The 136427-nt window shown below is 58.7% G+C and overlaps 7 protein-coding genes across 7 annotated transcripts; 4 read left to right on the top strand and 3 right to left on the bottom strand.

Moving 5' to 3' along the window:
• Window positions 1-3176: 3176 nt before the first annotated feature.
• Window positions 3177-14976, bottom strand: KAT7 (lysine acetyltransferase 7). The gene is made up of 15 exons (XM_068211894.1): window positions 14723-14976; window positions 13159-13306; window positions 11238-11414; window positions 10575-10814; window positions 10031-10113; window positions 9755-9844; window positions 9106-9204; window positions 8848-8958; window positions 7748-7939; window positions 6922-7011; window positions 6436-6576; window positions 5949-6042; window positions 5674-5820; window positions 5068-5174; window positions 3177-4193 (listed from the first exon to the last, which is right to left on the bottom strand). Exons 1-15 carry the CDS (start codon window positions 14735-14737, stop codon window positions 4092-4094), a joined length of 1836 nt encoding a protein of 611 aa, XP_068067995.1. The 5' UTR covers window positions 14738-14976; the 3' UTR covers window positions 3177-4091.
• Window positions 14977-15899: 923 nt separating this feature from the next.
• On the top strand, window positions 15900-22237 carry SLC35B1 (solute carrier family 35 member B1). The gene is made up of 9 exons (XM_068211972.1): window positions 15900-16100; window positions 16564-16667; window positions 16747-16877; window positions 18309-18339; window positions 19248-19405; window positions 20475-20601; window positions 21063-21169; window positions 21492-21645; window positions 21874-22237. The coding sequence occupies exons 1-9, from the start codon at window positions 15922-15924 to the stop codon at window positions 21924-21926; spliced, it is 1044 nt and encodes a 347-aa protein (XP_068068073.1). The 5' UTR covers window positions 15900-15921; the 3' UTR covers window positions 21927-22237.
• Window positions 22238-29639: 7402 nt separating this feature from the next.
• Window positions 29640-47300, top strand: SPOP (speckle type BTB/POZ protein). The gene is made up of 10 exons (XM_068211960.1): window positions 29640-29927; window positions 35842-35973; window positions 36996-37117; window positions 38431-38582; window positions 39279-39406; window positions 41428-41605; window positions 42562-42617; window positions 43110-43232; window positions 45373-45515; window positions 46201-47300. The coding sequence occupies exons 2-10, from the start codon at window positions 35896-35898 to the stop codon at window positions 46343-46345; spliced, it is 1125 nt and encodes a 374-aa protein (XP_068068061.1). The 5' UTR covers window positions 29640-29927; window positions 35842-35895; the 3' UTR covers window positions 46346-47300.
• A 7849-nt stretch (window positions 47301-55149) lies between these two features.
• NXPH3 (neurexophilin 3) lies at window positions 55150-57177 on the bottom strand. Its single transcript, XM_068211988.1, has 2 exons — window positions 56830-57177; window positions 55150-55895 (listed from the first exon to the last, which is right to left on the bottom strand). Exons 1-2 carry the CDS (start codon window positions 56884-56886, stop codon window positions 55164-55166), a joined length of 789 nt encoding a protein of 262 aa, XP_068068089.1. The 5' UTR covers window positions 56887-57177; the 3' UTR covers window positions 55150-55163.
• A 15793-nt stretch (window positions 57178-72970) lies between these two features.
• NGFR (nerve growth factor receptor) lies at window positions 72971-84577 on the bottom strand. Its single transcript, XM_068212031.1, is given in 8 exon segments — window positions 72971-73286; window positions 74292-74452; window positions 74869-75112; window positions 76581-76940; window positions 80306-80447; window positions 84380-84444; window positions 84447-84507; window positions 84509-84577. Coding segments are annotated over 8 exon segments (1404 nt in total). The 3' UTR covers window positions 72971-72984.
• Window positions 84578-98928: 14351 nt separating this feature from the next.
• Window positions 98929-103882, top strand: PHB1 (prohibitin 1). The gene is made up of 7 exons (XM_068211983.1): window positions 98929-98946; window positions 99310-99435; window positions 99706-99867; window positions 101051-101193; window positions 102108-102224; window positions 102823-102918; window positions 103486-103882. The coding sequence occupies exons 2-7, from the start codon at window positions 99348-99350 to the stop codon at window positions 103696-103698; spliced, it is 819 nt and encodes a 272-aa protein (XP_068068084.1). The 5' UTR covers window positions 98929-98946; window positions 99310-99347; the 3' UTR covers window positions 103699-103882.
• A 6484-nt stretch (window positions 103883-110366) lies between these two features.
• Window positions 110367-132681, top strand: ZNF652 (zinc finger protein 652). Its single transcript, XM_068211889.1, has 6 exons — window positions 110367-110638; window positions 120670-121722; window positions 125610-125757; window positions 127957-128072; window positions 129455-129599; window positions 130577-132681. The coding sequence occupies exons 2-6, from the start codon at window positions 120670-120672 to the stop codon at window positions 131095-131097; spliced, it is 1983 nt and encodes a 660-aa protein (XP_068067990.1). The 5' UTR covers window positions 110367-110638; the 3' UTR covers window positions 131098-132681.
• Window positions 132682-136427: the final 3746 nt, after the last annotated feature.

A 136427-nucleotide genomic window follows, 5' to 3' on the forward strand; every position in this document is an offset into this window, starting at 1 on the left:
GGATCCCTCCTTCCATCCCTCCTCTTCTGCAGTGACTCACAGGGAGCAGCAGCTCCCGGTGAATCACCAGGAAAACTTCCTGATCCAGCCGGATCCACAGGGAGAGCTCCCCTGGAGAATCTGAGTCCGAGCCAGGCCCTGCTCTGCCCAAACAATGCCAGGGCTCCGTGCAGAGAAGCCTTTCCCGATGATCCTGGAACCTTGGGATGGTTATTGGGATCCGGGGTTTCGGGATCCCACTCAGGATCACCTGTCCCGGTTCCTTTTGGGAACCTCCTCCCTGGCAGAGCAGGAGACACGAAAAGAAGGGAAAAAGGAGTCCCTGAGTTGGGATAAACGCCAGGCACGGTGCGTTATCCACAGCACCCCCATCCTCATCCCCATCCCGGCCCGTCTGGGATGGGATGAGGAGGAATTCCCTGTCCCAGCTGGCGGCAGGAGCCGGAGCAGGCCGGGATGCTCGGGGCTCTCTCGGGAAGGGAAACGAGGAGAACACAGCCCATGGAATGTCCTGGGCTGGCAGGGAAGGGCAGGGATCACCCTGGCACAGGGGAGGGGGGCACTGGAGGGGCTCTGGGCTCCTGCCAGCCCAGTCCAGGCTGGGATTCCCGAATTCCTGATGATTCCCTGATGATTCCCTGATTCCCCACCAACACCCTGCAGAGCTGGGAATGGTTCAAACACCCCAGCACAGCTCGGGAATTGTCTCTCTCCCCGTGCCCTTCCCACAACCCCAATATCCCTCTCTTTTTGCCCAGAAATCAGGGATAAATTCCCAGCAAAAGCCACCCCGAGCTCCCGGGAGTTTCCTGCCTTTGCCCGGGGAAGCAGCACCCTCTGCTGCCCTCCCGGCAACCCAGTGCTGCTGGAAAACCTCGGGAAGGTTTTCCCTCACTGCCACTTCCCCGGGGCTTCCCGGGGCGTTTGGCTCACCAGGAACTCGCTGGAATTTTCCCAAATCCCCGTTTTGCTGGGATCCTGCTCCTTCCCAGCTGCTCCGGGCTCAGGCTGGGCCTCCAGAGGCGGAGAAGCCTCCTGCTCCCAGCTCCCTGCTCAGCTCAGGAAAGGATGCTCCAGGTGTGCCCAAACTGGGAGAACAGGGAACAGCAGGCAGTGATGAGGGGCTGGAATGGGTTTTCCAGAGAAAACGTGGGTGCTCCACCCCTGGAAGTGTCCAAGGATGGGGCTTGGGGCACCCTGGGATGGTGGAAGGTGTCCTGCCCACCGCAGGGAATTAAGATCCCTCCATCCCAAACCGTTCCACGAGCTGTGATCCCAAAGCGGGCCCGGACCCAGGAACATTCCAGCTCCCTGGGCGGCAGGGAGGTGTCAGATCCCATCTGGCAGCTCCGGGGGCCGAGCTCTCCTGCAGGAAAGCCGCAGGAGCCTTTGGGATCCGTGGTTTCCTGGGGATGTTTTCTTTTCCCTCTCCTGGCTCCCGTTTTTCTCCTGCACCTCTGGTGGTTTCGGGGCTGCGTGGGCCGGGCTGGGGAGGGCAGGAAAGGCTGAGATAATTACAGGGGATGATCCCAGGAATAGAGCTGCTCTTCCCTGGCCAGGAGAGGCTGGTCCAGCTCTTTCCGTGGGTTTGGGACAGCGGGGGGGAGGCCAGGGGCACAGGGATTGTCCCCATGGATTGAGGATCACCATAGGAACAGCTGAAGTCACTGCATGGATTTAGCTCCCATTTCTTCCTGCTTCCCCGGTTCCTTTTGGGAATATCAGCCCCTGTTCCCCGCCACATCCTGCCCCGAACCATCCCAGCAAAAGGGAGAAGCCAGCAGGAGTTCCAGTGGGAGAGGGATCAGGAACCACAGAGCAGCTCCTGGAAATTCAGGGAGATCTCGGGGAATTTTCCTTCAGCAGTTTTCCCTCAGTGTGGGGAAAACTCTTCTGGTCCCAAGAACGGCCTCAGGTTGTGCCAAGGGAGGTTTAGGATGGTTATCAGGGAAAATTCCTTCATGGAAAAAACTCCATGTGGGGAAAAATCTTCTTGTCCCAAGAACAGCCTCAGGTGCCAGGGGAGGTTTAGGATGGATATCAGGGAAAAATTCCTTTATGGAAAGGGTTTAAAGCACTGGAACTGTCCAGAGCAGGATGTTTGGGAAAGACTCAACCCCGAGGCTGCTCCAGTCCCAATCCTAAAACCCCCAGGCCTGGGGATGGGCTCCAGAGGAGCCCTGGGGACACAGGCGAGCAGCTGCTGCTCCCTGGAGCTGCAGGGAAAGCAGGAGTCACGGCTGGAGCAGGAACATGCTTTTATTGAGGAGTGGGTACGGGAGCAGCACAGCCCAGCAGGGATGGGAGCAGGAGCACGGCCTCGCCCCATTCCCTGCTCCAGAGCCACGGCCTGGGACATTCCTGGGAATGCCAGCTGGGGACGAGGCGGGAGCAGGGACAGCAGGAGTCAGTAATGCCCACGAGCAGCGAGGGGCTGGGGCTGCTTTGGGGCTCCAGGAGAAAGGCAGGGAACGAGAGGAGCTGCAGGAACTTTTCCAGTCAGGATGGGGCAGTGGTTAATGGGGATGGCTCCCACCTTCCCAGGAGTGCTTCATTTCACACCCTGTTCTGTGAGGGATCACTAGGATGGAGGAAATCAGCACTGGGACCAGGGAATCCAGCACTGGGATCACTGAAATCAGCACTGGGACCAGGGAATCCAGCACTGGGATCACTGAAATCAGCACCGGGATGGAGGAAATCAGCACTGGGACCAGGGAATCCAGCACTGGAATCACTGAAATCAGCACTGGGATCACTGAAATCGGCACTGGGATCAGGGAATCCAGCACTGGGATCACCGAAATCAGCACTGGGATCAGGGAATCCAGCACTGGGATCACTGAAATCAGCACTGGGACCAGGGAATCCAGCACTGGGATCACTGAAATCAGCACTGGGACCAGGGAATCCAGCACTGGGATCACTGAAATCAGCACTGGGACCAGGGAATTCAGCATTGGGATCACTGAAATCAGCACTGGGAGCAGGGAATCCAGCACTGGGATCACTGAAATCAGCACTGGGACCAGGGAATCCAGCACTGGGATCACTGAAATCAGCACTGGGAGCAGGGAATCCAGCACTGGGATCACTGAAATCAGCACTGGGACCAGGGAATTCAGCCCCTTCCCAAGGCTGTCCCCTCTGCCAGTGACACTGGAGCCACACAGGGATGGGTGGCACAAGGACAGTGGTTTTACTGGGAGGCCATTCCGGGATATTTCTGCTGATGGGAGGGAGGAATCAAAGGGGTTTTTTTGCCTTGCCAGGGAATCCATCCCTCCCTGGAGCACAGCAGCCCAACAGCTCCTGGAATTGGTGCTGGGAGTTCCTGTGGCTCTTTGGAAAAGGCCAAAGTTTGGATTCCTTCCGCCTGGAGGGGAAAAAAAACTCCAATAAAAAGGGACCTGCAATTCCAGGAAGGCTGCTCTGGGAAAAACATCTCCAGGGGAATACACTCAGCAGGCTGTTTATGTACAGGAACTCAGCAATTCCACGAGATACACACCAGGAAAAAATGGGAATTCTAATCCAGAGGTGCTTCCAGCAGGGCTGTGGTGGCTCCAGGAGGGGGTGACAGGAACACCCAGTGGCTCCCTCAGGTGCAGGAGGTGCAATTCTGGCTGTACAACAGGAACTAAGTGAAGATCTGCTGGATCCTAGGGAAAACTGCTGGGACAGGGGGAATGATCCCACTAAAGCTATTTCAGACACGGAACGGGACAGGAGCCGACGTCGCTGCCACCGCGGCGCTGCCCCAGAGAAGCATTTCCAGCATTGTCCAAGAGCCAGGGGTGACCCCAGCAGCCAGGGAAGCTGCAGGAGGGACAGGGGGACAGAGCAGGACAGCAGGGACAGGGACAAGCCCAGCAGTCAGAGCTCCTCAGCCTCCTGGGGCTCCCAGACACTTCCAGTCCTCGCGGCCTCACTGAGGCCGAAACATCCGAGTTCCTCAGAACTGTGGGGACACAGGGCCAGGCCAGGCCAGCCCGGGGGTGACCCGCCCTGGGGACACTGCAGCAGCCAACCACCACGGCACCACACGGATCCCTACGGCGCTTCTCTGCTGGGGACGCTGGCGGGGACACTTAGGTGCCCTTGGGAGGGGTCCACTTCAGGCAGCTGGGATCCATGGTCTTGTTGCTGTTGGACCTCTTGGCCTCCTTGGCGATCCACTCATCAATCAGGTCCTGGGGAGAGCAGGGGAGGGGCAGGTTAGGGCTGATCCTGGTGGGGAATCACCCCTGGGACAGCAGCACAAAGGGGAGGGGGGCTCAGCCGTTAATGCCTCAAAGGAACAGCAAAATAACAGCAAAGTAACACCAAAAAACCACCAAAAAAACAGCAAAGTAACACCAAAACAACACCAAAACAACAGCAGAGTTACACCAAAACAACACCAAAATAACAGCAAAGTAACACCAAAACAACACCAAAGCTACCCCAAAGTTACCCCAAAAGAACAACTTCTCCCCCATGGAGTTTGGTAGAAGCCCTTCAAATGAGCTCCAAAGGGGTCCCAGGGAAGGGAAAAGGTTTGGGGTTCAAACCCCACCACCCAGGGATTGATCAGGGAGGGAACAAGCAGGAGCCATGCAGGGTTCCACCAGTCCCATTCACAGCAGGTCAGGGAGGTTTGGGTTGGATTTTAGGGAAAAGTTCTTCCTCCAGAGGGTGGTGGGCACTGGAACAGGGAATGGGCACGGCCCTGAGGCTGCCAGAGCTCCAGGGGTGTTTGGATAACCCTCCCAGGGATGCTCAGGGTGGGATTTTGGGCTGTCCTGCAGGGCTCATTCCTGCCCTGCTGAAGAATGAGGTCAGATTCCCACCTCCTGTTTTACTTGGAGATGAGAATGAGCAGGCTGGAGAACCCATGGAGGCCCTGATTCCAGCAAGGAAAAGGAGGAGAACCCAGGGAACCTCTGATTCCAGCAAGGAAAAGGAGGAGAACCCAGGGAACCTCTGATTCCAGCAAGGAAAAGGAGGAGAACCCATGGAACCTCTGATTCCAGCAAGAAAAAGGAGGGGGTAAAGGGAGATCCCCCCAGGAAGGCCCAGGCTCACCTGTCTCTTGAGGACCAGGTGTTTGCCCTTCCAGTACTTGAGCATCTGCAGGGCCTGCAGGGTGCTGACGATGTCCACGGGGTTCACGGCGGTCTCCTGGCTGATCTCTGCAATCAGAGCCCACCCAGAGCCTCTGAAACAGCCCCAAAGCCCCGGGCTCCAGCAGCAGCTCGGTGCAATCCCCTCGGGAATGCGGGACTGAGCAGGCACAGCCAGGATTGCAGGGGTCTGGGGGTGCTGGGTTTGGGATCTGTAAGAAATCTCCTGAGAGGAGATGCAATCCTGCTTTCCCCAGGAAATTCCACATCCTCCCAGGTGCCACCAACAGAGAAATGCCATTATAAAAGGCCAAATATTCTCAATATTGGCTGCTGGGTCCATTTTTTTTTTTTAATAAAGATTCTAATACACAGCTGGATTAAGTTTTTGTTGAATCTTTTTAAAATTGCCATTTTTTCATCAGGCAGCCAATTCATCCTTTCAAAATGCTGCAAATGGCCCATTCCCAACCATGGGAACATCCCATGAAATTCAGTGCTGCACAAACACCTGGGTGGGTGAGGCAGGCCTGAGAGGCACGGGGGTGCTCCCAAAAACCCCCCTGACCTTTGATGGAGATCTCCTTGCCCTGGAAGTTGTGCAGGTACCGCAGCAGAACTTCCTTCCAGTAGCTCCTGTAGCTGATCAGGCCCAGGTCAGACAGGGGACGCTCTGGGGAGCCAACTTTTTCTTCTACTTTAGACAGCAAATAGCCTAAAAAATGTCAAAATAACTATGAAACGAGCCAGGGTGGAAGCTGCTCCAGCAGCAGCAGCAGCCAGGTGAGATTTCCTGGTGGAGCTGGAGGGATTTGTCCCTGGAATTTCCCCCCCAACACTCACTGAAGTCAATGAGCATTTTGCCATAGCCTTGTCTCATGTACTGGGGCATGGTCAGGATGCAGGACACGTTGTAGTTGAGGAAGGAATTCTTCTCCTGGAAACGAGCAGAGAGGAGGGGCAGAACTCAGAATTTTTATTCCTTTAGCTGTTTTGGTGGTTTTTTTTAATCATGGTGATTAATATTTATTTTAATGTATTTTCCTCCACATTCCTTCCCAGTTTCTTTCTCCCTAATGAAGACACCACTCTGCTTCCTGGCAACAACAGTTCCTTGGAGCTGGTTTGGTTTTTGCTGGGAATGAGAAAAGATGGAGCAGCACAACACCTGCAGTCCCTGAGCAAACAGAACAACCCCTGCAGCTCAGCCTTGGACTTTTATCTGCTCCCAAAAGCAGCAAATCCTGAGACTGCAAAAGGGATTCAGTGCTGATAAGGAGGGCCCTAAATCCCATTTTAGTGAGGTGGGGGATGAATGTTTTCCACTGACCTTGGAGAAATACCCGATCAGGTGGCAGCCAGTGTTGTCAGCCTCCGTCATGACGTAGAAGAGGAAGGGTTCCACATCATAATAAAGGGTTTTGTGGTCCAGGAAAAGCTTTGCCAGCAGACACAGGTTCTGACAGTAGATCTGGGCACAAAAAAGAGATGTACGTGTTTACTCCAGTGGGATACCCCAAATGTGGGAAAAACCACCTGGGAAAGGACAAAAAGAGTCAGAATCATCTGAGAAATGATGGGGAGACAGAGCAGCTGTGCCAGGAAACAATTCCATTGGTGATGGAAATGGATGAGCCTGGATCCCGCCCCTCACCTCTGCTGGGTGAGACGCAGAGGGAGCTGCTGGAGCACCACAGGAGCAGCAGCAGCATTCCTGCAGGAACGGCCAAACTGCAGCAGCCCCTCCGTGAGCAGGGCCAGCAGGGCCACCCTGGCTGCCTGCAGGGCCAGCAGGGCCCAGCCCGGTCCCGCTCACCTTGTTCTTCTTGCCGTCCACCTCGAACACGGAGATGGAGCCCTTGCGGTAGATCTCGTCCCCCGGGGGGTGCTTCCAGACACACTTGGCCTGGCACAGGGACAAAATCGGGGCTGTCACCGCTGGCCTGGGGACAGCAGCTGCTGCAGGGGGACAGGGAGCTGCAGCCTGGCCTGCCGCTGCAACCCGGCCACGCCAGCCTGGCGCCAGGCACTGCCGCGCGCACGGGCTGAGCCTGGCTGGGCATCGGTGCCACAGCAGCATTCCCAGTGGAAATGAGCCCTTCCCTGACCCCACAGCAGCATTCCCAGTGGAAATGAGCCCTTCCCTGACCCCACAGCAGCATTCCCAGCAGGACTGAGCCATTCCCTGACCCCACAGCAGCATTACCAGTGGAAATGAGCCCTTCCCTGACCCCACAGCAGCATTCCCAGCAGGACTGAGCCATTCCCTGACCCCACAGCAGCATTCCCAGCAGGACTGAGCCCTTCCCTGACCCCACAGCAGCATTCCCAGCAGGACTGAGCTCTCCCTGACCCCACAGCAGCATTCCCAGCAGGACTGAGCCATTCCCTGACCCCACAGCAGCATTCCCAGCAGGACTGAGCCATTCCCTGACCCCACAGCAGCATTCCCAGCAGGACTGAGCCCTTCCCTGACCCCACAGCAGCATTCCCAGCAGGACTGAGCCCTTCCCTGACCCCACAGCAGCATTCCCAGTGGGAATGAGCCATTCCCTGACCCCACAGCAGCATTCCCAGCAGGACTGAGCTATTCCCTGACCCCACAGCAGCATTCCCAGCAGACCCCAACCCCCAGCCCTCACCATGTGCCTGCGCAGGATGGTCTGGCTCTTCATGTACTTGAGGCAGAACTCGCACATGTAGAGGCGCCCGAGGCGCGCGTACTCCTCGGGGTAGGGCGAGTGGTACCACGTGTCCAGCTCGTAGCGCCCGAACGCGATGGTCTTGATCATGTTGCTGCCCTCGGTGATCTGCCCCTGCAGCCTCAGCTTCTCCTGCCCCGGGGGAAAAGCAGGGTTAGCCAAAAAGTTAATTCCAAGTGGCAGGAGGGGAACTGGGGTTTCTTTTCCTTTTCTGGGTTCATTTTTCATTGAATTCCTACAGCTCCTCGCCACTCCCTGCTCCTTTCCTGAGCCACAGGGACAGGGCACAAGTGCTGTGAGGAGCAGCTGAGGGAGCTGGGGGTGTTTATCCTGGAGGAAAGGATCAGGGGACATCTCCTGGCTCTTCAGGGTGCAGCCAGGGTGGGGCCAGGCTCTGCTCCCAGGGAACCACAGGACATGAGGGCACGGCCCCAAGCTGTGCCAGGCCAGGTTAGGCTGCACATGAGAAGGAATTTCTTCCCAGAAAGAGGAATTGGGAATTGGAAGGGGCTGCCCAGGGAAGTGCCGCCATCCCTGGAGGTGGCACTTGGTGACAAGGTGGTGTCAGGTCACGGGTGGCACTCGATGACCTCAGAGGGCTTTTCCAGCCCAGTCCATCCTGTGGCTCCGTGACACAGCCCAAGGCGCTGCCCCAGGTACCCCAAGTGTCCCAGGAAAGCATCAAAGGATCGTTTGATCCCTCTCTGGAATGGGATGTGGCTTTGGGAAGCTCCCCAGGAGCTTCAGCGACACCAGCCTGTGAACTCAGTCACGGGCTAAGGCCGAGGTGGCTTTTGTTGTCACCAGGCCTCAGCAGGGACGCTGAAGCTGTCACTGTCCCCTGGGAGCACCCCTGGAATGCCACCACACATTCCTGAGCGCAGAGCTCAGCTCCAGCACTCCCTGGGGACGGCTGGCACTCACCCCCAGCCCCGGCTGACTGTGCTGGCCTGGAGCTGCTGCCCAGCTCCCCGTGCTGCCTCCCGGGTCCCACAGAGCCCCCGGGGCTGTGCCGGGGGTGCCTGGGGCAGGGATCTCACCAGGTCCTCGGAGGCGCGGGCCTGAGCCCGGCGGAACAGCTCCAGGTCGTACTCGCTGGTCAGGTTCTCCAGGAGAGGCTCCCTGGTGTTGCCATAGGTTTGCCTGTGCTCCTGGAAAACCAAAGGACAGCACTTTGGCTGCTGAGCTGTTGGATCCTGTAGCTTTTCTAGCTGGGAGTGCTGCAGGATGACGGGGAGAGCCAAACTCCATCCCGGGGCGGGGAGGGGAGAATGAAAGGATAGAATTCCTGCTTTTACCATGTATTTCTCCTTCTGCTCCTTGCTGAGCCCCGAGTTCCTCTTCTTCCTGAGCTCAGCCACCTTCTCTTTGTACCGCAGCTGCCTCTCTGTGGGGGCCTGAAAGAAAGCCCAGGTGGGACCTTGAGAGGCTGCAGCCCCTCCAAACCTCCCCGTTCCCTGCCCACCCCAAAGAATTCCATCCTGGCTGCCATTCCACGAGGTCTGAGCCAGATCCTCTGCTAATCACAGGGCACTGCAGCTGCAGCACAGGAATGCAAAGCAGGAAATTTTCCTTCCCACCACGGGACAGGGTGAGCTCCCCACGGAATGCTCCGTGCTGGGGAAGAGCTCCCAGCTGACTCAGGGACTGGGAAATGTCATTCCCCTGGTTTGGCTCTCTGCTGGTTACTCAGAGGGAAATTGCAGTTTACAGCTCTGCAGGAATTCTGGTCCTGCACATCCAGACACAGGGGAAGGATCATCCCAAGAACACAGCTCTGCTCTCGCTGCCTGCTCCAACCTCACTGAGGGGATCCAGGGAATTCCCCCTCCGGAATGGCAGCTGGGCAGGGTCAGGACTGCCCCAGCAGCTCCTCAGGATGTGGACAAGGGAGCCCAGGCCCCAGGGCCTGTGCTGGGAGCTGGGAGCTGAGGCTGTGCCCCTTACCTGGTGCCTGGTGGCGTGCCTGTTGTTGTCATCCTGCCTGTGGGCCAACATCCGCTCCTCAATCTGCTTGTCCCGGCTCTGCGCTCGCACCTGGAGGCCAAAATTCACCTGTCAGGGCTGCAGCCACCTCCTGTCACCCCCCTGCCCTTCCAGGTGAGACACACAAATGCTGCTGCCTCACAGCCAAGTTTGCTGCTCACAGATCACAAGGCTCAGCATTTTACCCTAAAAACTCCAAAGGAGGAGAAATCAGAAGGCAAAACCATTCACGTTTACCTTGCACTCATCTGCTGAGAGGTTGTGGTAGAGAGGGCACCCCGAGATGGAGAAGTGGCGCTCGTGCTTCCCGGTCAGGTGTCCTGCAAGGGGCCAGAAAAACCACAAAACTTGTGACAAATGGCCCCAAAGAGGTGGAGGAAGTCTCCCAGATGGGCAGATCCCTCACAGGATCACCGACAGGGAGATAGGAGGAGGAAACTCCCTGGTTTTAAAGGGAAGGAAAATCTTTCTCACACTAAGACAAAGCAGACAGGGATCTGCAATAGTTTGGCACTGAAATCCTGTTTCTGGCAAAAACCAGTCCCACAAATCTGGGACATTTCCTCCCACACCTGTGCTCACTCTCCTGTCTGCTTCCTCACCCTGTCACCCCCCAAAACATAAAACACCTCCAGGAATAACATCCCCCTATTTACGCTTCACATCCCTTCTCCAGACCTGCTCCTTGACGTTCCCGACCCCGATTCCCTGCCTACTTTTAGGATTTACAGCCAGCCCAGCAGGAATCCCGGAGCAGGACAGCCAAGGCCGTGGGGATTACCCAGGGAGTTGCAGCCAGGAGTGGGACACTTCATGTTGAAGTTGTAGCTCTCGTGGAAGCGGCGGCGCTTGGGCCGGTGCGAGAGGTCACTGCCCGAGTCCTTCATGGACATGTCCTTGGCCAGGCTCTCGTCGTGGGACACGTTGGGGCTGGAGATGTCGATGTCGGACTCCGAGGACGGCGCGTTCCCCGTGGGCGTGCGGGGCGGCGACTCGTCGTGATCCGCCGCGTTTTTGGTGTCTGGGGAGGAGCAGAGGGGATGGAGCTGAGGGGAGAGCTCCCAAAAACGCTCCCGAAAATGCCTCAGGGGCTGCACAGAGCCTCTCCCACCCCGGGAGCAGCACTCCCTGTCCCTCTGGGTACCCATGCAGCACTCCCTGCCCCTGTGGGTACCAAGGCAGAACTCCCTGCCCCTCTGGGTACCCATGCAGCATTCCCTGCCCCTCTGGGCACCCGTGCAGCGTTCCCTGCCCCTCTGGGTACCCATGCAGCGTTCCCTGCCCCTCTGGGTACCCATGCAGCACTCCCTGCCCCTCTGGGTACCCGTGCAGCATTCCCTGCCCCTCTGGGTACCCATGCAGCATTCCCTGCCCCTGTGGGTACCAAGGCAGCACTTCCTGCCCCTCTGGGTACCCGTGCAGCGTTCCCTGCCCCTCTGGGTACCTCTGTCCGAGAAGTCCACGGCCTGCTCAGTCTCGGAGCCGGAGGAGCGGGTCTGTCGCAGCGGGTACTTCTTGGGGGTGACAGGAGCTGGCTGCTGCTGGCTGCGGGTCACCCTCCGCGTGGAGTACACCGGCTCGTCCGGCCCGAACGCCGGCGGGTTCCGCACCGGGCTGGAGTCTGCTCCCGGGGAAACGGGACACTTACACCGGGGGACACCGTGGGGACACCACAGTCACACCACGGGGACACCACAGCACCCACAGGGACACCACAGTCACACCATGGGGACACCACAGCGCCCACAGGGACACCACAGTCACACCACAGCGCCCACGGGGACACCACAGTCACACCATGGGGACACGACAGCACCCACAGGGACACCACAGTCACACCACAGCGCCCACAGGGACACCACAGTCACACCACAGCGCCCACAGGGACACCACAGTCACACCACAGCGCCCACAGGGACACCACAGTCACACCACAGCACCCACGGGGACACCACAGTCACACCACAGCGCCCACGGGGACACCACAGTCACACCACAGCGCCCACAGGGACACCACAGTCACACCACAATCACACCATGGGGACACCACAGTCACACCACAGCGCCCACAGGGACACCACAGTCACACCACAGCGCCCACAGGGACACCACAGTCACACCACAGCACCCACGGGGACACCACAGTCACACCACAGCACCCACGGGGACACCACAGTCACACCACAGCACCCACGGGGACACCACAGTCACACCACAATCACACCATGGGGACACCACAGTCACACCACAGCACCCACGGGGACACCACAGCACCCACAGGGACACCGCAGGCACACCACAGCACCCACAGGGACATCACAGCACCCACAGCGACACCACAGTCACACCACAGCACCCACAGGGACATCACAGTCACACCACAGCGCCCACGGGGACACCACAGTCACACCACAGCACCCACAGGGACACCACAGTCACACCACAGCGCCCACAGGGACACCACAGTCACACCACAGCGCCCACAGGGACACCACAGCCACACCACAGCACCCACAGGGACACCACAGTCACACCACAGCACCCACGGGGACACCACAGCGCCCACGGGGCCCCCCTGTCCCTCGCTGACCGACACCCCGTGACTCTGTCCTACCCATGTCACCATGCTCTGGCTTTGCCTGATAAAATCTCAGGACACTTGGAGCAGTCTGGAGTGACAGCAGCTTTCTCCGGGTTTAACAACTTAATTGAGCCGTAATTAGCACCCAGCTCCCATTCGGAGAAGCAAAGATCCCTTAGTTTAGATAAGAAGCCATAACCCTCGGGAACAGCAGGATTGCCTGTGGTTCAGCTGGGATTTGTGTGTGGGGCTGGAAGAGCCTTGTCCCAGTTTAAGGGGAGTTTTTCCCCAGTTTAAGGAGCTTCTCTCCAGTTTGAAGAGAAGCCTTTCCCCGGTTTAAGGAGGAGCCTTGCCCTGGTTTAAGGAAAGGCTTTTCCCTAGTTTAAGGAGGAGCCTTTTCCTGGCTGGAGGAGCTTTTCCCCGATTTTAGGAGGAGCTTAGCCCCGGTTTAAGGAAAGGCTTTTCCCTGGTTTGAGGAGGAACCTTTCCCAGGCTTGAGGAGGAGCTTAGCCCTGGTTTAAGGAAGAGCCTTTCCCCAGTTTAAAGAGGAGCCTTTCCCCAGTTTAAGGACCCTTGCCCTGGTTTGAGGAAAGGCTTTCCCCAATTTGAGGAAGAGCCTTTCCCCAGTTTAAGGAAAAGCTTTCCCCAGTTTCAGGACGAGCCTTTCCCCGGTTTGAGGAGGAGCCTTGCCCCAGTTTGAGGAAAGGCTTTCCCCAGTTTAAGGAAAAGCTTTCCCCAGTTTGAGGAAGAGCCCTTCCCGGTTCGAGGAGAGCCCTTCCCTCACCCTGGGAGCTCTGGCTGAGCCGGGCCGAGGAGCGGGTGACGCGGGCGGATCTGCGGGAGGTGCCGTCGCTCTCGGAGCTGTCCGTGTGCTCGGGGTCCGTGGAGAAATCCGAGTCCTCCGTTCCATCCGAGCTGCTGCCCGCGTTCCTCTGCAACGGCACACATTGCACTGAAACGCTGTACGGCTACTGCGAAAAACCACAAAACACTCAGCGAGTATTTCGTATTCCCCACGTCCTCCCAGCCGCTTCAGCTGCAGGGGTGACCGATGAGGTTTATGCCAAGTCAGGGATTCTTCTTTTCTCCTTCTTTTTGTGTCTGCTGCTCTGGCAGCGAGGAGTTTCCAAAAACAAACCGGGACAGGTGATCCCTCAGGGCCGAAGGGGTATTCCCACCACAGGGTGCCATTCCCAGGAAATAAACTGCAGGAACCATCAGAATTATCCCAAAGCGGGGGGAGCACTCTGGATGTCGGAAGGGTGCCCGGCACCGCTCAGCAATTGCGATTTTTCCCCGTTTCCCTTTCTGTTATCACGCTTATTTAACACCACCACAGTATTCCACTTCATTTCTCATTATTAAACCGCTCACACTCCAACCTAAAAGCTTTAATTTTGCTTCCCCCCCACACCCCCCCCATTCCAGGCTTGTGCCTGATTCCCAGGGGCGGATGAACGGCAACACGGTGAGGGGAGGCCGGGGGTCTCGGCAGGTGCCGGTCGGGGCTGGGGGGCGGCTACGGGTGCCGGGCGCGGGCAGGGCCGTGAGGGGGCGGCGATGGCGGCGGCCGTGAGGGGAGCGGGGAGGGCGTGGCCGCCGTGAGGGGAGCGGGGAGGGCGTGGCCGCCGTGAGGGGAGCGGGGAGGGCGTGGCCGCCGTGAGGGGAGCGGGGGGCGCCTCGCGCCGGTGGCGGGAGCGCGGCCCCCGCGCCGCTTTGTTTTGCCCCCAGCGGAGCCGCGCCGGCCCCAGCCAATCACAGCGCGCGTGGGCGGGGCCGAGAGGGAGGCCTACCAATGGCAGCTCTGGGAGCAAAAAGGCGGGCCGCCACCGCGCGTGACTGACAGCGGACGGCGGCCAATCAGCGCGAGGCTTGCTCCCACGGCAACGCCAGCCGTGGGGGGGGGGGGCGGGCCGCGGCGCGATGGGGGAAGGGAGAAACGAGGCTCGCGCGGGGAGGTGACCGTTGGGGGCGGGGATGGACAGCAGCAAGAGCCAATCAGCGGCCAGCCCGGCACGGAGACCCGTCCAATAGACGGCCAGTTCTCCGAGCGCGTGTCCAATCGGAAACGGCAAGGGGCGGGCCCCGCTGGCGGCGCGGGGGAGGGGGAACGGTAGCCGTTGGGGGTGATGAGTGACAGGCAGCGCGGCCAATCAGCGCGCGGCCTGCTAGTGCTCCAGCCAATCAGCGAGCGCGGGAGGCGGGCGCTGGGGGCTCAAGGCCGCTATTTTTCCCCCGGTTTTGGAGCCGGGAGAGGGAGCGGAGGCGCTGGGGAAGGGTAGAAAGCAGCGGCCCGAGCTCGCCGGTCTCCCCGCCGGGCGCCTCCCCCGTTTCCCGGCCGTGCTCACCTTCCTGCGCTGCATCCTGGGCGGGGGCAGCGAGGTTGCCTGGTCCCCGGCGCCCGCGGCCCGCGAAGCGGCGGTGGCCGCCGCGGTGTTGCTGCTGGCGGACTCCGTGGTGACAGCCGTGTCCCCCGCCCTGCGGCACGTCTGCTCCTGCGGCGCCAGCCCCGCTCCTGCCGCCGCCAGCCGCTGTTCCCTGCTCGGTCCCTCACGCTTCCGCCGGGACGCGGCCCACACCCCCCGTCACGTGACCGCGCGCCATCTTGGAGCCGGGCAGGCGCCGCCGACAGTGAAGCCGCGCGCCGCCATCTTTGATTGGGGCGCCGGGCGGGGGCGGCAGTGGCGGCCGCCATGTTTGATACGGGCACGGGACCGGCGGGGCGCTGCGCGCCCGTTACCGAGGCCGCCGTGTTGAGTGCGGGCAGCGCCCAGCTGCAGGCGGAGGAGCTTCCAGAGCTCCCTCGTGGTGTGAAGAAGCCTCGGGAACTGCAGCACCGGCAGCTCCTCCGCGGAGCCTGCGGGAAGCAGTGCCCTGGAGGTGGGATGTGCGGCCCGGGGATTGTGAATCGTGTTGGAATTCCCGGAAGGATGAGAGGAACTGTGAAGGACAAAGTGCCATGGCGGGGGTTCGTCCCTCCCCGGCCAAAGTACTCTCCTGACTCGCTGCTCCCCGGCCCCGCCGAGCCCGGGAACCTCCCAGAGGCGCGGCTTGGAGCAGCGGGAGCGACTGAACGGGGCCTTGGGAAGGGCGGAACCGAACCCGGCCGGGACCCGGCACCTCCGCCCCGCCGCGTTCGAGCCGGGCCCAGGCCGGCGGAAGGACCCTGGAAGGTCCCGCTCGGCGTCGCACAGGGTGGGCGGAGCCTCTCCGCCGGGACCACCAATCAGAACCCGGCCCTCTATCCCGCCCCCTCATCCCAGCCAATCGCCGCGCTCCACATCTGGTGGCGCTCCCGCGCGCGCCGTGCATCGAGAAGGCCCCTAAGGCTGGGGTGCCCGCAGTACTGCCTGCACCGCCCCGCACACCGCCGGTCCCACCGCGGCCGAACCGCGGCGGGCTCAGCCCCGGGGCGGGTTCGGAGATCGCGGTGTGCAGCCCCCGCCCGGCCCCGCGCTGTCCCCAGCGCGCCTCGCCCGCCTTTCCCCTAGCGGCGGGTCCGGCGGCGCGTTGGGCGGCGCGGGGCGGGGCGGGCGCGGCGGGGCCGATGAGGCCGCCCGGGGCGCCGCGGGATGTGGCACTGGAGGTGCCGCCCGCGCTGAGCGGCCCCGCCGCCACCATGGGAGCGAGCGCGGCCGCGGGGCTGCCCGAGCGCCTCCGCCTGCCCGTCTGCTTCCTCGGCGTGTTCGCCTGCTACTTCTACTACGGCATCCTGCAGGAGAGCATGTGAGGGACACCGCGACACCGGGGCGGAGCGGGGACCGGGGACACGGGGGGACACGGGGCGGGAGCTTGGGGCTGGGGAGTAGCGGGGCTGGCGGGACACGGGACGGGGACACCCGGGGCTGGGGGCTCTGGGAAGGAGGGACCGGGGCAGACCCGGGCAGCCGGAGCGGGCCGGGGCGCGCCGCTGCTTCCCGTGTTCTCTCCTTCCCCTGGGTTCGCTCCCCGGTGTCCCCGGTGCCGGTCGCGCTCGGTCCCCGGTGTCCCCGGTGCCGGTCGCGCTCGGTCCCCGGTGTCCCCGGTGTCCCCGGTGTCCCCGGTGTCCCCGGTGCCGGTCGCGCTCGGTCCCCGGTGTCCCCGGTGCCGGTCGCGCTCGGTCCCCGGTGTCCCCGGTGTCCCCGGTGCCGGTCGCGCTCGGTCCCCGGTGTCCCCGGTGTCCCGCTGTATCGCGGTGTCCGTCCCGCAGCACCCGGGGCCGCTACGGGGAGGGCGCGAAGCAGGAGAAGTTCAAGTACGCGCTGACGCTCGTGTTCATCCAGTGCGTGATCAACGCCGCCTTCGCCAAGCTCCGTAAGTCCGGGAGCCCCGGGAGCCCCGGGCCGGTGGCGGCGGGGCCGGGGCCGCTCCTCAGCCGTCGCTGTCCCCGCAGTGATCCGCCTGGTGGACGCGGCGCGGCCGGACCGCACGCGGGGCTGGCTCTACGGGGCCTGCTCGCTGTCCTACCTGGGCGCCATGGTGTCCAGCAACTCCGCCCTGCAGTTCGTCAGCTACCCCACCCAGGTACGGGGACACGGGGGGACACGGGGGGACACGGGGGGACACGGGTACCCCACCCAGGTACGGGGACACGGGGGGAACACGGGTACCCCACCCAGGTACGGGGACACGGGGGGGCACGGGTACCCCACCCAGGTACGGGGACACGGGGGGACACGGGTACCCCACCCAGGAACGGGGACACGGGGGGACACGGGTACCCCACCCAGGTACGGGGACACGGGGGGACACGGGGGGACACGGGTACCCCACCCAGGTACGGGGACACGGGTACCCCACCCAGGTACGGGGACACGGGGGGACACGGGTACCCCACCCAGGTACGGGGACATGGGGGGACACGGGTACCCCACCCAGGTACGGGAACACGGGGGGACACGGGGTGACACGGGTACCCCACCCAGGTACGGGGACACGGGTACCCCACCCAGGTACGGGGACACGGGGGGACACGGGTACCCCACCCAAGTACGGGGACACGGGGGGACACGGGTACCCCACCCAGGAACGGGGACACGGGGGGACACGGGGTGACACGGGTACCCCACCCAGGAACGGGGACACGGGGGGACACGGGTACCCCACCCAGGAACGGGGACACGGGGGGACACAGCCACCCCACCCAGGTGGGTACGGGGACATGGGGGGACACAGGGTCACGGGGGGGACACAGCTATCTCACCCAGCTATGGGGACACGGGGGGACAAAGCTCCCCCACCCAGGGGGGCACGGGGACACGGGGGGACGCAGCCACCCCACCCAGGTGGGTACGGGGACATGGGGGGACGCAGCCACCCCACCCGGGGGACGTGGGGACACGGCTGTGACCCTGGCTGTGGCACCGCCCCTGCCGTTTTCCTGGGGTCACTTCTGTGTCCCAGTCCCTGCTGGGGGCGCAGGGAGGGCTCCGAGAAGGGACAGAAATGGTGGCAGTGTCACCTGGCAGGGAACTGGGGTCACTCCCTCTGAGGCCGGGGCTGAGCTCTCCCTGCGGAGACTCAGCTGCCCCGGGGGTCTTTGGGGGCTCTGTCTCTCTCACTTTGGGGGTCTCTCTCTCTCTCACTTTGGGGGCTCTCTCTCTTTTGGGGCTCTCTCACTCTGGGGTCTCTCTCTTTGGGGCCTCACTTTGGGGTCTCTTACTTTGGGGTTCTCTCTTTGAGGTCTCTTTGGGCTCTCACTTCGGGGGTCTCTCTCTCACTTCGGGGGTCTCTCTTTGGGGTCTCTCTCTCTCTCACTTCGGGGGTCTCTCTCTCTTTGGGGTCTCTCTCTCTCTCTCTCTCTCTCTCTCTCTTTGGGGGTCTCTCTCTCTCTCTCTCACTTTGGGGTCTCTCTCTCTCACTTTGGGATCTCTCTCTCTCTTTGGGGTCTCTCTCTCTCTCTTTGGGGCTCTCACTCTGGGGTGTGGATCATTAACGCCCATCTTCCCTTCCCAGGTCCTGGGCAAGTCCTGCAAACCCATCCCAGGTGAGAGATTTGCCCGTTTTTGGGGGGTTTTTGGAGTTCTGGGGCAGGGCTGGCTTCCATCCCAGGGAGGGGTTTGGGATCAGGGTGTGATGTTCTGTCTCCCCAGCCATGATTTGGGAATGACTGGGGCGGTTTAATTCCCGTGGGTGGATTTGGGGGCAGTTTTTGGTGTCCCTTTTCCCAGTGATGCTCCTAGGGATGACATTTTTGGATTTAATTCCCATGGATGGATTTAGGGGCAGTTTTTGGTGTCCCTTTCCCCAGTGATGCTCCTGGGGGTGACATTTGTGGGGTTTAATTCCTGTGGGTGGATTTGGGGGCAGTTTTTGGTGTCCCTTTTCCCAGTGATGCTCCTAGGGATGACATTTTTGGATTTAATTCCCATGGGTGGATTTAGGGGCAGTTTTTGGTGTCCCTTTCCCCAGTGATGCTCCTAAGGATGACATTTTTGGATTTAATTCCCATGGATGGATTTGGGGGCAGTTTTTGGTGTCCCTTTCCCCAGTGATGCTCCTGGGGGTGACATTTGTGGGGTTTAATTCCCATGGGTGGATTTAGGAGCAGTTTTTGGTGTCCCTTTCCCCAGTGATGCTGCTGGGGGTGACATTTGTGGGGTTTAATTCCCGTGGGTGGATTTGGGGGCAGTTTTTGGTGTCCTTTTCCCCAGTGATGCTGCTGGGGATGACATTTTTGGATTTAATTCCCATGGATGGATTTGGGGGCAGTTTTTTACCTCCCTTTCCCCAGTGATGCTCCTAGGGATGACATTTTTGGATTTAATTCCCATGGGTGGATTTAGGGGCAGTTTTTGAGCTCTCTCTCCCCAGTGATGCTGCTGGGGGTGACATTTGTGGGGTTTAATTCCCGTGGGTGGATTTGGGGGCAGTTTTTGAGCTCTCTCTCCCCAGTGATGCTGCTGGGGGTGACCCTGCTGCGGAAGAGGTACCCCCCCGCCAAGTACCTGTGCGTGCTGCTCATCGTGGCAGGGGTGGCCCTGTTCCTCTACAAGCCCAAAAAAGGCACAGGGGACACCGAGCACGTCTTTGGCTACGGGGAGCTGCTCCTGGTGAGTGCAGGGACCCCACGGGGGGGACACCTGGGAGGAGCCCCGGGGGACTCGGGTGGGATTTAGTCCTGGAAGAAATCCTGGGACTCAGGTGGGATTTATCCCCCCCGCCCCGGGATAAATTCCGGGGTTTCAGGGGGGATTTATACCTGGGATACACCCTGGGCTCCCAGGTGGGGTTTACACCCTCACCTGGGATAAATTCCAGGCTTTCTGGGGGGATTTACATCTGGGATAAACCCTCGGGTGGGATTTACACCTGCGATACACCCCGGGCTGCCGGGTGGGATTTACCCCGGGGTTACACCGAGCTGCCAGGTGGGATTTACCCTGGGGTTACACCGAGCTGCCGGGTGGGATTTACCCCGGGGTTACACCGAGCTGCCGGGTGGGATTTACCCCGGGGTTACACCGAGCTGCCGGGTGGGATTTACCCCGGGGTTACACCGAGCTGCCAGGTGGGATTTACCCCAGGGTTACACCGAGCTGCCGGGTGGGATTTACCCCGGGGTTACACCGAGCTGCCCGGTGGGATTTACCCCGGGGTTACACCGAGCTGCCGGGTGGGATTTACCCCGGGGTTACACCGAGCTGCCGGGTGGGATTTACCCCGGGGTTACACCGAGCTGCCGGGTGGGATTTACCCCGGGGTTACACTGAGCTGCCCGGTGGGATTTACCCCGGGGTTACACCGAGCTGCCCGGTGTGCCGTGCCGCTCTCAGGCCAGGCGGCTGCGAGGAGCCTCCTGCGCTCTGCTCCCCCCTCAGCCCCACTGAGAGCCCCTGCTGCTCCCTGCTGCACAGGGGGGAATTGCCATTTTCCCTGGGGAGGAGAACGGGGGCCTGACCGTGTGCCCCGTCTGTCTGTCTGTGCCCTGTTTGTCTGTCTGTCCTCATCTGTGCCCTGTCTGTCTGCCCTTTGTCTGTCTGTGCTCTATCTGTCCTCATCTGTTCTCATCTGTCTGTCTGTGCCCCATCTGTGCCCCATCTGTCTGTCTGCCCCCATCTGTCCCCCATCTGTCTGTCTGTCCCCCGTCTGTCTGTCCCCCGTCCGTCCGTCCGTGCCCAGCTGCTGTCGCTGACCCTGGACGGGCTCACGGGGGTGTCCCAGGACCACATGAGGGCTCACTACCAGACGGGCTCCAACCACATGATGCTCAACGTCAACCTCTGGTCCACGCTGTTCCTGGGGGCAGGTGAGGAGCCAGGGCTGCGGCCGGGCCCCGCCCTGGCCTGCGCTGCTCTGGGGCTTGGCTTTGTTGGGCGTTTTTGGGTTTTTCGCTCCTGGCCCAGCCCTGCCCCTCCCCGGGCTCTCCTGGAGCTCCCAGAGCAGCTCCTGCTCCAGCTGGGAGCTCAGACTGGAGCCCAGGAGGGCTGGGAGCTGCCCCCGGCACTGGAGCGGCTTTAAGGTCCCTTCCAGCCCAACCATTCCAGGATTAGCACTCCTGATTAATTGCTGGGGAGTGTTCTGTTGGAATTTGATCCCAGTTAAGGATCTTCCTTTCGCTAATTAACCAGGAGGGCGATTGCTTCTGCTGCTGGCGTTTCCTGCTGGCATTTGCGGGGTTCACTGGCTGGTTTGGGGGTTCTGAGCCCAGCCTGTCCCCACGTGGGTGGGAATCCCCACCGAGGCTGCTCCTCCCGGGCTGTTTTCCAGGGATCCTGTTCACGGGGGAGCTCTGGGAGTTCCTGAGTTTCACGGAGCGTTATCCCAGCATCATCTCCAACATCCTCCTCTTCGGCCTCACCAGCGCCCTGGGCCAGGTCGGTGCCCTGGGCTGGGTCCCATGGGGTCAGGGACGGGATTTTGGGTGGGGTTTCCTTCCCTAGGAGAGGCTGGAATGGAATTCCCAGGGAATCTGTGGCTGCCCCATCCCTGGCAGGGTCCCAGGCCAGGTTGGCGCACCCTGGGATTGGGGAAGGCATCCCTGGGTGAGCTTCAAGGCCCCTCCAGCCCATCCCAGGATGCCATAAACCCACTTTAACCCAGGAAGAACCAGGATTTGAAGGGAGATCCTCTGGGATTTCCCCCTTGGCTGCCTGTCCTGGCAGTGCCAGTGACAGGGGCTCTGTTCTGGTGGGGCAGAGTTTCATCTTCATGACCGTGGTGTACTTCGGGCCCCTGACCTGCTCCATCATCACCACCACCCGCAAGTTCTTCACCATCCTGGCCTCCGTGGTGCTCTTCGCCAACCCCATCAGCCCCATGCAGTGGGTGGGCACCGTCCTGGTGTTCCTGGGTGAGTTTGGGGGAAAAACCCACGGGATCCCTGCCCTGGGAGCTCCTCAAACCAGTGGGAACGGGGCGAGGATGCTCCGGAGGGAGCGCAGGACCGGCAGAGCGATTCAGTCCCTTCCCCCCAGCTCATTCCATGGGTGAATTTGGGGGTGTTCAGCTCATTTTTCCCAAAATTCCCATCTCCCTGCTGGTTTGAAGAACACAAGCCTCGTGTTTTGTCTCCTGCCAGGCCTTGGGCTCGATGCCAAATTCGGGAAGGGGGTGAAGAAGACGTCGCACTGAGGTCGATCGGGCGACCCCACAGTTGGAATGAACTTTTAATTTATTGTCTTGTACCTCAGAATCTGGTGTGGAACTGGACTCAGGACAGGGAATCAGAAGGAAAGCGTGTGGAGTTTATTTTTGGGTTGAGTTTGGTTCAGTTTTTTAATTCTAAATGGTCTCTAAAATGTAATCCTTCAGTTTGAGGTGTAATTTTGCTTTTTTTTTTGTGTAATCAGAGCTGCCCCCTGAGCCGAGCAGCAGCAGCAGATCCTTGCCTTAACAGGAAAACACAAATCCTTCCTATCTTTATTAAAGAAAACCAGACAATGGCCACTTCTCCAGGACTTTTTTTTTTTGGGGGGGGGGGGGGGGCGGATTTTGGCTGATTTGGGGGGGACCCAGCTCTGCTCTCCAGGGAGGGAGAGGAATGATCCCAGTCCTTAGGGGTGATCCCGGGATTAAAGCCTTGTTAGAGCACCCCCTTCGTGTCGTGGGGTTTTCCAGAGGGTCGGAGCAGCCCCTTGGATTTTCTCCCACTGGGATGTGTCAGCAGGGAAGTCCTGGACTGCCTCGGCTCCCTGTCCTGGCTCCCAGGAAATGAGAATTCCCCAGATTTGGGGCAGCTCTGGGGCTGAACCCCCTGGGACGCCCGGGGCAGCTCCTCTCCCATCCCCTGGGATCCCCCAGCAGGAATTCCCAGAGCAGCTCTCTGGGGTTCCTGACCCCTCCTGAGGAGTCTCTGGGATATTGCTGCCTGGATCCAGCTGTCCCTCGGAATAAACCCCGAAAGAACGGGGTGGGATTCGAGGAATTTCCATCCTCTGCTGCTGCTTCTTCTCCAAGGCACTTCGGGAGAGGGAAGATTCTGTTCCGTGGGTTTTGGGCTCTGCTCCTTTTTTTTCCCAACCCAAGGCAGGGCTTGGATTGAGGGGAAACCTCAGGAGACTCCTCCTGTCTCTGAGGAAGAGCCAGGGATGCACAAAGTGCTGCCAGAGCATCCAGGGAAGGGCAAAAGGGATTTTAATTCCTGCTGCCGAGGCCTGTTGGGTTTATTCCCGGCAGGAAGTGACCGAGGGAGCCCCAGCCAGCCCAGGGTGGGACTGGATGGGATTTAATGTCCTGTCCAGCCCCAGCCATTCCGTGATTTCCAGTGTAAGTGCGCCTGGAGGCAGCTCAGAATTCCCAAGGGACAAATCCCAGTGCCCAGGGTCTCCCCAGCTCTCTGGGCTTCACCGGCTCCAGCTCAGCCCCAGCTTGGACCAGACCTTCTCCAGCTCATGGGATGCAAATCCAGGTAAATCAAAGATTTTTGGGGTTTTCCCAGCTCTGGGAGTGGAGCTCCCTCTGCCTGTGCAGCTTTGGGATCAGGAGCTCTTTCCCAGCAGGAATTCTGGGGCAGGAGTGAGGCTCTGGAATGTTCTGGGGCTGGCCTGGCAGGGCAGGACATTCCCGCAGGGAATTCCCAGGGGTTGCTCCCCCACAGCCGGGCTGGGAATTTGCGGGTGCAGGTGTCTCGGGCCGAGCTGAGCAGCTCTGAACCGATCCCAGTTTTCCTCCCTCCCGGATTTTGTTGGCTTCAGATCCCAATTTCAGCCCACTCCGGCCTCAGTTACCGGCAGGGGGAACTCTGCTTTAACCATTCCCGACCAACACCGGGAGAAACCCAACGGAAAGCGGCTCCTGTGCCATCCCTGCTCGAGCCAAACCCAGCTGCAAATCCAGCTTTTCTCCAGCTTTTCCCCCTCCCGTTTTCGTTGTGTTTTACGTGTTTTATCCTTCCCGGCCACCAGCAGAGCCCCTGGAGCCGGGCTTGGAGCTGAAATCCTGCCCTGCTCCTCCCGGCTCGGCACCGCGCCTGGAGAAGGTTCCTGCTGCAATTCTCCCGGGAGAACGTTCCCGCTGCAATTCTCCCGGGAAGCTCCCTCAGGGGAGGATCCCCCTGCGATCCGAACCGGGCCGGGAAGGGGAGGTGGGATTGAGGAGCTGAGCCCGGCACCCGCAGCAGGAATTTGGCAGCTCCGCTCCCTCTCCTTTCATCCCCACTGCTCCTCCTGCAGCTCCAGCAGCAGATGGCTCAAAAAAAAAAAAAAAAAAAACCAAAAAAAAAACCAAAAACCCAAATGTTTGGAGAGGGAGGTGGAGGGGACTGAAATTTTGGGTATTTTGTAGGGATGGAGATAATGGTGTAAATGATGATTTTCTGGTCACGGGAGAGTAAAGGTGGGTAAGGAATTGTTGTTATTCCCTTGGGATCTTGGCGGTCCTTTGAAATACCTCGAGGATGTTTTGGGGACAGCAAGGAAAGGTTTCCAGGCTGGAGGATGATTTGATGATTTGCTTCCCTGAAGGTTTGGTTTAACTGTCCCCACATCGAATCAAATATTGGGATTTTCCCTTCACAAACTCCATGTTTGGAGCCCCCAGGAGGGACCTGGAGGCAGCCCTGGGGCAGGAGCAGCAGCCAGCAGAAAACTCTGCTCCAAATACCCCAAACCCTGAATATTCCAAGGCAGCAAACCCCTCGTTTGTTAATTTGTTTTGTTGTGAGCGTGGCTGGGAAAACAAAATCCTGGAATGGTTTGGGCTGGGAGGGAGCTGGGCAGGGGGCTTTGCTTCCCGAGGACGAGCTCCCGTTTGAGGGGAAAAGCTGGCTCGGGATGAATTTGGGGGACTTTGGGGACAACGCTTTGGGCCCCCCCCACCCCGCAGGTGCCGAGGTTTGGGGGAGAGGGAAACAATTCCACAGCAGGATGAGGTTTTAATGAGTGCGGGATCAAAAGCAGCCTGGAAAACAAGAGCAGCCTCATCAGGAGCTGCTGCTAACGAGCAGCAGAGCCCGCTCAGGGCTGGGGGAGCTGCTCGCTCGCCGTTGTCAATTGAAAGGCTGAGTTCCTCCTCTCCTCCAAAATCGGCTTTGATGTCTCTCCAATCCAGGTAAAAATAGCAACCCAGCAGATTTCCCGCGATTGAAACCTCCAGGGCAGGGTTTGTTTTAAGCGGTGTTTGTTTTCTCCCAAACAAAAGTGGCTTTTAATCATGGCAGCAGGGACTGAGGGAAGGTTTCTGGAGGTGTTCGGGAGTCGGGGAAGGAAACCTGGGTGGGAAATGTTCAGAGCAGGGAGCTGGGAATGGTTTAAGAAGGGCCTGACCCCGCACAGCAGCAGGAATTCCCTCATGGAAGGGCTGGTCCCTGTGGGTTTGCAGCGAATTTAGGGCTGTGCTGGACTGTCATGGTTTGGGATCTGCGTGCCTCCATCACACAATTCCAGAGTGGGTTTGGGTTGGAAGGACCTCAAAGCTCATCCAGTTCCACCCAGGGACACCTCCCACCGTCCCAGGTGGCTCCAAGCCACTTCCAGCCTGGCCTGGGACACTCCCAGGGATCCAGGGGCAGCCACAGCTGCTCTGGGAATTCCATCCCAGCCCCTCCCCGCCCTCCCAGGGAAGGAAAATCCACCTGAAGGAAAATCCTGCAACCCTCTGGATTCCTGCCTCGGACCTGGAAGGAACCAATTCCCCCACTCTTTCCTACCCGAATATAAAAGAATCAATATTTGATGTATTTCTGTAAGAGGCACCGATATTTTATTTACACAGGAGAATAACTGCTTGACCTCTCTCCACTGGAGGAGCTGTTGAAGGTGGGGATATTTCCCCTCCCCTCCTGCCCCGTTAATTCACGGGGAAGGGGAAGCTGGCACTGCAGGGCTCAGCCTCCCGCTCAGCTTTTGCTGTTCCACCGTGAATCCCACCCGGAGGAGAAGGGCTGCAAATACAAACGCAAATTAAAAAAAATAAAATAAAATAAAATAAAACCAAAACCCCAGGCTCTCCATTGCCCTTCCCGGGAGGATGCTCAGCCTTCCACGGCTCAGGGGTTGCAGGATCCAGCAGCTCTGCCCGTCCCCAGCCCCCGTGCGTCCCCTGGGACACACTGAGGTGACAGAGCCTGAGCGGCTGTGACAGGAGAAAACCTCCAGAGGGGCTGGGCTGAGCCGGGGGGAGCAGGAGATCTGCGAGGGATGGAAACACCCCGGCACCAGCGGGGGAGAACGGATTCTTGATTGGCTGTAAGCAAAAAATGACCATTTCACATCGCAGGCTGTGGCATCCACGTTATTTAATGATTTAAACGGAGCACAAAGCAAGCAGCTCCCCAGAGCTGGCCGAGGCTCCGTGGCAATCTGTGGCACAGCGTTCCTGGTGCTCTCCAGATGGGAAATGGGCTCCACAGGTGCCCCTGGCACGGGCAGAGGGGAGCAGCACCTCGCACCGGTTCCGTGAGTGCTGCACAAATTAAAGCCTCATTAAGTCTCCCCCGTGATTGAGCTGGGCTTTGTCTGCGGCGGGTTTGTTTGGGTTCGTAACAGAGCTGGCAAATCCAGGGAAAAATGAAATAACTGCGTTTTCATCCTCTCCTGATAGGGGAGTTTAATTAGTGCTGCATTTTCAATAACTCTGATCCCGACGTGCCGCAGATCCTTCCTGGATAAGGGGATAATGATTGGAATCCTGTCCTGCAGCCCCGCGCTGGAGGCAGGGCCGCTCCGTTTAATCACGGCGGAGAAACGCTGGCAGCTCTCCGCAGCTCAGCCTCTCCCTAATTACATTTCTGGAGTTTTAGTAAATTGAAAGGGAAAACGCAGGAACAAAATAATTAAACCCGAAGAGGAAGTGAATATTAAAAAGCAGCAGCTAGTTAAAATTCTTGCACACAGCTCCTGTCAGAGCCATGGGTTTAATCAGCTTCCCGCGGAAGTCAAAGTGAGAGGGTGACACCTCCAGACCTGCGGGTACGGCAGCGTTTGGTGTCCCTTGTCACAGGGAAATGCCACCTGCCTGCTGCCATCCAGGCGGGAATTGTCCCTAGAGCTGGGAATTCAGAGCTCTCACTTCACACACGCCAAAATCCCCATCCCAATACCCAAGGTTCAAGCACCTGGAGCTGTTTATTTACCACAGAATCGTGTCCCAGGCACGAAGAGGTGACAGTAGTTCTCCCAGCCACCCAGGGGGACAGAGCTGAGACTTTCGCAAAGGGAGGAGAGGTGAAATTCCACCTCCATTTCCACAGGTGCCCAATTTGATTTTCCACTTCCTGGGAACAAGAGAATTTTGATCAGGAGAACCTGAAAAGGAATTTGACTTCCCCACTGCAGAGCGACCCTTGGCCAGTGCTGGAATAAAGGAGATTTTCTGTTTGTTCTGGTTATGGAGAGGCTGCCGGGGAGGAGGGGGAATCTCTTTGTTGTCTGTAAAACTGGTGCTGTAATTTCCTCTGCTACTTCAGCTCCGAGAGGAGAAACACATCGCTAAAAACCCGCAGCTTAGGTGGGAATATAAAATGGGAATGGAAAAGGGATGAAAGGCGGTTTCCAGGAGAAGTGTGTGGCCAGCGCGGGAATGCAAACACCAGCCCTGCACCTCCCAGAGCCATTTCTTCATCACCTGCTGCTCTGTCACCGCGGGCAGCACTTGGGGACACGAAGGAATGCAGCAGGATCCGAGGATTGCTCGGAGGAGGAGACGCTGGCCAGGAAAACCTGGGACGCTGCAGAGAGCATTCCCAAAAATCCAGGAGCCAGCCGCGGGTGGACGTGGCAGCCCCTGGCCAGGAGGAGCATTTCTCACCTGGGAGAAGGAGAGACAAGGCAGAAATGTTTTGCATTTCCCATTTCAATAAGCGCCCTGGAAGCTGGGTAATTCTGTTCTGGGGGTGCTTTGTGCGTAGTGGAATTAGTGCACCCCGAGGCTGGAGGTGAGGAGGGGGAGGCTCGCTCTGGGTAAGCTTCTCTACAAACCTGCAGGTAATTAAGGACTGGTAACAATGACATCTTTGCTTTAATGGTCACAAAGAAGCAGAGAAGAGCCATTCCAACGAATTAATTGCTTTCTTTGCTAAAAATACATAAATAAGTTAAAAAGTTTTGTATCAGGGTGGGTGTGGAGCGACTTTGTCAGGCACACGGGAGCCTGGGCCAAGAAGAAAGCAAGGCCTGACTCGATAACACTGAAAAACGGGTGGAGTGTTGTTTTTCAGGATGTTTTTGGAGGATCTTGGTAACACTTCCTCACTGAACTGTGAGGGGAAGCAGCACCCGCCATTCCCTCGGGCAGCCAGGCCCTCATGGAGCCGTGAGGGAAGGAGGGATGGCTCCCGCCATTCCCTCGGGCAGCACGTGTCTCCTCATGGAGCCGTGAGGGAAGGAGGGATGGCTCCCGCCATTCCCTCGGGCAGCACGTGTCCCCTCATGGAGCCGTGAGGGAAGGAGAGATGGCTCCCGCCATTCCCTCGGGCAGCCAGGCCCTCATGGAGCCGTGAGGGAAGGAGGGATGGTTCCCGCCATTCCCTCGGGCAGCACGTGTCTCCTCATGGAGCCGTGAGGGAAGGAGAGATGGCTCCCGCCATTCCCTCGGGCAGCACGTGTCCCCTCATGGAGCCGTGAGGGAAGGAGGGATGGCTCCCGCCATTCCCTCGGGCAGCACGTGTCCCCTCATGGAGCCGTGAGGGAAGGAGAGATGGCTCCCGCCATTCCCTCGGGCAGCACGTGTCCCCTCAGGGAGCCGTGAGGGAAGGAGGGATGGCTCCTGCCATTCCCTCAGGCAGGTGTCCCTTCATGGAGCCATGAGGGAGGAGAGACATCTCCCACCATTCCCTCAGGGAGGTGTCCCCTCACGGATCTGTGAGGGGAGGTGGTTCCCACCATTCCCTCAGGCACGTGTCCCCTCATAGAGCCAAGAGGGAAGGAGAGATGGCTCCCGCCATTCCCTCAGGCAGCACGTGTCCCCTCACGGATCTGTGAGGGGAGATGGTTCCCACCATTCCCTCAGAGAGGTGTCCCCTCATGGAGCCGTGAGGGAGGAGAGACATCTCCCACCATTCCCTCACGGAGGTGTCCCCTCACGGATCTGTGAGGGAAGATGGTTCCCACCATTCCCTCACGGAGGTGTCCCCTCACGGATCTGTGAGGGAAGATGGTTCCCACCATTCCCTCAGGCACGTGTCCCCTCACGGATCTGTGAGGGAAGATGGTTCCCACCATTCCCTCAGGCAGGTGTCCCCTCACGGATCTGTGAGGGGATCCCCCATTCCGTCAGGCAGCAGGTATCCCCTCATGGAGCCATTAGAGCAAAACAGCACCCGCCATTTCTTCAGGCAGGCGTCCCCTTATGGAGCCGTGAGGAAAAGGACGATGGCACGCCCAGAAACCTCCCCAGCGACGGGGGGAAAGGCGGTGCCGCCTGCGAGGGCCGCGTGGGGCAGGGCTCTGTGGCGGACATGTGGGCAACTAGAGCGCCGCCCGCGCCGACCCCGCGGTGGAACGGCACCGCGACAGCAGCAGCAGCCGGTGCCGGCCGGGGCCGGCGAGGCCAGACGAGCGTTCATCAGCGGGGAGCAGCGCGGCAGGGCCGCCGGGGCCGCGCCCGCCACCAAGTGACCCGCGTGTGGGAGCGCCGGAGGGACGGGAGCCGCCACAAAGAGCGGCCTGGGACACGACGCATGCGCAGGGGCCGCGCCCCGGCCGCGCGTGCTCGCGGCGCGGGGAGAGGTCTCGCGCGACGGGCGCGCGGCTGGGGGGGGGAAAAAAAAAAAAAGAAAGAAAAAAAGAAAAAAAAAGAAAAAAATAAAAAAGAGAAAAAAAAAAAAAGAAAAAAAAGGCGGTGGGCGTGGCCGGCGGCGTCAGTCCCGCAGTGCGCGTGCGCGGCCGTGAGGGGAGCGCTGGGGCAGCGCCATATCCCGGCCAGCCCCCCCCCAACGCCGCCCCGGCACCGCGCGCATGCGCGCTGAGCTGCTGCGGGCACCTGCGCAATAGTGATCCCCCGGTCGCGCTCGGCGGAGACCGGCCCGGGAGGACATGCTGCCAAATAGTGATCCCTAGCTGCTGGTGGTCTCCTGAGGGGGCTGCGGGGTCCGGGGGCCGTCCCCACACACCGCACCTGCCCGGGCAGCGCTCCCCGCCTCCCTCAGGCCTCCCAGCAGCGCCGCACCGCCGGCGGGGCCGCTCCTCGGGCCGCGAGGTGAGAGCGGAGAGGAAGGAGTTGTGAGGGGAGGGGTGGGGGGGGGGGGGGAGCGCAGGGCCTGAGGGACGAGGGCGAAGGGGGGGTGCGGCGGGGAAAAGTTGGGGAAAAACCTGGAGCGGGGATTCCTGGAGATCGCCAGGCTGGGGCACAGGGGCTGTGGGGTGCCTGGGGCCGGGTGAGGGAGCACGAGTGGGGAACAGCGAAGCGGGCCGGAGTGGGAGCGCTGGGACGAGGAGCGGCAGCATCAGGCCCTGAGGGGTGACAGGTTGTGGCCTGGCCACAGTGTGAGCCCCTTCCCGAGGCAGGGGCGAAGTTGGGCTGGCTGGGAATGGGAGCCGGGCTCGCGGCTGTGCTGCCCAGGCGGGTGTCGGGCCTGTGGTGCTGTTTGGAGGAAATGGTGCATCATCCTGCAGTGTGGAAAGGGAAATAATTCCCTTTCCCGGGGAGCTGGGGCCATCCTGGAGCGCTGCCGCTGCTGCTGCCAAGCATCGTCCGCATTCCTGGTGTTCCAAAGGGGAAACAGAGCGCCTGGAGCGGGAGATGGAGCTGTCTGGGTCTGACAGGAGTTCTGAGAGGGGCAGGAGGATCCCAGGTGTGATGAGCTCTGCTGTCAGCTCTCTCTAACTCAGCATGGCTGAATGTGTTTGTGTTGTGGATCCAGAGCATCGTCCTGACATAAGGAAAAGAAACACTTTTCCCTCATTTCCTCTTTTTTTTTCACTTTGCCTTTGGAGTTCTAAGTGGTGGCTTGTTGCGAAGCCCTGTGAGAGTTTGAAGAATGACACTTATTTACGCTTTATAAAACAGAACTCAAAACCCTAAATAATTTCAGTAAAACACCCACTTGATTTCTCTTTCAGTGACATTTTCCAACCAGCTGCCCAGAACGACTTGGTGTCATTTTCTCCCTTGTTTTGTTGTCACTTGAAGAAAAAACAGATGTTGTTGGTTTGGTTTTTTTTTTTTTTTCCATCTTTTTGTTACTTTATGGGTGGGATTGAGCTCAGGACAGCCCAGCAGCAGAAGGCTCAGAGGGTGTCACCCTGTCCCTGCATCAGCAGGGGACAGTGGCGCAGAACCGTGCCTATCAAATGGAAACTGCTCCCACGTTTGACAGCCTGATTGGCTGGAGTGGAGTTCCTGATATAAAACCACCCCTTTTCTCCCCAAAATCTCGAGGATTTGAGCACAAACACAGGTCGGGGAGGGGGGTTTAAAGTGAGGGCATCACTGCTGGCCCAGCCCACCCTGAAGTGCTTCAAAACCCCACAGTTTCTTGTGCCATCCTTACTCCAGTTTCCCGCTGGTTTCCTGCGGAGGAGTCTCCGGTGCTGCTAAATGTTAAACCAGTTAACTGAGCAGCTCCTGGCCCAGTTTGCACTGGGGTTAATCTGGGAGCTCGCTGAGCCTCTCCTGGGCAGGGACTGGGGGCTGAGCTTGCTCCCAGCGGGATCGTTCTGGGCACGTCCCAGCCTCGCTCCTGGCAGTGCCCAGCACTTCCCCGTGGGGTTTGCTGCTCGCTCCCGCCCGCCTGGGAGCTCGGGATCATCCCAGTCCTGGGGGTTCTCCCTGGCAGCTCGGGCAGGAGCTGCTGCTCCCCGAGCAGCCCGGAGCTGTGCTGCGCTGCGGGAGCTCCACTCCTGGGAATCCCACGGGAGTTCTGTGGGATCCCTGCTCCCCACCCGCTCCGGCTGGATCTGCTGCACGGCTGGAGGGTTATGTAAGATCTCTCTGGCTCCTCAGCCTCGCTCTGCTGGGATTTGCTGCTCGGTGCAGAGAGGAAACGCAGCAGAAACCTGTCGGAAAATGGAGAAAGCCCAAAATAAACAAACGGGGACGGCCAAAACCCTTTTAGTGAGAGAGCTGCTCCTTCGTTCTCAGTCCAGGAGCTGCTGCCGGGAGTTTCTGTGCTTGGAGTTGAGAGCCCTGGAATGAAAACGTGTGGCCAAGTCCAGAAACACCTGATGGGGCAGGAAGCTGCTGTGGGGTGAGGTGTTGGTACCCCCGAGGAGGCAGAGGAGCTGCTGGTGTTCAGAAGCTGATCTGGGAATCAGTTGGATTCTTTTTGTTGTTGTTTTCCTGATTTTAAATGTCCCTTCAGTGCATGCTGTGGGAGGAAGGAGCTGAGTGGTAATTGAGTGTTGAGCTCTCCTCTCTGGTGAGCAGGGACAGGACCCGAGGGCTGTGTCAGGAGGGATTTGGGGTGGATTTTAGAGATTTAGGGTGGATTTTAGGGAAAAGCTCTTCCCCCAGAGAGCAGTGGAGCACGGAACAGCTCCCCAGGGAATGGGCGCATTCCCAAGGCTGCCCAGGGATGGGATTTTGGGATGGCCTGTGCAGGGCCAGGAGCTGTGGGTGATTCCTGTGGGCTTTGTGCTGTTCCACGAGAGGTTCTGGAAGTCTCTGTGCTGCTGTGCACGGCTGAGGAGGAGGAGAGCACGGAGCAGGGATGAGCTGGAACTGGGGGGTGGCTGGGGTTGTTTTGGGGTTTTCCCTCCACGTTTTTGGGGCTGGAAAGGCACCAAAGACCTGACTGTGGTCAGTGCCTGGGGAATTCCTGGGTGTCCTGGGAGGGAATTCTCTGGCTGCAGGCAAGGCTTGCGCTGCTGTGATCTGAGGTGCTGCTGGCCTCACAGCTCCAGGGATTTTTAGACATCTGTGGAGGTCATAAAGTTTATTTTTAGGCATCTGTAGAGTTCATAAAGTCAGGATCATGGCAGGGATTAAACATTCCCATCTGGAAGGTGCTGGTTTGGCCATGAATGCAGCAGAACCCAGGTGGATCTGCTGGTTTTAGAGAAAATAGGGCTGAAATTTTCATATTAAGACCTCGGTTCAGCTTTTCTCAGCCTGTGTTACAGATCCTCCTGGGAAGGTTCTGGTTTAGGATTTAAAAATGGCTTCAGGCACAAACACAAGGTTTAAGTTGTGCATTTGGGGCTGGCTCTGGTGTCACAGTCGGGCTGTGAATTAAACACAGCAATGCTGGGGCTTTGAAAATTGATCCAGCTTGTGATAACAGAAATCATTTTCCAGCAGCAGAGAACGGCCTTGTGCACACCTGGGGCAGAATTAAACACAGCAGAAGTCCAGAGGTTAATCTGAAAATGAGCTAATTTTAGATATTAGGGGTCTTGTGAGGTCAGTAATATTGGTGAAAATACTCTGGAGTGCTCAGGGTACAAACATTTAATTTGATGGCATTCAGGGACATTTTGGGTCGTGTCATGCAGAGACTTTTCACCAGGTGAAATCCCTGCCCGGGATTTCGGGTCCCTGGAGGGGACAGCCCCCCGTGTCCCAGCAGGGCAGAGCTGGCACAGCCCCCGTGGTGGCACCGGCCTGGCAGGGCCAGCAGAGGCTGCAAGGCTCTGAAAGCAGAGCCCGGGTGTGCAGCCAGCCAGGCGCAGCTCCGGAGCTGATCCCAGCCCCTGCACGGGCAGCACCGGGCCTTGGGGAGCGCCCCAGAGTCATCTGTGGGGCTCACACACACAGCTGGGCCTGCTGGGGCATTCCTCCTCTCGGTCCAGCCCAGGGACAGAGCCTCCAGTATCGCTGCAAGTGTGCAAATCTCCTCAGGCTGGGGCCAACCTGAGCCCTGAGCAGAGCAAACAGGGAGGCTTGAGCAGGGAAAGCAGAGCTGGACAGGTACGAGTTTGTTTGCTGTCCTGGGCCAGTGAAAAAGTCATTCAGGAATTTGTGTCGTTTTTGAAGGGTGGCTTTGATTACTGCTCTGCCCACATTGCTGCAGAAATGGGCAGCTCTGCCCTTTCATTCCCTGCCCTTTCTCCCCTTTTTCCTGTTCCAAAGCCAACCTCCTGCTGTCCTTCCCGAGGCTTTGAAGGATGCAGGGAGTAAAGGAGCTTTTCCTGCCTCATCCCTTGTTTTCCTGCTCCATGATCCCGTCCCGCTCCCTCTCCCTGCGCTGTTCCCAGGCACTCTTTGATGCTTTGCTGGCCCCAGGAGCAGCCACTCATCTTTTGAACCCCTCAATTAAAAATCTCCTTCCTTCCCAGCCCGCCCTGAGTTCCCTTTCCGTGAATAAACCTGGCTGGAAGTGGAAATTCCCAGGAATTTCTGCTGCGTTTCTTAGGAGGGAGTTGGTTTATCCTGAGAGGCAGAAAATGACCGATTTTTGGGACAAAAGTCCGGTGATTCCAGAGTCCGTCCCAGGATTGTTTGTTGGGTTTCTGTGCCCACCTGTGGCAGGTGAGGTCTCAGGGGTTTCCCTGCTGGAGGCAGAGCTGAGCTGTGGAGCCGGGAGGGGATTTTGGCAGGACAGGGTGACAAGGGAACATTTCCTGTGCTTCCCCAGGTGCTCTGGCTCTGCCCTCGGATCCAGTGTCTCCATCTGGAAGTGCTTGGGAATGGGGTGAGACTCGCTCTGCTCTGAGCTGTGATTTTAACTCTGTCCCGAGCCAGGAGTTTGTTATTTATAGCCAAGGAGTAGCAAACTCTCACTGTACACAGGGGGCCATAAAATAATATTTTCTGTTTTGTTTCCTGTGTTTTGATATTTCTGCCTGTGCCTGACGTGTGTCCCTGCCTCTCCTGAGCCGTGATATCTGAATTATTTCCCAAATATTTCCCTCAAACCTCTGTGCCTGCTGTGCTTTTCCATGCAGCTGCGGTGCAGAGGTGCCAGCACTGCTGGGGAAGTGACTCCTGGTGACATCTGGAGTGTCCTGAGCAGGCAAGCCCAGCCAGTGGAGAATTCCCTGTGAGGGAGAAGACCAGGAGCTGGTTGTGGCTGGAGGTTTCATTCCCACCTTCTGGCCAGGGATGTGTGGAACTGCTGTTTCAGGGGATTCCAAAGTTATTTTAAGTTGTTTTTATGACTTTTTAAAATCCATCCTTTTAACCCTTCTCAAATACAAGCTGCATTTCCAGAGATCAGAATACCTTGCGTGGCAACGAGTAAAAAAGTGTTAGTTACAAACTAAATCACTGAAATTTACTGCAATTTTAACAACAAAATCCAGTTTCATGGCCTGCTCTCGTGGTTTATTTATTTATTCCCTGCATTTCCTCCTGCTGAAGCCTTTCCATCCCTGACCATCTTGTTGCTCAGCATGCAGACAGGTGGCAAATCCCAAAAACCCTGTCTGCTGCTCCTGCTGGAGGAGTCCGTGACCCCGTTGTATGTGAGGTGCTGCAGGACACAGAGCCGTGAGCAGAAGGCTCAGCCAGGCTCTTCCCTCTGCCAAATCCCTCCGTCCTGGGCTCCAGGCTGGGCTTTGGGGTGCTTTGTGTTGGCTGGAAATGTTTCAGTGAAACCTTGCAGTGTAACATCACGTTTTGAAGGTGTTTAGAGGGAGATCGAACCCCTCGGGTTGGTTTGATTTGTCCTCAGTTCTGATGGTTTCTGTCTCTCTGTGCCCCCCAGGTGCAGCTGAGCCCCCATTCCTTGCTGGTTCCTGATTTCTGTGGTTCCTCTCCCCCCCACCAGGTGCAGCTGAGCCCCCATTCCTTGCTGGTTCCTGATTTCTGTGGTTCCTCTCTCCCAGGTGCAGTTCAGCTCCCATTCCCTGCTGGTTCCTGATTTCTGTGGTTCCTCTCTCCCAGGTGCAGCTGAGCTCTGTTCCCTGCTGATTCCTGATTTCTGTGGTTCCTCTCTCCCAGGTGCAGTTCAGCTCCCATTCCCTGCTGGTTCCTGATTTCTGTGGTTCCTCTCTCCCAGGTGCAGTTCAGCTCCCATTCCCTGCTGGTTCCTGATTTCTGTGGTTCCTCTCTCCCAGGTGCAGTTCAGCTCCCATTCCCTGCTGGTTCCTGATTTCTGTGGTTCCTCTCTCCCAGGTGCAGCTGAGCTCCCAATTCCCTGCTGGTTCCTGATTTCTGTGGTTCCTCTCTCCCAGGTGCAGCTGAGCTCTGTTCCCTGCTGATTCCTGATTTCTGTGGTTCCTCTCTCCAGGTGCAGCTGAGCTCCGTTTCCTGCCCCTGTGCCCTGCCTGATTCCAAGCTGGCGATGTCCAGGGTGCCGAGTCCCCCCCCTCCGGCAGAGATGTCCAGCGGGCCCGTGGCCGAGAGCTGGTGCTACACACAGGTCAGCTGGGCTGGGCTGGGCTGGGGGTGTGCAGGTACACACAGGGGAGTTACACACAGGGCACTTACACACTGCAGTTACACACAGGGGAGTTACACACAGGGAGTTACACACAGGGGAGTTACACACTGCAGTCACACACAGGGGAGTTACACACTGCAGTTACACACAGGGCATTTACACACTGCAGTCACACACAGGGAGTTACACACAGGGGAGTTACACACTGCAGTCACACACAGGGGAGTTACACACTGCAGTTAGACACAGGGCATTTACACACTGCAGTCACACACAGGGAGTTACACACAGGGCATTTACACACTGCAGTCACACACAGGGAGTTACACACAGGGGAGTTACACACTGCAGTCACACACAGGGGAGTTACACACTGCAGTTACACACAGGGCATTTACACACTGCAGTCACACACAGGGCATTTACACACTGCAGTCACACACTGCACTTACACACTACAGTTACACTCTGCAGTCACACACAGGGCACTTACACACAGGGCATTTACACAGGGGAGTTACAGGGCATTTACACTGCAGTTACACACAGGGCATTTACACGGGGGAATTACAGACAGGGCATTTTCACACTGCTGTTACACACAGGGCACTCGCACGGGGGAGTTACACACTGCAGTTACGCACTCTAGTTAAACACAGCAATCACACACTGCAGTTACACACTCTAGTTACACACAGCAGTTACACACACTAGTTAAACACAGCAATCACACACTGCAGTTACACACTCCAGTTACACACTATAGTTACACACTCCAGTTACACACCACACACAGCAGTCACACACTCTAGTTACACACAGCAGTTACACAGCAATCCCAGCAGTTACTCAGCAGTTACACAGCGGTTACACACTGCTGTTGTCACTCAGGAGCAGCCGGTGCCCTTGGCAGCCATTCCCGGCACGCCCGGAGCTGGGGGCTGCACTTTGTCCCTCTGGGATGGGCAGGGCTGACCCTGAACTCTGTTCTCTCCATCCAGATCAAGGTGGTGAAGTTCTCCTACATGTGGACCATCAACAACTTCAGCTTCTGCCGGGAGGAGATGGGGGAGGTCATCAAGAGCTCGACCTTTTCCTCTGGAGCCAACGACAAACTCAAGTGGTGAGGCCCAGGGAGAGAGGGAGAGGGGTTCTTCGTCCCAGCTGGGCTGGGACAGGGGAATCCATGAAAACATGGTTGTCCTGCACGTGGAAGCCCTGATGCCTCAGCATTGTTTGCGCACAAACCAATATTTACCCTCAAAACAGATTTCTGTGACGAGCCCAGGTGAGGCCGTGAGGGTGCACAGCCCAAATCACCCCCCCAGTTCCAGCCCCTCATACTCCATGGGGCTCAAAAGTGAATTTTTCCTGCTGTGAATTCCCTTTCTGTGAGTGGCAGCTTTTTGTGGCCGTGGAGAGCTCAGGGATGAGGGAAGTGCCAACGTCCTCTCACTGCTCCTGCCCAGGAGCTGCTGCCTCTTCTGGGTGACCTCATTTGGGGCCTTTCCCTGTCCTCTAAACCTTCCTTATCTTCCCTGAGGCCTCAGTCATTTCCAGTAACTCAGAGTGGACTTTGCTCAGAGCCCGTGTCTGCTCTGAGCTGTGTCCTGGTGCATCCATGGGCTCTGATTCCTTGTTTTACCCTGCTGCTGAGGGGTTCAGAATTGCCCTTTTCAGCAGCACTGGTGGGAAAGCAGCCCCTGGATGAATTGTATCCATGGGATACAGTGTGAGTTCCCTCCTTTGGGCGGCAGAGCTGTGCTTTCCTTGGCCTGCCTTTGTTCCTGTCACCTTTGTCCCCTCTGCTCTCAGCCCTCCCTGGAACATCTGGATCTGTGGATTTGGTCCCTGTGTGGGAGCTGTTCATTATCTGTCTGCTTTTTGTTCTTGGTGGATTCTGTGTCATGTTTCAGGTCATGGAAGAGCCTCTTCCTGCCTTTTCTTCACACAGGAGGAGTTTTTCCTTTTAACCTTTGTGGTTTTTTTTTTTTTTTTTTTTTGGTTTTTTTTTTTGTTGAAGAACCACCAGCCTTCCAGAAATCCCTTGTTCCTTGCAATTGCCTCCTGTGGAATTTTATCAACCATTTCTCTGCGTTTGTTGCACTTCCCCAAGGCCGTTGCCTCAATTTTATTTATTTCACTTTCCTTTTGTGAGGATTGGTATCCAGGGGGCTTCTCAGTGATTTCTCAGTGATTCCAGCCCTTCTCCCTGCTCTTTTCCCTAGGGATTTGGTGGGCTGCCATAATTCCTGGGTGTTTTTCTCAGTGTGGGGGTGCAGCTGTACCCCATCTCTGCTCCTTTCAGCCCCCGTGCTCCCCTGTGGCTCAGGGATTGTTATCAGCCCTTGTTTGCTGTGCAGATGTGAAAATCCCACCGTGCCCTTCCTGCAGAGCATCCCTGACCTGCCAGCATTCCCAACCCCCCTTTTGCAGGTGTTTACGTGTGAATCCCAAGGGGCTGGACGAGGAGAGCAAGGATTACCTGTCCCTGTACCTGCTGCTGGTGAGCTGCCCCAAGAGCGAGGTCAGGGCCAAGTTCAAGTTCTCCATCCTCAACGCCAAGGGAGAGGAGACCAAGGCCATGGGTGAGTGAGACCCCTCTGGGGGAGGGAAACCGTGCCTGGGTTGAGTGAGACCTCCCCCTGGGGTGAGTGAGACCCCCCCTGGGGGAGGGAAACCCCTCCAGGGGTGAGTGAGACCCCTCTGGGGGAGGGAGACCGTGCCTGGGGTGAGTGAGACCTCCCCCTGGGGTGAGTGAGACCCCCTCTGGGGGAGGGAGACCCCTCCAGGGGTGAGTGAGACCCCTCTGGGGGAGGGAAACCGTGCCTGGGGTGAGTGAGACCCCTCTGGGGGAGAGAAATCCCTCCAGGAGTGAGTGAGACCCCTCTGGGGGAGAGAAATCCCTCCAGGGGTGAGTGAGACCCCTCTGGGGGAGAGAAATCCCTCCAGGGGTGAGTGAGACCCCTCTGGGGGAGAGAAATCCCTCCAGGGGTGAGTGAGACCCCTCTGGGGGAGAGAAATCCCTCCAGGGGTGAGTGAGACCCCTCTGGGGGAGAGAAATCCCTCTGGGGGTGAGTGAGACCCCTCCAGGGGTGAGTGAGACTCCTCTGGGGAAGGGAAACCATGCCTGGGGTGAGTGAGACCCCTCCAGGGGTGAGTGAGACCCCCCCTGGGGTGACTGAGACCCCTCTGGGTGGGTGAGACCCCTCCTGGGATGAGCTGGGCCAGGGTTTGGGGTTTGCTGTGCCCCTGGCCCGGGTTAAGCCAGGCCTATCCCGCAGAGAGCCAGCGCGCCTATCGCTTCGTGCAAGGCAAGGACTGGGGCTTCAAGAAGTTCATCAGGAGAGATTTCCTGCTGGACGAGGCCAACGGGCTCCTGCCAGATGACAAACTGACCCTGTTCTGTGAGGTGAGCCCTGCTGCAGCCCCACACAGCTCCCCAGCCCAGGCAGGGCCGAGCCTTCCCTCACCCCGCTCTCACGGGGTCGGGATCACTGCGGGGTGCTCTGACCCTGGGCTTCTCTGCTCTGCCTGTGCCTTTTTCCCTGCCTGGTCCATCCCTCTGCCTTTTGGCTGCTTCCTGCTTGGCTTTTCCCCGGAGTGGTGGTGGGAATTGGGCGGGTTTGAGGATCACTTCTGGTGCTTTGGCGTTCCCATCCCTCTGTTTGTGCTCCTTGATTTGGGGCTTGCTTAGGATAATCACAGCCTGGATCTGCACTGGGAACTGCCCTGCTCAATAAAAGTGAGCTTCTCTTTATTTCCTTCAATGTGTCTGCACAGCCAGCAAAGAGAAAAATCTGAGAAAAGGGGATTTTGCAGTAATCACCATTTTCTGGTCATTGTGTTTGTGTTTTTCTACAACATCATTATTATTTCATTTGTGCTATTCCAGGCAAAGATGCAGCCAGTTATTTCCAAACCCAGAGATTTAAGTTGAAAAACCTTAATGAGCAAATAGGAACTCTAATTTAATGTCTTCAGAGCTTCTTCTGCCTCACTCCCATTGTCTTTTTAACTGCAAACCCTCTCCTGGAGCTGTTTTTTTTTTTATTTTTTTCGGTTTTTTTTTTGCCAGAAGAGAGCAGAACAAGTTGTTCTCTCCTTGCATCTCTCCTGCACTTTTTTTTCTGGGAGTCTTTTCTTTTGCTGTGTTTTCTTTCAGGAATAAAAGAAGGGCTTCAAAGTCCTTTGACAGCTGGGATTTTTGGGGGGTTTTTGGGGTGGGTTTTTTTTCAGGTTTTGGCCATCATAATCATGCACATGTTTAAATGAGCAAACATCTCAAGGATGTTTGATCAGCAGCAGAAATTCCTGGGGATGGAGGGAGCCCTTCCTTGAGCACAAAATTGGAGGAGAAAGGAGAGTCTGGCATGGCAGAAACAAATCCTTACCTAGTTTGGCATCCAAGGCTGGGATCCTTTTCTTTTCTTTTCTTTTCTTTTCTTTTCTTTTCTTTTCTTTTCTTTTCTTTTCTTTTCTTTTCTTTTCTTTTCTTTTTTTCTTTTCTTTTCTTTTCTTTTCTTTTCTTTTCTTTTCTTTTCTTTTCTTTTCTTTTCTTTTCTTTTCTCCTTCTCTTCCTGCTTCCCCTCTCCTTTCCCACCCTGTGGAGCTTCCCTGGCTGTCCTTGCTGTCCCTTGGCTACTAGTCCTGAACAGAACTGGAATTTACCTTGGGCTGGGCAGAAAATCCAGGGAATGGCCTCACTTCTGCTTCCCCTCCATCACTCCTGATCGCAGCAGGGCACAATTAATCCCTGAGCTTTGCTAATTGGCCTCTGCTGCAGCTGTGGTTTACCCAGGTTTAACCCAGGTGCTGCACAGGCTCCCAACGAGGCCCTTCTGGAGGAGATTCCTCACCTCTGGAGCAGGGATTGGGAATCTGCCTCCTCCAGATCTCCCTCACTGTCTGCCAAAACCTGGGGTTTGTTGAACTCAGTCTGGGGTGGGCTTTAATTGTGTTGCAGAATATTTAGCTCTCCTGGAAGGAGAAGCAGGAGGGCACTGAGGGGTCAGCCCCTGCCCCTGTGGGGTCTGTGCTGCGCTCTGGGAGCTCTGTGTATCCCTCATTTCCCCTGGAGTGGTGGCTGTTGCATTATTGATTGGGGAGGTTTCACAAGGATGGAAGGAAAAACTGGGTCAGGTGTGGTGTCTGGAAAAAATCAGGAAAGAGCAAAAATCCGATTCCACTTCCTTCAGAAGCCTCCTCCTGAATTGCATGGATGTGCTGTCAGTGTGGGGCTGGGAGGGAAATCTGCTGCTGGGGTTTGGGATGGACACCCAAATCCCAAACCTGCTGCAGGGATCTCTGCAAAGGATCCTTTAAAAGTGGGGAATTTTTAACCCCCCGGTGCCTGGGGTTGCGCGGCGGGGCTGCCCTGGAAGCCAAGCCTGCTGCAGGGCCGGGGCAGCGTGTGAGTGTCCCTGTCCCCAGGTGAGCGTGGTGCAGGACTCGGTGAACATCTCGGGGCAGAACACCATGAACATGGTGAAGGTGCCCGAGTGCCGCCTGGCCGACGAGCTGGGCGGGCTCTGGGAGAACTCGCGCTTCACCGACTGCTGCCTCTGCGTGGCCGGCCAGGAGTTCAAGGGCCACAAAGCCATCCTGGCAGGTGGGTGTGCCCTGGGACTGCCCTGGGGGCGTGGGACACAGCGGGGAGTGGTTTGGGAATGGTTTGGGATGGAGGGAATGGAGGGAGTGGTTTGGAATGGGGGAATGGAGGAATGGTTTGGGATGGAGGGAATGGAGAGAGTGGTTTGGAATGGGGGAATGGTTTGGGATGGGGGGAGTCGTTTGGGATGGGGGAATAGAGGGAGTGGTTTGGGATGGAGGGAATGGGGGAATAGTTTGGGCTGGGGGAATGGTTTGGGATGGAGGGAATGGAGAGAGTGGTTTGGAATGGGGGAATGGTTTGGGATGGGGGGAGTCGTTTGGGATGGAGGGAATGGGGGAATGGTTTGGAATGGAGGGAATGGAGGGGAATGGTTTGGGATGGAGGTAATGGATGGATTGGTTTGGGATGGGGGAATGGAGGGAGTGGTTTGGGATGGGGGAATGGAGGGAGTGGTTTGGGATGGGGGAATGGTTTGGGATGGGGGAGTCGTTTGGGATGGGGGAATAGAGGGAGTGGTTTGGGATGGAGGGAATGGGGGAATAGTTTGGGCTGGGGGAATGGTTTGGGATGGAGGGAATGGGGGGAGTGGTTTGGGATGGAGGGATTGGTTTGGGAATAGGAGGGAACGGTTTGGGCTGGAGGGATTAGGGGTGTGGAGGGAATGGGAGAATGAGGGAGGAGTGATTTGGGATGGAGGCAATGGTTTGGGATGGAGGGAGCTCAGAGCTCATCCGTGGCAAGGACACCTTCCACAATCCCAGGGTGCTCCCAGCCCCATCCAGCCTGCCCTGGGACACTTCCAGGGATCCAGGAGCAGCCACAGCTCCTCTGGGAATGCCATTGCCCCGGGCAGTCCCTGGTGGGAAGTGCTGGGAGCTGGGGAGGTGCTGGCAGCAGCCCGCAGCCCTTCCCAGAGGATGCAGCATTCCCAGCGAGTTCCGTTCCCCCCGCAGCGCGCTCCCCGGTGTTCAGCGCCATGTTCGAGCACGAGATGGAGGAGAGCAAAAAGGTGAGAGCCAGGGGAGGAGCACCCCCAGCAGGGAAAGGCCCTGCTCAGGTGGTCCCCGTGTGCCTCTGGCACTGCAGCTGCTCCTCGCCTCTCGCACAGGGGCACCTCCCTGCTCCTGCAGGGAGCAGGGGAAGAGGGATCCGGGATCAGCTGTCCCTTTGTTCCCTCGGGAAGGAGCCTGGGGGAGACAGGGGGAAGTGGAGAATGAGGGATACAGCTTGGAGTTGTTCTTGCTCCATCCACATATTTCCTTTCCCCCCTTCCTTTCCCCCCTTCCTTTCCCCCCTTCCTTTCCCCCCTTCCTTTCCCCCCTTCCTTTCCCCCCTTCCTTTCCCCCCTTCCTTTCCTCCCCCTTTCCCCCCCTATTTTTCCCTTTCTTTCTCAAGTTCAACTCCTTGTAACCGATTTCCCTGTGGCACTGAAGGGTTTTGGGGCAGGAGGAGCCCTGGAGCCCCTGGGCAGACCCCAAAAGGCTCCCTTTTCCCCCTGCAGAACCGGGTTGAGATCAACGACGTGGAGCCCGAGGTTTTCAAGGAAATGATGTGTTTCATTTACACTGGGAAGGCCCCAAACCTGGACAAGATGGCTGATGACCTGCTGGCAGCTGCTGACAAGGTAAACTCGGGATTTATGGGTGCTGGGGGAGCTGGAATGCCATGGGAGTTCCTCTCCCCAGTGCTCCCAGAGCCCTGGGATGGGCAGGTTCCTCAGAGCTGAGGCTTCCAGGGAAACCTGGGAACACACCTGGCCCAGCAGATTGACAGAGAACACACCTGGAGCTGCACAGCTGGAGATCCACCAGGGATTTCTGTCTCCACTGCTCATTTTTGAGCATTTTTTGAAGCTTCCAGAGGACTCTGCTGCAGATTTTCCCATTAAACCATCAGGAATTTTTGCTCTACTGCTCATTTTTAAGGATTTTTTGGAGCTCCCAGAAGAGCCTGCTCAGCATGATCCGAGCTGGGCTGAGGAGACAATTACAGAGCAGACCCAGGGATGTTTTTCCATGTGGTTATTCCCAAATCCCCAGAGCAGTGCTGAATCTGGACAAACAGTTCTCCTCCTGTCCTGCCTCCTGCCAGCTCTGAGGCTCTGGAAATCCAGGAGTGGGAAATGGTGTTGGTTTTCCTGCTGCAGTGCCAGTCCCTGCTGCTCCTGGGAGCTGCTGGAATTCCCTGGGACTCTACTCCCTCCCCTTTGCAGCCCCAGAGATGGGAGTGAGAGCTCTGTTAACCCCTGAAAATCCATAATTTACCACCCAAACTATTCCCTTTTTCTTATTTTTTTCCCTTAGAAGTGACTCAGTGCTAGGGAAAGATCCAATCTGGAGCCCGAATCCCGGGATTCCGACCTGCTCCTGAGATTCTCCTGGGCTGGGGGCTTTGGGCTGGGGGTGCTTTGTGCCCCTTTGTGTCCCTGGGCTCCATCCCAGGGCTGGAAAAGCTCCATTCCAGCCGGGATTGAGGTGGGAATCAGAACCAGGAGATTCCAGGAGTGGTCACAACCATCCCCACATTTATCCAATATTCCAAGGTACTGACTGGAGGAGCAGCACTTAAGGCAGGGAGAGCTTTAATTCTGACTTTCCTGCCTTTTAACACAGCTTTGCTTTCCCTTTCCAGCTCATTGTGTGCCTTAAAAGCAGGAATAAAAAACTCCTCCATGAAAGCACATAAAGCAACCAATATTTACCCCCGGGGACTGAAGCAGCTCCCTCAGAGCTCTGCTGTCTCTTAGGAAAAAGCTGTAATTGGCCCAAAACCAAGCAAAATTCAACTTCAGGAGCTCTGGGTGCAGGAGGCTGGGGGGAGCTGACGTGGAATTAAAAAAGGAGGAAGGGGAAATGTTGCTGCTGAGAGCCCACAGTGGCCACTCGGGGCCAACAATGTAATTAAAAATGAGTTATTTGTAGCAAGAATGGAACTAAAAAGTGGATACATGGAGGAGAATGTTCCATCTCCAGCAGGAGAGTGCCCAGCTTTATTTGTTATATTTCGAGGCTCTGACAGGCAATTATCCAAACTCATGGCTGGCCCCATAAACTGCTTTATTTATTGAGACAGATTAGCAAAGAAATTTGATTTGCCCTCTCAATTTGCCAGAGAAAACTCCGAGTGCTCTGCCTCTGTTATGAGCCAGGCTTCAGGGCTTCACAAGCTGGAATTCTGCTTTTAAATCCAAACCTAACGGGGAAATCTCAGTCAGAACCTAAAATCAGTCAGTCATAAATCAGTTGATGGTGATGGAGCTGATCCCATGGCTAAGATCCCACAAATGGATCCCAGCTCAGGGCACAGAACATTCCTGGGTACAAACCTGGAGTGGAGGAGCACAGCCTGAGGATTCCCACCCCCCTGAGGTGTTCCCTGCTGTAATTCCATGGTTTTGTCCCCAGTATGCCCTGGAGAGGCTGAAGGTGATGTGTGGGGGTCCCTGGGCATAGCCAGGTGTAATTCCAGGTGTAATTCCATGGTTTTGTCCCCAGTATGCCCTGGAGAGGCTGAAGGTGATGTGTGGGGGTCCCTGGGCATAGCCAGGTGTAATTCCAGGTGTAATTCCATGGTTTTGTCCCCAGTATGCCCTGGAGAGGATGAAGGTGATGTGTGAGGGTCCCTGGGCATAGCCAGGTGTAATTCCAGGTGTAATTCCATGGTTTTGTCCCCAGTATGCCCTGGAGAGGATGAAGGTGATGTGTGAGGGTCCCTGGGCATAGCCAGGTGTAATTCCAGGTGTAATTCCATGGTTTTGTCCCCAGTATGCCCTGGAGAGGCTGAAGGTGATGTGTGAGGATGCTCTCTGCAGTAACCTGTCCGTGGAGAACGCAGCTGAGATCCTGATCCTGGCTGACCTGCACAGTGCAGACCAGCTCAAAACCCAGGCCGTGGACTTCATTAATTAGTGAGTAATTGCTCCAGGATGGACAAACCCTTCCCTTCTCCCCCCCCTTTCCCCCCCTTTTTTCCCCTTTTTCCCCTTTCCCCCCCCTTTCTCCCCCTTTTTCCCCTTTTCCCCTTTCCCCCCCATTTCCCCCCTGTTATCCCAGTCCCTAATCCCAGTTTGCTCCCTGTTATCCCAGTCCCTGATCCTGGTCCCCATTCCCAGTTATCCCAGTCCCTCACCCCAGTCCCCATTCCCGGTTATCCCAGTCCCTGATCCCAGTTTGCTCCCGGTTATCCCAGTCCCTGATCCCAGTTTGCTCCTGGTTATCCCAGTCCCTGATCCCAGTTTGCTCCCAGTTATCCCAGTCCCCATTCCCGGTTATCCCAGTTCCTGATCCCAGTTTGCTCCCGGTTATCCCAGTCCCCATTCCCAGTTATCCCAGTCCCTGATCCCAGTTTGCTCCTGGTTATCCCAGTCCCTGATCCCAGTTTGCTCCTGGTTATCCCAGTCCCTGATCCCAGTTTGCCCCTGGTTATCCCAGTCCCCATTCCCAGTTTTCCCAGTCCCTGATCCCAGTTTGCCCCTGGTTATCCCAGTCCCCATTCCCGGTTTTCCCAGTCCCTGATCCCAGTTTGCCCCTGGTTATCCCAGTCCCCATTCCCAGTTTTCCCAGTCCCTGAGGCCGGCCCTGTCTGTGTTGCAGCCACGCCTCGGACGTGATGGAGACGTCGGGCTGGAAGTCCATGGTGGTGTCGCACCCGCACCTGGTGGCCGAGGCCTATCGCTCGCTGGCCTCGGCGCAGTGCCCGTTCCTGGGCCCGCCCCGCAAGCGGCTGAAGCAATCCTAAAGCCCTGCCACCCTCATCCCGAGCTTTTCTGGAAGCGGCCCCAGCTGCTGCTGCCGCTGCTGCCCAGCCCTTGACCACCGGGGAGCCGGCGAGGCCTGTGGAGCTTGGACTCTGTTGCTGGGGGGAAGAGGCTGCTCCGTGTGACATCCAGACTTTGTCCAACAGCACCGAGAAACTTTGGGAAAAGGGGGGAGGGTGGGCTCTGGGGCTGTTCCTGCGATTCCCTGTGTCTGTGTGTTCCCTTGCACCCGCCTGAGGCCCTCCAGGATCCGGCTGTTCCCCCGGCACTCCCGGCCCGGGGCTCTGTGTGTGTGGGATGCCGGGGGCAGAGGACTCTGCTCGCTTTGGGAGGAGCGAAGGCAGAAGTTCCACCGAGGTTTTGGGGAGGAAACCTCCAGGAGTATTTATGGCAAACGTTCCGAAAGTCCTGGCAGCCGAGCTGAGCTGGATGTGCGTGTGCCCCGCTGCCCTCGGCCAGGAGACGAATTTGCTGTTTTAGCACTTGTGTGTCCACTGCAAACACAAAAAATGGTTCAAAACCCCCTTTTTCTATGAAATGCCAGCTCGGAGCGCGAGGGGCGGTGACGGCTGTGCTGGGAGAGGACTGCAGACCCCTCGAGCCGAGAGCAGCACCGACGGTTTCTGTTTTACACAGCGTGGGAAATGCTCTGGGCATTTTTCCCTGCTCTGTTTCCCCGTTCCTCCCTCTTTTTTTAACGAAAGAAAAAAAAAAAAACAACCAAAATCCCCCCCAGGACGAATTTCACTCTTGCTGACGGCTGCGTGCGACGTCCCTGAGTTGCTCCGTGATTCTTACACTGTTTGTACCTGGTCTGGCTGTCTGGGGCCAGCCCTGTCCCTTTCTATTTAGTCACTTCTTACAGCAGAGATGTTTCAATAGCTGGGAACTCTTTTTGTTTTTCTTTTGGAAAATATAAATAATTCCTATTTTGTACCCTGTGGTATCTCTGGCCTTTTCTTTTCCTTGTTGTTTTTTAAATTCTCTTCCGTTTTTAAGCCTCCTCAGGTTCTCTTCACTCTGCCGTGTCCTGCTGGTGCCCTGAGGTTCCTGGAAGCCAGGGGAGATTCCTTTGGGAATGTTGCACGGGGAATTGCAATACAAATCTGTTGTTTCTCCTTGCAGGTGAGGCCAAAATTCCAGAGTTTTTAATGATTCCTGCGGGATTCCAGCTCTGGGTCCTTCCCTTCACCTGCACCTGTCGGGAGGTGAGGAGGGAGAGCTGGACAATCCTAATGGGGGATTCAGGATTAGGGATGGCTGGGATGAGGGAATGTTGGGATGTTCCTCGGCCAGGAATGTTGGGATGAGCCCCAAATCCCTTGGGAAGGGAATGGGAGCAGTTCCAGAGGGATCTGAGCTTGAATGCCCGGACTGGGCAGGGGATGGATCCTAGGGAATGGATCAGGGATCTCCTGTCCCAGATTTTCCATCCCTGGAGGAAGGAGAGTTCCTCTCCCTCCCTTTTCCACACCCAGGGGCTTCAGGGATCTCATCCCCGGCATTCCCTGGCAGCGTGTCCTGGGAATATCTCCCAAAATGCTGAGGAGGGGCTGGGATGGAATTCCCAGAGCAGCCGTGGCTGCCCCATCCCTGGGGGTGTCGCGGGGACAGAGGGAGGTGTCCCTGGATGGCTTTAAGCTCCCTCCCATCCATCCCAAAGCGTTCCCTGCTGTTGTCCCGAGTCAATCCCGGGTTTCCGTGTCCCTGGTTTTGGTGTCAGCTGGAGCCGCCTGCTCCCGCCCCTGCCCCCTCCCACAGCCAGAGGCAACTCCAGCCTGTCCGGATCCTGATCCCCGATCCTGAGCGATCCCTGATCCCCGCGGGGCTGCTGCTGCAGGGCTGGCCAGGACAGGGAGCAGCTGGAGCTGGGAATTCCACAGGCACAGGGAACATTTACCAGTCAGCTTTTCAGAGGAGCCACGCTGAGCCTGGGCCTTGTGCTCCTGCTTTGAATTCTGCCTTTGAATTCCTGCTCCTCCCTTTCCTCAGGGATCAGACAGGGACCTTTCATCCCCCTGGGCCATCTTTGATGTGCCTCCTTCTCCCTGCTCTGCCCTGGATCCCTGGGGCAGCTCCAGGGATCCCTGAATCCCCCAGGAACGGATCCCTGGATCCCCTAGGAATGGCTCCCCGGATCCCTGAATCCCCTAGGAATCATCCATGAATCCCCCAGGAATGGATCCCTGAATCCCCCAGGAACAACTCCAGGGATCCCTGAATCCCTAAATGGCTCCTTGGATCCCCGAATCCCCTAGGAATGGATCCCTGAATCCCCCAGGAATAGATCCCTGAATCCCTGGAATGGATCCCTGGATCCCTGAATCCCTGAAATGGCTCTCTGGATCCCTGAACCCCCAAGGAATGGATCCCTGAATCCCCCAGGAACAGATCCCTGGATCCCTGAACCCCCTAGGAATGGATCCCTGAATCCCTGGATCCCCTGGGAACAGATCCCTGGATCCCTAGAATGGATCCCTGGATCCCTGCCCTGTCCCTGCTCCCAACTCCAGCCCCTCAGAGCATCCAACCCCGGACACTTTTCCCTGGATTTGTCCCCATTTGTCCCCGTTTGTCCCAGGTGTTTCCTGGGGGATTTTCCTGGCTGTGGGAGCTCTCCCAGGAAAGGGGATGGAGCAAATTTTGATTTGATTTCATTTTTTTTGGACTCCATTTCTGAAGCTTTCTCCTCTTCCTGGGATTTATTCTCTGAAATTCTCCCTCTCCCTCCATTTTCCTTCATCTCCGTCCTGGTGTCCCAAATCCCCCTACTTGTTCCCAGTGACTTTCTTTGGAGTTAATTTAATATGAAGACATTTAATTAAATGAGAGAGGGTTTGGTTGGGTTTATTTGTTCTTTCCTGACCTGCTGCCCACTTTGCTCCTTGGCTGCAGTTCCAGGCTCAGGCTGCAGGAAAATTGGCAATCCCAGATTCTTGGGTGTGTTTGATACCAATTCAATTGAAATATAAATATAAATTTCATTTTAACTTAATTTAATATAAAGCTGGGGGTGCTGTGGATGCACAAAAATGGGGGGAGACTACCCTGAGTGGGGCAGGAAAATGAAACTGGGAAAAAACAGGGAAAAATAAAAGAGCAGCACATGAAATAATTGGAGAAATAAGTGGCCTGGGAGGCTTTTGGAAAATAAACTGGATAAATAAAGCAGGAGCCGCTCCGTAGGATTTGGCTTTTTGAAGTTTCCTGGGCAAAGCGTGGGCAGGGAAATCCAGCCCAGCTTTGGTTCAAGTGGAATTGGGATTTCTGCTGCTCCTTCCGTCGGATTCCGTCTGTGGGACTGAATTATTCAAATCCCTGGAGGAGCTGTGTTAATTGAGGGAGTAAATTGGGAAGGGGAGAAGAGGGGAATTACGACATGGAATGAGAAGGAATCCTGGGAAGGAAGGGATGGGACCAAGGGCTCCTCTTGGAAATAATAACAATAACAATAACAATAATAATAATAATAATAATAATAATAATAATGATAATAATAATAATAATACCACCATCATCATTATCATCATTATCATTATTTATTGTTATTCTTATCTATTGATATATTAATATATTTTATTTTTATTCTTTTATTATTTTTATATTATTTCTTTATTTATTCTTGCCCTCTTGCTCCCAGCAGCAGCTCAGATCCCCGGATCCCTGATTCCCCCAGGAACAGCGGGAAGAGGCAAGGATTTCATCCAGCTGGTGGGGGATAAACTGGCCAAACTGGGAGAACTGGGACAGCCCCAGCCCTCGGAGCAGGGATGAGGTCCTGGAGATCCCTCTGGATTTTTTGCCTGCATTCCTTGGCAAATTCTGATCCCTGAACAAAAAAAAAACCAAACAAACCTGGCTGTTCTTCCCAGAGCTCTCTCCAGGCTCAGCAGTTCCCCCCTGCTGAGGATTTTTGGGACGGATGGAGTTTCCCAATGGATTTGTTTGGGTGTGGCCACTCCAGGCCTGGTTTCCCACAGATATTGGAGGAGATCGTAGAAAAATTCCTTGGAATGTTGATCAAATCCAGCCAGTTTTTGGGAAAGCAGTGACCAGCATTCCCTGCGTCCCATGGGCAGCTCCAGGGGGGGACTGGGGCTGATCCCAAAACCTCTCGCTGGTGTCCATGGCTTGGAAATCCTGCTATTATGGGTAATTAAAATCTCCTAATTAAATTAAGCTCCATCTGGCTGAGCCCCGCGAGCCAAGGAGGGCGTTAATTAAAGATCCCAACATTTGCTGTGACCCAGGGCTGGGATGAGCAAATCCCTGTCCGTGGAAAGTGCTGGAGCATCCCAAAATCCGGGTAAATCCAAGGGGAGCGGCGCTGGGATGAGGGAAAATCCAGGAATGGCTCTGCTTCCCCCCAGGGGAAAAACAACTGCAGATGGGAGCAGGCATCTGGAAATTGATGGGAATGGAAATGGGAATGGGAGTAGGAAAGGGAATGGAATAGGAAAGGGGATGGGAATAGGAATGGGGATGGGAATAAGAATGGAAGGGGAATAGGAATAGGAATGGAAACAAGAATGGGAAAGGGAATGGAATGGGAATGGGGATGGGAATGAGAAAGGGAGAGGGAATGGAATGGGAATGGGGATGGGAATGAGAAAGGGAAAGGGAATGGAATGGGAATAGGAATGGGAGTGGGAAAGGGAATGGAATGGGAAAGGGAATGGGAAGGGAATGGAATGGGAGTGGGAATGAGAATGGGAATAGGAATGGAAATGAGAATGGGAAAGGGAATGGGATGGGAATGGAATGGGAATAGAAATGGAATGGGGATGGGAATGGGAAGATTCCAGGCTGGATTTTGGCATCCAGGGGGATGTGTCGGATGCTGAGGCGAGGAGAGGGAGCAGAGTTAAAACCAAGATGCAATTCCAAAGGTTTGGAAAACACCAGGAGATCCCAAACTGCTCCACGGGCACAGCAGGATCCCGGGATGCTCCAGCACTGCCTCGCTCCCTCGTTTATCCATCATTCCCTGGACAGAATCCACCAGGAATCTCCTTCAGCGCCGTCTCTTCCCTGGATTTACCGTTGGAATTGTGTGTCCCTGAACAGGACACAAATTCCAGAGCCCCGTGCCTGGAGCTCGGGATTCCCTCCTGCTTTGGGCTGTTCTCCCAACAGCAGAGGGATTTTCTCTCCTCTGGGGAAATGCCCTGGATGCAAGTGGCCATTTTGGATGCAGTTTGGAACAGAGACATTGGAAAAGCCTGGGAATGTGGGAGCCTCCCCCCCTCCCTGTTTGATCCTCTCCTGCATTCCCGGATTTCCACAGCCACCACAATTCCATGGAAAGTGGAAGCAGCAGCTCCCAAACCCGGGAGCCATCCTGGAATGGGGTGGGGGCTCCTCCATCCCAGCCCTTCTGAGCCGTTCCCCCCGGGAGCGTTCCGCGGAGCCCATCCTGAATTATTGACGGCGTTTCCACTGCAGGCAGGGCTGGGATTTGAGCTGGGAATTCTCTGCTGAGGACTTGGAGTCTGGAGGGATTTGAGCTGGGGCTGGATGAGTTTTCCATTCCTGTCCTTGACAGCTTTCCCTCTTGTTTTTTCTCCAGGTCTGAACTGTGTTTTCCATCCTCCCACACTTCCCTCTCCCGTTACCCTGCTGCTTCTCCTGCCTGTGGATCCCGGGAGCGCTGGCAGCACCGGGATGCTCCGTGCTGGGTTCCAGCATTCCCAGGAGCTACTCCCTGATGCCAGGGGATCCAGGCACCTCCTGTAGCCCTCAGGAGGAGCCCCTGAAGCTGGAAAAGCCCCCACAGCCATGGAAAACATGGCAGAAGCCAGGCTGGCACTGGAGCCATCCAGCCTCTTCCTTTGGGATTGCATCCCAATCTTCCCTTCCCTTCCCTTCCCTTCCCTTCCCTTCCCTTCCCTTCCCTTCCCTTCCCTTCCCTTCCCTTCCCTTCCCTTCCCTTCCCTTCCCTTCCCTTCCCTTCCCTTCCCTTCCCTTCCCTTCCCTTCCCTTCCCTTCCCTTCCCTTCCCTTCCCTTCCCTTCCCTTCCCTTCCCTTCCCTTCCCCACCTGGATGCTGGGAGGGTTTGGGATGGGATTCCCAAGGTTTTAGGATGGGATTCGCAAGGTTTTTCCTCCCCCACGGCACAGGACAATCCATGGATGGGGAGAGGTTGGTGGTGGGAGCTCCTTCCCGGGAGAGCTTTGCCCTGTGCTGTGGATGGGAGGGAGAACAGTCCCAGAACCTGCTGGAAAACCGGGAATGTTTGACATCGGTGTTTGCCGGGCTTTGGGATGTGGCTCTGACGGGGAAATGCGGGATAATTCCTGGATCAAAGGCGGGCTGCCCTGTGCAGCAACAACCCCCAGCACCGGGAATTCCAGGAATGATCGCTCCTGCTGTGCCTCCCCTGCGGCCCCCGGGAATGGGTTTGGGATGCGGGGATTTTCCCTCGGCCCTTGCTGGTCCTGCAGCTCCTCCCTCGCTCCCCGCGCGGGCCGCGGCTCCTGGAGCAGGAATTCTCCCCTCCGGGCTGGAATAATGGCCCGTCCTGGTCTCCTTAGAAACCGCGGCTCCGCATCCCTCCGGCAGCCGCGCATCCTTGGAGCCTCCTCCTGCTCCCGCCCGCTCCCGGGGCTTCTCCCGGCGGCGATTCTCTGGAATTTCTCCGCATTTCTCCAACATTTGTGCGGGGTTTTTTTTGTTTGTTTGTTTGTTTGTTTTTGTGTCACCTCAATGAGATTTTTGCGATTTTTTTTTGTCTCCTTCCTCCAGCAAACCTGAATCCTTCGGGAATATTTTTAGTTCCTCACATTTCCCTCTCCCTCCCCTCCTGAATCCAAACCTCGCTCCCGTTATTTCCTGGAAACGCAAAATTTCCCAGAGCTTTTTCCAACTTTTGGGGCTCGGTGAGGAAAAGTCTCCTCATGGATTCTGGAGGCTCCGTGGGTTTTGGGAAGCAGCTCCTGGCTGGATGTGGGAGCTCATCCTGAAACTCCGCCAGCAGCCGGCAAAGCCCTCCCAGAGCTCTGGAGAAGGGATTTATTTTGGGAATAAATAAATGCTGGGAAGTACAAACCCTGCTCTGGGAGCAGGACCTGTCCTGTGAGGATGGGAAGGAAATTTTGGAACTGGCCTGGTGCTCTGGATTCAGGGAATTTGGGGGGAAAGGGAAGGGAAGGGAAGGGAAGTGGCTTTTTTTGGTCTTTTCTGGAGGAGGGAATGTGCCAGTGGAAGTGGGAGACGGAAGTTTGGATGTCTGGGAAGGGGAGGAGGTTGGGAATGCCCCAAAAATAGGAGCCTGAAATTTGGATGTCTGGGAAGGGGAGGAGATTGGGAATACCTGGGAGCTGGGAATGCCCAAATAGGTGAGAGACTGAAATTCGGATGTCTGGGCAAGGGGAGTAAACTGGGAATACCACAAAAATGGGAGCCTGAGGTTTGGATTTCTGGGCAGGGGGAGGAAATTGGGAATACCCACATTAAAGGGAATCTGGGAATCCAGGTCCTGGCAGCCCAAAGCTGGACCCCATTCCCAGGAAGGAGCTGGATTCGGGCCTGGATCGTGGCCATCCCTCATTCCCAACCCTCCACGTTTGTTTTCCCTCTCCCTGCCGACACTTCCAGGAAAAACTCCGGCCCTGCCTCGGTGCCACCATGAGCGCTTTATTCCCTCCCCGGGCGGCACAGGGGAGTTTTTGTTTCTTCTCTGGGAATGAAATCCTGGCCCTGAGCTCCCGTTCCCACCCCTCTGCCCGGGAACGGCGGCACCGGGGACAGGGATTGGGACTGGGATCAGGGCAAGGATCCGGGCAGACATCGGGACTGGTATTGGGGCAGGGATCCCAGCAGGGATCAGGACTGGGATCTGGGCAGAGATCCAGTCAGGGATCGGGACTGGGATCCAGGCAGGGATGGGGACAGAGATCAGGGCAGGATCAGGGCAGGGATCAGGACAGGATGGGGCAGGGGTCGGGGCAGGGAGGGGATGGAGGGGAAGCAGGGCGTGAATCAGCACCCGGGGGAGCCGCGTGGATCCCTCGCTGTGCCCGTACACCGGACCCGCTCCACCGGGATTGCTCTGCCTGGGAATGCAGCTCCGAGTCCCCGAACCCCCCCCCCGCGGCACCGGCCTGGCATGGGGAGAGCCCCCCGCCTGTCCCGGCTTGCTTCCATCCCGGGAGCCTTTGGGATGGGAGAGCTCATCCCCAGCTCCTGCAGAGCCGGGGCCTGGGGGAGCCGAGGGGTGCCCAGGGACAGGTGGCACCATCAGGTGACTTTTCCCCCCGCTTCTCGAGCTCTTCCTGGTCTCCAGGGGTTGCGACCCTTCCTCCGGAGCCCCCTTTACCTGGAATCACCAACCCCTATCCAGGCCGATCCATTATTGCACTGAGGAAATCGAGTCCCGACCGTGGCTCTCTGTCGTGTTCCCACATCCCAAATCCAGCCCTTGCTCCACATCCCAGTCTCTGCAGACCCCTGTCCCTCTTCCCACCGGGGAAAATGGGAAATTCTCCTCTTCCTTCCACGCCTGCGATTTCCAGGGAGCATTTCCCGCTCCAAAGACACCCCCATCCCTCCCCCTGCCCCTGGCACCTGCGGGACCCCGGGAATTGCGTCCCAGGAATTGCATCCCGGGAATCCCGGGAATCGCTGCCCCAGGAATCGCTGCCCCAGGAATCGCTGTCCTGGGAATCACGGGAATCTCTGCCCCAGGAATCGCTGCCCCGGGAATCGCTGCCCGGGAATCACATCCCAGGAACCGCTGCCCCGGGAACCGCTGCCCTGGGAATCGCTGCCCTGGGAATCGCGGGAGCCGCGGCATGGGGCTCATCCCGAGGGGAAGTAGGGCCGGCGGCTGTGGGCGTTGTAGTCGGGACACACCTTCTGCACCAGGCGGTAGTCGCTGCTGTAGAAGGTGATGTACACGCACACGGCCCGGAAGGGCTGCGAGCACAGCCAGGCCGCGCGGCTCTGCGTGTGCTCCTGCGAGCACGTCTTGGCGGGGTCGAAGGTGCACAGCGAGGTCTTCCTGGCCCGGGCCACCTGCTCCGACTCCACGCGGCAGTTGAACACCTTGGACTCCTTGGCCTCGATGAAGATCTGCTGCTCCAGGTCGAACTCCACAGCCTTGGTGGGGGGCACGAGGCTCACAGAGATGTTGCCGTGGCCCGTGGAGTTGTGCTGGAAGAAGACGTTGACGCTGCCGTTGCCGTGATCCACGACCTTGCCCGTGATCAGCAGGTTCAGCTTCACCGTCTTGATGTTGGAGTAGAAGTCGCCCCAGCCGAAAAGCTTCTGCAGCCTGCCTGGGACGGGCCGCGGGTCCCGCTGTGCCCGCGGGCCGAGGTCCCGCCCGGCCCGGCCCTCCAGGGCTCCCCCGAGCTCCCGGGAGCCGCTGCCCAGCCTGGGGAGGGTCCGGTTCTGCGGCGGGGCCGGGCTCAGGCTCGGGAGGGGCTTTGGGAAGAGCAGCTCCCGCAGCTTCGGCCCCGAGGCTCTCCCGCGGGCCCGGGGCTCGCCTGGATCCGCGCCTTTCCCGAGTTCCTCTGGAGCGCAGAACACCTGGACACGGGGATGGAGGAGCTGCAGGCTGGGGGTGTCACCGAGCCCTGCCAGCCCCCTCCCCAGGGTCACTCACCCCCGTCAGCCCCTTCCCCAGGGACACCGAGCCCTGCCAGCCCCCTCCCCAGGATCACTCACCCCCGTCAGCCCCTTCCCCAGCCTCGCTCCTCCGATTTCCCCTTTATTCTCTGTTTTGTTTCCTCTCCGGCAGCGGCTTCCCCAGCTCTCCTCCCTCCCGGCTGCTCTGGGAATGGGTGCGAGGAGCCGGGATGGCTCCGGTTCGCTCTCTGCTGGCTCGGGGCACAGCTCCTGCACCCCCTGTGCCCTCACCCCCACCCCTGCCCCCGGCACGGCCCCTCCAACCCCGCCAGGCCTGGGGACACCCGGGCCGGGGGGACGGGACAGGACAAGGGACAGCAGAGCGGAGTTGTCACCCGGGGAGCTGCCCCGGGCTCCTCCGCCAGCTCCGCTCCCGGAACCCCCAAACCGCCACATCCAGAGGCTGCCGGGGGGGCTGGGGGCACCCGGGGGGGCTGCAGCCCCATCGCCCGGGGCTGGGGGACCCGGAAAAGCCCCGGGGTGCCCGCGGCTGACCTGGCCGAGGAGGCAGCGGGAAGCAGAGGAAGCAGCGGGAAGCGGAGCCCGGAGCCGGCCTGGCCCCGGCTCTGCCCCAGCCCTCCCCGGGCTGCCGCGCGGGGCTGGGGGCGTGCGGATTTCTGGGGCGATCCGGAGCTTTCTCCTCGCCAGCCCTGCCCGCTCCCCGCGGACAAATAACAGAAGTTTTGGGACGCGTTTTTTCCCGGGGGCGGGCGGGGATTGCGGGGACGGCTTCGGGGATCGCTGCCGGCTGCCCGCACGCCCCATCCCCGTGGCTGCGCGACCCCCGGTGCCCGCAGCCCCCGGTCCCCCCCTGCCCTGCCCTCCCGGCGCTCACCAGCAGCGCGATGCTGCCCTGGAGGAGGAGGAGGACGCAGCTCCGAGGAAGATGCATTTTCCAGCCGGCGCCGCCGCCTTCTCCGCGGCTCCGCTTTGGGGAGGATTTCGCTGGGATTTTCCTCCTTTTTCCGTCTTTCCCTCCCTTCTCCTCCAGCGTCAGCGAGGGGAAGGGGGGGGTCCCTCTGCGAAGCGGCTCCCTACGGCCCCCCCCGGTCCATGGTGGCCCCGGCAGCTCCCGCCCCGCGGGGCCGCTCCGGGCGAGGCGCGGCCGCTTCACCTGCGGCCGCTGCCGTCCCCGTGTCCCCTTCGCGGTCCCCTCCCCTGTCCCCCTGCCCGCCCCGCCGCCTCCCGGCCCCCTCGGCCGCTCCTCCGCTCCCCCGCCCGCCGCTCGCCGGAGTCTCAGGGAAACTCCGCTCCATCCCCGGCTCGCTCCATCCCTGCTCGCTCCAGCCCCGCTCCAGCTCCGCTCCCGCCTCCCCCGCCAGGTGCCGGGGCCGAGCGGCACCTCCGGAGTAACCCTTTGGTGCCCGCGGCCCAGCAGAGCCCCCCGAAGGGGTCCCTGGGGGCTGGGGGGGGTCCCGGCGGGCTCTGGCAAAGCCCCCATGGCTCCCGCGGGAGGGGCAGCCCAGGCTGGGGCGGAACTGGGAGAACGGGAGCGGACTGGGATGGGGGGACAAGGGGGACCCGAGGGGGTCCACGGCTCTGTCCTTGTCGCCGGCATCGCCCTCTGGCTCAGGATCAGTTCTGGCCCTGCCGGGATCGGCTCTGCCCCATCCCCCCGTTCCAGGGAAAGGCAAAAGCCCCTGGTCACCTCGGTTTCCAGTTTATCCATATAGGAATGACAGGGATCCCTTAGAAAGGAGCCAGAGGCCGCTGTTTTGGGATCTGTGATGGCTTTTATCCCATGGAGGGCAGCAGTTCTCCTTTTCCCACCTTCCAGAACTTGGAATACTGGGAATTAACTTCCCATGGGGAGGACTGGGATCAAACCTGGGATTCTCCTGCCCTGAGGAGAAAATCCCTTTCCTTACATCCCTTTGTGTTCCTCTCCACATCCTCCCCTCATGCCTCCTTTCCGTGAGCTGCTTTGGGAAGCAACGATACTAAAAATGGAGGGAATTCCCGGGAAAGATCCCGGTGTGGTGCAGGGTGAGCTGCTGGAGCCCCGCCAGCCCCCATCTGCCCAGCAGGGCCGGCCAGATTCCCACCGGGACGGCGGGGCTGGGTCTGGACGGGGATTTTTGGGAAGGGGAGGAATGCTGGGTTCCTGCAAGCGCTGCTCGGCTCCTCCTGGAATTCTTGGAAAGCTGAATCTTGTTGGAAATCTGACCTTGGGCAGGAATTTCCTGGCAGCTGGATCGGGTGTTATTCCCTGAGGAGCTTCCCTGGCGCGGTGGCACTTGGGGACACGGGAGGGCAAGGGGATGTGGCACCGCATGGGGAATGGATTCCTTAGGGAAAGGTGGGATTTGAGGACCTCGGGGTCTTTCCCAGCCTTTCTGACCCTGCGGTTCTCAGACTCCTCCCTAATCCCAAAGGAGATCCCGGTTCCCGCATCAATGGGAGCAAAAATGTGACGGATCCCCCCAGAAACCCTCCCTGGCATCCAGGGCTGGTAAATTCCAGAATATTCCCGCAGAAGCAGACCCCGGAGCCTCCCAGAAGCCGGAGGCACGCGGAGCTGGAGGAAATCCGCCGGCCCCGGCGCTGCCCCGGCCCGGCTGGGATCCCCTCAGGGGCTGCCGAGATTCCCATAAAAGATCCTCATCAAACTCCCCAGTGCCCCGGGCATTCCCGGCTTCTCAGCCATCCCAGGCGCTGCATCCCTGCATTCCCAGAGCTCCCCCGGCCCTTGCCGGGCCCGTCCCACCCGCTCTCAGGCTGAGCCTGAGTTTGGGAATCCCTTGGGAAGCAGCTTTGGGGATGAGGAGGGAGAGCGAGGGATAAAAACGCTTTTATGTCGCTTCCCGGCTTCCCTGGGGCCGGGAGTGGAGCAAACCGGGATTGATTCAGGAGCTGCTCCGGCTCCCTCCGGAGCCCGGGCACATCCAGGGATCTCCTTCCTGCCCTCCCCGAGCGGCGCTGGAAGCCCAGGAGCAGCAAAAACGCATCCAGGCCGGACTTCGGGGCCAGCTTTCCTTCGAAACACTCGGGAATTCGATGAGGAGTGGGAGCAGCGGGATGGATAAAGGGAATTTTCCTGCTGTATCCCACAGGAGGGTCCTGGCTTGGGGTGTGGGGTCGGGATCCGGCCCCTGGGTGTGGATGGGGTCAGTCAGTGCCGAGGGTTTGGCTCTGGCTTTGCTCAGCCACAAATTCCTGGTTTTTTTTTTGGAAACCTTTTCCTACAGCTGCAGGGATTCGGTTCCTGCCCGGTTTTCATGGAATCCTGGAGCAGTTTGGGTGGGAAGGGACCTTGAAGCTCATCCCAATCCCACCGTGCCGCGGGCAGGGACAATTCCCCCTATCCCGGGTTGGTTTTGGGGGGTCCGCGGCCGATCCCGCACCCTCGGCCCGGGATCCAGGAGAGCACCTGAGGGGGTTTGGGCGCCGCTGAGGTGGAAGCCGAGCCGAGAGGAGCCCTGGCGGTGCTGCCAGGCCTTTTCCCGGCGCTTCTTTCCCGGTTTTCTGTTGCCATCTAGCGGGACCCGGGGCTGGGAAGAGCGGCCGGGACTGGGGGCGCTCAGCCCGGCCGGGAAACCGCGGGGTGAGAGCCGGGAAAGGAGGGGAACGGGGCGGGAGAGGCTCTGGAGAGCCCCAAAGCCGCTCCCCGTTCCCGGCTCTGCTTTTGGGAAGCGTTTTCCTCACGTGGTGTTACAGAACTGGGGATGGGAGGAGATGGGAGAGACAAAACCGGCCGGGAACGGGAATTTCCTGGGGACAGGGGAGGTTTGGGTGAGCCGAGCCACGGGCTGAGGGAGGGCAGGCGCGGTCATTCCTGGCAGGACGCTCTGGGAATCTCCCCGATCCCTGCAAGTGTCCAGGGAGCAGCCTGGGGCAGCGGGAGGTGCCCCTGCGGCTGGAACCGGATGGGATTTAAGGCCCTTCCACCCCAAACCGTCCTGGAATTCTGTGGTTTTCCTCTGGGAACCTCCCACGGACCCTGAGGCCAGGAGTGGATCCCAGCCAGGAGTGGATCCCGGCCCAGGAGTGGATCCGGGCTCGGGAGTGGATCCCAGCTGGCATGGATTCCAGCCAGGAGGGGATCCCAGGCAGGGAGTGGATCCTGGCCCAGGAGTGGATCCCAGCCAGGAGTGGATCCCAGCCCAGGAGTGGATCCAGGCTCAGGAGTGGATCCCAGCTGGCGTGGATCCCTGCTGGAGTGGATTCCAGCCGGGAGGGGATCCCAGCCAGGGAGTGGATTCTGGCCCAGGAGTGGATCCCAGCCCGGGAGTGGATCCTGGCTGGAAGTGGATCCCAACACAGAAGGGAATACCAGATGGAGTGGATCCCAGCTGAAGTGGATCCTGGCCTGGGAGTTGATCCCGACCCAGGAGTGGATCCCGGCTGGAGTGGATCCTGGTCCGGGAGCGGCGGCTGCCGCCCGAGCCGCTCCCAGCCTGTGTTTTCCGGGGATGAATGGAGGAGCAATCCTGTTTGTCCCGGGGAAACGGGGACACCACGGCTGAGCCCGTCCCGTTCCCCTGCGCTCATTTTCCATCCCGGAGCCTCTGGGTTCCTCTCCTTTGCTTTTCTGGGGGCGAACAGGGGAGGGAAGAGCTTGGGGCTGCTGCTCTGAGGGCTTTGGAGCGATCCCAGCTGGATCCGGGCTGGGGAGCCCCGTGGGTCCCCCCGAGTGGGGACAGGCGGCTCCGATTTCCCTTCCCACCAAGTTTTGGGGAATAGGATTCCCTAAAAACAACCAGAGAGGCAACCAGAGCCTCTTCTCCGGGGAAGGAGTAATCCAGGGAAAGCAGAGCCATGCCAGAGGAGTGTTTGTGCCGGGATGAGCCTTGGACCGTGAGCCCTTCCCTGAGTTTTGGGTGTAAAATGTGTCTTTTTTTCCCAAATAAAGCTTTAATTTACCCAAAACTCCTCCCCTGGCACCTGGCAGAGCCGGTGCCAGCAGCTGATCCAAACCTGGAGCCTCAAAACTAAAATCCTCGGGGGGGGGGGGGGGGAAATAATCTCATTTTCCTGCCTGTCCTGCAGGGAGGGAGCTCTGGAGGAGGGGACGGTTCCCTGGAATCCAGAGCCCATCCCGGACCGTTCCCGCCGGGATCAGCGATAAAAAGGGATAAATCCGGGATAAAATGGGTTCAGGGCCGGGGACCCTTCCCGGGTCACACCCCGAACGCCAACCCGGGGGGTTCCTGGCACAGGAACCGCGGAGCTCGGGATCCAAACCATCCGGGAAAACCTCGGGAGTTCTCGGCCCTTGGGAGGAGAAGGATCCGGGAGTGCCAAGCGGCCTCCGGGACGGACAAACCCCGGCCAGCGACCTCCCAGTCCCAAAATTCCGCGTTTGCGGTTGGAGCTGTTCTCAGCAGGAGGCGCAGGGCAGGAATTCCGCGGGGTCCCGGCTCTTCTCCAGCAGCAACCTGGGAATGCTCCAAGGCGGGGGCGGCCGGCGCTGGCCGAGCTCAGCCCGCCCGGCCGGGGATCGAATTCCCGGGAAAAAAAACACCTGGGCCAGGGGTTCTGGGCTTCGGGGGGTTTGGGGCTGCGCTGGGGACGGGCGGGGTCTGGGGCGGTACAAGGAGGTGGCACCGGCGGCACTGGGGGGGTCAGGGGACACCCCCCGTGCTGGCCCAGTCCCACCCTCCACACTCTGCTTTGGGGGATCCCCGTGGGGGAAGGAAGGAAGGAAGGAAGGAAGGAAGGAAGGAAGGAAGGAAGGAAGGAAGGAAGGAAGGAAGGAAGGAAGGAAGGAAGGAAGGAAGGAAGGAAGGAAGGAAGGAAGGAAGGAAGGAAGGAAGGAAGGAAGGAAGGAAGGAAGGAAGGAAGGAAGGAAGGAAGGAAGGAAGGAAGGAAGGAAGGAAGGAAGGAAGGAAGGAAGGAAGGAAGGAAGGAAGGAAGGAAGGAAGGAAGGAAGGAAGGAAGGAAGGAAGGAAGGAAGGAAGGAAGGAAGGAAGGAAGGAAGGAAGGAAGGAAGGAAGGAAGGAAGGAAGGAACTGGGGGTTCTGGTGCTTTTTGGGGAGTTTCTTGTCCTTCCCTAGGTTGGGAAAGGCCACATCCCATCCCCAGCAGTGACCACGGGGAGTGACCCCAGCAGTGACCGCCTTCCCTCCTCCCTCCCTCGTGCTCCCCCGATTTCTCCCTGTGCTATCGCCGGTTCCCACATTTCTCCAATTCCTGCCTGGTGCAAAACCCACCCGGAGTCTCTGGGGCCGGGACAATCCCGGGCCGCCCCCCAGGACAGCCCCAGCCTCGCTCCCTGACTCCAGTGCAGATTTCTCTGTGGATTTTTCATTTTTTCATTTTCCATCCCATTCCAAGCCGTCTTCCCCCAATTCCTGCTCCAGTTCCAGAACAAACCCCGTGCCCGGGGCTCCTCCTCCACATCCCCCGCTTGGCTGCTGGGTTTGGGGGACAGGGGCCGGGTGGCCAAAATCCGGGGGGGGATTTGTGGGGATTGGATTTCTCCCAGGCCCTGGAGAAAGGCAGGATCGGCTCCCGCGGCTTCCCCGGCCCGCTCCTGTTGTGGCTTTTGAGGTTTTGGCCAATTAAAGCAACAAATTGTCCATTTGAGCGAAACCCACACTGCGAATCCCAGTCCCAGGGGATCCCGATCCCGAGCCAAAATCCCAGCCAGCAGCAGGAGAAAAAAAATCAATTTTTATTGGAGAAAATCGAGCGAGATCTGAAGCTCTCTCCCTTCTGTCGGCAAGACCCTTTTTTCCCCCTGCCTTTTTCTCTTGGCTCAGATGTTCCCGGTCTCTTTTCTAAAGGGCTGGGATGAGGAGATTGGACTGAGATTTAGGGAGAGAGGGAAGAGGACGCGCTCCCAGCCAGGCTTTGTTGGGAAAAAAGGCGGAATTTGGAGCTAAAATCTGTTATTTTGATACGGAGCTGATTAAAGCGCAGCCCCTTTCCAGAGAATTTCTCCAGCCTAATTGGATTTGCTTTCCCTGTTCCCGTGCGCTCCTTGTTTGGTTATTTATGGAAAACATCTGTCCGAGGCCTGGCAGCTCCCTGAGCTGGGAATTCAGGGAAAATTTTGGGGATTGTCTTTGGGAAAAACATCAAAATATCGGGGACCCTCTGGGGGGACAGTGGGGCTGCCAGGAGCCCCCAGCAGGGCAGGGAAAAGCCGCAGTTCCATGGAAAAAATGGAATTTTCCTGGCTGGAAAATGGAGCTTCCTCCCCCCGAGGTGTGCTGGGATGAAGCCAGGGATGGTTTTTCCAGGTAAAAAGCAGGATCGGTGTCCCAGCACCGACTCGGCCGTGATTAACCCGGGTAATTAATCCAATTAATCCCGGGATGGATTGATGTCACCCCAAGTTTTCCAGGCTGGTGACGTCATCGCTCTGGAGATGTCCATCCTCTCCCAGGGATTTTATGGATTTTGGGGAAGTTTTCCTTGTTTTTTCCCATTCCCAAGGGGGTGAGGGCTGAGGGAATTTGTGCCACTGGAGCTGAATTCCAGTGGGAATCTCCCAATTCCAGTGGGAATCTCCCAATTCCAGCAGGAATTTTCCCAATTCCAGAGGGAATCTCCACTTTCCAGTGGGAATTTCCCCATTCCCGGGGTCTGGCCCCAGCTGTGCACAGCCGCCAGCACAGCCTGGCCCTAAATCCTGGGATTTGCAGGGTGGGAAATGGCCGGGAGCCAGGATCCCTGAAATTCCCAGGATTTGTGGCCGTTCCAGTGAGATTTTCACTGGATTCCCCTCCCTCCTCCCTTTTCAGTGGGAATTTCACTGGATTCTCCCCATTTCAGTGGGAATTTCACTGGATTCCCCCCGCTTGCAGCAGGGATAACTCTTCCCATCCCCTCTCTCGTCCCTCATCCCTTTCCCTCTGTCCCTTTTCCAGCTGGAACCTCTCCCCTCTCCCCGTTTTTCCGGGAGCCCCCGGAGCCCTTCCCGCCCCTCTCCCGCTGGTCCCGGCTCTGATTCCCCGGGATCCTGCTCGCATTCCCGGGCTGGATCGGTGTGCTCCCGCTCAGGCCGAGCTTCCCGAGCTCCCCCCGCTGGGAACGGCGGCTCCAAAGCCGGGAATGTGCGAAGGGTGAAACCCGAGCCCGAGCACAGCTGATGCCAGAGCCGGCTGGGAGGGAGAAGGAGGGAAAAACATCCCAAAACCTCCCCGGGAAAGTGGGAATATCTGCAGGAATTCATTCCAAAATCGCTTGGCTGGATCCCAAGCTGGGGTTGGGACAGGGGCAGGTTCCTTTGGAGGGATCAGATCCCAAATCCAGGGTGGGGATGGGGGGCAGGTTCTGGGATGGAACCCCAAAATCTGGGCGGGCATCCCAAAAATCTGGGATGGAACCCCAAAATCTGGGCGGGCATCCCAAAAAACTGATCCGGAACCCCAAAATCCTGGCCGGCACCCAAAAATCTGCGATGGAAGTCCAAAATCTGGGCTGGAACTCCAAAATCTGGGATGGAACCCCAAAATCCAGGCCGGTACCCAAAAATCTGGGATGGAAGTCCAAAATCTGGGCCGGAACCCCAAAATCTGCGCTGGCACCCAAAAATCTGGGCTGGAACCCCAAACTCTGGGTGGGCACCCCAAACTCTGGGGTATCAGCGCAGTTCTGGGAGCACAGGAGCGGCTCCGGGGGGATTTGGGATCCGCGGAGGGCGCGGCCGAGCCCCCCCGGCTGCTCCAGGGCTCCTTCCCAGGGATCTCGGCATTCCCGAGGCTCGGACGGGCCGCTCCCGGCGCCGGGATGGGACAAAGGGACCTTTCAGGGTCGGGATGTGACTCAGGGCGCGCTGTCCCCACAATCGGGGTTTTATCCTTTGCTCCGGCCGGGGGCTTCCCGGCAGGAGGCAAAGCCAATTCCCGATGTTTCACCAGAAAATTCCCGATGTTTCATCAGAGAATTCCTGATGGTCTCACCAGAGAATTCCTGATGTTCTCACCAATGAATTCCCAATGTTCTCACCCGTGAATTCCCGATATTTCACCAGTGAATTCCCAAAGTTTTACCAATGAATTCCCAAAGTTTTACCAATGAATTACCAATGTTCTCACCTGTGAATTCCCGATGTTTTCACCAGTGAATTCCCAAAGTTTTACCAATGAATTCCCAATGTTCTCACCCGTGAATTCCCGATGTTTTCACCTGTGAATTCCCAAACTTTTACCAATGAATTCCCAATGTTCTCACCTGTGAATTCCCAATGTTTCTACCAGTAAATTCCCAATGTTTCCACCAGTAAATTCCCGATGTTTTACCAGCAGGAGCTGCAGGCCGGGATCCCCTCCTGGCGCAGGATCGTGGCCACCACAGGCCCCCCAGAAGTGTCCCCAAGTGTCCCCGAGTGTCCCCAGGCGGGGCTGGACTGGAGCCTCGGCTCAGCCGGGAGGGTCCCGGGGCTCATCCCAGACATTCCCAGCTGGATCCGGGGTTTCCAGCCCGCTCCGGCTCCGGGAAGGGGGTTCAGGGGGGATTTGGGTCCCTCCAGGGGGGATTTGGGTCCTTGCAGGGGAATTTGGGTCCCTCCAGGGAAGATTTGGGTTTCCAGGGGGGATTTGGGATTTGGGTCCCTTCAGGGAGGATTTGGGCCCCTCTAGGGAGGATTTTGGGTCCTTACAGGGCGATCTGGGATCAGGGTCCCTCCAGGGGAATTTGGGATTTGGGTCCTTCCAGTGTGATTTGGGATCAGGGTCCCTCCAGGGGAATTTGGGATTTGGGTCTCCAGGGATAACACTCCAGGTGGCCAAATCCCCACGGCTGCTCCGAACCCCTTCGGATCCGGGACCAGGCGGGAGCAGGATCTGGGATGTCGGGACTGGGAAGGACGAACAAACCCAGGGCTGGGAAACCAGGCAGGGAATCATTCGGGGATAATCAGGGATATTTTTAGGATCCCAGCCCGGGGTTGGACTCGGAGGGAACAGAATTGCTGCCCAAGCCGGAATCTTCGGGGCCGAGGGAGCAGAAAAATCCCACAAAAAGAAATGGGGAAGATCCCCCGGGAGCCGAGTGTTTATCCCAGCGCCGGAGCCTTGGCTGCTGTTCCTGAAGGGCCGGGAGGGGAGGAGAGGCCGAGCTCCGGTAATTAAGGCCGGGATGTCTCCGTTAATTAAGGCTGGGATGACATCTGGGAGGCCTGGCTCGGCCTGGCTCTGGGCTGGGATATTTCTGGGAAGGTTTTGCGATGTTTTGGGATGTTTTTAGGATATTTTTGGGATGTTTTAGGATATTTTGGGGATATTTTTGGAGTGTTTTTGAGATGTTTTAAGATATTTTTGGGACGTTCTGGGATGTTTTGGGATGTTTTGGGGATGTTCTGGGATGTTTTGGGATGTTCTGAGATGTTTTAGGATATTTTTGGGGTGTTTTTGGGATGGCCCTGAGACCAGTGGGGCTGCAGAGCCTCATCCCAGGGATGCTCCTGGGTGGATCTGGGATGAGCTGGGATGGGTTGGGATGGGGCTGGGATGAGCTGGGATGGAGCTGGGATGAGCTAGGATGAACTGGGATGAACTGGGATGGAGCTGGGATGAGCTGGGATGAACTGGGATGAACTGGGATGGAGCTGGGATGAGCTGGGATGAAGTGGGATGAACTGGGATGGAGCTGGGATGAGCTAGGATGAACTGGGATGAACTGGGATGGAGCTGAATGCTTTCCCAGATTCCAGGGCTGGCTGGGATCTCCATGTCCTGGCACAAGGATCTGCTCCTCCTCCTCTTCCTCCTCCTCCTCCTCCTCCTCCTCCTCCTCCTCCTCCTCCTCCTCCTCCTCCTCGGGCTCCTTCCAGGACCTCCAGCGCGGCCGGGGCTGTGTCCAGCTGCCTTTCCCATCCATTCCCGCCCCCGGGCTGGGAATTCTGCCTGCAGGGAAGGCGATATCCGCCCCTGCCCAGCAGGGAAGGGCAGATGGACGGAGCAGAGCCTCTGGAATCTTCCCCAGGAGCCGCCGGAGCTGCCGGAGTCTCCTCCGGGTTATGGCAGGATCATGGAATGGTTTGGGGTGGAACGGGGAATCCCAAATCCCACTGGCACCCCAAATCCGGGATTAATCCCCGTGAACGCCCCAGAAAGTTGGGCAGGGTTAATTGGCAGGAATTAGGGATTCATGACAGGGCTGCTCCAGGTCCTGCTGAGGGCAGCAGAATTCCCAGGCATCCATCGATCCCGCAGAATTTATTCCCGAGGCATTTCCAGGAAACGGCTCCAATCAATCCAGAGCCAATTATCGCCCCGGGAGCGGGGAAGGAGGAAAATTCCCTCCCTGCGGCGGCAGAGCTCCGGGGAAGCTGGGACAGGCTCCATCCCTGGGGCTCCGGGGACATTCCCGGGAAGCTGAGCCGGGAATGGGGCCAGGACGGGATCCCCAGGGAATGGGGGAAAGGGGAGCACCCCAAAGCACGAGCATCCCATGGCATTCCCTGCTCCCAGCCCCTTCATCCCGGTTCCCCTCCCTGCTCCCGGTTTTCCCTCTCCTCTCCCCAGCAAAGCCGGGATCCGAGCCCAGGGAGGCTCGGGAGCTGCTCCGGCTCCCGCCTCTCCCCCTCTCCCGGATTTTTTTGGCAAACAGGATGCCGGGTTTCCATTTCACCCCAGATCTCCTCGGGGCAGGGCCGTTTTTAGGGAGCTGCAATTCCTTCTTCTCTTCCTTTCCCTGGGAATCCGAGACTCCGCAGCTGACGGAAAGCAGGGAAGTGTCAGCTGCTGGAAACTCCAATTCTGGGAATATTCCCCCAAACCTCCCGCCGGGGGGAAGCGGGGAGGGAAGTCGGGATAAGGTTTCCCCTCGTGCCGGTGCTGGGCTTTGTTTGGGAGGAGGTGATGATTTCCCGGGATGATCCCGGGCTGGGGGGATTTATGGAGTGCTAAAACCCAGCAGCTTTTCCCTCATCCTCAGCTGGGATATTTTTCCTGCCGAAAAGCTCCGGGATTTTTCCTTCCTTCCGGCACAAATCCCGGCGGGGCAGGGAAAGCCCTCCCAGCTCCTTCCAGCCTCGGAATTCCCACAAAATCCCGTCCTGAGCCCTGATTCCCGCACAAACCCAGCCGGGGTGGCGCCGTCCCTCTGCAGATCCCTGGGGATCCCATTCCAAGGAACTGGGGGATCCGGCCCTTTCCCAAGGGATAATGGATCCCAGTCCCGACCCCGCATCCCCCCGGAATTCCCAAATCCCTCCCTCCACCCCAGCCCTGCCAGGTGCGTCCAGAGGCTCTCCCTGAGCGTGGGAGGTGTGGGGGAAGCTGGAGGAGGGAATTTTTCCTGGGAAAATCCGCCTTTTCCAGGAGGCTGCAGGAAGGGAAGGGCTCAGCAGAGGAGCTCACCGGGATTTACCGGCCCCGGGCTCCCCCGGGATTCCCGGGGCTGCAGCCGGGACATCCCGGGGGCTCCCGGGCCGGGACTGGGGTTTGGAAACCCGGGGTGGAGCATCCCAAAGGAATTCCCTGGAGTTCCACCCCTCACACCCCGAAGCACGGCTTGGGGAAGCAAAGCAGGATGAATCCCTCCGGATCCCAAATCCTTCCAGATCCGAAATTCCTCTGGACCCCAAATCCTGCTGGATCCCAAATCCCTCCGGATCCCAAATCCCTCTGGATCCCAAATCCTTCCAGATGCCAAATTCTCCGGACCCCAAATCCTGCTGGATCCAAATCCCTCCAGATCATAAATCTCTCCGGATCCCAAATCCTTCCAGACCCCAAATCCCTCTGGATCCCAAATCCCTCCAGACCCCAAATCCCTCTGGATCCGAAATCCCTCCGTGCCCCTCCCAGGTGGGGGCTGGGGCTCTTTGGGTTTTCCCCCCCATCCCGGGGGGATCCCAGGGGATCCGCGCTGGGCTGGGGCAGGGTCACCTCCTCCAGGGGACCCCCAGAACCTCGGGCCGAGCCCGGCCGGGCCCGGCCGCTCCCAGCCGGGACTGGGAAGGGGCCGGGATCGGGAATGGGGGCGGGAGGCGGTGCCAGGCTCGGGACCCCCGCGCAGGGGGGGATTAAAGGAGGAAATTGGAATCAAATCCCCTTCCAGCGGGGGCAGCGCTCGGGCTGGGGGGGGCCGGGGGGGCAGTCCCGGCTCTCCCGAGGGTCCTGGAAGGGTTAAAGGGGGTCCCGCGTGCCCGGGATGCGCCTCCCGCGGGATATTTTGGAAAATCCTCGGCTGCAGCTCGGCCTGGGGGGATGAACCAGCGCCCTTTGCTCCAACTGCTTCCCATTATCTGGGAATGCGGCTCCATCTGGGAGGCAGATTTTGCCCGGGGGGGATCGGGCGAGGGGGGCCGATCCCGCCCGGGGATCCCGCTGGGATCGGGAACGTCTCCAAACCCCCTCTCCCTGCGGGCGCTGCGCCCCAAAATCCGGGGCGAACAGCTGGGAGAAACCTGCGGGAAAACGTGGAAGGTTTTCGGGGCAGTTCCCGGAGGCAGCCGGGGGCGACGGGAGGAAATTCCGGGGAGATTTGGGATTTCAGCTGCAGCTGGGCCGGGAGCCGCTGCTCCCCGGGAAGTCCAACTTTCCCTTCCCGGTTTTCCTTTCCCAGATTTCCTTTCCCAGCTCCGTCCCGCTCCACGGGAAGCCCCCGGGGCGGGGGTGAGTGAAAAGCGCCTCCGTGGAGCTGAATTTGGAAATTTCCCCCCGTTTTTTTTTTTTTTTCCAGTGATTGCTGCGTTTTCCCAGGGCCTGGGGCACGGGAGGGGTTTGGGATTTTTCTCGGTGGATCCAGCAGGGATTTGTCCCTGTCGCCTCCCTGGCAGCAGATGTGGGATTAAGCAGCTCTGGCCCTCCCCAGACTCCCATAAAAAAGGGGAAGGAGCTTTTCCAGGGATTTCCCGCAGCCCATGTGAACATCAGGCTCCCTTCCAGACCTTATTCCGAATTTTCCCTTTTTTTTCCCTCTCTCCCCATAAATCTGGCTGTTGTCCCTGATCCCACACACGAAGCCCTCCTTGTTTCCTGCTTTTCCTGCTCTGGGAATTCAGGGATTTGGGATCAGACTGGGAAATGGGAATGGAAATGGGGACGGGAATGGGAATGGGAATGGGAATGGGAATGGGAACAGGAATGGAAATGGGAATGGGAATGGGAAGGGGGAAAATCCCATCAGGAAGGCGTCGAGGGCTTTTTCCCACCCTGGATTCCCAGGTTTTTTTTTGGGAGAGTGGGAAGAAGCCAGCGGGACAACGACAACGATGCTCTTTATTGGCATCCCAAGGATACACACGGACAAATTCCACCCCCCGGGCCTCCCCCGTGCATCCCCCCCAGCTCATGCTGCCCCCAAACCCCCCCAAACCCCCCCAAATCCTTCTACTTCCTACGAAATCGGCCCTGGAATTACAGAGTGGGGGGTGGAGGAACACACGGGGTTGGTACAACACAAAACGAGCTCTGACTTTGGCTTGGGTTTCCCTCCTGGGTTTGGGGGGTTTTTTTGGGTTTTTTTTTTTGAATTTTATTTCCATGTTTGAGGCAGCCCCCGGCTCCTCTTTGGATGCTGAGTTTGTCCCCATTCCCTCGGCCCTGAAAATCTGATTTTTGGGATTGTGGGTGCTGAAATCCCTTTCCCATGGCAATGAAAACCTGAGAGTGAGGCAGAGATGTCCTGAGGAAAAGAATTCCCAGCAGGAGAGGCTGGGCCGGGCTGGCTTACCCAGGAAATTCAGTTTGGATCCGGGCACCTCCTCCCAGGCACCCTCAGTTTGTGCTGGAGTCGCTTTTCCAAGAAACCCAGACCAATGGGAACCACCTGAAGGTGGCTAGTGATGGAATTCATCCCAAATCCATCCCAAATTAATCCAAAATTCATCGCAAATCCATCCCAAATTCATCCCAAATTCATGCCAAATCCATCCCAAATCCATGCCAAATTAATCCAAAATTCATCGCAAATCCATCCCACGTTCATGCCAAACTTATCCAAAATTCATCGCAAAGTCATGCCAAATCCATCCCAAATTCATTCCAAATCCATCCCAAATCCACCCCAAATTCATTCCAAATCCACCCCAAATCCACCCCAAATCCATCCCAAATCCACCCCAAATCCACCCCAAATCCATCCCAAATCCACCCCAAATCCATCCCATCGTGTGGCTCGGCCTGGCAGGGGCTGGGACTTTCCAACCCCCGCTGCGAGCGGGGCTGTAAATCTGGGGCGAATTTCCCTGGATTTGGGTGGCAGGAGGAGTTTGGGGCTCGGGTTTGGGGTTTGCAGCTCTTCCAGCCGGGGGTGGCTCTTCCCCCAAACCCCAGCCCGAGCTTCTCCATCGCCAGACCACAGCAGGGAGGGAAACTTCCAGAAGATCTGGGGGATCTGGAATCCCACGGAGGCAGCTCCAGTCCCTGGGAGTGTCCGAGCTCTCCCGGGATCATCCCAACCCTGGCGCGGGGTTTTGGGGAGGGCGAGCGTTTCTCTGCCTCCCCTGGAGTCTTTAAGGCCAGAAACGAGGTGGGACCGAAGGGTTGGGATGGGAATTCCCACCTGGAAGTGGAGAGGGGACAGGGCTGTCCCCAGGGGGGGCACATGGAGCACTGGCTCAGTTCCTATTTACAAGTCTCTCCTCCAGGAGGGCCGGAAATTCCCGCTCTGCCTTCGGGAGGAATTTCGGGATGAATCCGGAGCGGCCACGCCCGGCCCGGGGCCGTGCCCGGCTCACCTGGCAGCGCGGCCACCTCGGGTTGCTCCGGGCAGAGCGCTGGGGACATCCCCGGGAGCTCGGTGACAGCCAGGGGACATCGCCTGGAGCTCGGTGACAGCCAGGGGACTTCACCTGGAGCTCGGTGACAGCCAGGGGACTTCACCTGGAGCTCGGTGACAGCCAGGGGACTTCACCTGGAGCTTGGTGACAGCCAGGAGACATCACCTGGAGCTTGGTGACAGCCAGGGGACATCACCTGGAGCTTGGTGACAGCCAGGAGACATCACCTGGAGCTTGGTGACAGCCAGGGCACTTCACCTGGAGCTCGGTGACAGCCAGGGGACATCACCTGGGGCTCGGTGACACCCAGGGGACACTCCCCAGCTCGAGGGACACTCGCCGGGAGCTCGGTGGCAGCCCAGGGGACACTGCCCAGGCCGGTGACAGCCATGGGGACACTCCCCAGCCATGGGGACACTCCCCAGTCCGGGCCGCTCCCCAGCCGGGGCCAAACCGCCCCCAAACGCCCCTTGAGCGATGTCCCCTCCCCGGGGAGGTGGCAGGGGGAGGTGCCGGGGTCACCCAAGGGGGAGGGGGACCCGCGGGGACATTTCCGAGCCGCCCCTCACAGTGCTGGCACAGCAGGAGCCCTTTCAAGCAGGGTGGGGACAGCGGGGACAGTGCAACGGTGGCAGGGTGGCCTCGGCCCGGGCCCTGCAGCTCGGGGACAGCGGGGACAGGGCGGGAGGGAGGGAGGAGCCCGGGGGTGTCCCCGCGGTGGGGCAGGCGCTTGGTCAGCGCTTTCCATCTTCACTGTCCCCGTGGGACGCTCGGTGTCCCCTCGGTGTCTCCTGCAGCCCCCACGGGGGGGGTCGTGGCACCCCAAAATCTGCTCCTCAGTGTCCGGGCTGGTCCCGGCTGCTCCCCCCAAATCCCCGCGGAGCTGCGGGGAGGCCGCACCCCAAATTTCACAGTGTACGAAGCCGGGCCCCCTCCCGCAGCCCCTCAGAGCCCCCAAATCCCGGGCCAGCGGCTCCGGGGCGCTCCAGCCCCGCCCTTCCCCCGCTTTTGGGGGAAAGCAGCCGGATTTGGGGGCGCTGGTGGGGAACAGGGCGGGGCAGGAGGAAGAGGAGCCCCAGGGAGAAAGGACGGGGGAGAGAAGAGGGCTGAGAGCACGGTGGTCACCCCCGTGTCCATCTGTCCGTCTGTCCGTCCATCCCGCAGCCTCCCGGGGCTGGGAACGCTCCGGCCGCAGCCGGGATTTGGGATCGGGGTGGGGCTGAGCCCCCCCCGACACCGTCAGGGGCTGCCGGGCGGGGTCGGCGCGGGGAGGGGGCGGTACCGGGACCGGGAGCTCCGCCGGGGGCGACCCCGCTGCCTCCCCGCCAGAGCCCAGAGGGGGCGGGGGGAGCCCCCCCGGGCCGCCCTTCAGACGGGGGAGGTGGCCGTGGACTCGCTGGCCAGGCTGTCGGCGATGTCGCCGCGCTGGACCCTGCGCAGGGCGGCCAGCAGCGCGTCCAGCGTGGCGGACTCGCGGCACGCCCAGTGCGCCAGGAGGGCGCGGGCCGGCGACTCCTCGCGCGTGAAGGAGTCGATCAGGTCCTCCTTGTAGCCCAGCTCGCCGGCCAGCTGCCGCCACGTGTCCTCGGCCGAGCTGCCCAGCAGCTTCTCCACCTCCTCCTGCTTGCTGGCCGGCAGCGCCGAGTACAGGCTCCCGTCCGCCTTGGGCGCTGCGAGGGGGGAAACGGCCTGAAACCCATCCCGGGGGGCGTGCCCGTCCGCCCTGCCCTTCCCGGGTGTCCCTGTCCGCCCTTCCTGCCCATCCCCGGGTGTCCCTGCCCATCCCCGGGTGTTCCTGCCCATCCCAAATTGTCCCTGTCCATCCCAAATTGTCCCTGTCCATCCCCGGGTGTTCCTGCCCATCCCAAATTGTCCCTGCCCATCCCCGGGTGTCCCTGCCCATCCCCGGGTGTCCCTGTCCATCCCAAATTGTCCCTGCCCATCCCCGGGTGTTCCTGCCCATCCCAAATTGTCCCTGTCCATCCCAAATTGTCCCTGCCCATCCCCGGGTGTTCCTGCCCATCCCAAATTGTCCCTGTCCATCCCAAATTGTCCCTGCCCATCCCCGGGTGTTCCTGCCCATCCCCGGGTGTTCCTGTCCATCCCCGGGTGTCCCTGTCCATCCCAAATTGTCCCTGTCCATCCCCGGGTGTCCCTGTCCGCCCTTTCTGCCCATCCCCGGGTGTCCCTGTCCATCCCAAATTGTCCCTGTCCATCCCCAGGTGTCCCTGCCCATCCCAAATTGTCCCTGCCCATCCCCGGGTGTCCCTGTCCATCCTCCCCAGGGTGTCCCTGTCCATCCTAAATCGTCCCTGCCCATCCCTGGGTGTCCCTGCCCATCCTTAGATGTCCCTGCCCAACCCCAGGTGTCCCTCTCCATCCCATGGTGTGCCTGTCCATCACTGGGTGTCCCTGTCCTTCCTGGGGTGTCCCTGTCCATCCTTCCTGTCCATCCCTATGGCATCCTCGTCCATCCCAAATTGTCCCTGCCCATCCCTAGTGTCCCTTTCCATCCTCCCTGTCCATCCTGGGATGTCCCTGCCCATCCTCCCTGTCCATCCCCAGGTGTCCGTGTCCATCCCCAGGTGTCCGTGCCCACCCCAGATTGTCCCCTCCCATCCCTGGGGTGTCCCTGCCCGTCCCCTGCCCACCCTGGCTGTGCCAGCGGGTCCCACCTGGCCCCTGGGTGCCCTGCCCGGGGGGCTGCTGGTCGTGCAGGCTCTGGCTGTCCACGGAGATGCCGCTATCGCTGTGCAGCTTCTCCCCCTCGGGGGACGGCGTCTGGTTCACCGGGCGGTTGTTGGCCCCTTGCTTGTTCTGCTTGCAGCTGTTCCACCTGCGGGGACAGGGACACGCAGGTGACGTCCCCAGGAGCTGCCAGGCGTTTGTCCCCTTCCCTGGGGTTTGTCCCTGTTTCTGGTTTCTGTCCTGGTGCCAGGACAGGGACAGGGACAGGGACAGGAACAAGAAGAAGGACAGGGACAGGACAGGGATCAAGGACAGGGACAGGACAGGGGACAAGGACAGGGACAGGGACAAGGACAAGGACAGGGACAGGGACAGGGGTGCAGTGGGTCACCACCCTGCTGCCACCTCCCTCCTCACCCCTCAGCAACCTCACCCCTGACACAATTTTGGAAATCCGCCCAGCCTGGTGCCCTCGGTGGTGGCAGCTGTGGCTGTGGGACACCTGGAGCGGGGGTCCCACTGTTCCCCCCTCCCCAAATCCCTGGCCCTGCCGTGGCCCGGTACCTCTTGAAGGCGATGTAGGCCACCAGCCCCACCACCACGGCGGCCAGGATGGAGCAGTAGACGGGGATGAGGTTGTCGCTGGTGCCGTGGGTCACCACGGGCTGCGAGCTGCCCATGACGGTGGTGGCCGTGTCCGCCGCGGTGCTGGCCACCCCCTCGGTGCTCAGCGGCTCCCTGGTGGCCGGCTCGGGGCTCTCAGAGGCCCCCAGGGACGGGGCGTGCGTTGTCCAGCGAGGGTGGAGTCCTGCCAGGGCGGAGGGGAAGGGAAATCGGGATCAGGACGGGCATTTCCACAGGGATCTCCTCCCGAGGCTCTGGGGATGGCAGAGGTGACAGCCCTGCCATGTCCCCTTGTCCCCAGGCTTGGCCTGGCTTGTCTCCAGGACAAGCCACAGCTGTCCCCTGCCCTGGGGGTGGCTGGAGGTGGCCGTGGCTTTGTCAGCGTTGTCCCAGCACAGCCCCCTTGGGGCTCAGCTCCCGCTGCCGGCCCCCAAATCCAGCGGAGATTCCCCAGATGCTCCCCCTCCGCCCCAAATCCACCCCAGGAGCGGGCTGAGGCAGCCCAGGTGCCCCACAGCCCGCACGGAGCCGCTCCCGCAGTGCCAGGGCCTGGATTTGCCCCTTTCCCGGCCCCTGCCGGCTCCGTCCGGGAGTGACCCCGCTCCTGCCACACCCGAGCGTGTCCCAGGAGCAGCGGATCAGTCTGGTCTTGCCCCAGAGAAATACGTGGGTGCCCCATCCCACCCCATCCTGAATTCCCTGTGCCTTCTGCGGGCCTTTGCCCGGTGCCAGGGCAGGGCCACGTCCCCCAGCCCCATCCCAGAGTGAGAATGAGCCGGGAATCGCCACAGGAGCCGGGACCTCGCCCTGTCACACCCCTGCCAGCCCCCTGGGATCAGCGCCGAGCTGGGATTGTTCCAAACTGGGATGGTGCCGAGCTGGGATTGTACCAAACTGGGATTGTGCTGGGCTGGGATGGTGCCGAGCTGGGATTGTGCCAGGCTGGAATTCGGCCCCGCCGGCCCCGGGGCCGCAGCGCTGTCGCAGGGGGGGGGTTGGTGGGGGTTGGTGGCATCCTGCCCTGCCGTGTCCCGGCCCCCGCTGCCCTTTGGGAGCCGCTCCCGAGCCCGCCGCGGACAAAGCCAGCCCTGTGTCCTTGACTTGTGGCTCCATTTACTCGACCCTTCCGCGGGAGCTGCCCCGCTGCCCGGCCCGGCAGTGGCTGGCACAAAGCGCTTTTCTCCCTGCCGCGCTCGGGGCAGGGAGTGACGCCGCTCCTGCCCGGGAACTGCCGCTGGCCCTGCCGAGGAGCCCCGGCTGGAGCAGCCCCGGCTGGAGCAGCCCCTCTGGAGCAGCCCTGGATGGGGCAGCCCCTCTGGAGCAGCCTCTCTGGAGCAGTCCCGGCTGGAGCAGCCCCTCTGGAGCAGCCCCGGCTGGAGCAGCCCCTCTGGAGCAGCCCCGCATCCTCCAGGAGCTCGGCACAGCTCTGACTTTTGCTCTGCCCCTGTTTCCCCCCTTTTCCCCTTCCCCGCGGGGCTGGAGCTGTGCTTGGGATGCCGACGGGGACAGGCAGGAAGCCCCAGCTCCTTTCTCTCGCCCAGCGCTGCCAGATCCCAGCGCCGCTCCCTAAAGCCAGGCCGAGCCGCGCCTCGGCAGCTCCACCGGCAGTGTCCCTGGGTGACAAAGACAGCGACACCGGGCACGGCTCTTACCCCGGCACTCCGCATCCGCCACCGGCGTGCACTCCCGCACCAGCACCTCGTTCTCCTCGCACGTGGTGCAGGGCAGGCAGGGGTCCACGAAGTTGGCCTCGCTGGAGAAGGTGCCCTCGGGACACTCCTCGCACACCGTGTCCTGCGAGTCCTTGCAGGGGAACATGAGGCCGAAGCCCACCTCGCAGACGCGGCACTCGCGGCAGCTCCCGCTGGCCGCGTCCTGGAAGTAGCCGTAGGCGCAGCGGCACACGGCGTCGTCGGTCTCGACGCAGGGCGCCGACATGCTCTGCAGCCCCTCGCACTGCGTGCACGGCTTGCACGGCTCCGTGGCGCTCACCGTGTCCGAGAAGGTGACACCTGCGGGGGCCGGGAGATGCTGGTTGGGATCAAATCCCTGCTTCCCACCCCAGCGTTTCCCTCTGGGGTCAGGGGGAGAGGGGTCCTCCCTCTGTGCCCCCCTCCCCCCCAGACTCAGCTTCCTGTTAACTCCTTCTGCATTCCCACAGAAATTCCCAGCTCCACATCTCCCAGGCCCATTGACACCTTCCCCATTCCCCAGCAATTCCCAGTTTGGAGCATCCTTCCAGGCTCCTTTTCCCATTAACATCATCCCCGTTCTCGCCTCCTCATCCCATTCCCGCCTCAATTCCCAGCTCCGCGGGGGTCCAGCCCGGCTGCGCTGCCCCCAGCGCCCATCCCAGCGCTCTCTGCTCACGCCCCGGCGCTAATTCCTGGTTTTATTCCCATTTCCGACCTCCCGACGGTCCCTCCGCGCATCCCCGCTCCTCACATCCCGTCACTTTCTCCTCCACATCCTCCCGGGGGTCCCCCGCGCCCCCTGCCCGGCCGCGTGTCCCCGGCTCGGGATGCGATGCGGTGACATCGCCGAACCGCTGACTCTGCCTGACCCCGCGGCTCCTGCGCTCCGGTTTCATCCCGCAGGACGCGCTGCTGCCGGGGAAATCAATCCCCGCGCCTCGCTGTGCCCGCTCCCGGAGGAGTTTGGGGATATTTTTAGCCCCGGAAGAGGGAGAGGAGCCCGTCCTGGAGGGCGCAGCTGCTGCTGCCCCCGCGCCGGCCGCTCCCGGCGATCCCACCGGAGCCCCGGCCCCATCCCGGGGGAATTCCAGCCCCAGGGATGGAGAAGGGGCCGGGATCCCTGCGCTGCTGGGCCTCGTGCCGACCCCCGGTCAGCCCCAGGGATGGTGCTGGGAATGGCTCCTGCTCCCAGCAGCTTCCCTGGGGACACCGAGCGGTTTGGGACAGGAATTTCGGGCTGCTCCGGAGGGGGATGAAGCGCCCCAAACCCCCGGGAACGGGCGGGATGGGAGGGACGGGGCTTCCATCCCAGCCTCGGCAGCGAATCTTTCCCATCCCCAACACCTTCCCTCACCCTGTGCCTGCGTGTCCTGCGCCTCCCCTGGGGATTTCCCTGGATCTGCAGAGGATGTGGAATCACAAAATCCTGGAATGGTTTGGGTCAGGAGGGACTTTAAACCCCAGCCAGTCCCTGCACAGGGACACCTCCCGCTATCCCAGGCTGCTCCCAAGCCCGTCCTCGGACACTCCCGGGGACGGGGCAGCCACGGCTGCCCTGGGCACGCTGTCCCCGCCGCTGCCAGCCCCGCGGTGGCCGAGCAGCCCCTGCCCCGTGCCCGGCCGGGCGAGCAGCGCCGGAGCAGCCCCGGGGCGGCACACGCGGCTCCCATTAACCTGGGCTCATCCCTCGCATTATCCTGAATTATTGATGGGCGCCATTAGAGCGGGGAAGTGGCCAGGAAAGGCTTTCGGCTGAGTGGGCACATTTGCAGTGGCAGCCGAAGGTATCTGAGCTGAGCAATTACAGCCCAGATTCAAACGGGCCCCTCGCCCCCATCCCTCCCTCCCCCGGAGGCTGCGAGGGATAAATAAATCATGAGGCAGCACCCGGGCACTGGGGAGGGCTGGAATGGGGGGAAAAGAGGGAATCAGAGCAAACCCCCCCCTTTTGGGGTGGTTTCTGGCAGCCCCCCCGGGCTTTGGCGGGGGCCGGGCTTTGGTTGCAGCTGATTTTTTCCGGAACGATTCCCCCGGCGGGTCGGGAACGCGTCCAAGGGAGTGCTCGGAGGAGGCAGCCCGGGGTGCAGGTGGGGACCCTCGGCCCTGGGCCGTGCCCGCATTCCTGGGGCAGAGGCTGTGCCAGGAGCGGGGCTGCCTCCACCTGCCCGGCCCGCGACAGCGGGATCCGGGGAGATCCGGGGGGGTCCCAGGGGGTCCAGAGGGATCCAGGGGGTTCCAGAGGGGTCTGGGGGGATCCAGGGGATTCCAGAGGGATCTGGGGAGATCCGGGGGGCTCCAGAGGGATCCAGGGCCACAGGGGTCCTCTCCCCATCCCAGCAAGGGACGGCTGAGGTGTTTGCAGGTTTCCTTCCCTCCACATCCCAAAATCCTTCTCAGGGAAGAGCTGAGGGTGGAGAGGAGTTTTCCCTCGGTGAGATCCGTCCCTCGCTGGGATCCATCCCTCACTGGGATCCGTCCCCTCACTGGGATCCATCCCTCACTGGGATCCATCCCTCACTGGGATCCATCCCCTCACTGGGATCCGTCCCCTCACTGGGATCCGTCCCCTCACTGGGATCCGTTCCTCACTGGGATCCATCCCCTCACTGGGATCCATCCCCTCATCCAGGAGGGATCCAGCCCCGTTTCCCGGCCAGGCGCAGGGAGGCAGCGCCGTCCATCGATTTCTCAGGACGCTGAGGTATTTTTAGCCCTGCCCTCGCTCTGCTCTGTCCCTGCTCGGCTCCTCCAGCCTCCTCTGCCTCCTGTCCGCTCCTTCCCAGCCCCGCTCCGGCCCTTCCCCCTCTCCCATCGCCTTCCTGGAGCCGCCCGGGCCGGGCTGGCACCGCTGTTCCCGGCAGATCCCCGGCAGATCCCCGGCAGATCCCCGGCAGATCCCCGGCAGATCCCCGTCCTCCCGCCCCGGAGCGCTCCCGGCGCTGCCTGGCGAGGGCAGGGCGCTCCCGGCGTTGTGTGACAGCGATCCTGGCCCCGCTCCTCTGCCGGCGCCCCCGCGGGGCTCGCCCGCGTCTCCCACCGACATTTATGGAGCGCTGGACTCGGGAGCCGTGCCTGGAGAGCGCCTGCCCCTCCCTCCCTCCCTCCCTGCCGGGGTTTGCCTCTCCCTTCTCAGTTTTGTTGCGATCTTTGTGGCCTTTGCAAGGTTGGAAATTAAAAAAAAAAAAAAAAAAAAAAAATTAAACGGGAGACGTGGCTGGGGGTGGATCTGAGGTCAGTCGGGGTGGGCTGGGGGACTTTTTGGGGATAAATGTTGGGCCAGCAGGTGAGAGAGAGCAAGGATGGGGCTGGGAATGATCCCCAGGGTGGGGAGGGATCCCCAGGACGCGTCCTTGCAGGGACGCTGGTGCCAGAGCAGGGAGTCCGGGAATATCCCAATCCCGAGGCTCCTCCCGTGCACGGCACCATCCCAAACCAGCCCCCTCTCCCCCGTGCCTGAGAGCGCTGCCCAGACCCCGCTGTGGGGCTGTGCCCCTCCCCGTGCCCCAAACTCCCATTTTGGGGGAAGAATCTCCCGTTTTGACCAATCCTTTCTCCAGTGACCCGGCCCGAGCCCCTCCTGGCTCAGCAGGGGGGTGACCCGGGAACGCTGCGACGCTTCCAGGAGGGAACGAGGGATGCTCGGGGAGAGCCCGCGGGCTGTCCCGGGCGCTGGGGGTACTCACTGTCCAGGCAGGGCTCGCAGACGGTCTGGTTGACCCCGCAGGGCTGCACCACGCCCTCGCCCACGTTGCAGACCCGGCAGCACTCCCCGCTGGCCGTGAACAGCTTGGAGAAACACTCGTCCTTGGAGGCGCCGGCGGGGCCCTGGCGGCAGAGCAGAGCCGGGAGGTCACTCCTGTCACCCCGGGGGATGTGACAGCCGGGGCAGGGCCTGCTCTGGGGACACCCCACTCGTGCTACATGCAGGTTTGGGAGGGAAAAGCGCTTTTCCAGGCAAAATTCACTCCTCAGGGAAGGCCCTGCCGAGTTCTGCGGCTGCAGGGAGCCGGGAGGGCCCCAGGGGTGTTTTGGGGTGGTGTGGCCTCGGTTTGTCCTTGTCCCTCCCTCAGCCACCTCCCCTAAGGGCACTGCGCCGTCCCGGGGGGCTCAGCCCTTCCCAGCCTGGGGAATGGGAGAGGAGAGGAGAAATTCCTGCCTCGATGGAGGGTCTGGAGAGCCTGGCTGGCACCTCTGCCCCCCAAAACCTCCGGGCACCAGAAATGAGATGGAAATGAGGAACTGAAGGAGCAGCAGGAGCTTCGGTGACCTCCCTGCGTGCTGGCACCGGCTGTCCCCGCTGGTACAACCTGTCACCACCCCCGAAAGCCACAAACCTCCCACGGGCCCTCTGCAGCCCGGGGAGGGCCGAGCTGCTCCCCAAAACCTCTCCTGGCCAGACGGCGGGGGGCAGGAGCCCTGTCCCGCAGGTCCCAGCCCTCCCCCTGCTCCCTCTGCTCGCAGCCCCGGGGCCGCTCCGTCCCTTTGCCACCCACCCACGGCTGATTTTGGGGAAGAGGGGGGAGAGGCTCGGGGGAGCATCTGGCGGCCTCGTCAGCGCCTTGGCCGCGTCTCCGCGCTCGGTGCGGCGCTCGGAGCTCCGCGCGCCGCATCCGGCGGGGCCGAGACAATGGAGCGCCAATTCCAGGCAGCTGAATGACAAAGTGCTCCAATTACCCGGCGCTGCGAGGCGGCCGCTCCCCCTCCCCGCCGCGGCTCCGCCAGCCCGCCCTGGCAGCCCCTTTTTTCCAGACCCTTTTTCCAGGCCCTTTTTCCAGACCCTTTTCCCAGACCTTTTTCCCAGGCCCTTTTTCCAAGCCTTTTTTCCAGACCCTTTTTCTAGATCCTTTTCCCAGACCCTTTTTCCAGACCCTTTTCCCAGACCCTTTTTCCAAACCCTTTCCCCAGAACATTTTTCCAGACCCTTTTTCCAGATCCTTTTTCCAGACCCTTTTCCCAGACCCTTTCCCCAGAACATTTTTCCAGACCCTTTCCCCAGACCGTTTTTCCAGACCCTTTTCCCAGACCCTTTTCCCAGGCCGTTTTCCCAGGCCCCTTTTCCCACTCCGGGTGGGCAGGAGGGATTGGAATATCGGGAATCCTCCCAGCACCCCCAAATGTCCCCTGGGAGGGGGTTTGGGGTGAGGCCACACACCCCTCGTGGGAGCACATTGGCATTTGGGGTTTTGGAGCCAAGCTGGCCGCAGCTCATCCCGCTGCTCCACTCGGGCAGGGTTTGGCCGCTCGCAGCTCCCTGGGAAGCGCTTCCAGAGGCTGGGAATGGGGCTGGGGGCAGCCAGACATGCCTGGCTGTGGCTAGTGACTAGGCTGGCCATGGGGGCATGCAGAGCATCCCGTGATCCTCGAGCTTCCCGTGATCCCAGAGCTTCCAGAGATCCCAGAGCATCCCGTGATTCCAAAGCTTCCAGAGATCCCAGAGCTTCCAGAGATCCTAGAGCTTCCCATGATCCCAGAGCATCCCGTGATTCCAAAGCTTCCAGGGATCCCAGAGCTTCCCACGATCCCAGAGCTTCCCACAATTCCAGAGCTTCCCATGATCCCAGAGCTTCCAGAGATCCCAGAACTTCCCACGATTTCAGAACTTCCCACGATCCCAGAGCTTCCCACGATTTCAGAGCTTCCCCTGATCCCAGAGGTTCCAGAGATCCCAGAGCTTCCAGAGATCCCAGAACTTCCCCTGATCCCAGAGCTTCCAAAGATCCCAGAGCTTCCAGAGATCCCAAAGCATCTCCCAATCCTAGAGCACCCAGAGATCCCAGCTGTTCCCCCCGATCCCAGATCTTCCATTCCAGCTCCCCCACGCCGCAGGCAGCTGCGAGCGGCCCCGCGTGGGACGGGCCTGGCCGCGCCACCCGGATCCGCTCTCGGGCCACCTGTCCCCTCCCCGCGGGGCCACTGCCACCCCCCGCCGCCTCCCCCGCCCACGCTCCCCAAACGCTGAGCAAAATGCAATTCCCCGCTCCAGGTGCCGCGGGCCCCCCTCGCTCCGGGGCTTTCCCTTCGGGGCTGGGGGCGCCGAGCCCCCCCCCCCCCGAGGCTGGGAAGGGGCACCTGGTCCGCGTTAGGCCGCGGAAATGCGCGCGTTATTAGCGCAGCTCCCGGTGACAAAGCCGCGGGTATTAACGCCATAAAGCATCCTGACAGCTGGCCCGGCCCGGCCGCGGGCGGAGGGCGCAGGCGACACCTCTGGAAGCTCTTAATTGCTTTTTGGAGCCGTGCCGGGGGGGTTGGAGCCCGAGCAGGCGCTGCTGGGTGAGGACAGAGCCGCTCCGAGCGGGATTTCGGAGCCCTGGCACCGCGGAGCGCCCGGCACAAGGCAGGGGATGCTCCAGCTGGAGACGAGCCCGGCTGCGAGATCCGAGCCCGGCGGGCGCGCTCTGCCTCTCCTGGCCGAGCACCGCGTCTGGGAGAGGCCAAATCCCGGCTCCCAGCGATTCCCGAAGTTTGGGCAGCTCGGGAAGCCACGTCCGGGCGCTGCGGCTCCGGCCGGCCCCGGGAGGCTCTGCCGCTCCCGGGCCGAGCAGCGCAGGTACCGAGCAGCGAGCGCGGCGGGCCGGGGTCCCGGGGTGCCGGGCTGCGGGGGGCTGCGGGCACAGCTGGGGGGGCACAGCCCTGTTGTCCCCCCCGGGGACACTCCCAGCCCCGCAGGTGCAGTCCAGGAGGGCAGAACCAGCCCCCCGAGGTGACCCCGGCGCAGGGAAGTGGCGATTTGGGGACATCACAGCCCGGCCCCGCTGCAGCAGCCGGGGAGGGGCGAGAGGGCGATGCCCTGGGGGGAAAGGTTGGGATCCATCTGGCTGGGACAGCTCCGGGCCCTCCTGCCCCCCGCCCGCTGTGCCAGCGATCCCGGGGCAGTTTGGCCATCCCGATCCCGTGGGGGTGTGGGGGAAAGGACCCCCCCCCACCCCCGGCACGGCGGTGCCAGCCCCGCTCCGCTCCTCAGCCCCTGCACGGAGCCGCTGAACTCCGCCTTTAATATCCTGCCCGAGGGGTGTCCGGCTGCCTGACGGCCCCCCTGGGACCCCCGGCAAATCCTGCCCCCCAAAATGCCCCGTTCCTGCCCCAGCTGCGGGCTTGGAGCCCCCCGGCCCCACTCCGGGCACTCCCCTCTCTGCTGGCCCCCCCCCCTGCCCGTGCCCTGAAATTTTTTGTCTGGGTCACACGGCGAGGGCTCTGCCGGGAGGAAAAGGCTCACAGCCTCAGCTCTGGGGCAGCTGGGAGCCGGGAAAGTCTGGGAGAGGTTGCGGGGGGTGCGTGGGGGGCAGGTGATGAAGGCACTGGGGGGGTTCTGCCCCCGCTCCCCTCGGGCTGGGGCTCCGTCACTCTTTGCAGTGGCAGAGCTGGGGGCAGCGGCACCGGAGGGGCTGCGGGACCCCCATCCGCACCCAGCTCCCCACGCCCCCTCCCTCCGCACCCCAAAGAGCTCTGCCCGCCCCCGCCGGAGGCTCTCCGGTGCCCCCGGGACCCTCCAGCACCGCACGGCGGGGACCCCGCTCCTGCCTGTGCTGTCCCCCGCCCCTCACCCGCGGGGCTCCCATCCCGGGGCCCCCGGGACCCTCCGAACACCCCCGGGTGAAGCCTCCGGGCCCCTCCATCCCACCCCCGCCCGGTGCCTCGGGGACTCTCCAGCCGCCGGTGCCTCCGGGGACGCTCCCGCCGCTCCCGGTGCCCCCGGGACGCTGCATCCCCTCCCCGCCGGGGCTCTCGGGGCTCCCCCGGGCGCTGCTCCCCGCACTCACCGCCGGCAGCAGGAGCAGCAGCAGCGGCAGGAGCCCGGCCATGGCGCGGGGGGAGCGGGGCCGGTGACACCCCCGAAAGCCGGAGCGCGGCCGGGCTGCCCTCGCTCTGCCGCTCTCCGCCGCGGCGGCGGCCAGAAAAGGGCTGCAAGTCCCTCCCCCTCCTCCTCCTCCTCCTCCTCCTCCCCGCCCCCGGAGCATCACGGAGCGGCCGAGCCCGCACCCTCCGCCGCCGCCACACAAAGCCCGGGCCCCCCCCGAGCCCCCCCGGCCCCGCCGCCCGCCCACGAAGCGCTTTTGGGGTGCGCTCGCTCCGAGCCCAGCCGGGGCTCTCCAGCCCATTCATCGCTTTTCCTCCTGTGCCGTCCGTCCGTCCTTCAGCCTCCTCTGCATCCCCTCCTCTCCCGCGTCCCTCTGTCTGTCCCCGTCCCCGCCGTGTCCCCAGCGGCTCCGTCCCCGCGGTGGCGTCACCGACGCCATCGCAGCCCCGTGGGGTGGGATGGGGTGACCAGACTTGCCCCGGCTGCAGGGGACAAGGGACAACACCCCCGGACTGGGGATGGGACACCCTGGACACCGCAGGCCCGTCCCAGCCGTGCGGGTGACACCCAGAGGCCCCCAGAGGGGGACACGCGGCGGGGGCTGAATTAAATCTTTGTATTTCTGCCCTCCACAGCAAAAAAAAATCCCATCTGGGCGCCCCGTGGTCCCTAAAAGGTCCCCGCGTGCCACCCTCCTTTGTCCTGGCGCTCCAGGGTGACTCTGCCTGGCCTCCTGCCCTCCCCGATCCCACAGCGCCGGCAGCTGGAAATGCCAGGGCTGCGTCAGCCCCGGGCACGGCTCTGCGGGGTCACCCAACAATGGCCCGGGGCCACCGGTGCCACTGGGAACGGCCCCGACTCGCTGTCACTGCCCCGGCGTGGCTCCTGTGGCCACGGTGGCCACGGCACAGCGGATTTGGCCTCGTGTGCGTCCAGCTCCAGGTGTTTCCTCCCCGCTCCGGGCTCTTGCAGGTGCTTTTGGGGCTCCCAAAATCCAGCAGTTCCCACCCCTGCAGCCACCGGATCCCCAAAATCCCGCGGGTCACGGTGGGAAAGCGCCGCTCCGCTGGATTTCCTCTGGAAAAGCCAATTCTGGAGCCTCCGAGGTGCTCGGGGCCGGCTGCTCCCGCTGGCTCAGCCCGGGAAGGGCTTCACGGAATTCCCTCTCTCACAGCTTTTCCGTGGGATTAAAGCCGAGCCAAAGCTGCCGTTTGTTCTCGTCACGGGCGGAACATCTGCGAGCCACATGGAGAAGCGTTCGCAGCCAAAAAAGCCACGCTGGGGCCAGGTGGGAATGGGCCGGGAGGTGCCCGGGGGCTGGGATGCCCACCCGGGGGTTAGGGTGCCCACCCGGGGGCTGAGATGCCCACCCGGGGGTTAGGGTGCCCACTCAGGATTGGCATGCCAGCCACAATGCCAGCGTTTTACGGGGTTTTTATGGGATCACCGATGACACCGCAGCCCCAGCGGGACGGGATGGGGTGACCGAGCTTCCTCCGGCTGCAGGGGACAAAGGGACACCGTCCCTGGGGACATTGCCGGGAGCAGCCGCGAGGCAGGGCTGGCACAGCAGGGAGCAGCCGCGGGATCCCGCAATTAATTCACCGCAGCAAGTGGCAAATCCAGATGTTTTCCTCGGGCCCTTGGATAAATCCCTCCTCCCCCTCCTCCTCCTCCCCCCGTGCTGGGGACACCGAGCTCGTGGCCCGCGGTCCCCGAGCTCCGTCCCTGCCACCACCGTGTCCCGGTGCCAGTCTGGGAACCATCCCGGGAAAAACCGCGGCCCTGGAAGAGCCCGTCCCGCCCAGCCGGGCTCCATCTGCGCCGGGCTGGGGGGGAAATTCCCGCTTCCACCCCAGCCCTCCGCGGCTCCTTTGGAGAAGGGACTCGCGGAATTCCTCACCGAATCACACGCGCCTCCTTTTTCCCGTCCCCAAAACAGCTGTGGCCCTTTCCCGGCTCCGTGAGGTGACAAAGAACCTCTTGAAGGTCTGCTGTCACCTCCTGGAATTAAACCCAAAGGCTCTGGGTTTTTTTTTTTGGGGGGCGGGCGGGGGGAATGAAACTCTCGGAGCGTTGCAACCCCTAAGGTCGCCCAAAAATTCACCCACCTGCCACTGGCTCTTGGGTGAGGCCGATCACTGTCCCAAAAAGCCTCGTGGCCGTCGGGAGGACCCAAAATCGACTCCCGGTGACGCTGCCGGTGCCAGCAGGGCACGGCGGGGCCGTGCCAGGGCTGGGTCCGTGCTGTGAGAGCAGCTCAGGGAGGGCTCGGCCCCGCTTTTAATCACAAAAAAAAAAACCTTCCACGGATTTTCCTGGCGGCTCTCGAGCTCCCTTCAGGCTGAGGGGGTCACGCATGGAGAGGTTTCCCTGCTGGAGGGAGCGCCGGAAAGGGCAGGATTAATTAGCGAAAGGCCAATTAGAGCTGGGTGAGACATCGCGTGCAGTCCCTCCCGGCCCCGCAGCGTTTTCACCCCCTCGTTATCTCCCTTCGGGCTCCTCCAGATTTCCCAGCGGGGCTCCAGGGGATGTTTCCCCTCTCCCTCCACCCCGGGGGCTCCGAAAGAGCCCCCAGAAGGAGCCCAGGTTAAACACTCGGGGCCTGAGCAGTTTTTAATGCTTTTACTCCAAACCGGGGTGAAATTCCCTTCCCGACAAAGCCGATCCCGCGGTGAGGGTGAGATAGAAATGAGGATGAATTAATAACACACCTCGGAAGTTATTCCTGTAGGGATGGGGTCAGTTATTCCATGGAAATGGGGCTGTTATTCCATGGAAATGGGGCTGCTATTCCATGGAAATGGGGCCGCTATTCCATGGAAATGGGGCCGTTATTCCATGGAAATGGGGCTGCTATTGCTGTAGGGATGGGGTCAGTTATTCCAGGGAAATAGGGCCCAGTTATTCCCATGGAAATGGGGCTGTTATTCCTGTAGGGATGGGGTCAATTATTCCATGGAAAGGGGGCTGTTATTCCTACAGGGATGGGGTCAGTTATTCCATGGAAATGGGGCTGTTATTCCTACAGGGATGGGGTCAATTATTCCATGGAAAGGGGGCTGTTATTCCTACAGGGATGGGGTCAGTTATTCCATGGAAAGGGGGCTGTTGTTCCTGTAGGGATGGGGTCAGTTATTCCAGGGAAATAGGGCCCAGTTATTCCCATGGAAATGGGGCTGTTATTCCTGTAGGGATGGGGTCAATTATTCCATGGAAAGGGGGCTGTTATTCCTACAGGGATGGGGTCAGTTATTCCATGGAAAGGGGGCTGTTATTCCTACAGGGATGGGGTCAGTTATTCCATGGAAAGGGGGCTGTTATTCCTACAGGAATGGGGTCAGTTATTCCATGGAAATGGGGCTGTTATTCCTACAGGGATGGGGTCAGTTATTCCATGGAAATGGGGCTGTTATTCCTACAGGGATGGGGTCAGTTATTCCATGGAAATGGGGCTGTTATTCCTACAGGGATGGGGTCAGTTATTCCATGGAAATGGGGCTGTTGTTCCTACAGGGATGGGGTCAGTTATTCCCCCCATGGAAATGGGGTCCAGTTATTCCCATGGAAATAGGGTCCAGTTATTCCATGGAAATGGGGCTTTTATTCCTACAGGGATGGGGCATGTGACCCCAAGGCTCCAAGCACCCCAAAAGCCCCAGGGCGGGAGCGATCCAGCGCTCCCCAAACTCCCCCAAACGCGGCTCCCGTTCCCCTCAGGGTGTCCCGCTCTGCTTTGGGTTTCTCTCCCTGGTTTCCAGGCCTGCAGTTCCTCCCTCCCTCCCCCGCTCTGGCAGCTCCCGGCCTCCCCCCTTCCCTTTTTCCCTTTCTTCCCGTGTTTTCCAGCGCGATCCATCACCCTGCCGGCAGCAGGGGGGATTCGGGATGAATCCTCGGGCCCTTATAAGGCCGGCCTGGAGGAATCTCCGGGAAAGCCGAGCCGGGCTGGGAAAAACAAACTCCAGAGAGAAACCAGGGCCCGGGCAGCTCCAAGAATCCCGGGGAGAAAATCCCGGGAATGGGGGACGGGCAGGGATGAGGGCTGGGGCCACGCCCGGCAGCGGCAGCAGCGTTATCGATGATCCATCGATCGCCCCGCGGCTCCTTCTCCCGGCCCGGCTTTGGGAACCGATTGATCCCGGGGTTGTTGCTGATGGATCAGGAATTCCGCTGCCGGGAGGAAACGAGTGTCAGTGGGGATGAGCCGGCCGAGAGGAGATTTTTTATCTTCCTTGGCTCAGGGCTGCGCTTTTCGCTGCGTTTGTTTTCAGTTTGGGGGTGGGGATTTATTTTAATTGGCTCGGTGCACGGCTGGAGTAGAATGAGATAAAGGCAGAAGGGAAGAGGGATGAATAGAATGGAACAGAAATGAAATAGAAATAAATTAGGGAAAAAAATAGAAAAAAAATAAATCAATTAGGAAAAAAATACAAGTAAAATAAACGTAAATTAGAAATAAAATAGAGGTAAATAGAATAGAGATGAATAAATAGAATAGAATAGAATAGAATAGAATAGGATTGAATATTCCCACTGGAAGGGCCCTAAAACAACCCTCTAATCCCACTGTGCAGCCCGGAGGAGATCCAGCGGATTTTTGGGCTCCTCCCAGCCCACTCCAGGCCGGGAGGTTCTCCGTGGCTGTGCCGGCAATTCCAGCTGCCCGCTCAGCCGTGCCTCAGTTTCCCCTGTGGAAGTGGGGGTGGGAATTTCACCTCCGGGTGGGATTTTCACCTCCGGGTGGGAATTTCTCCTCTCCAGAGCCTCTTCCCAGCAGTGACTGACGCAGGAGGGGGGAGCTCTTTTCCCAGCCCGCCGAGATGATGGGGGAACTTAATTGCTGCCTTCATTGCTTATGCAAATGAGCCGCGAGCATCTGCGGGAGGCGGCCGGGAGCGGAGCCGGGAGCGGAGCCGGGAGCGTGCCCGGACCCAGCCCCGTGTCCCTGCACATCCAGAGGGATCCGTGGGGCCGCTCCCGCCGCGCCCTCCCGGCCGCGCCGCTTGCACCACCTCAATTATCCCGCGATTAGTTTCGTTTTAATGAACGGTTTCCCAGTGGGACGGGGCAGCTTCGGTGGGAATTGGTGCAGGGAAGAGCCGAGGGAGGGGGCGGCGGGCGCTTTGGGAGTCAGGTGAGAGTTTGCCAAAGGTCAGGCAGCCGGGCATCGATCGGGCCGGGATAATCGGATTGGGACGGGCAGCGCTGTCTCGGCCCCGCTGGAATTCTCCGAGCCAGCTAACAGCGAGGAGGAAATTGGGTAAAAGCAATTTTATCCTGGCTTGTAGGAGGGATTTAATGAGGGCCAGGACATGACAGTGACAGGGAAAGCGTGTCCAGCCGGGAGAGAAGGGCCTGGAGCAGGGGAAAGATCCTGGAGTCACTCAGGGCTGCCTGGGGGATTTAAAGAGGGATCCCAGAGCTGGATTTATGGGGAAATGGATCCCTGCAACCCCTCAGGGTGTGCACAGAGGTTTGGGGACCTGGAGAGGTCCCGTGCTGGGCCGGGGGGGGCTCTGCCAGCCCCATGGAATTCTCTGTCAGTCCCATGGGATCCTCTCCCAATCCCATGGGATCCTCTCCCAACTGGGCTGAGCTGGGCAGGGTCCGGCTGGGTGGCCACTGCTCCCCCGCTGCCCTGGGGGATTTTGGCTGAGGTGTGGGATGCTCATCCCCGCTTCCACCCGTGAGGAATGCACCCACTCATCCATCCGTGGATCCATCACGGATCCATCCAACCATCATCCATCCATGGATCCATGGATCCATCAATCATCCATCCATCCATCCATGGATCCATCCATCCATCATCCATCCATCCATCATCCATCCATCCATCACAGATCCATCCATCCATCATCCATCCATGGATCCGACATCCATCCATCCATGGATCCATCCATCCATGGATCCTTCCATCCATCATCCATCCATCGTCCATCCATCCATCATGGATCCATCCATCCATCCATCCATGGATCCATCCATCCATCATCCTTCCACCCATCCATGGATCCATCATGGATCCATCCATCATCCATCCATCCATCCATCCATCCATCCATCCATCCATCCATCCATCATCCATCCATCCATCACGGATCCATCCATCCATTATCCATCCATGGATCCATCCATCCATCCATGGATCCATCCATCCATCATCCATCCATCCATGGATCCATCACGGATCCATGGATCCATCATCCATCCACCCATCCATGGATCCATCACGGATCCATCCATCCATCCATCCATCCATCCATCCATCCATCCATCCCTCCAAGCCCCGTTTCCCCTCCTGTGCTTTCCCGGGGCTTTTCCCTCCCCCTGTCCCTCCCCACCCCGGGATGTTCCGGGACAGACCCGGGGTCCCTTCCCAGGGGGGTCAGGGGGTCACTCCCGCCGCGCTTTCGCCCTCCGGGCCCTCCCGGCAGTCCCGGCCGGGGCCGGGCCGGACGCGGCAGCCCCGGTGAAACCCGAGCCGCGCCCTGGCAGTGACGGATGGGCCAGGGGCTGCTGCCCTCGCCGATCCGCCGGTTCTAAAAGCATTACGGCTCCCAGGCCAATAACGCCGGGGATTTGCTGAAGCCGCTTGAGGTCCCATTTTCCCTGGAACCCATTTCCATGGCATGAATCACCGAGCGGAATGAACTCAATTAGTCCAGACAGAGGCAGGAGATAAATCAGGGTCCCATTAGGAAACCTGGAGGGTAATTTATGGCCCCGAGCGGCAGCGCTGGCTGACTCCCTTCCCTGCCCATCTGCAACCCGCTCCGCAGCCGCGCCGGGACCGCGGCTCCCTCTCCCGGGGCCGGGGATGCTCCGGGGCGGCTCGGCCGGCCCAGCCCTGCCTTGACGGCTGACCCAGTTCGGAGCGTGCTCCTTCCCGGGCAGCCTCATTCACCTTCTCTGTGCTGTCATCCATCGCTGCTCTCCTGCTGGGGAGAAACCCGGAGCCTTCCTGGAAATCCGGGCTGGAATTTCCCCGATTCCAGCTGCTGAGGGCTTTAATCTGCCGAGCTCCCCGGGGCGCCTCCCGACCCATCCAGGGGCGCTCCTGGGGAGGTTGGATCCCCCTCAGCAGCCGGGGATGAGGGGAGGAGGGCGGGAAGGAGCTGGATGGGCTCCTCCAGGGAGATCAGCCCGGATTTGGGGCGGTCAGCCTCCCTGGGGAGGTTCTGGGTGCTGGGTCTGTGCTCTGCGAGCGGCAGCCCTGCCCTGGGCAGGAGCCGGAGCTGATTTTATCAATCATTCATCCACGGTTTATCAATCGTCATTATCAACCCAGCTGCTCCGGGCTCCTTCCAGTCGGCAGGGGGGGAGCGGGATCTGCCGGGTCCGACAATTCCTGGTGCAGCGGCAGCTCCATGCCCGCCCGAGGGCTCTGGGGGCAGCCCGGGGGCTCCCCCGCATCCCTCAGCCGGCATTTCCCAGGGCTCAAAAAGGATTTTTGCCTCCCGGGCAAAACCCGCGTTCAGTGCTGGCCCCGGGAGCCGCTCCAAGGGCTGGGAATGCCCCGCGCCGTCCTCAGCTCCTTCCAAAAAACAACAACAACAACAACAACAAAAAAAGTGCCAGGGGCTGCTTTTCCCCAGGGACAGCTCAGGTGCAGGGCTCGATCCCCTCAGAGTGACCGCTGGCTTTCCCCAGGGTTTTCCCGCAGCCAAGGGCAGCTTTTGGGTGACACAAACTTTGCCCCAGGGGATCCTTTCCTGCAGCCCGGCCTCCAAAAGTGGCTTTTTCACCTTTCCCCCCCTCGATTCCCCGTGCTCCGAGCGCGGCTGGATCCATCCCGCCCCTTCCCCAGGAGCCGCCAGCCCGCCCTAATGGGAGTCAGCGGGGAATTTGGGGGATCAATCGCGGGCAATTAACGCGCCCCGGAACCGGGGGAGGCGGCGGAGAGGTCCCATCTGGGCCGCTGCCGGTGCCAGGGAATGGCAGCGCTGGTTCGGAGCCATGCGGGAAGTGACGCCTGGGGAGCGCTGCGGGCGCATTTGGCACGGAACGGCCCCGGCCTGGCCGCCGTGAGAGCCGAGAAATGGAAGCGCTGGGGGGGCTCAGACAGGGCTGGGGCTGGCAAACCCTCCTTGGGCCACCGAACCCCCCCCGAGGGCCACCCGGCCGGGCTGCTGAAGGAAGAGGCTGTGCTGTGGGGGGAAAAGCAGGGGATGGGAGCACCACAGGGGTGACCCCCGATGTCTGTGACCCCCCGATGTCTCTGACCCCCCAATATCTGTGACCCCCCAATATCTGTGACCCGCCGATATCTGTGACCCTGATGTCTGTGACCCCCCCTACCTGTGACCCCCCGATATCTGTGACCCCCCGATGTCTGTGACCCTGATGTCTGTGACCCCCCCTACCTGTGACCCCCCGATATCTGTGACCCCCCATATCTCTGACCCCCCATATCTGTGACCCCCCGATATCTGTGACCCCCCGATATCTGTCACCCCTCGATATCTGTGACCCCCCAATATCTCTGACCCCCAATATCTGTGACCCCCCGATATCTGTGACCCCCCGATATCTGTGACCCCCCAGTGTCTGTTACCCCTCGATATCTGTGACCCCGCCAATACTGTCACCCCCCCAGAGTCTGTCACCCCCTGATATCTGTGACCCCCCGATATCTGTGACCCCCCGATATCTGTGACCCCCCGATATCTGTGACCCCGGTCCCTCCCTGCCCTCATTCTCAGCCGAGGGGCCCCGCGCTGTCCCCCCCGTCCCCCCGGGGCTCTGCCCGAGGCACAGGAGGCGGCGGGGGCTCCCTGACCCCGGGCTGGCTCCCGCTCCACAAAGCGCCGGATTGTTCCCCCCGGCGGCCGCCGCTGCCCCTGCGAGACACAGGAAAACGGGGGGGAGGCGTTTCCAGGGATTCCTGCGGGCCTGGGGATGCTCCGGGCGGATCCTGTGCCCCAAAGGGCTGCGCACCCTGGGGAGGCATCCAGCGTCCCCCATCCCATCCCATCCCATCCCATCCCATCCCATCCCATCCCATCCCATCCCATCCCATCCCATCCCATCCCATCCCATCCCATCCCTCCTGCACGGGAATGAGCAGGGACAAGGACAAGGACGAGGACAGGGATCCGGGATCAGGATCGGGACAGGGACAGGGATCGGGATCGGGATCAGGATCAGGATCAGGATCAGGATCAGGATCAGGATCGGGACAGGGACCAGGACAGAGATCAGGATTGGGATTGGGATCACGACAAGGACAGGGATCGGGATCAGGATCGGGACAGGGACAGGGACAGGGACAAGGACAGGGACACGGACAGGGACAGGACAGGTCCCGGGGCGGGGCTGTGACCGTGGCTCAGCGCTGAGCGCGGACTCGCCCCTCGCCAGGGCCCGATCGATCCCGAGGCTGAGGAGGGACCCGCCGGGGTCACCCGGCCGTGCGCCAGCACCTGGGACTAATTGCACTGAATAAATGAGCAATTAAGGGCGCTACGGCGGGACTGGAACATCCCAGACCTCTCGCTGACCCCCGGGCAGTATCCCTGGAAACGGCCGCACCGGGATGCTCAGCCCGGCCGGGACCGGCGGCACCGGGGCCCTCGGAGCCCCCCCGGCGGCGGAAGCGGCTCCGGCCCCACGGGCAGCTGGAGAGGCCACACTGAAGTGCCTTTGTCCAGCGAGGGCAGGATTTACCCCGGAGGGCAGGATTTATCCTAGGGAGAGCAGGATTTGTCCCGAGGAGGGCAGGATTAACCCAGGGAGAGAAGGATTTGTCTTGGAGCAGGCAGAATTCGCCCCGGGGAGGGCAGGATCTGTCCCGAAGAGGGCAGGATTTACCTAGGGAGGGCAGGATTTACCCCGGGAGAGAAGGATTTGTCTTGGAGCAGGCAGAATTTGTCCCGGGGAGGGCAGGATTTACCCCGGAAGAGCAGGATTTGTCCCGGGGAGAGCAGATCTGTCCCAGGAGGGCAGGACTTGTCCTGAAGAGGGAAGGAATGGGGGAATTTTGGGGAATTTTGAGGGATTATGGGGTTCCCCCCCTCCAGGCCGAGTTTCCCAGCCCCCGCTCCCCAGCCCCCGCTTTCTCCCCGCTCCAGGGCATTAAACCCGAGCCCAATTCGGAAGGAAATGAAAAGCTGCGCGGCCGGGGAGGGTCAGAGGTTCAGGCGCTAATGCAGGGGATCGGGTTAGGATTCATTAAGTCATTAACTCCCTTTTAATTGCAGCCCTTTCCGCGGACGCCGTTTTACCTGCGCGGGGACCGCGGCAGCTGGGAGGGTGGCACGGGCGCCTCCCGCGGTGTCCCCGCGCTCCGGGAATGTCCCCAAGCCCCCGGGATCGCCTTTTGGTGCCCAGACCCCTTCGCTCCGCAAATCCGCTGCGAGCCCGAGGAAGAGGAGGATGGGGAAAGGTGGGAACCGCAGGGGCTGCGGGGTTTGGGGGGCTGCGCTTTTCCCTGGCCCTGCCCCAATTTCCTTGGAGCTGACAATTCCCAGCCCCCGGAACCTTCTCGGATAACGCGGCCGGTGCCAGCTGGGGAGGAAACTCGGTTAAGGGCCGGTAGCCACCGGGGAGAAGCGAGAAGCCCCGGCCCTGGCGCCCACCGGGCCGCGGGGACCCCGGGCCGGCAGAACGGGACGGTCCCGTTGCCACCGCGGCTCTGCGGGCACCGCCCAGCCCGGCACCGGGGGCTCCGCTCGGGGCTGCACCCCGGGTCACTCCCTGGTGGCATGGGGGACAATCCCGCTGCTCCCCAAACCCTCCGCCATCTCCCAGCCCCAAATCTGGTCTGCCCGGGGCTCCCGGTGCCCGCCCGGGGGGGATTTTTGGCTTCCCCGGGGCGAGCCGGGTGAAGCTGTCTGAGCGGAAGGCAGGCTGGGTTTTAAAGCAGATTAATTGAGCTGCAGTGCGGGGCCGTGTGGACAGAGTTCAGAATGCAAACAGCCCTAATTCGATTTCTCTGACTTGCAAATCGCGGCAGGGAACTCGGCCGAAATCACATTAAGGCCGTTTCCACTCCGAGCCGTGTCCTCGCAGGGCTTTAATGCAGTTTCACTAATTTAATTTAAACGCTTATTGAGCCTAATTCGGGTTTGTGCCGGGTGTGGGGCTGGGCTGGGACCCCCGGGAAGGGCTGGGCTGGGACCCCCCGCGAAAGGCCGGGACCCCCGGGCTGGACTGGGACCTCCAGGAAGGGCTGAGACCCCCGGGCTGGGCTGGGACCCCCAGGGTGGGTCGGGACCCCCGGGAAGGGCTGGGCTGGGACCCCCGGGAAGGGCTGGGCTGAGACCCCCGGGAAGGGCTGGGACCCCTGGGAAGGGCTGGGACCCCTGGGAAGGGTTGGGCAGGGACCCCCAGGATGGGTCGGGACCTCCAGGAAGGGCTGGGACCCCCAGGGTGGGTCGGGACCCCCCGGGAAGGGCTGGGCTGGGACCCCCGGGCTGGGCTGAGACCCCCGGGAAGGGCTGGGACCCCTGGGAAGGGTTGGGCAGGGACCCCCAGGATGGGTCGGGACCGTCCTGGAAGGGCTGAGACCCCCCGGGCTGGGCTGGGACCCTCGGGAAGGGCAGGGACCTCCCTAAGGACGGGCTGGGTGGGAGTGGGATCAGCGCCAGCCCCACACCGGATTTGGGGTGGAAAAACCCCAAATCCTTCCACCCTCCCGGGCGTGGCCGTGGCCCGGAATCCCCGCGGGTCCCCCCCGGCCCCGGGGCTCGGCGGGCGCCTCGGCGCTTTCGTGCCGCGGAGTTTTCGGGGAGCGGGGGGGTGGAGAAGAGGAGGCGCTTTGTTCCCAGCCCGGGGGGGACAATGAGCCCTTCTTGAGCCGCCCGCGCTGCCCGCCAGGAAATGTCCCCCAAAACGGGACCGCGGCCTCGGGGAGGGGCCCAGCGCTGGTTTGGGGCGCGGTTCTGCTGCCACCACCCCATAACGGGGCTCCAGACCAATTCTGGGGCGCGGTTCTGCTGCCACCCACCCCATAACGGGGCTCCAGACCAATTCTGGGGCGCGGTTCTGCTGCCACCACCCAATAACGGGGTTGCGGCGCTGTTTTGGGGTGCAGTTCCACAGCCATCAGTGCCAGTGGTGTCTCAGCTCAATTTTGGGGTGCAATCCCACAGCCAACCCCAAGAACACGCTCCCAGCTCAATTTTGGGGTGCAATCCCACAGCCAAGTCCAGTAACGGGGTTCCAACTCAATTTTGGGGTGCAACCCCACAGCCATCGCCCAAGAACGCGCTCCCAGCTCAATTTTGGGGTGCAACCCAAAGAACGCATTCCCAGCTCAATTTTGGGGCCCTCCGTGGCCCCCCCGGCCCTTCCCGGGGTGCTCCAGCCCCTGACACCATCCCGGACCCCACATCCCCACCCCACAGGGCCGGGACAGCTCGGGGGGTGCGGGGGACACTCGGGGTCCCCCCGGTGAGGCCAGCGCGTGTCACCCGTGCCCCCCGTGACCGGGGTCCCCCACAAAGGGACCCCACAAAGGGACCCCACGAAGGGACCCCACGAAGGGACCCCACGAAGGGACCCCACGAAGGGGCCGATTCTGCTCCCGCCGGCGATCCCACTGCTCCCATCCCAAACACCGGCCCGGGACCAGCAGTGGCCACGGGCACGAAGCTTTGTCCCTGTCTGTGGTAATGGGGAGAGCTCATCCCGCGTGGGAAAGGGAATGGGAACGGGAATGGGAATGAGAACGGGAATGGGAACAGGAATGGAACGGGAACGGGAATGGGAACGGGAATGGGAATGGGAACGGGAATGGGAATGGGAACAGGAATGGGAATGGGAACAGGAATGGGATTGGGAATGAGAACGGGAATGGGAACAGGAACGGGAATGGGAACTGGAATGGGAACGGGAACGGGAATGGATTGGGAATAGGAAAATGAATAGGAATGGGGAGAGCTCATCCCGCATGGGAACGGGAATGGGAAAAAGAATGGGAACAGGAATGGGAATGAAAATGGCAATGGGAACAGAAATGGGAACGGGAACGGGAACAGGAATGGGAACAAGAACGGGAATGGGAACAGGAACGGGAATGGGAACAGGAACGGGAATGAGAACGGGAATGGGGAACAGGAACGGGAATGGGATTGGGAATGGGAAAATGAATAGGAATGGGGAGAGCTCATCCCGCATGGGAACGGGAATGGGAAAAAGAATGGGAACAAGAATGGGAATGAGAATGGCAATGGGAACAGGAACGGGAACAGGAATGGGAATGACAATGGGAATGGGAACGGGAATGGGGAGAGCTCATCCCGCATGGGAATGGGAAAAGGAATGGGATTGGGAATGGGAATGAGCAACGTGAACCCGGCACGAGCGAGGATGGTGCAAATCCCGAGCCATAATTCCCAGATTTAATGGGATTTACCCTGTTGGATCCAGCGGGGTCACCTGGGAGCGGAACCCGCCGCGGGCGCGGGGGTGGGGTGGGTTTTTTTCCCCCCTTTTCCCCCGTTTTTCGGGATTCCGGAGCCAAAGGGGAGAGCGCTGCTTCCCTCTAGCGGCTCCGGGGACAGGAGCGGACAGGCGGGGACACGGACCGGGAATGTGCCCGCAGGGGAACTGCGGCTCCAGGGACAAGGGAGGGACATTGAATCCCGGTGTCCACGGCTCAGGAAAGACAGGGAGCTGCTGGGAAGGGCCCGAGGGAGGCCAGAGAAATGATTTGGGGTCTGGAGCACCTCGGGTGAGGAGACAGAGGGAGCTGGGCCTGGTTAGATTGGAGGAGGGAAGGCTGAGAGCGGGAATATCCCACATTTCTATGGAAATGTGTGAAATATCCATAGAAATCTGTCACTGGAGAGGGGATCCCGTCAATGCATGAAAATAACCTCAGATGTCCATGGAAATAGCTCAAATATCCACGGGAATCTGTGACTGGAGAGATTCCCACCAAAGCATGGAAACATCTCAGATATCCGTGGAAATCTCTCGTTTCGGGAAAGGGATCCCACCAAAGCACGGAAATACCTCCAGGAGGTGCCAGACTCTGCTCAGCGGCGCCAGGACGAGGAGCAATGGCCAGAAATGAACCACAAGTCCCGCCTCGGCAGGAGGGAGAGCCGTCCCTGCAGGGTGGCCGGCACAGGTGACCAGGAAGGGCCTGGGGACATTCCAACCCCGCCGTGTCACCTGCTCCAGATGACCGTGCCTGGGCAGGTGCCCCTGCCGGTGGGACCTTCGGAGGAGCCGTCCCAGCTGTTCCGGCGTTCTGGGGGCGGGCAGAGCTGCCCCGCCCGTGTCCCCCGCGTGTCCCTTGTCCCCGCAAGCCCCCCACGCGCCTTCCCCCGCCAGGACTACATCTCCCAAGAGGCCAAGCGCGCGGCGCGCCGCTCCGGCCAATAGCGAGCGGCCTTGCTCAGCCGGCGGGCCGCCGCGGGGGTACACCGGAATCTAGAGGCCGGCCGGCAGCGGGCACGGCAGCCGGGAACTACGCATCCCAGAGAGCCACGGGGGGCGCGGGCCAATGAGGAGCGCGCGTCTTGGCGCGGCGCGCAGGCGCGCTGGGGAGGGGGGCGGCCGCGGATTCATGTGGAGGTCAGCGGCGCGGCGGGAGCGGCGGTGGGTCCGGGCGGCCGGGGCGCCCGGGCCGGGCCCTGAGGCGGGCGGAGACAGCGAGGCCTTGGCCCCTGCGGTGCCCCCGCTGGGGGCGAGCGGGCAGGGGGAGGCCCGGGGGGCACGGGCGGCCCTGGAGGGGTGCCCGGGTGCTGCGGGGCCGAGCGCGGGGAGGGTGGCGGGAGGGAGATCCCCGGGGCCGGGGGGACCCCCGGGGCCGGGGTGTTGGTGGGGCAGAGGGAGCCCCCGGGCGGCGCTGCCCGGTACGGCCTGGGGCCTCTGGGCAGGGCTCGCAGCCCCCCGGGCGCGCCCGGCGAGGGCTGAGCGGTGCGGGGCGGTTCGCAGCAGGGCTCCGGAGCGGCGGCTGCGGCTGGAGCGCTGAGATGGCGGCCAAGGTGTTCGAGAGCATCGGGAAGCTCGGCCTGGGCTTGGCCGTGGCGGGGGGAGTTGTCAACTCGGCTCTTTACAACGGTGAGTGGGACGGGCTGGTTTTGTGTTTCTGTGCGAGTCTCGGCGCTTTTACTGCCCAGTAAAAGCAGAGCGAGGCCTTGCAGTGCCGCGGGCACCGTGAGCTCCTTCCTCCGAAAGCCACGGCGCTGCCCCGTGAGGGGCACACCGCGGGGCCCTGGGGCTCCGCCCGCAGCTCCTCCGGGCTCGGTCGATGAACGATGCCGTTCATTTCCCGCCGTGCTGCTAATTAAGGCTCCCAATCAAGGCCCTGACTGCTCTTTCCCTCCGCAGTGGACGCAGGGCACAGAGCTGTGATCTTCGACCGCTTCCGCGGCGTGCAGGACGTGGTGGTGGGCGAGGGGACGCATTTCCTCATCCCCTGGGTGCAGAAGCCCATCATCTTCGACTGCCGCTCGCGGCCCCGCAACGTCCCCGTCATCACCGGCAGCAAAGGTGGGTCCGGGGGCATCCAGGGGCTCGGGTTTGTCCTCCTGCACCTGGAATCCTGGTCCTAAAGGCCAGAAGCTGAGCAGGGTGCACCCCAGCGTGAGGTAAGGGTGATGGAGCATGGGGACAGGTGACCAGGAACGGCCTGGAGCGTCCCTCTGCGGGCCCACAGACCCCAAGCCCCCCTGTGTCACCTGCTGCAGGTGAGCCTGCCCTGGCTGGGTCCGAGCCCAGCTGCGCCAGGGGCAGCCAGGAGTGGTTTGGTCTCTTTGATGAAGAGCAGCTTGAGGAGCTCTTCCTTTGGTCCCAAATATTTAGGGTTGGGAGGGGCCTCTGGAGATCCCCCTGCCCAAGCCGCCCCTTGGCTGTGGTGATGCCACACGTCCCCCTTTGACAGGGGAGTGGTTTGAGGTTTTTAATACAGGACATAAAGGTTGGAGAGCTCTTCCTTTGGGTCCCAGATAATCTGGGGCTGGAAGGGACCTCTGGAGATGCCACGTGTCCCAGTGTGACACAGGAAGGGTTTGATGGCTTTAACTAAAGAACTCTTCCTCTGGGGCTGGGAACCACTGAGTCCTGAGCAGCTGGGGATGGGGGGGACCTTTGGAGCTCACCTGGGCCAGGTGACACGGCTGGGGTTGGGATGGAGCTCACCTGGGGCAGGTGACACGGCTGGGGTTGGGATGGAGCTCACCTGGGCCAGGTGACACGGCTGGGGTTGGGATGGAGCTCACCTGGGCCAGGTGACACGGCTGGGGTTGGGATGGAGCTCACCTGGGCCGGGTGACACGGCTGGGGTTGGAGGGACCTCTGGAGCTCACCTGGGCCAGGTGACACGGCTGGGGTTGGGATGGAGCTCACCTGGGGCAGGTGACACGGCTGGGGTTGGAGGGACCTCTGGAGCTCACCTGGGCCAGGTGACACGGCTGGGGTTGGGATGGAGCTCACCTGGGCCAGGTGACACGGCTGGGGTTGGGATGGAGCTCACCTGGGCCAGGTGACACGGCTGGGGTTGGAATTCCCCCTGTACAGCAGCGCAGAGCAGGACCCCAGAGGGGAACAGGGCAGCGAAACCAACTCACTTTTCCTGGCAAAGCGGAGCTGGGGAGTTCACTGGGCAGCTCGTCCCTGCTCCTGCAGCAGCCCGGGGAGCTCGGGGCCGCTCCCTGAGGCAGCTGCTGCCCCCCAGACCTGCAGAACGTGAACATCACGCTGCGGATCCTGTTCCGGCCCGTGACGGCGCAGCTGCCGCGCATCTTCACCAGCATCGGCGAGGACTACGACGAGCGCGTGCTGCCCTCCATCACCACCGAGATCCTCAAGTCCGTGGTGGTGAGCGCGCCCTGGGCTGCCCCGGCCTCTCCCGGCAGGGAGTGGGGAAGGGGCCGTGCCCTGGGATCGCGGAATTCCAGCCTGGTTTGGGTGGGGAGGCGTCTGGGAGCTGCTCCAGCTCCAGCCCTACCCCTGGCCTGGGACACTTGCAGGGGTGGGGACTGCAAACCTGCCCGGGAGGCCCCTTCCGTGGGGACATTCCTGCTGCTGTCCTCACTGGTGCAGCCTGGGGCTGTGTCTGGTCCCTGCCTGTTCCCAGCAGTGTCCATCCCGTTCCCAGCAGTGTCCATCCCGTTCCATCCCGTTCCCAGCAGTGTCCATCCCGTTCCCAGCAGTGTCCATCCCGTTCCATCCTGTTCCCAGCAGTGTCCATCCCGTTCCATCCCGTTCCCAGCAGTTTCCATCCCATTCCCAGCAGTTTCCATCCCATTCCCAGCAGTTTCCATCCCATTCCCAGCAGTTTCCATCCCGTTCCCAGCAGTTTCCATCCCATTCCCAGCGGTGTCCATCCCGTTCCATCCTGTTCCCAGCAGTGTCCATCCCATTCCATCCCGTTCCCAGTGGGGCCTATCCCATTCCCTCCCATTCCCAGGGGTGCCTATCCTGTTCCTAGTGGTATCTATCCTATTCCCTCCCGTTCCCAGCAGTTTCCATCCCATTCCCAGGGGTGCCTATCCCGTTCCCTCCTTTTCCCTCCCGTTCCCTCTTTATCCCTCCCGCTCCGTCTATTCCGTCCTATTCCATCCCGTTCCCAGCAGTGTCCCTCCTTTTCCCTCCTTTTCCCTCCTTTTCCCTCCTTTTCCCTCCTTTTCCCTCCTTTTCCCTCCTTTTCCCTCCTTTTCCCTCCTTTTCCCTCCTTTTCCCTCCTCTCCCGTCCCGTTCCCTCCCGTTCCATGCCGCTCCCTGCGCTGCAGGCCCGCTTTGACGCCGGCGAGCTGATCACGCAGCGGGAGCTGGTGTCCAGGCAGGTCAGCGAGGACCTCACCGAGCGAGCGGCCACCTTCGGGCTCATCCTGGACGACGTGTCCTTGGTGAGCTCCGCCTGTGCCCCCGGGGGTGGCCGGGGGATGGCGGGCCGGGCGCTCGGGCGTCTGGACACGCGTGTCTGTGTTTGGGAGGACGTCGAGGTCACGGGGGGCAGCCCTCGGTGGCCTCTGGGTGGCCTCAGCCCTGCCTGTGCTGGGGTTTTGTAGCCCCACAGGAGCTGCTCAGGGGGGTGGGTTGGGCTGCAGGTGCTTTGGGATGGGGCAGCAGCTCCACAGGCACCCCGGGAAGCACCAGGAGGGAGAATTCCCACTGGGACAGCAGAAAATTCCCACTGGGACAGCAGAAAATTCCCACTGGTTCCTCTGCTAAGATATCCAAGGAGGGAGCTCTGCCCTCCCGGCTCCCTGTAGAAATAGAATTTGTCCTGCTGGGAGCACAGGGCCGGGCAGGAAGCCTCTGCAGCAGGTGACTTTGTTTCTGCCGAAGGGGAATTTGGACACTTTGTTTCTGGAGCTTTCCCCTGGGCTCGGGTGTGGGATTTCTGTCAGGGATCCCGGTTTCCGTCCCCATGCCGGTGTCACCGTGGCAGCAGAGCTGCTGGCAGCTGTCCCCGCTGTGACCAGGTTTGGTTTGTGCCCCCAGACCCACCTGACCTTCGGCAAGGAGTTCACGGAGGCGGTGGAGATGAAGCAGGTGGCGCAGCAGGAGGCAGAGCGGGCCAGGTTCATCGTGGAGAAGGTACCTGCTCCTTCCAGGGGGTTTGGGATTGCTCTGCTCTCTCCTTCCCTCTCCAGGGGTTTTTCCTTGAATATCCTGTGCCAGCCTTCCTGGAGCACCGATCAGAAATGTTTTCCCCAATATCCAGCTCAGAAATGTTTTCCCCAATATCCAGCGTGAACCCGGCTGGAGAAGGCTCCTCCTCCCGCCCCACAGTGCTGATTGCAGCCGTGCTCACTGTTTGCTCCTGGCTCATCCCTGCTTGGATCCACTCTGGATCATCTCTGGGGGTCTCCAGCAGCAGAGTGGGGTTTTCATCTCTTGTGTCAGCTCACATTTCAGCTGACTGCAGACCTCTGGCTTTGGGAGCATCCCCAGGGAACTGCCAAACACTGGGGATCTCCGGGTGGGACGGACAGGCCGAAAAATCACCAAAATTCACCTCAAAATTGCCTTTTTTTCCCTTTCCCAACAGTAGGCAAATTGGTTATTTTTTATCCCACACTTCAACCCAGTTTAAAGAGCACCACCCTAAACCAAAACCCTTTCTCCTGTCCGTCTGTCCGTCCGCTCCCGTTTCCCCCTCAGGCCGAGCAGCAGAAGAAGGCAGCCGTGATCTCCGCGGAGGGCGACTCCAAGGCGGCGGAGCTGATTGCCAACTCGCTGGCCACGGCGGGGGACGGGCTGATCGAGCTGCGCAAGCTGGAGGCGGCCGAGGACATCGCGTACCAGCTCTCGCGCTCCCGCAACATCACCTACCTGCCCTCGGGACAGTCCGTGCTGCTGCAGCTGCCCCAGTGAGCCAGCCAGCCCTGGCAGAGAAACACCAAAAAAAAAAAGAAATAAAGAGGGGGGGAAAGGAAAAAAGAAAAAAAAAAAAAAATCATTGCAGTTTCCTCGCGGAGGAAACGGAAATTTGGAAGTTTGGAAATCGGAGGGATTTATTTTTTTCGGGTGGGTAATCAAATAAAAGCAAACGCTGGCGACACCAGGCCTGCGGTTCCTCCCCTGCGCGGTCACGGCACGGCCTGAAGTGACTCGGAATTTGGGAGTTGAGGAAAATTTGGGAATTCAGAAAGGGTTTGGGAATTGCCCCTTTCCAGGCAGTTGGAGCAGCAGGAGCAGAGTTTTCCTGGGATGGAGCCCAGGCGAGTCCCTGGCCAGGGGCGCTGCCTCGATCAGGGCTCAGAGCTGCCTCAGTGCCTTCAGGCTGGCTGGGGCTGTGCCCTCCTGCAGCCCTGGACTGGGACAGCTCAGCTCAGGGCCCTCAGCCACGCCAGTCCCTCCAGGTGTCACCTGAGAGCTGGGGACAGCTCAGCTCAGGGCCCTCAGCCACGCCAGTCCCTCCAGGTGTCACCTGAGAGCTGGGGACAGCTCAGCTCAGGGCCCTCAGCCACGCCAGTCCCTCCAGGTGTCACCTGAGAGCTGGGGACACCTCCTCAGGGCCCTCAGCCACGCCAGTCCCTCCAGGTGTCACCTGAGAGCTGGGGACACCTCCTCAGGGCAGGGGCTCTGCGAGGGTGACAGGAGCAGAGATTTCCTCTGGCTCTGTGCAGGAAAACTCTTCTGGGACTGGGGATCTCCTCCCCGTCCCCCTGAGCTGTCCCTGTCCTGCCCCGTGGGCTCCTGTGCCAGCCCCTCGCTGCTCCAGGGGCAGAAACCCTCTGTGCCATCGCTGCTGTTTTTCCCGAGGGGAGCTGTGAGGAGGGTGTGACAGGTGAGACTGTGTAACCAGCCTTCAATAAATGTCACAGTCCCAAGGCTGGCACCGTGGGTCGTTGCTTTTTTTCGTGCTGCTGTCTCGGGAGGAGTGAGGGTTGGGCTCGCTGGGGCAGGGCTAGCTGGGAAAAGTCTTGGCAAAGAGGGATCGATCCTGGCAGAGCCTGGCATGTGAGTCTGAGCTGCTGTAAGCAGGTAAGAGTGTCTCATTGTGGGGGCTTTGCCAGCCACCCTGCCTGGGACTCCAGCACTTCCAGAGGTCCCTTCCAACCCCAACTATTCCGTGATTCTCCAACAAATTGTCCGGTTTAGCACAAAAATGGTTCCGCAGGTGAGCGGTGGAGGGGCAGCTTTGCTGCTCACCGTGACAGCAACAATGGGAGGAGGTGCCCTTTCCCAGGGGTGCCCTTTCCCAGGGGTTCCCTTTTTCCCCCCTTTTCTCATCTTTTCCAGAGGTGCCCGTTTCCAGGGGTTCCTTTTCCCCCTTTTTTCCCACATTTCCCCCATTTTTTTCCCCCTTCCCCCCGCCCCCCCCGCCTTTTTTTTTCCTGTGCAGGACACCCGACCAGGAGGAAGAGGAGGAGGAAGGCCGGGCTGTTTCCCACCGGCTGGCAGCATCGGCTTTGCCCGGGGAGACCCGCGGTGCCCAGCGGTGTCCCCGAGCTCCGGTGGGGACAGCAGAGCCCCGAGGTCACCCTGCCCAGGCCAGGACGTGGACAGAGTGTCCAGGGGGGGAAGGAGAAGAGCAGGAGCTGCCTGAGCTGCGTCAGGAGTCCCTGCTGCCCCTTGCAGCTCCCAGAATCATCCCCGGCGTTTCACTGCTCCAGCACTCGGAAAGCTGCAAACCCCGGTTTGCCCTGAGCCTGCTCCCAGCCCTGCAGCCCGCGGAGCTCTGCTCCTTCCCACCTGCCCGAGCTTCACCTGAACCCCAGGAATCCCCGAGCTCTGCTCCTTCCCCACCTGCCCGAGCTTCACCTGAACCCCAAGAACCCCCGAGCTCTGCTCCTTCCCACCTGCCCCAGCTTCACCTGAACCCCAGGAATCCCTCAGCTCTGCTCCTCCCCACCTGCCCGAGCTTCACCTGAACCCCAAGAACCCCCGAGCTCTGCTCCTTCCCCACCTGCCCGAGCTTCACCTGAACCCCAGGACCCCCCGAGCTCTGCTCCTTCCCCACCTGCCCGAGCTTCACCTGAACCCCAGGACCCCCCGAGCTCTGCTCCTTCCCACCTGCTCGAGCTTCACCTGAACCCCAAGAACCCCCGAGCTCTGCTCCTCCCCACCTGCCCGAGCTTCACCTGAACCCCAGGAACCCCGAGCTCTGCTCCTTCCCCACCTGCCCCAGCTTCACCTGAACCCCAGGAATCCCTCAGCTCTGCTCCTTCCCACCTGCCCGAGCTTCACCTGAACCCCCAAGCTCTGCTCCTTTCCCACCTGCCTGAGCTTCACCTGAACCCCAGGACCCCCCGAGCTCTGCTCCTCCCCACCTGCCCGAGCTTCACCTGAACCCCCAAGCTCTGCTCCTTTCCCACCTGCCCCAGCTTCACCTGAACCCCAGGAATCCCCGAGCTCTGCTCCTCCCCACCTGCCCGAGCTTCACCTGAACCCCAGGAATCCCCGAGCTCTGCTCCTTCCCACCTGCCCGAGCTTCACCTGAACCCCAGGAATCCCTCAGCTCTGCTCCTTCCCACCTGCCCGAGCTTCACCTGAACCCCAGGAATCCCTCAGCTCTGCTCCTTCCCCACCTGCCCGAGCTTCACCTGAACCCCAGGAATCCCTCAGCTCTGCTCCTTCCCCACCTGCCCGAGCTTCACCTGAACCCCAGGAATCCCTCAGCTCTGCTCCTTCCCACCTGCCCGAGCTTCACCTGAACCCCAGGAATCCCTCAGCTCTGCTCCTTCCCACCTGCCTGAGCTTCACCTGAACCCCAGGAACCCCCGAGCTCTGCTCCTTCCCCACCTGCCCGAGCTTCACCTGAACCCCAGGACCCCTGAGCTCTGCTTCTTCCCCACCTGCCCCAGGTTCCCTCAGGAGCCCCAGGAACGCCTGGCAATGGCTTCAGGATGTTAGAAAACAGCTCTGAGCTTTCGGGTCCTGATTAATCCGTGCTGGAGGGAAGGGCTCGGCAGCTGTTCATCTGCAGCGCTGTGGTTTTGGTGGTTAATGGCAGCACAGACTGGTTTTGGCTTCCTGGGAGACTTTTCCCTCCCTTTTTCCTTCCTTGCTGGTGGCCGGGAGCTGAGCAGCCAGCCGGGCTTTTGTTCCCCGAAAACAAACGGGAAACTGAAACTGCCGATTTCTTCCGTGCTCAGCGTCCCCTGAGCCCGGCTCAGTGACAGACAGCCCGCCCGGGGTGAGGGGACACGGCCGGGAGCACCTGAGGCAGCCTCTTGGGCAGCCTCTGGAGCCACCCCAGGTGGGGCAGGGCCCAAACCCGGGATAATTCCTGCCCTGCAGTGAGCTGGAATCATCTCCCAGGTGGGGCAGGGCCCTAACCCGGGATAATTCCTGCCCTGGAGCCAGCTGGAATCATCCCCCAGCTGGGGCAGGGCCCAAACCGGGATAATTCCTGCCCTGCAGTGAGCTGGAATCATCTCCCAGGTGGGGCAGGGCCCAAACCCGGGATAATTCCTGCCCTGGAGCCAGCTGGAATCATCCCCCAGGTGGGGCAGGGCCCAAACCCGGGATAATTCCTGCCCTGCAGTGAGCTGGAATCATCCCCCAGGTGGGGCAGGGCCCAAACCGGGATAATTCCTGCCCCGGAGCCAGCTGGAATCATCCCCCAGGTGGGACAGGGCCCAAACCGGGATAATTCCTGCCCTGCAGTGAGCTGGCAGCTCGGGGAGAGCAGGGGATGGGGAGGAGTTTCCTCACGGCTTCCTCTGTGCTGTTTGTACCCGAGGGAATCCAGCAGAAAATGTCCTGGGAAAAACAGAGGGGTAGGAGAGCAGGAATAACGTGGGAAAGAGCAGGAATCACATGGGAAAGAGCAGGAATCATGTCCCAGGTCAGGCTGGGAGATGGGCAGCGAAAGGACTCCAGTTAAACCAGTTTGTTCCCCAGCAGCCAAGGACCTGCACTCCTGTGATGCTGACGTGAGCAGAGGTGTCCTTTTCCACAGGCACAGAAATGCCCAGCACCTGCCGTGGCGACATTTTTATCTAGTGATTGCTCCAGCACGAACTTCAGAACTTCCCCGTGAGGAATCCGTAGAGTGCTTAACTTAAAAAGGGGAAAAAAAAAAAAAAAGCACAAAGCCAAGGCTAACCAAAGGGGAATTTAATTTTTTGGTGTTTTTCGTGCAGAGGCTGCTGGCTCTGACGGTGAACTCGTGTTCCCCAGGAGCCCAAAGAGAAGGAACAGCCCCACACGGAGCTGCCAGCGCTCCCCAGTCCCAGCACCGGGAGATGCTGCTGGCTGTCAGCTCTGCTGGTTGGAGGCAATTAATCTTTAATTGTGCCTTTGGACTGGGAAAGGGAACAGGAATTTCCTCTGCTGTAGCTTCTCCTCTGCAGCGACACGGCCTCAAAGCTCCGTGGCGGCTCCCAGGGCTTCCTGTGGCAGAATCCAGCAGGAAAATCCCTTTGTTCCCCTTCTGCTTCCTCTCCCGCTGCTCCAGGGCATCCTGAGCAGCAGATCTGGAGGATAACCCTGGAGCCCGGCTGGGCTGCAGAGCTGGAGGTGCCAGCACCGTCTGTGCCTCAGTTTCCCTTCCCAGGATCCTTGAGCAGCACCAAGGGCTCTTCTCTTTTGGGGAAGGAGAAATTGCATTCGCCTTCCAAGGAACAAAAAAAAAATCCCCGAAACTCTTCTTCCTTCCATCTCCAAGGCAGGGAATTCCAGCACATCCTCACCCAGAGTCATGCAGCAGCAGCACCTGCCCCAACGCCCTGTCCCTGGCTGTCCTCCAGGAGCTGCACCGCACGGGGCTGAGACGGAGCAGTGTCCAGGCACTCCAAGGGGACCATTTCCAGCAGAGACTGGGACAGCTCTGACTGGGTCAGCGTGTCCCCTTCTGCTCCAGGAACAGCTGGGGCAAGGAGGAAAACGGGGAGCATTGTTCTGATCCCGCCCCGGGGCTTCCCCAGCCCGCCCTGCCCTTTTAACTCCCTGCTGAACTTCGCCTCTGCGAGCCCCAATCCCCGCGGCACGGGCAGCTCAGGTCTGGGGTTTGTGCTCAGCAATGCAGAGCAAGTCAAACCCTCTGGAATTTGGCATTTGCAGCTCCGGGGGCGCCGAGACGTTTTGGCAGAATCTCAAAGCCAGTGCCCTCCGCCGTGGGGGGCACTCGCAGGTGAGGAAGCAAAGCCACGGGTGGAGATTGCGGACTGAAGGATTCAGGAGAGGAGCACAAAGCTGAGAGCAGCCCTGAAGTCCTCGGGGAAAACAGCGGCGCTGCCACAGGGTGCCCCTGGTGCCCTTCCCCCTGCCGGCTCCCGCTGCTCTCGCTAATTCCTCCGCGGCTGCCAAACCCAAACCACAGCAGCGCTGTCCCCTCCTACACAGCCCCGGCAGCGGTTTTGGGGCTGCGGCCGGGGCTCTGCAGCTTCCCGGGGGCGGGGGCACCTGCGGAAGGCAGAGCCGGCCCACACCTGTCCCCAGCTACCTGCCACAGGCGCTGCTTCTTGTCGCGTCGCCCGCGCTCGCCAGGGCGCAATCACGAAAGCGCAGGCTAGGCTGGCGTTAAGCAGTTATTAGCGTGCTGAGGGGAGAGCGAGGCCGGGGCGAGCGGGAGCTGGGGCTTGGCACCGACTGCTCCGGGGCCTTCAGGGCCCGAGGGGCAGCTCCGAGGGTGGGAGCCAGCCCCGCCCGCCCTGAGGGCCCCGGGGCTCCGTGAGGGCTCGGCCACGGCCTGCCCGCCTCACCTGGCTGCGCTAATTACGGCGGGCTCGCTAATTACCCGCGCGGAGCAATGGGCTGAGGGGCAGCCGGGGCGCCCCCCCTTACCCCGCTCCATCAACCCCCTCACACAACACCCCGCACCCCCCGCCGTCACCTGCCGGCGCTAATTAGGGCACGGTCGCTAATTAGGGCACGGTCGCTAATTACCGGCGAGGGGTAACGAGCCCGCTCTCTCTCTCTCTCTCTCCCCGCGCATGCGCACCCCCCCCGGCCTCACCTGCGCCCCGCGCGCCGCCGCCTCAGGTGAAGCGACGGCGGGAAAGGGGCGGGAGCGCGGGAACGGCCCCCGGCGGCGCATGCGCCCCGCGCCGCCTCCCTCCCCCCCCACCCCCGACCCGACCCGCGCGTGCCCCCGTTCCACCCGTGCGCGCTCCCGCGCTGCCCCCCCCCACCCCCCAACCACCACCACCCCCTCCCCGGTGTGTGTCACCCCCAGCCCGCCGTCATCCGCCGTCCCCGCTGCCCTCGGCCTATGCTACGGGGCGGGTTTTTTTTTTTTTTTTTTTCTTTTCCCCCCCCTCCACAGCGCGCTCCCGCACACGCGCACTTACACACTCACTAACCCCCCCCTCCCCTCCCCTCCCCTCCCCAGCCTTCCCGGCCCTGCAACCGCGGCCTCGGCCCGGGCGCGCTCCCGCCGCGCGGGCGCGCGCTCCCCCGCCACCCCCCCCCACCGCGCGCGCTCCCGCCGCGCGCCGGTCCAGGCACGGGGCGCGCGCCCCCGCCATCCTCCCCCCACCCCCCCCCCCCGCACGCCTCACCGAACCCCGCGCGCGCGCGCCCCCCGCGAGGACCGGCGGCGGCGGCGGCTGCGGCGGCGGCCACGTAGCGCTGCGGCGGCGGCGGCGGCGGCGGCGGCGGCCGAGGGGCAGCGGGAGCCGCGTCCGCCCGCCCGCCCGCGGCGGCAGCGCCTGGGCCTGAGCGCCGGCCCCGGGCCGAAGCGGCGGCGGCGGCGGCGGCCACTGGAGCACGGGGGCCGAGCGGAGGGGCCGGAGGGAAGGCACGGAGGGAGGGCCCCGGCCGCCCTGCCCTCCGCCCTCCGCCGCCGCGCCCGCCCGCGCCCCCCTCCCCGCGCCGCCCGGCATGGACGGCGGCGGGGGCGGCCCCGAGGGCACCGGCCTGGGTGAGTGCGGGGCCGCCCGCGCGGCCGCCGAGCCCCTTCCCCCTTCCTTCCCCCCGGGCCTGGCGGCGCAGCCGAGCAGCGCTAGGCCCGGCCCGGCGGTGGGCGGCGGGGGGAGCGGGGCACGGGCGCCTCTCGGCCCGGAGAGGAGCGGGGACACCGGGGGAGCCCCGCGGCAGCTGGAGGAGGAGGGGGCGGGCGGGCAGCGATGGGACCGGGGGGCTGTACCCGGGATCGGGGGACTCCCCTGGGGCGGGGGGCTCTGCCCGGGCTCCGGGGACTCTGCCCGGGATCGGGGGTTTCCTCCGGGCATGGAGGCTCTGCCCGGGCTCCGGGGGCTCTGCCCGGGCTCCGGGGGGGTTCCACCGGGCATGGAGGCTCTGCCCGGGCTCCCGGGGCTCTGCCCGGGATCGGGGGGGTTCCACCGGGCTTGGAGCCTCTGCCCGGGCTCCCGGGGCTCTGCCCGGGATCGGGGGGGTTCCACCGGGCTTGTAGGCTCTGCCCGGGCTCCGGGGGCTCTGTCCCAGCTCGGGGGGCTCTGCCCGGGCTCCGGGAGCTCTCCCGGGGGTCGGGGTGCTGTGTCCCCTCCCCGCGGGCACGGGGCCGTGTCACCTGCCTGGGGGAGGGGAGGGGAGGGAAGACAGCATTCCTGCGGGATTGGGATTTGGAACGTGCCCCCTCTGCCGTGTCCCGGCTGGTGTCACCCCCGGGTCCCGCGGCCACGCTCGGCTCTGGGGCCGCGGTTGGCAGCGGTGCCCGGTACCGTGCTCTGGGTGTGAATTCGGGGGGGTTTCTCTCACTCTCAGCCTTTCCCTTCAGGTGTTTTCCCCTTCCCTGCGCTCCCGGCTCGCATTGCGGTGCGTGCGCCCCGGGGTTGGGATTTTGGGCGTGATTTTTGAGCGCCTTCCGCGCGACTTTGGGTGTCCCGGTGCGGGGAAGAGCCGAGGCAGCGACAGCGGCGTCTCCTCGGCTTTACCGGAATCGCATCGAGACCTTTAATCGCAGGCGAGTTTGGTGGAAGTGACCGAAGGGAGAAGCCCCGGAGGTGCAGGAGGGATGCGAGGAGCGGGAGGTTTTTATCCTCCCGGGGCTGGCACCGGCAGCGCTGTGGGCAGGGGATGAGGAGATGAGCTCTGGGAAGCGCCTGGGCTCTTCCCAGCTGGAAGTTCTGTTCTGTTTCTCTGCCCCGCCGCCTGATCCGTGCTAAAAAAAAAAAGGATTTTTTAAAAGATGGTTTCGAAAGGGCTGTGGGGTTGCCAAGTGTGATTTTCAAAGGGCTTTGTGCCTCTGATATCTGATCATTCCCCCCGCGTTTATCATACCTGATAATTTACCTGGGCTCGGCGTTCTCAGCCTGGTTTTTACGCCCTCCACCTCCCCACCTGTGTGCGTTTCTCTGCTGCTTTTGTGGGTTTTAACCGCTCTCCTGCAGCCCGGAGGGATGCAGAGCCCCATCCCTGCCCCGGGCAGGCAGCGCTGGAATTCCAGATGTGATCCCAAAATTTGGGTACAGCAGGGACAGGGATTCCGAGAGCTTTTCCAGAGGCTGTGTGAAAGAGAAGTGCAGATTCATGGAGGCTTTTTGGTTTCTCCGGCTAAGCAGCTGCGTTTCCTGGGCTGCCAGGGGGTTAAGGGCTGGTTTGGAATTTTTCTTTTCTGCTGGAGGGGAAGCTCAGAGCTGCAGGAATGGGATTTGGGGCCAAGCCTGGGATTATTTGTTAAAACACCTTTGGGATATTGATCTGATCAGAAGTGGCTTTGGTGTTGGAGATGATTGTGAGTTTTGAAGGGTTCGATTGACTTTATTATCTAATTATGCTGCAGGGAGCCTTTAACTGATGTTTTTGGAGGAAATCTTGCTGTGGGGAGGGAGGAAATAGGGATAAATCATCCAAAAATAGAAGATATTGGGGTGCTGTGCCTTCCTCCTCTCTGCCAGAATCACAGAATGTGGGGATTTTACCCCAAGAGCTGCAGTTTTACCTAAAAATGTAAAGTTTTTATCTATCCAGAGACTCCTTTTGGGCTCAGAGCAGGAGATTCCCCGTGGGAACGCCTTGGGAAGGATTCCCAGAGTTCTGAGATGGATTTTTGCAGTAAACAGGAGGAGCAGGGACATGCCCGGAGCACACCTGAGATGGCACAGGTGGATTTCAGGTGCTTACAAAACTCCTCTCCTCACTGACCTATTTCTCTCTGCAGCTCTCAGGGGCCTGGCCAAAAAAAGAGAAAGAATTAAAAAAAAATTAAATTTATTCCTGGTTCCACAAAAGAAAAAAAAGGAAGAGGCAGCAGGCAGCTGAGGAGAGGGAGATTTCTCTGATATTCTGTGAATAATTATTATATTAAAATATTTTATAATATAATAATATTTAACACACAGTAATATTTAGTATAATAATAAATATTATAATATTATGTGATATAAAGTATTATATGTAACGCCGTATGCTATATACTGTATATTAATATATAATTTAATACATATATAATGTGTTACACATTGCATACTACATGTTATGCATTTTATTATTTCTAATATGTCATATATGATATGATGCATGACATAGAAAATATAATATTTTACTTCTCTTGGTTCACTTCCTCCAGCACAGACTCTCAGCCTGCTCTGCTCTCTCCCTGCGAGATCCAGGCCTTCTAAAAGGGAGATAAACTCAATTTTTAAGGATAATTTTACTTTTCAAAACAGCACCCATTTACGTTTTGCTAAATCTGTGCTGTTTGTCCTTTCAGAATTTTACTCAGCGAGTATTTGGAGGTTTCCCCCCCCAACAGTAATGCGGGGAAAAATGTGGATTTTTCTGCAAAGTTCATTTTATTCTCCTGAAGTTTCACCCTTTAAATACTAAAGCAGATCCAGGTGAGCTCTCCCTGCTCCCTCAGGGGAATGTGGTTGAATTTTCCCAGTGTTTTCCACCCAAAAAGTGGATTTTTTTAACCCATTCTTCCCTGGATCCCAGTGCCCCATTCCTAACTGTAAACACAAGGTCTTAAAATCCTTTCCAGCAGCTCCTGGATTGGAGCAGAATTTAAAAATCTGGACCCCAAGGGGCGTTTTGGGTGGGATCTGTCGCGGCTTTCACGCCTCAAAGAGCATTTTAATCCAATCCTGATTTTTTTTCCCCCCAAATTCCTTTCGTTTTCCAGCTGCTTTTGGACCTGGAATTTTGTGGGCTGCTCCTCCCTGGAGAGGAAAAAAAAAAAAATTAATAAATAAAAAACCAGGGAGTGAAACCCTGGCAGGTGCCAGCAGCAGCTCCAGCTCCTGCCCTTCCTGACACCCTTCCCTCGGGAGGTTTCACACTGGGATTTTCCCAGGAATTCCCAGCAGCTTTTCCAGCACCACCTGCTGGGCCTGCTCTCTTCGGAAATGGGATTTTCCCCCTCTGCAAATGGGACTTTTTTCCCCTTGGAAATGGGATTTTTTTTCCCCTTGGAAATGGGATTTTTTCCCCCTGGAAATGGGATTTTTTTTTTCCTTAGAATTGGGATTTTTTCACCCCTGGAAAAGGGATTTTTTCCTTGGAAATGGGATTTTTCATCCCTGGAAATGGGATTTTTTTTCCTTAGAATTGGGATTTTTTCACCCCTGGAAAAGGGATTTTTTCCTTGGAAATGGGATTTTTCATCCCTGGAAATGGGATTTTTTTTTTTCCTTAGAAAGGTGATATTTTCCCCCTGAAAATGGGATTTCGTTTCCCCTTGGAAATGGGATTTTTTTTTCCCTTTGGAAATGGGATTTTTTTCCTCCTGGAAATGGGGATTCCCACCCCCCCCCCCCCCCCCCAGAAATGGGATTTTTTTCCCCCTTTGGAAATACGATTTTTTTCCCCTTGGAAATACGATTTTTTTCTCCCTGGAAATGGGATTTTTCCTGCCAGGGAAATGTCCAGGTAGGAATTCCAAGGTGGCTTTGAGGCAGGATATTCACACTTCATTTACACCTCTGCATATCCAAGGACACAGAGACACCTCCGGGGCCTCTTTGGGGGGAAAAATGCTAATTTTGGGCAAGAGATCTTGATGGCAGATTTCCTTTTTGGGATTTCCACCGGTCCTGGACCTCGGGGTCAGTGGTGCTCAATGGGAAGTGCCATAATTGAAATAAAATCTGAATAAAATCTTAGTGCAGCTTTAGTTTTCTTGAAGATACATCAGCAGAGAGGGATGAAAAGAAGAGGTTTTAAAGGAAAAAAAAGGAATTTTGGCACCTATTTGGACAATCTGACAAATTTAAAGGGTCAAATGACCTTTTAGTGTGGTCATGAAAAGCTTTTTTTTTTTTGTCTAAAAATGAACAAATAATGATTAAAAAAGTGACAAATGGGAAATGTGAACCATCCGGGGGTGTTTAAATCTTATTTTCAGTTTTGTGTGTTTTTTGGTTTTGTTTTTTTTTTTTAATTAAAAGATGCAGGAATAGATTGGAATACCTGGAATTTACTAATTCAGCCACAGCCTTTTAATTTTTAGGTATTTCAGGTGGTGATTTGGGGGTAAACAGCTCAAAGTTATTTTAAGATTTTTTGAAAAACGTTGAGTTTGTGGCTGTTAGATCTCATACCCCTTTGGATTCAATAAAACACCCCTCGTTTGTTGCAAAATCCGAGGGATTTTAATGCTGAATTCCCAGATGGAAACCTCTAGAATGGATTTCTCATGGAGATAATGCTTGAAAAAAATCCAGGAACCACTGGTTGGAAAAGATTTGTGTCTCCCAAAAATCTGGATGCAGCCAGATTGATCTGGAAATTCTCTGGAAAAATGGGAAAAGCCCGAGGGTTCTTCCTCGTGGCTTTTCACTTTTAGTGGCAGGATTTCATGGGTATTTTTCTGGGATTTGGAAATCTGATTTTTCAGGAGCCTGTGGAACACTTGGAGGGAAATTCCCAGCTCCAGACAGAGAGGAGGGGGGGAAAAAAAAATTAAATAAATAAAAGTGCTGCCTGCTGAGTCAGCAAAAGTCCCAGCCCGGGTTATTTTGGGAATGGCCAAAAAGCAGCGGGATGAGGTGGGGGCTGGAATTCCAGGATTTACAGGATTTATCCCCTCTTCCCCAGGGCTTTGTGTCCCTGTCCGGGCTCTCCTGCACCTGCCCTTGGTTCTTTTAGGAACGCTCAAGAAAAAAAAAAACTGGGAAAAAAAGGGTCAGGCGAGGTGGGATTCACACAGAATTGTGTAAATTCTGGAATTGCAGATTTTACAGGATTTATCCCCTCTTCCCCAGGGTTTTGTGTCCCTGCCCAGGCTCTCCTGCACCTACCCTTGGTTCTTTTAGGAATGCTCAAGAACAAAAAAAACTGGGAAAAAAAGGGTCAGTCGAGGTGGGATTTACACAGAATTGTTTAAATTCTGGAATTGCAGATTTTACAGGATTTATCCCCTCGTCCCCAGGGCTTTGTGTCCCTGTCCGGGCTCTCCTGCACCTACCCTTGGTTCTTTTAGGAACGCTCAAGAACCAAAAAAAAAAAAAAAAACTGGGAAAAAAGGGTCAGGCGAGGTGGGATTTACACAGAATTGTGTAAATTCTGGAATTGCAGATTTTACAGGATTTATCCCCTCTTCCCCAGGGTTTTGTGTCCCTGCCCGGGCTCTCCTGCACCTACCCTTGGTTCTTTTAGGAATGCTCAAGAACAAAAAAAACTGGGAAAAAAAGGGTCAGTCGAGGTGGGATTTACACAGAATTGTTTAAATTCTGGAATTGCAGATTTTACAGGATTTATCCCCTCTTCCCCAGGGCTTTGTGTCCCTGTCCGGGCTCTCCTGCACCTACCCTTGGTTCTTTTAGGAACGCTCAAGAAAAAAAAAAAAAACAAAAAACTGGGAAAAAAAGGGTCAGGCGAGGTGGGATTCACACAGAATTGTTTAAATTCTGGAATTGCAGATTTTACAGGATTTATCCCCTCTTCCCCAGGGCTTTGTGTCCCTGTCCAGGCTCTCTGGAATTGAAGGAAAAGCTATTCCAAGGGAATCCGGGGCTGCAGGAGGGTTCTGATTTCCCTGTTTTCCGCAGGAATTGGGAATGCTGCTCCCAAATACCCTCCTGCACCATTCCCAGTAAATGGGATTTCTCCTCCCCGATTCCTTTTCAGGATTATTTTCCTGATGATTTGAGGCTCTGCTGAGCTGCTCAGGTGGGTCCGGAGCTTTGGGAATGGGAATAGGGTCGTTAGCAGCACTCAGCGCTGTATTTTGCATTTATTTTGCATTTATTTTGCATTTCCATGGGCTCAGGCAGCTCCAGCACTTCCCATGGAAATGCAAAAGCATCGGAGTGAGGCTCTGGGAGATAAAATTTCCCCACTTAAAAACAGATTTCAGGGTTGTTTTGTTATTTTGTTATTTTGTTGGTTTTTTGGTTTTTGTTTTTGTTTTGTTTTTTTTTTTTTTCACCTAAAGCAGCCAGGATGCACAAGAAAAAAGTGATTTTGACCTGAGAGAAATAATTGAAATAATTCCCTTCAGATGTGTTTTTCCCCAATTTTTCCCTCACACCATCAGTTTTTCCTCAATTTTTCCCTCACACCTTCAGCTTTTCCTCAATTTTTCCCCTCAAACCGTCAGTTTTTCCTCAATTTCCCCCTCACACTCTGTTTTTCCTTAATTTTTGCCTCTCACCCTCAATTTTTCCCTCACACCATCAGTTTTTCCTCATTTTTTCCCTCCCACCCTCAGTTTTTCCTCATTTTTTCCCTCTCACCCTCAGTTTTTCCTCAGTTTTTCCCTCTCACCCTCAGTTTTTCCTCAATTTTTCCCTCACACCCTCAGTTTTTCCTCAATTTTTCCCTCACACCCTCAATTTTCCCCTCACACTCTCAGTTTTTCCTCATTTTTTTCCCTCTCGCCCTCAGTTTTTCCTCAATTTTCCCTCCGTTTTTCCCCAGCTTTTTCCGACCCCCTCAGTTTCCCCTCACACCCTCAGTCAGTTCCCCACAGTTTTCCCCTCACTTTTTCCTCACTTTTTCCTCAGCTTTTCCTCACTTTTCCTCAAACCCTGTTTCCCTCACATCCTCACCTTCTCCTGAAATCCTCTTTTTCCTCGCTTTTCCCTCAGTTTTTCCTCACTTTTTCCTTCCCTCTCCCCCGAGCCCAGCCCAGGCTGGGCCGAGGCCTCCCCGGCCGAGCCCGAATCTCTCTATTTTTAGTGCCGGTAACACCAAAAAATGCGGTTTTTCTTCAGAAGCTCGGTGTGAAGTTGCTCCCACACACTCACCAGCTTCCTCCACCCACTCTTTTGTCTGCAAATTGTGCTTTTTTTTTCCCTCAGAGTTCGAGCTTTTCACGTCGGAGTCTCTGCACACCTTTGATTGCTCCAGATATTCCCCAGGTTTGGGGCTTGATAAGCATCAAAAATCGCTTTGAAACTCTTGATTCCTTTTTACATCTTAATCACGGCCTGCGCCTCTCATTTGGCAGCGAGACTGGAATTTGTTCTGTGGAAAAATCTGCCTCGACAAAATTAAATTCACCTTTAAAACAACAACAAAAAAAAAAAAAAAAAGGGGTGTTTTGGGATTAAAAGCACCCAAACGCTGCTTTGGGATTAGGAATTTAAAAAGGGGGGGGAATGTGTTTTAAGAGCATTTTTAGGGCACTATTTCAGAGCTGCTGTTTGTACTAAATGGCCAAGGAGGGCTTTGCTTTTTATTTAAATAATGGTTTTGGAAGTTGTGGGTCCCTCGAGGGCGGCAGTGAAAGGTTCAAAGCCGCAGCAGCCAGAGCGAAGCGGTTTTCAGGGCAAGCAGCTTTGATAATTCAGAATAAACCCCACTGTGGGCTTGATTTGAGGTGGTACCTGTTGATAAAAAGGGTTTTTTTACGCACAATATCCCTTTAGTGAGCGGAGGTCAAATACTGGCAGGAATGTTTTGCCGTTTGGTAAATGGGGGAAAAGGTGAAATTTCCTTTTCCTGGCAAGTTTTGTGCTTTTCTGGCTCTGCAGTGGAATTCCTGATTTCCTTCTGCAGCTTCCTAGAGATGCTTAATATGAAGAGGGAATAATCAGGTATTTTCTACATGGAGCTGGGAATATCCTGAGCTCCTGAATAATCCATCCCACTCGAGGGAAAAGCTAAACTGGGATTCATCCTTCCCACGGCTTCCTGGGCGTAGGATTGGGAATTCCACCTGGCCAAAACCAGTTGATTTTATAATTTTTTCCATCTGAATGTGCGCTGTGCCCGCAGTCCAGCATTAACAGCCCATCTCCTGGGATTTCCTGTGGGGCTGGGAATGTGGGATTTGAGGATGGGCGCAGTGGGAATGGGCCCTGCTGTGGTGCTGAGGCTGCAGTCGCTGCCAGGCACCTCCAGGAAATTAATTTGGAGTAATTTGGAAACCCCGGAGAAGCGCTCGAGTGTTTTAATGAAGTTCATCATCAAACTGGTTGTTTTTTTCCTTTCTTTCCCCAGTGTGCCACTTCACAAAGATTCTCTTTATTCTTATTAATAATTAATATTACTTACTCAGGCACTGGTTGCTTCATCTCCTGTCCAGTTAAAATTCACTTCCAAGGCAGGGAAATTCTGGTGGAACAGAAATGATGATACAGGAATCTCTGGAAGAGAGGAAGATCGGGTGGATTTTGGGCAGGAATTCCCGGCTGGGATGGAATCCCTGGGGAAGCTGTGGCTGCTCCATCCCTGGAAGTGTCCCAGGCTAGGCTGGAGCTCTCTGGGCTTATGGAAGGTGTCCCTGGGTGGGATTTGCTGTCCCTTCCATCCCATCCTGGGATGTCTCTGTCCTTAATTCTCCTCCCCTGCACCCTCTGATCCCAGCTTTAGCTCTGGGTTTAGCTCAGGAATTCCCAGGCTGTTCCTGACGGGATCAGCCCAGCCCAAAACCTTGGGCTCGCTGTTGCCATCCCGAGCTCCCAAACTGGAATTGCCCCGGTGGGAAGAAAAAATTAAAAAAAAAAAAAAAGAGAGAAATGTGAGGGATTGATTGCTTTGTGTCCATGAAGGGACCACGTGGTGCTTCCTGCAGGAGGAAGTGGCAGCAAAATCCCAGGCAAATTCCAGCTTGGAAAACCGTGGGGGAAACGTGGATGGGCAAACCGGAATTGTGCCGTGGGGATTAAGGAGCTGGGGGAAGGGAGGGAGAGACAAAGGAAGAATTCCTCAGATCCCTCAGAATCCAGGATCTCTGGGGTGTTCCCGGGCTGGTCTAGTGCTGTGCGGTGAGAAGGGCTCCACTGAAATTCCTCAGGGCTCGGCTCCGTTGTTGGAATGTGGCTCTGGAGTATGTGAGGATGGGCTGGGGGGGTCCGGGGTGTTTTTGGGGTGGGTGTGCCCCGTGTTTGTGGGGGCAGAGCAGAGTTTGGGGGCCGTCAGTGCTCCCAGAAACGCAGGAGAGGAGCAGCTGTGGTGGTCTGGTGGGTGGAGAACATCCCTTGCCTGGATTTCCCCTCCTTGGGAATCTGCTGCCAGCCCTGATCCCAGCTGTGTGTGGGGCCAGCAGTGCTCCCAAAAATCAGGAGGAGCACTTGTGGCCCAGAGGTGATTCTGTGGTGGATGGGGAGAGTATTCCTTGCCAGGATTTCCATTCCCTTGGGAGCCTCCTGCCAGTCTCTTTGTGGAGCTGTCAGTGCTCCCCAAAATCCAGGAGGAGCAATTGTGGTTATCTCTGGTGGATGGAGAGTATTCCTTGCTGGATTTCCTTTCCCTGGGAATCTGCTGCTGGGAATTCTCCTGGTCCCTGCTGTTTGTGGAGCCGTCAGCGCTCCCAAAAATCCAGGAGGAGCAGTTGTGGTTATCTCTGGTGGATGGAGAGTATTCCTTGCTGGATTTTGCTGTTTGTGGGGCCCTCAGTGCTCCCAAAAATCCAGGAGGAACGGCTGATGGAGAGTATCCCTTGCTGGATTTCCATTCCCTGGGAGCCTGCTGTTGGGAATTCTCCTGGTCCCCGCTGTTTGTCCCTCCCTTTGCCACCCTCAGCTCCTCCTGGGAGGCTCCCCCGGGCTGTCCCCATGCCCCCGTTCCCCACTGACGCCGCTCTCCCGCTGTCTCTTGCAGATGAGATGCTCGAGGGCTCTGCTTGCTGCCGAAGATCCCTCCCCGCCCTGCCCCTGCCGTGATCCCGACCCTCGCCCCAGCCCAGCCAGGACCCCCGACCCCGCCGGGCTCCGATGGAAGAGGCGCCGGGCCGGAGCAGCCCCCCCGAGCCGCAGCCCCGCGGGACGGAGGGCGCCCCATGAGCCCCCCCAGATGAGCCACGCAGCCAAGGGGGAGCCCCCCGGGGCCGGCATGGCGCAGGAGGGGCCGCCCGCCTTCTACCCCAGCCAGGAGCTCGACCTGTCCACCAAGGTGTACAAGAGGGAGTCAGGGAGCCCCTTCTCGGTGCTGGTGGACAGCAAAGTGAGCAAGGGCCACCTCCACGAGAGGGAGGAGCAGCCGTTTTTCAGGGAGAGCAGAGCGGTAGGAGAGGTCCGGGCTGTGAAAGAAGACAGGGAAAACTCTGACGACTCTGAGGAGGAGGAAGAGGAGGAAGATGAAGTGACTTACAAAAGGGAGCAGATTATAGTGGAGGTAAACCTTAACAACCAAACCTTAAATGTGTCCAAAGGGGAGAAGGGTGTCCCCTCCCAGTCCAAAGAGACTGCTGTCCTTAAGAGCAGCAGTGAGGAAGAGGAGGGTGACAGTGGGGAAGAGGCCACGGAAGACAGTAATGATTATGAGGAGAATGAGAGGCAGAAGAAAAAGGAGAAAAGAGTGGAGAAGGTTAGTGTTGGCCAGAGGAGAAGCAGGAGAGCCGCCTCCGCCGCGGCCGCCGCCGCCTCCCCGGCGCCCCGAGCGACGCGGGGGCGCAGGAAGAGCGCGGAGCCCCCCAAGCGTAAGAAGAAAGCTGCAAAGGAGCCCAAGGCACCTGTGCAGAAATCAAAGTGTGAAGAGAAGGAGACTCTGACCTGTGAGAAGTGCCCCAGGGTGTTTAACACACGCTGGTACCTGGAGAAGCACATGAACGTCACCCACAGGCGGATGCAGATCTGCGACAAATGTGGGAAGAAATTTGTGCTAGAGAGTGAGCTGTCCCTCCACCAGCAAACTGACTGTGAAAAAAACATCCAGGTAGGTCTGCTCGCCTGCTGGCCAGGTCCCCACACCTCCTGGCGTGCCCTGGATCCGGCTGGTGGACACTTCACAGGGGGAAAAAAAAAAATCTGTTTTTGCACGGCCCCAGGTGCTGAGCCGGGCCCGGGCTCTGCCTTGTCCCACATTTTGGGTCACCCAAAAGGAGGGGATGGCAGGGAAAAGAGTGCTCAGCTGCTCTGAGCAGTTACTCCAGGAGTAAACTGTGAGTTGGGAACACAAAGCTCCTTTAGGTGGGTCAGAATCTGGAGTAACTGGTCCCAAAAATCTGAAGTTCTGTGGTAAATCCTCCTCTTCCTCCTCCTCCTGCGAGCACCCGCAGCTCTCGCTGAGTTTGGAATTCCAGGGGTTTCCGTGTCTGGAAATGCTGCCCCACGGTGGCCAGGTGAGGTTTCCAGGGGAAACAGAATTCCAGGAATTCCCTGGAATGGGAAATTGTGAGATCCCAGAGAGGCAGCAGTGGAGTCAGGATCTGAGCTGGGGTTAAAATGGGGTTTAAACCCCTCTGAGACCACGGCAACTCCCAGAGTGTTTCCAAAGGGTTGGAATTCAGCACCTGCACCCCGAGCCTGCCCCTTCCCCGGCAGGAAACCCCAGCAAATCTCTCCGAAGACACAAAAATCTCAGGATTTTTTTCTCCCCAGCAGCTCTGATTCCCCCCAGCAACGGGAGGAACAGCTCTGCTGGGAGGTTTTGGGAGCTGTGGGAAGAGCTCCAGGGTTTCTGGTCCCTCTGGGGTTTGTGCCTGGCAGCTCCTCGCCAGGGAACTGCTGCTTTCTCTGGCACCCCAAATCTGCTTTTTTGGCCTTATTTTCACCCACCTCCTCCTGAAATCCTGCCAGCAGCAGCGGCTCCGGTTGGATTTTTGGGCAGCTGGAATTTGTAGGGCAAGCAGGGTTTTTTTGTGTGAGAGTTTGAGCACAAGAATTGAATATTTTTCATTGTTTGTTTGCTTTCAGTGCTTGACTGGGTTGATCCTCAGTTCCCACTGCGTGGGAGATGTGGAATATTTATTGCAATTTCTCTTTTCCAAGCTCTTTTCCCAGCTCTTTGTAACTCTGGGCTGTTTGTTTTTTTTTTCCTTAAGTTTCAGCTCAAGGAAGGATTTATTAATAAAAATTTCATTTTTGCAGCTTTTGAAAGAAATATTTTAAAAGTTCAGTGCAGCAGGGAGGATTTAAATGGGAATTTAAGAGATGCCCGGCATGCAGGGGGTTCATTCACAGCATAAAATATAAGCAGGAACGAAAAAATAAAGGAATTTAAGCAGGAATTCCTGAATATTTTGAACACATTAAATGGTGAAATATCCTGTATCCATCTAGACATGCATCCAAAAGTGATAAGAAAAGGAGAAATTATAGAAATTATTATTTAAATCCGGAGGAATCTGGTCCGGAAACGTCCCAGTGCCAGCAGCACTGAGAGTCACCTTCAGGTCCTCAATATCCAAGACTGATTCCAGCAATTCTTGTTCTGTCCTGACCTTTGGGGTGTGTTTTCCAGCTGCCTGTTGCTGTGTTTTTATTTCAGTTGCCAGTAGGATAGAGGGAAAATTAAAAATTTCCCTTAATTCGGGGTTCAATGTGTCAAGGGGGAGCTTTGTCCTGGAATAAAACTGGTTTAATATCGGATTGAAAGGAGAACCAAGGCTGGCTCCTCCCAGTTTTCCATCCCGGGGATGGAATAAATCTGTTTTTCCAGGTAATTTCTGCTTTTTCCATCCATCACAGTCAGCACCTTCACCCGGTTTCCGTGAGCTCTGTGTGGTTCCTCCCTCTGTGTTGGTGTTTTAATCCTGAATTCTGCTCTGGGCTTGGCCCCTCCGAGGGCTCCTTTCTCTGTAAATCCAAGGATTTGGGGATGGTTCCGTGGAATTTCTTTGCTGTCCAGGAATTTTTCGCCCTCCCGGGAGGGGAATCCCAGCAGGTGCCGTGGGGGCAGAGCCCTGCGGCAGAATTCCCAAACCTGCCGAGATCCCAGCCCCGTGGGAGCGCAGAGGGAACGCTCCAAACGAGCAGGACGGATTAATTAGTTCATCAATCAGCACCCGGCCCTTCTGACTGGTGGGGGAAGGGTGGGAATTGATGGGCTGGGATGTGGAGCTATCCCAAAAAACCCCAAAGATCCCAAAAAAACCCCAGAGCGAGGCACAGTTCCTCCCAGTGCCCTCCGAGGTGAAGATGATTTCGTTTCCTCACGCTCTGGGATTTCCAGCTGGAATTTCCACATCGGACAAGGAATTTTTAATGAAGTTCTTGGGAAGAGCTGCTGGGAAAAGGAAGAGCTGCCTGAAATCCTGTGGGGGGGCCGATTTCCTGGACATTCCACAGGAGTTTTGGGAAGGAATTTTCACCCTCCAGCGCCACTTTGGACCTTGAGTGAACACAGAGAGCACGGCAGGAGGAGCCGATCCCGGAGTGTCCGGCGGGATGGGAGCTGCTTTCCATGGAGATCCAGAGGGATGGGAGAGCCTGGACTGGCCACACCTGGATTTGGGAAGGGCTGGATAGGATTTTGGGAATTTAATGGTGTCGGCCTCCTCCAGCTCTGTTGGGTTCTTCCCTCTCCGGGAGTTTGGATTTTCCCACTCCAAGGATTTGGATTCTTATCTCACCAAGGGTTTGGATCCTTCTCACTGAAAATGTTTGGATTCTTTCTGCTCCAAGGGTTTGGATTCTTCCCTCTCCAGAGTTTGGATTCTTTCTACTCCAAGGGTTTGGATTTTTTTCGGCACCACTGGTTTGGATCTTCCCTCTCCAAGGGTTTGGATTCTTTGCCCTCCAAGAGTTTGGGTTCTTCCCATTGCACGAGTCTGGATTCTTTCTACTCCAAGGGTTTGGATCCTTCTCACTGAAAATGTTTGGATTTTCCCACTCCACCGGTTTGGATTTTTCCATTCCAAGGGTTTGGATTTTCCTACTCCAAGGGTTTGGATTCTTCGCCTTCCAAGGGTTTGAATCTTCCCTCTCCAAGGGTTTGGATCCTTCTCACTGAAAATGTTTGGATTTTCCCACTCCAAGGGTTTGGATTTTTCCATTCCAAGAGTTTGGATCCTTCCCTCTCCAAGGGTTTGGATCCTTCTCCCTGAAAGGGTTTGGATTTTCCTTCCCCAGGGTTTGGATTTTCCCTGCCCAGGGTTGGACTCTCCCAGCCCAGCAGCCCCAGGCCCTGTGGAGCTGTCCCTGTCCTTGTCCCTCTCCCGTTCTGTGGGATTTTGGGGATCAGGAGGCACTGGAGCACCAGCACTGCCTCCCCTTCCCTCAGGTGTAATCCCCAAATCCATTCTCACTGCCTCCTCCCAGATGTAATCCCCAAATCCATTCTCACTGCCTCCCCTCAGGTGTAATCCCCAAATCCATTCTCACTGCCTCCTCCCAGGTGTAAATCCCCAAATCCATTCTCACTGCCTCCCCTCAGGTGTAATCCCCAAATCCATTCTCACTGCCTCCCCTCAGGTGTAATCCCCAAATCCATTCTCACTGCCTCCCCTCAGGTGTAATCCCCAAATCCATTCTCACTGCCTCCTCTCCTCCCAGGTGTAATCCCAAAATCCATTCTCACTGCCTCCTCCCAGGTGTAATCCCAAAATCCATTCTCACTGCCTCCGCTCAGGTGTAATCCCAAAATCCATTCTCACTGCCTCCCCTCAGGTGTAATCCCCAAATCCATTCTCACTGCCTCCTCTCCTCCCAGGTGTAAATCCCAAAATCCATTCTCACTGCCTCCTCCCAGGTGTAACTCCCCAAACCCACATTCTCAGACACTTTTTTCCCCCGTTTGGGGCCTTTTTCCGCCGTGACGAGCCTCAGTTTCCCCCCGAGGCCGAGCCCCCCTGACCCAGCTCCCCTCTGTGTCCCCCCCAGTGCGTGTCCTGCAACAAATCCTTCAAGAAGCTCTGGTCCCTGCACGAGCACATCAAGATCGTGCACGGCTACGCCGAGAAGAAATTCTCCTGCGAGATCTGCGAGAAGAAGTTCTACACCATGGCCCACGTGCGCAAACACATGGTTGGTGAGTGGCTGGCCCGGGGAAATCGAAATTACCGGAGTTAAACCACTGGGGAGGGTGAAATCCTCAGGAGAAATTAAAATATTCTGGGGAAATCGAAATTACCGGAGTTAAACCACCGGGGAGGGTGAAATCCTCAGGGGAAATTAAAATATTCTGGGGAAATCGAAATTAATGGAGTTAAATCATTGGGGAGGGTGAAATCCTCAGGAGAAATTAAAATATTCTGGGGAAATCGAAATTAACGGAGTTAAATCATTGGGGAGGGTGAAATCCTCGGGGGACATTAAAATATTCTGGGGAAATCGAAATTACCGGAGTTAAACCACCGGGGAGGGTGAAATCCTCGGGGGAAATGAAAATATTCTGGGGAAATCAAAATTACCGGAGTTAAATCACCAGGGAGGGTGAAATCCTTGGGGGAAATTAAAATATTCTGGGGAAATAGAAATTAATGGAGTTAAACCACCGGGGAGGGTGAAATCCTCAGGAGAAATGAAAATATTCAAGGGAAATTAAAATTACCGGAGTTAAACCACCGGGGAGGGTAAAGTCCTCTGGGGAAATGCAAATATTCAGGGGAAATGCAAATATTCAGGGGAAATCGAAATTAACGGAGTTAAATCATTGGGGAGGGTGAAGTCCTTGGGGGAAATGAAAATATCCAGGGGAAATTAAAATATTCAGGGGAAATTAAAACTAACAGAGTTAAATCACCGGGGAGGGTAAAGTCCTTGGGGGAAATGAAAATATTCAGGGGAAATTGAAATTACTGGGGGGATTAAAATCTTCAGGGGAAATGGAAGTAATCAGGGGAAATTAAAATAATTGGGGAGTTGAAATTGTCTGGGGAAATTGAAATCATTGGAGGAATTGAAATAATGTGGGGAATTGAAATCATCGGGGGGGAATTGAAATAATCAGGGGAAATGGAAATCATCGGGGAAATTAAAATAATTGGGGTATTGAAATTGTCGGGAAATTGAAATTATCGGGGGGAATTGAAATCATCGGGGGAATTAAAATAATTGGAGGAATTAAAATAATGTGGGGAATTGAAATTACTGGGGGGAATGGAAATCATCGGGGGAAATTAAAATAATTGGGGAATTGAAATCATCGGGGGGGAAATTGAAATTATTGGGGAATTGAAATCATCGGGCGAATTACAAGAATGGGGGGAATTAAAATAGCGTGGGGAATTGAAATCATCGGGGGGAAATTGAAATTATTGGGGAATTGAAATCATCGGGGGGAAATTGAAATTATTGGGGAATTGAAATCATCGTGGGAATTAGAAGAATGGGAGGAATTAAAATAGCGTGGGGAATTGAAATCATCGGGGGAAATTGAAATTATTGGGGAATTGAAATCATCGGGGGGAAATTGAAATTATTGGGGAATTGAAATCATCGGGGGAATTAGAAGAATGGGAGGAATTAAAATAGCGTGGGGAATTGAAATCATCGGGGGGAAATTGAAATTATTGGGGAGTTGAAATCATCGGGGAAATTGAAATTATTGGGGAATTGAAATCATCGGGCAAATTACAAGAATGGGGGAATTAAAATAGTGTGGGGAATTGAAATCATCGGGGGAAAATTGAAATTATTGGGGAATTGAAATAATTGGGGGAAATTAAAAGAATGGGAGGAATTAAAATAGCGTGGGGAATTGAAATCATCGGGGGAAATTGAAATTATTCAGGAATTGAAATCATCGTGGGAATTAAAAGAATGGGAGGAATTAAAATAGCGTGGGGAATTGAAATCATCGGGGGGAAATTGAAATTATTGGGGAATTGAAATCATTGGGGGGAAATTGAAATTATTGGGGAATTGAAATCATTGTGGGAATTAAAAGAATGGGAAGAATTAAAATAGCGTGGGGAATTGAAATCATCGTGGGAATTAGAAGAATGGGGGGAATTAAAATAGCGTGGGGAATTGAAATCATCGGGGGGGAATTGAAATCATCGGGGGGAAATTGAAATTATTGGGGAATTGAAATCATTGGGGGAAATTGAAATTATTGGGGAATTGAAATCATCGTGGGAATTAGAAGAATGGGAGGAATTAAAATAGCGTGGGGAATTGAAATCATCGGGGGGAAATTGAAATGATCAGGGGCATGAAGCGCTCGGGAATGCTCCTCCATGGCCGTTTTCCCTGGATTCCCCCGCGCCCCCGTTCTCTGCTGCAGCCCACACCAAGGACATGCCCTTCACCTGCGAGACCTGCGGCAAGTCCTTCAAGCGCAGCATGTCCCTCAAGGTGCACTCGCTGCAGCACTCGGGGGAGAAGCCCTTCCGCTGCGAGGTGAGGGCTGCTCCGGGCTGCACCCCCCGGGAAAAGCCCTGGGAGCCCCCCGGGGAAAAGGGGGAATGGCCTGGGATGGGGCGGGAGTGACGGGCGGCTCCGTCAGAGTCTGGGAATTCTGTGTGTGGGGTCCCTCCTCTGGGGTCTCTGCAGGGGTTGAGGGGGGAAATCCATGGGGAAATCCATGGGGAAATCCATGGGGTGAATCCATGGGATAAATCCATGGGGTGAATCCATGGGATAAATCCATGGGATAAATCCATGGGGTGAATCCATGGGGTGAAATCCATGGTGTAAATCCATGGGATAAATCCATGGAGAAATCCATGGGATAAATCCATGGAGATGTCCATGGGATAAATCCATGGGATAAATCCATGGGGGGAAATCCATGGGATAAATCCATGGGGTGAAATCAAAGGGGGAAATCCATGGGGAAATCCTTGGGGTGAATCCATGGGGAAATCCATGGGGGTAAATACATGGTGTAAATCCATGGGGGAAATCCATGGGATAAATCCATGTGGGTGAATCCATGGGGAAATCCATGGGGATAAATCCATGGGGATAAATCCATGAGGTGAATCCATGGGGATAAATCCATTAGGTGAATCCATGATGTAAATCCACGAGGGAAATCCATGGGGGTAAATCCATGGGGGTAAATCCATGAGATACATCCATGGGATTAAATCCATGGGATAATTCCATGGGATACATCCCTGGGAAGTGGGAATGGCCTTGGATGAGGTGCGAATTGAGGGCAATTTTATCAACTTTTGGGAATTGGAATCACCGAGGGGTGGTGCCAGCACAGGTCCCTCCTCAAGGGGTCTCTGAAGGGGTTAAATCCATGGGATAAATCCATGGGATAAATCCATGGAAAGGCTCCTGGGAAGTGGGAATGGCCTTGGATGGGGTGGGAATTAAGGGCAATTTTATCAAATGTTGGGAATTGAGTAGAATCATCACTCCAGTCCCAGCACAGGTCCCTCCTCAGGGATCTGGGGGTTAAATCCCTGGGGAGCTGGTTCGGAGGGAGGCAGAGTCCTCTGGTGGAGAGAGCCCGGGACACCCACAGAAACCCTTTTTTCCTGGAATAACCCCTCCCCCCCAGGCTTTCCCCACACAATTCCAGCTTTCCCCCACAATTCCAGCTGTTCCCCCACAAATCCAGCTGTTCCCCCACAATTCCAGCTTTCCCCACACAGTTCCAGCCCTTCCACCCTCCCCATCCAAACCTTTATTCCAGCCCTCAACAAATCCTTCCCATCCCTTCTTTTTCTGAGGTGCTGCTGCCCACCCCCAGCTCCCTCCCAGCCCCTCCAGGGCTCATTCCCAGCTTCCCAAATCCCCGGAATTCCCGTTTTTTTTCCCGGCAGAACTGCGACGAGAGGTTCCAGTACAAGTACCAGCTGCGCTCGCACATGAGCATCCACATCGGGCACAAGCAGTTCATGTGCCAGTGGTGTGGCAAGGACTTCAACATGAAGCAGTACTTCGACGAGCACATGAAAACCCACACTGGTAAGGGCTGGGAAAAGCCCCTGCGGGGACATTCCCACGGGATTCCCTCGGGATTTCGGGCTGGGGGTGTTCTCCAGCTGGAAAAGCAGCTGGGGGAGCTTCATTCCTTGCCTTGGATCCCCTTCTGCTCTGGCGTGATTCCCTGGGGGGGAAATGGGAATTATTGCCTGGGTGTTTTGGTGTGGAGGAGCCCCTGGCCGGAGCCTTTTGGCCCCAAATCCTGAGGGGAGCCAGGATTCCAGACCTTTTACCCCAAATCCTGAGGAGAGCCAGGATTTCAGAGCCTTTTGGTCCTGAACCCAAACTGAGCAGGGTTCCAGAGCATTTTGGCCCCAAATCCTGAGGGGAGCCAGGATTCCAGAGCATTTTACCCCAAATCCTGAGGAGAGCCAGGAATCCAGAGTATCTTACCCCAAATCCTGAGGGGAGACAGGATTCCAGAGCATTTTACCCCAAATCCTGAGGGGAGCCAGGATTCCAGAGCATTTTGGCCCCAGTCCCTGAGGGTGCCAGGATTTCCTAAACCCCCGTTGATCCCCAAAGGCAATGGTCAGGGGATTTTACCAGGGATTCTCCCAGAGCTCACTTGATTTTCCCAGGGGTTCTCCCAGGGCTCAGGTGATTTTCCCAGGGGTTCTCCATGGATGAGGTGATTTTCCCAGGGGCTCAGGTGATTTTCCCAGGGGTTCTCCCAGAGCTCAGGTGATTTTCCCAGGGGTTCTCCATGGATGAGGTGATTTTCCCAGGGGTTCTCCATGGATGAGGTGATTTTCCCAGGGGCTCAGGTGATTTTCCCAGGGGTTCTCCCAGAGCTCAGGTGTTTTTCCCAGGGGTTCTCCATGGATGAGGTGATTTTGCCAGGGGCTCAGGTGATTTTCCATGGGGTTCTCCAGGGCTCAGGTGAATTTCCCAGGGGTTCTCCCAGGATCTCAGGGGCTTCTCCAGGCGCTCTGACCCCCTCTCTGTGTGCCGCCCAGGAGAGAAGCCCTTCATCTGCGAGATCTGCGGCAAGAGCTTCACCAGCCGGCCCAACATGAAGCGGCACCGGCGCACGCACACGGGCGAGAAGCCGTACCCGTGCGACGTGTGCGGGCAGCGCTTCCGCTTCTCCAACATGCTCAAGGCGCACAAGGAGAAATGTTTCCGCGTCACCAGCCCCGGCACCAGCCCCGGCCCCGGCCCCGCCGGCCCCGCGCTGCTGCCCGGGCCCTGCCCGGCTCCTCCGGCCGCGGGCGCCGCGCTGGGGCTGGGCCCGGCCGCGCCCCCACGCCCCGTCCCGCACCCCTACGGCGCCCTGGCCCTGCCGCCCCACGGGCACCACCCCCACGGGCACCACGCCCAGCACCTGCCCGTGCCCCCCGTGCCGCACCTGCCGCCGCCGCCCGCCCTCTTCAAGAGCGAGCCCCTGAACCACCGCGGGCACGGGCACGGCGGCGACGGCGGCGGCGGCGGCTTCCTGCGGCACCTGGACAAGGGCAGCCCGGCTCAGCCGCACTGACCCCGGCGGGGATCCAGGTTTGGGGGCTGGGAGCCGGGATGGGGTCTGGGATGGGCTCTGGGACGGGATTGGAGCGCCGCGGGCACGGCTTCCCGCGGCGGCCGCGCCGACGTGGCTGGGACCGGGCACCCGGGATCCGGGTTTGGGGTCTGGAATGCGGGATGGGATCTGCAGCGGGATTGAGCCGCTGTGGGCACGGCTCCCTGCGGCACCTGGACGAGGCCAGCCCGGCACGGCCGCGCTGGGGTCGGGGGCTGGCACGGGGTCGGCTCTGGGATCCCATCTGGGATCCGGGTTTGGGATCTGGGATGGCATCGAGACCCTGGAGCACAGCAAGGGCTTCCCGTGGCACCTGGACCAGGCCAGCCCGGCACGGCTGGGACCGGGCACCTGGGATCAGGGTTTGGGATCTGGGACCCCGGCTTGGGATCCGGGATCTGCTCTCCTGCCGCCCCACTTCGTGCTTGGGGTCAGGGTTTGGGATCTGGGACGGGATCGAGCCCCAGAACCACCTCGGGCACGGGCACACGGACACGGGCTGGGGTGGGATCCGGGACTGGGATCTGGGTCTGGGATCCAGGATCCAGGATGGGATCTGGGCCTGGGATCCAGGATGGGGTCTGAGATCTGCCCTCCTGCCACCCCACACTGTGCTTGGGAACTGGGTTTGGGATCCGGGACCCAGCTTTGGGATCTGGGATCCGGCTTTGGGATCCAGGTCCCAGCTTTGGGATCCAGAATCCAGCTTTGGGATCTGGGATCCGATCTGGGTCTGGGATCTGGGACCCAGCTTCGGCGTCCAGAATCCAGATCTGGGACCCAGCTTTGGGATCTGGGATCCGGCTTTGGGATCCAGGTCCCAGCTTTGGGATCCAGAATCCAGCTTTGGGATCTGGGATCCAATCTGGCTCTGGGATCCGCCCTCCCACCGCCCCACCCCGCTCCTGGGCCGAGCTCTGCCCCAGCCCCCCGGGTGCCATCACGAGGAGCCCCCAGGACTGAAATGCCCCAAATTTGTGTTTTCCCGGTGACTTTTCTGAACCCCGGCTCCCGAGCCTGGTGGAATTTTCTAATTTCATATCAGCTGACGAGGTTTGCTTGGCTTTTATATCCTGGCCCCCTCCTCAAAGAGGAGGAGGGCCCGGGCTCTTTGTACTAATGGGAAAGGCTGTGAGTTAATTAATACAGAGCATTAATGATCACTGTGTACGTAATGATTCCTTTCAGCACCCCGAGCTCGGAGCATTCACCCAGAAAAGCAAAAAAAAAAAAAAAAAAAAAAAAAAAAAAATCCCACAAAAAAAGGAAAAAAAAACCCAACAAAAACCCCCCTCCCGTCGTTTTTGTGTAGCTCTCCTAACACACTTCTTTATTTTACTACAGAAATTATTTTAGAGGTTTTTTGTATAGATCCTATTTAGTAGAGTCTGTTTCTAAAACAAAAAAAAAAAAAGCCAAAAAAAAAAAGAAAACTTGATGATGATGATGATGATGATAATAATAATAATTGTATTTCCATAAACGGTGTAATTTTTTCAGTGTAGCTGCACCTCTGTTGTACAATAGAGAAATTTTTATAATCAGCCCCAATGTGATTCCTCGAAGATGCTTTTCCCAGATTCCCCAGCCCCACGACTCCAAGGTGCTTCGGAGAAGAGAGGAAAAAAAAAAACCAACCCCAGAGGTCTCTGGAAAAGTCACCCCAAAGCCGGCGGCGATTTCTGGATTTAATTTATTTTTTAGGGCTTTTTTGGGGTTTTTTGGGGTGGTTTCTTTTTAACTTTCTTTCCCTTTTCCCGGTTTCTCCTCAGGTGTTGGGGTCAGATATTCCTGCTGGATGTGGATCCAGAAATGAATGGACGGGAATTTTATTGGGAGGGAGTTTCTGTCCTGCAAATTCGGGAAATTTGGGAATGGGAAGTGCAGGGAAAAGCGGGATCTGCCAGCAGGGGGAAGCGAAGTCTCCCGAGTCAGGCAGGAATTCTGTTTGGTGCAGAGTTTCCATGGGATCAGTGAATTTTGGGATGAATCCAGTGCTGCTCTCTGGATTTAGGGAATTCTGGAATTCCTGGAGAGGGGAATGCGGTGGGATCAGAGAATTCTGGAATTCCTAGAAGAGGAGAATGCGGTGGGATCAGAGAATTCTGGAATTCCTAGGAGAGGGGAATGCAGTGGGATCAGGGAATTCCTGGGAGAGGAGAATGCGGTGGGATCAGGGAATTCTGGAATTCCTGGTAGCAGGGAATGCAGTGAGATGAGGGACTGGGAATTCCCGGGAGCTCCTGCCTGTTTTTTGGGAGGTTTCGGGATGAAGCTGTCCCACAGCCCCGGATATTCCGGGGCAGCTCCATCCCAGGAATCCGGGATGGTTTTTATGGCCAGAGCCGGGGATTTTGGGCAAATCCAGGTCCAGGACGGGGAGCCAGAGCCGTTCCCATGGGAATTGCCCCATTCCAAGGGCTGGGATCCCATGGGGCTCCCTTGGAGCCCCTCAGGTTGGGTTTTCTCCCACTGGATCCCCCCTGGATCCAGGAATTCGCTCCCCCTGCCAGAGCAGTGCCCAGCAAATCCCAAATTCTTGGGAATTCCCGGGAATTCCTCCTCTTTGTGCCGCTTTTTCCACCCCAGTGCCACCGAACTCCGCACCCGGAGCTCCCCACAGGGCGAGTTCTGCCCTGCTCCTGGGTTTTGGGATTCACTTTTAGCCAGAAAAGGCGGAATTCTCCCCCAGGACAAAGCTGGGTTGGGAAAACCTCTGGAATTTGCTCCTCCCTGGATGTTTCCCCAGCGTTTTCCTAATCCTGGAGTTGGGTTTTCCGTAACACTGGAAACTTCGGGGCTGTTTTGGGCCCAAAGCCCTCATTTTTGGCTGAGCTGAACGCCCCTCCTGATGAAAGAAATGCCGTTTTTTAACCATTTCCTCCAGAGTATTTCAATCCCCCTCTCGCCCTCTGGCAGGAAAAAATTCCAATCCCGAATTCCCAACCGTTGCAGTTCCCTGGAATTCTCTGCATTCCCCCCTGCAGCCTCCAGTGGTGCCACAATTTCCTGCTCAGGATGATCCGGGATAATCCGATTTTCAAACGCTGAAAAACCCCAAAACCAAGGATCCATGATTTGTGTTCCGGGTTTTGCAAAGCCGTTCTTCCTCCTCAACAAATTCTCCAGCATTCCAGGCGGCTCTTCCAAGAATTCCAGAATCTGGGACGTTTTTTTTTTTTTTCCTGCTCTTCGGCTCCGCTCTGTATCGGATCATTCTGAGAATTTATGAACTTCCTTTCTGTGGAAGAAGATTAAAAATTCCAACCCCTGTTCCCGGTCTGGCCGTGATGTGAGATGCTGGGAGGGCGGGCTGGGATCCTTTCCAAAGCAAAACAAAAAAAAAAAAAGGGAAAACGGGGGGATTTGGTTTAAAATGCAGGAAATCCAAGGCTGGCGTTCGTTGTGGTTTCTTAATCCTTCGATTTCCATTTTTTTGCTGCACCCACAGAATTCCACAGGGATGGGAAACTCCGAGGGATTTCTCCAGGTGCTCCCTGCTTTCTGCACCTGTCGCTTCTGCTTTCTTTTCCCACTTGATTTTGCTTTCTTTCCCTATTTTATTTTGCTGCTTTCCCCCCGTTTTATTTTGCTTTATTTTCCCACTTCACTTTGCCTCATTGTCCCCATTTATTCTGCTCTCTTTTTTTTTTTTTTCCCCCATTTATTTTGCCTTTTCCCATTTTATTTCGCTGTTTTTTCCCATTTTATTCCTCGGTGGAACCCGGGATCGGCTCCCCCAGAGCTCCGCACTTTTCCGGGGAATTCCTTCCCGAGGGTTTGGGATTTAACCCGAGCCACCTTTTGGGGAGGCTGAGCCAGGAGAGGGCGGTGGAGCTGCCGGGATCGCTCCTGGAGCATTCCCTGGATTCGGGAACGTTCCCGACGTTCCTAAAGGATTCCTAAAGAATTCCTAAATGATTCCTAAAGAATTCCTAAATAAATAGTTCCTCCTCAGGGAGTCCCGGCATGTTTGGGTGGGAAGGGACCTTAAATCCCAGCCGGGGTCCCCTCCCCGATCCCGGGGTGCTCCGGGACATTCCAGGGATCCAGGGAATTCCCTCCCAGGCAGGGATTTTTTTTTTTTTTCCCGGTTTTGGTTCCCAAGTCGGCTTTTCCCGGGAATTCCTGCGGGCAGAGCTCCCTCGGGGGCAGATCCCGCAGTTCCTTCTCCTCCGTCTCCCGAATTTCTCAGCAGCTCCGGCAGTCCCTGCCGGATCCAGATGTGCTCCAGGTGTTGGAGGAGCGGCGGGAGAAGGAGAATTCCCGGGTTTCTGTCCAGGCAGACATGGGGAGGAGGCGCATTCCCGGCCGGAGCAGTAAAACCGGGAGTGAGGGGATGGCTCTGAGCTCTTCCCGAGGGATAAAATCCATCATTTGCCCGATTCCCAGGGGTTGATGGGGCAGAAAATGAACGGGGATAGAGCAGGGAAAGGGGCCGGGCGCAGGGAATGGCTTCCCACGGCCGGAGGGCAGGGATGGGTGGGATTTTGGGATGGAATTCCCGGGGGATCCGTGGCTGCCCCATCCCTGGGATGTCCCAGGCCAGGCTGGATCACCCCGGGAATGTGGGAATTGTCCCTGGGGGGGCTTTGAGGTCCTTCCCACCCCAACCATTCCCTGATTCCCGGCGGGCCCTGACTGAACCCCAGCTCCGCAGGGGGAATTTGGGGAATTTGGGGAATTCGGGAAGGCCCCGGCTCCAGCCCCGGGCGCTCCCCGTGTCCCCGCGGGGGCACCTGCAGGAGCGGGAGGTTCATCCCGCGGGATAAACGGAATTTTCTGCCTTTTTTTTTCCAGTTCCGGAAGTTTTTCCCTTCCTATCGATCACGGAATTTTATCCTGCCTCTGGGAATGTGTTGCTCTAATGGAAATCCTGGATTTTGGAGTCGTTTTGGTGGCGGCAGGAGGGGAGTGGCTGCAGCTAGAAGTTTCCTTATCCCTCCCTGAGCCGCAGGAATTCCCTCGGGAAGCCTCATTTCCCTCCCTCAGAGCTCCCCCAGAACCCGCAGGGCTCCGGGAGCTCTGATCCCACGGATCCCCAGGATTCCCGACCTTCGGGACCGGGGAGACACGCGGGGACGGCGCCGGGGCTGCCGCAATCCCAAAATCCAGGACAAACCCGGAGCCAGCGGGGCTGGCCCGGCCCCTGCGGGAATCCAGGCGGGTCCAGGGCTGGAAAAGGCTCCCGTGGCTACTCAGGAGCTGGCCCGGCCCCTGCGGGAATCCAGGCGCGTCCAAGGATTGGGAAAAGGCTCCCGTGGCTGTTCAGGAGCTGCCAGGAGCGCCCG

The sequence above is a fragment of the Anomalospiza imberbis genome, chromosome 22 (assembly GCF_031753505.1).
Source record: "Anomalospiza imberbis isolate Cuckoo-Finch-1a 21T00152 chromosome 22, ASM3175350v1, whole genome shotgun sequence".
NCBI lineage: Eukaryota > Metazoa > Chordata > Aves > Passeriformes > Viduidae > Anomalospiza > Anomalospiza imberbis.

Coding starts and splice junctions, on each gene's coding strand:
- KAT7 (XM_068211894.1), bottom strand. Junction 11,415..13,158: donor GCTCAGCCAGAGCTCCCAGG/GTGAGGGAAGGG, acceptor CCCCGGGAGCAG/ACTCCAGCCCGGTGCGGAAC. Junction 6,043..6,435: donor TGATCGGGTATTTCTCCAAG/GTCAGTGGAAAA, acceptor GCTCGTTTCCAG/GAGAAGAATTCCTTCCTCAA.
- SLC35B1 (XM_068211972.1), top strand. CDS start 15,922: ATGAGGCCGCCCGGGGCGCCGCGGGATGTGGCACTGGAGGTGCCGCCC. Junction 16,668..16,746: donor CGCCGCCTTCGCCAAGCTCC/GTAAGTCCGGGA, acceptor CTGTCCCCGCAG/TGATCCGCCTGGTGGACGCG. Junction 19,406..20,474: donor GCTACGGGGAGCTGCTCCTG/GTGAGTGCAGGG, acceptor GTCCGTGCCCAG/CTGCTGTCGCTGACCCTGGA.
- SPOP (XM_068211960.1), top strand. CDS start 35,896: ATGTCCAGGGTGCCGAGTCCCCCCCCTCCGGCAGAGATGTCCAGCGGG. Junction 35,974..36,995: donor AGAGCTGGTGCTACACACAG/GTCAGCTGGGCT, acceptor CTCTCCATCCAG/ATCAAGGTGGTGAAGTTCTC. Junction 38,583..39,278: donor AGAGGAGACCAAGGCCATGG/GTGAGTGAGACC, acceptor CCTATCCCGCAG/AGAGCCAGCGCGCCTATCGC.
- NXPH3 (XM_068211988.1), bottom strand. CDS start 56,886: ATGCATCTTCCTCGGAGCTGCGTCCTCCTCCTCCTCCAGGGCAGCATC. Junction 55,896..56,829: donor AGGGCAGCATCGCGCTGCTG/GTGAGCGCCGGG, acceptor CCCCGTGTCCAG/GTGTTCTGCGCTCCAGAGGA.
- PHB1 (XM_068211983.1), top strand. CDS start 99,348: ATGGCGGCCAAGGTGTTCGAGAGCATCGGGAAGCTCGGCCTGGGCTTG. Junction 99,436..99,705: donor CAACTCGGCTCTTTACAACG/GTGAGTGGGACG, acceptor TTCCCTCCGCAG/TGGACGCAGGGCACAGAGCT. Junction 101,194..102,107: donor AGATCCTCAAGTCCGTGGTG/GTGAGCGCGCCC, acceptor CCTGCGCTGCAG/GCCCGCTTTGACGCCGGCGA.
- ZNF652 (XM_068211889.1), top strand. CDS start 120,670: ATGAGATGCTCGAGGGCTCTGCTTGCTGCCGAAGATCCCTCCCCGCCC. Junction 121,723..125,609: donor ACTGTGAAAAAAACATCCAG/GTAGGTCTGCTC, acceptor TGTCCCCCCCAG/TGCGTGTCCTGCAACAAATC. Junction 129,600..130,576: donor GCACATGAAAACCCACACTG/GTAAGGGCTGGG, acceptor TGTGCCGCCCAG/GAGAGAAGCCCTTCATCTGC.